Source organism: Schistocerca gregaria, chromosome 1 (genome assembly GCF_023897955.1).
Source record: "Schistocerca gregaria isolate iqSchGreg1 chromosome 1, iqSchGreg1.2, whole genome shotgun sequence".
Taxonomy (NCBI): domain Eukaryota; kingdom Metazoa; phylum Arthropoda; class Insecta; order Orthoptera; family Acrididae; genus Schistocerca; species Schistocerca gregaria.
Window position 1 is genome coordinate 255,985,777 of NC_064920.1, and position 144,179 is coordinate 256,129,955.

Below are 144,179 nucleotides of genomic sequence, written 5' to 3' on the forward strand. Positions count from 1 at the left end.
TAAGCTTAAAATGAAAGGAGAACAATGCAGTGCATTTTTTTCATGTCCATTTGTTTTTATAGTTACGCTTTTAGCACCTGTAATGGCAATAGTTCCGTTCGTCGGCACATCAAATGCCAGATGAGTTGCCTCCAGATTCGCTATTTGCCTTAGTTCCACACTGGTTTTCTTTCGATGTTGAATAGTTAAGCAATGGAAAGATAATATTTTCTCTTCATACTCTTGTGGCATTTTTGGCGATATTTTTGTCATGTTTCTCATGCTAAATCCACGACACTTCGTAAAACTGTGGCACCAACCAACTCCACCCTCAAAGTCTGTTAAGTTACAGTGTAGCACTAGCTTACGAGAATGTATTAGAATCATTGTTATATTAATTCCAATGCCATATCGGCGGCGCCCTTGAATCCATTTCTATATGTCATCTTCTAGTTTTGGCCATTCTACATTCAGTGCTATATATTTGCACATTTAGTCTCCGTCATATTTTTCCATTAAGATCGTATCGTATGATTACCTTCCATTTTTTTCCTTTGCCAAACTAGCTACTAAGAAAAATAATGTACTGCTACCGACAACATAAATCACTTTCAATTCAAGTTCACTGGCACTGTAGTCTGCTTTGACGCATCATAGGCAAGACAGTGTTCTGGGAGGGAGACAGTGTTAGTAAGCTTGTGAATCCCCGCAACTCATGTTCGTCGCATCGGTGTACTGCCGCTACCAGCTGAATCCAATGATGCCAGGCAGACACATCTATTGCGACATCAAATATATCGCCATTTTTAAGACTGGCGGGAATTTTAAATGAAACACTGAACATTTTTATATTAAATTTGAGTATAAGACGCACCTGAATTTTCGAGGCAATTTTTCGAAGAAAAAAGTGCGTCTTATAGTCCGGAGAATACGGTGTCACTTGTAACCTTGCTAGTTGTCACCGAGCTATGAGAAAATAAGTCCAGAGCATTTTGTCACAGTAAACAGGTCCTTGCAGATACTTAATACTTAAAGTACTAAATTTTCTCGCATCTAGTTTATCCAGTTTCATAATAAATTCTCATCAAATATGTACTTTATTCTTCGTAATACATGTTAGTGTGTTACAGAAGACGATAAGTACATCCTACATCCTGTCCAAAAAGGCTTCCTGTTAGCTACCTTGGAAGAACTTGAGATTTTCGTCCACCGAATAAAGAACCCATCCCTTCTTCTTAAAGAACACAAAGAATTTCAAGCTAAAGCATGTTTTGAACTTTTCATAATATCAGTGAACCCAAGGATGCTGCTTTCCTTCATTTAATTTGCGACTCATGCCTTATCTTCTGTGTTATCTTGGTTTTATGAAAAATAATTGTTATGCCACTTTTTATTTACGTCCCACATCTATGTTAGCGCCATTTTGTTATGAACAAGCTTTTTATCTCACATAGTATCCATTTTATAGTGAGCTTTGGGACCATCTAAGTTAAAATGTACCAGCGCATATCTATCTTTCTAGCGTTTTATACTTCGATTACTGTAAATTAATAGAATAACATTGATGTATTAAGACCTGTAGAGCCTTTTATCACCATATTATTAACGACACTATGTCGTATATGTATTCAAGTTTGTAGAAGCCAGTGCCATGATAAGGTCCACACAGAGGTGCCGCCCTCTCACCATGGCATCTTGACAACAGCAGCTGCTCTCGTGGTTGATAAGTCACCACATTTGGTCTCAGTAATGGCACTGGAGAATACTAAGTAACCTTCCTACAGCGTTTATTAATGAGTCGTCGGCACAAATGTCTCTGATGATATTTAAACCGTGGCTCCACAGCCACCAGTCACTGTGTATGATCGTGGTATCACGAGTAAACCGAGGAGCCCGCAGCACTGGCCAAAGGGGTAAACGCTATAAACCTCCTCTATTTTTAATGCTATATGCAATAGTATCGTAGGCATTATTTCTATAGCTTTCCTGAATCGTATTTTAAGACCATATGTAATAGTACTGTTTGTAACTTTGTTGTTCCTACCCTTGCAGGCTCAAAAATTTCAAAGATAGCTTTAACATAATCCGAAATCGGTAAATAAACAAATGTTATTGCAATCTCGACTATTCATTTTAACCTACAAAATATGAAGGCCTAGATTATTTCATCCGTGCGCGCGCGTTTGAGTGTGTGTGTGTGTGTGTGTGTGTGTGTGCGCGCGCGCGCGCGCGAGAGCAGCAGAATAAAATTAGTGACATTCTCGATATGGGTTACTGGGTATTTCATCAGTCAGACGATACTCAACACCACTTATTTTACGTCTGTCATTTCTTGCTCGTGAGAGTAGGAGTTTTAGCTGGAGAACAGCTTCATGTCAGGGAGGTAACTCAGTAGGCTGGGACTGGGTCAGAGACAATCTGAAATAGAAACGGTGCTGGATTTTCTTTTCTGGCATGACAACTAAAGGAAAGTGTGTGTGTGTATGTGTGTGTGTATGTGTGTGTGTGTGTGTGTGTGTGTGTGTTCGAGTTCCCAGTGTCGTTACTTCTAACATTACTCTAGAAATACCTGTACGTACGTTACAGGGAAAATATATGCGCGCGCCGAGTCGGAATGCCATTCGAGGCCATCTATTCAGCACTAGGAAATAAAACATTATAAATTTGTGACAGATTATAATTTATAGCGCTAGATTCGTTTTGCATATTTTGCACAAGAGTAAACAGCATTATCCACTGCATTTGCTTAAACGTAATTTGAAATGTTGCCTTTCAGATTATCGTTGTCCTTTTCCATGGATTACAGAAGATGAATAAAAGAACACCTATTGATTCATGGATAATCTAAAGAAAACAATAGCAAAAATTCTGTCATTGATTTCTGCAGACTTGAACCACATGATTTTTTAAATTCATATAATAAGTTGATTTACAATATTTGTTTTGTTTTGTGACTCCTTTTACATAAAGTGCGAAAAATAAGTCTGAATCGAATGGTCCGCAGGGAAAGGTACGGATTGACTTCTAATGCAATTAACGAGTCTTCCATAGCACATCGTGGAAGTACTGTGTCATAATAACGTTACAAGTTCTAGCTGCTTTGTGTCAGCAGCACATATTCTCTCTCGTCAATGAAATATACCATTCTATTCGGAAAATTGCAAATTTTATAATGAGATAAAAATCCGAAATGTGAAAAAAAATTCCCGTTCTAATCCCTCCTAAGACCTGTGATTGATACTAGTACACTTCTCTTGGTTAAGAATGCCCTTTATGCCAGTACTAGCCTGCTTTTTATGTCCTTTGATCTGTCCATCATGGGTCACTATGCTGCCTTCGTAGCAGGATCTCTTAATTTCATCTACATGGTGACCATCCCGGCTCTTTCAATCTTTTTACTTGTGTGGACGATATTTTTCCCAACATCAGATGACATATCGCTGGACTCATCCATTTTACGCACCATCGTGAATAGTCGCTTTGAAACCACGTCCCCAATGATTTTATACTTGCTGAGGGAATGCTATCTATCTCTTTTGCCTTATTTGATATTAAACCTTCCAAAGCTCTTTTAAATTGTGATTTTAATACTGTATCCCCTCATATAGGCCTTCAGCGTGCTCATTCCACCTATCCGCTTTCTCCTCTGAATTATGTTCTTAATGTTACCGCCATTGGTTTTAGTCACACCGAAGCCTGTTTTGACTTTTCTATATGCTAAGTCAGTCCTTCCGACCATCAGTTCTTTTTCGATTTCTTCAAATGTTTCATGCAACCACTTCGCCTTTGCTTCCCTGCATTTTCTGTTTATTTCATCCTAAGAGGCTTGTGTTTCTCTATTCATGAATATTAATTAAAGTTTTTGTACTTTCTTCTTTCATCAATCAACTTGAGTATCCCTTCTGTTACTCACAGTTTCTACGCAGTTACCTTCTTTGTACCTAGTGTTTTCTTTCCCACTTCTGGGACAGCCGTTTTTAGAGATATTCATTTCTGTCCAACTGAAATGCCTACTGAGCTATTACTTATCGCGGTATCTATTGCCCCAGAGAATTTCAAGCGAACCTGCTCATTCCTTAGTACTATTATATGCCACTTCTTTGCTCTTAGTTGTTCCTAACTAGTCTCTAAACTTCGACCTGATCTTCATCACAGCTACATTGTGATCTAAGTCTCTATCTGCTCTGGTATCTGACTTCGGAACGTCTGTTTGACAATGATGTAATCCAATGAAATCTTCCCGTATCTGCCGGCCTTTTCCAAGAACACCTCATTTTCTCGTGATTCTTGAACGGAGTGCTCGCTATTACTAGATGAAATTTATTACAAAACTCAATTAGCCTGTCTCCTCTCTCATTCCTAGTAACAAGCCCATATTCTCCTGTAGCCCCACCTTCTGTTTCCGTCTCCCATGACTATTAGATTTTCATCTCCCTTTACGAACTGCATTACCCGCTCAATATCGTCATATACTTTCTCTATCTCTTTATCTTCAGCTTGCGAAATCTGCATGTATCTCTGAACTATCTTTGTCGGTGTTATCGATTCTGATGAGAACAGCCCTATCACTGAACTGTTCACAGTAACTGTAACTCACTCTCTGCCGTCCCTTCCTATTCATAACTAATCCTATTCCCCTTACATAGTTTTCTGCTGCTGCTCATATTATCGTGTATTCTTATGACCAGAAATGCTTGTCTTCTTTCCATTTCACTTCATTGGTCCCCACTGTATCTAGACTGAGCCTTAGCATTTCCGTTTTCAAACAGTTTGGCTCATCAGTACAGTTTATATACACATACTGACAAGTTGAACAAAGACAACTATAGAGATACGAATTTACTTGATTAAACATACTACCCAAATAACTATATTCGCAATTCACCACAGAAAAGAATAGTTAATAAAAACTGAAATACAACAAAATTTAATTGAATTTAGTGCCGTAAGAAAATAGCCACGAGCCAACAGCTTTCAGTTTATGTTGAACATAAGGATGAAATGCGTAAAATAGGTTAACCAAAATTGTTATGTAATCAAGATTAAAATTAATTATATTTCAAAAGTATTTAAAATCGTGATTGAGAAACACGGTGATAAGAAAGCAATTTGGAGTAAGGAAATTTCAGAAAGATATGAGTTTACATAAAACTAGAATCCTCAAGACAACAGTAGCTTCCCTTGTGTAGTCCATGGTCCTAAGCCCGTACATCCTCCGATAAACTCGTAACTTGGTATTTGAAAATTAGTCCTCCAAATCAGACACAGCTACAATGAAGTACCACAGACTAATATGAAACAGATCAGTATTAGAAACGGGTAACAACCTTATTGTACACTACTGGCCATTAAAATTGCTACATCACGAAGACGACGTGTTACAGACGCGAAATTTAGCCGACAGGACGAAGATGCTGTGATATGCAAATGGGTAGCTTTTCAGAGAATTCATACAAGGTTGACGCCGGTGGCAACACCTACAAAGTACTGACATGAGGGAAAGTTTCCAATCTATTTCTCAAACACAAACAGCAGTTGACCAGCGTTGCCTGGTAAAACGTTGTTGAGATGCCTTGTGTAAGGAGGAGAAATGCGTACCATCACGTTTCCGACTTTGATAGAGGTCGGATTGTAGCCTATCGCGATTGCCGTTTATAGTATCGCGACAGTGCTCCTCGCGTTGGTCGAGATCCAATGACTGTTAGCAGGATATAGAATCGGTAGTTTCAGGAGGGTAATACGGAACGCCGTGCTGGATCCCAACGGCCTCGTATCACTAGCAGTCGGACGATAGGCATCTTATCCGCATGGCTGCAACGCATCATGAAGCAACGTCTCGATCCCCGAGTCAACAGATGGGGACGTTAGCAAGACAAAAACCATCTGTACGAACAGTTCGACGACGTTTGCAGCAACATGCACTATCAGCTCGGAGACTGTGGCTGCGGTTACCCTTGACTCTGCATCACAGACAGGAGCGCCTGCGATGGTGTATTAAACGACGAATCTGGATGCACGAATGGCAAAACGTAATTTTTTGGGATGAATCCAGGTTCTGTTTACAGATCATGATGGTCGCATCCGTGTTTGGTGACATCGTGGTGAACGCACATTGGAAGCGTGTATTCGTCATCGTCATACTGACCTATCACCTGGCGTAATGGTATGGAGTGCCATACTCGTCCCTGCCACCTCTTGGTCGCATTGACGGCACTTTGAACAGTGGACGTTAAATTTCAGATGTGTTACAACCTGTGGCTCTACCCTTCATTTGATCCCTGCGAAACCCTACATTTAGGCAGGATAATGCACGACCGCATTTTGCAGGTCCTGTACGGGCCTTTCAGGATACAGAAAATGTTCGACTGCTGTCCTGGCCAGCACATTCTCCAGATCTCTCACCAATTGAAAACATCTGGTCAATGGTGGCCCAGCAACTGGCTCGTCACAATACGCTAGTCACTACTGTGGATGAACTGGGGCATCGTGTTGAAAATGCATTGGCTGGTGTACCTGTACACGCCATCCAAGCACTGTTTGACTCAATGCCCAGGCGTATCAAGCCCGTTATTACGGCCAGAGCTGGTTGTTCTGGGTACTGATTCCTCAGGCAAATTTTGTGAAAATATAATCACATGTCAGTTCTAGTATAATATATTGGTCCAATGACTACCCGTTTATCATCTTCATTTCTTTTTGGTGTGGTAATTTTAATGGCCAGCAGTGCATTTTAAACATATACTAGATCAAGTGCACGCAGCCGGTCTCACAGCACCATTAATGGCAATGTACCCAAATATCTCCACTTACTACTACACAATCAGCACGACACGTGTATCATAGACAACACAATAATACGTCATGGGCACCCAATTCAGTGTCATCAGTTCCAATTGCGAGGTAGCGAAGCACTGACCGGGCTTAGCTGTCGGATAGCGCCTTTTTAACAAAGACTAGATTACAACATCTATTGAGAAGAGAATGCTGACTAGCAAAAAACAAGCCACATACACAGCATGTACACGATACACCCAGCATCTCTGACATAGCAGGAACACTATAATAGGTTCCAAGGGATCAGTCTGCTCAGCCCAGCCTACCCACAATCGCTGCTGTGCATGTAGCGACCTCAAACACAACCTACCCTCGGCTTGCGGCCACGTTGGCAGCTTCGAGCGATTAGCATCGTGTACCCTGCTCGCTCCGCCCACTCTTGGACCTCTCTGCCGTGTGCGCCGGGGGGTAGACATTTCCACAATCAGAGAATCGCGCCACGCTAGCAGTGACACATCCCTCGAAGTAGTGCCAACCTAGGAACCTAGGCAAGGTGGTGTCGCGTTTCTCACTAGTCTGTAGGAGTCGTGAGAGCTTTACAAAGAGTTACTTGTCCTTCACAATATTTAAACATTTGTAACTATTATGCTTGTGGTTCCAGTCATCGTGGTAGGAAGAGCAGTGAATATTTATAATGCCTCAGTCTAATGTTACTATTAAAGCAGACGCAAATTAATTACAGCAAGCAATTACAAGTAAAAAGTAATTCAAAAACTTTTTTAATTACTTAATCTGGGATTGTGAACATCAGCGGTAGTCAAAATATTATGTTGTTTCTGGAGTACAGAGTGGTCATTCTCCAATTTTTGCTTCTCACCACGTAGCGGCGAAGATACTAATTCGTGTAAAAACGGGCCTTCATGAAGAAGATCCCGTCTTCACACGCGATGGTACTCTTGCAAGGTGAATTGTCGGTAAACATGTACATCTACATGATTACTCTGCAACTACATGTAAGTGCGTGTCAGAAGGTTCACACAACCATTTCCAGCCTATTTCTCGCAAGTTCTAGTCTCGAATAGCACATGGAAAAAAGGAGCAACTAAATCTACGCGTGTCATCTCTCAGTTTTGCAGATGACAGTTACAAAATATTTGCGCAGTCGGAGGAGAATATTTGAATTTTTTTCGAAAAGATCTTGCCGCAAAGAAAAATGCTTTTGCATTAGCGCCAGCCACCCCTACTAGCGTATGATATCCGGGACCCTATTCCCCCCCCCCCCCCTATTTCTCCATAATACAAAAGGAGCTGCCCTTCTTTGAACTATTTCGATGTCCTCTCTCAGTTTTACCTGGTAAGGATCCCACACTGTGCTGCAGTACTCTAGCGAAGGGCAGGCAAGTACACAGTCTCGTTAGTAGATGTGTTGCATCTTCTAAGAGTTCTGACAATAAAACACATCCTTTTGTTCGCCTTCCCCCTCAATATTTCCTATGTGATGGCTTCAATGTAGGCTGTTTGCGATTCTGATACCTAGTCATTTTAGTTCAAAACGTCGCCAGATTCGGGAAATCTAAGAAGTAAGGTCACACAGTGTTTTTTTTTCAAAATGTCCTAGAGAAGTATCCAGTTAGGATAGTCATGCACAAATGGTTGTCCTCAAACACCTTACTGTGTTTCTCTGTGTCGTTAAACGGGAGTCAGGGAGAAGAGCCAGATCATTTTTTTCCTGTAATATTAGGAAAGATGAGACAGCATATATGGCGACAGTTCAAACCGACCTAAGACTAGCGGCCATGTTGGTAGAACTTTTTAATGTACGCTGAAGAGCCGGGGAAAGTAACTACTGCGAAAAGCAGTCATTTCAATAGGTTTTCTACTCCCAACTTTAATGAAATTTGGGTTAACTTAACAGTACTACGATAAATATAATTTCTCTTAAGTGCCTCGAGATCAACCAGACCGCCTCTTCGGTCATGCCAGTACGTTCGATTGCTGTGAAATTCTTTTGTATCGGAGAATTCCATTTTTCCTAATGAAATATAACAACCAAACACATCTTCATCGCGTCACATACGGAGAAACACCACACTAATTTTTAAATGAAGCGAAAAAGCGTTAAACATCAACGGTAGTATTTGTATCAGTAATTTGTTTGAACGGTAACGATTGCTGTTTCTTCAGACTCACATTTTACTGAAAATAAAAGACGGTTTTGCTTTCTAGGTTCGCAATAGTCTTAAGAAGATACCGTTGGCAAAAAGATAAACGTGTTTTCAATGTAGTTTATGTAATAATACGAATGCTTTAGAGCTGTATTTGTCTAATAAAAGTGGCATTGTTTAGATTTTTCCAAAGTAATAAATCATTTATGACTCTTATATCCCTGCAGAGAATACATAAATTTTGTACTATCCAAAAATCAGATATTCAGTACATAGTTTCATCTCTTAGAGGTAAGACTGCGACTTTACCAAAAAGAGAGAGTTCGATGGACTCTCCAATCTTAGTGGAGGATCTCAAAGTAGATGTGTGAGTGTCCGGAAAATTATCCAAGAATAAAATATTCAGTAGATATATTCCGAAACCAGCCCTAATTTCATTTCTAGAGATATTGTGACTTTACCGAACAAAGATAGATAGACGGATTCTCCAATCTTAGTAGGGTATCTGAAAGTAGATGTATGAATGTCCGAATAACTCACGACGAGCTAGCCATCTCGTTCTGAAAGATAGCAATAACATGTCAGATATCTCGTCTCTGTTTCGCAAGAATTCGGTGTGATGACCCATTTCTCTAACAATGTGGAAACTTTATTGGCGAGTGGACGCCTCTGGGGGCGTGACAGCACAATAAGGCCGCGACCCAGTATCTTGTCATTGGAGAGGAGGCTCCAAGAAATCGAGGCCGATGCTTCTCATGAGAACACAAGTAAAAGTCACATGTCTGATGCGGAAGGAAATGGTTGTGTATCTGATACGGATTCAGCTGTTCTCAGAAAATAACACCATAAACAACGTCCCTTCTTGCTTACTATAAGCTATGTAAGCATACAAAAGCTGCTGATCTAAGATTATTGACATATCTGTTTCAGTTTCGTTATACATACATACATACATACATACATACACACATACATATACACACAACACACACACACACACACACACACACACACATCATTTATTTTCTGGTAGTTTGGTACTTCGGTAGAAGTTCCATTAATTTTACCCGTTTCCTGGAAGCCATTTTCTATAACCTTCTTCGGTCGTCCATTCTACTCTAGAAGATTTATTCGTACGTTAACTCACCTTTTAATTTTGGTCGTGATTATGCAACACGAGGTGTGAAATCAGACCCCTTTTCTTTCTCAGAATCCGAATTTCAGTTCCGTAGTATACTATGTTTTTCTCCAACAATTCCTAAAACTTTTCTCACCATAGGTGCAACAATTTGATGGCAGTAGAGATATCTCACATATCTCGCAATCATTTGGAAGACTCTCTTGGTTCGACTATAAAAAATGATCGTGGCTCCTAACTTAAGAATCCTTTGACGTTACTTACTACTACTATTTACCGGTAGGGTGTTACTGACACTCTTCTACTTCTTCTACTTCAAACGCAAATCCGCTGATCAGTTCTTTTAACTGTTCAGTATGTCAGGGAACGTAGTTACTTATACCCATTACAGTGCTATTTAGTTATTATTCGTCGTACAAGTTGAACAATAGTCGGAAGAGTTTCAGACTTGCCTTAGGCTCTCCCCGCTTGATTATTTCCAATGAGAACCTCATCGTATTTTGTCAGGACACAATTTTTAACGTCCTTCTTTAACATTACATCTCAAAAGCTTTGATTCTCATCTTTTCCGATTTTCCGACAGTCCATGATCCGCTGGCTTACAACGCTGTCTCAAATCAAAACCTACGTTTGTTACATACGAAAGAAAAGCTCACACATTGTCGTAAAGCAGAAACGGAGTGATTCTTCTGAGTTGCAGATGTGAATAATCATTGGCGTTCGAGCCAAGGGTCGAGGCATTTCCGAAACAGCTCAGTTTGTAAACTGTTCACATGTGGCCGTGGTCAAAGTACACCGCGCATAGCAAAATGGCGCTGTGCACCCGAACCGATGCACAGGCTACTGTCGTACCCCAAAGGCGATAGACGACAAGGGTGAAGATTACTGCGCAGATGTGAACAGGCGAATAGTCGTGCAATGTTTAGCAACTGACCGCCCAGATGAACCACGGGGCAGTGAACAGTGTGTACTCAGCGTACTGTGGTGGACATGATCCTTCGCCGCATTCGCCTGGTTTATAAACCTAGCTGAGTGCTGTTTGTCGGCGACGAATGCTGGAGTTTGGATGCCAGTGCTGCAGATGGACCTCCACCGAGTGGTGACAGGTGGCCTTCACAGTTGCTCCATCAAACACGTAGCCGTTGGCGTGTACGGCGTGAAACGTCTGGCAGCAAACTGCATGCAACCAAGATGGAGCAAAGTGGTTTAGGGTATGCCCTGGATGAACTCGTCATTCTGGAAGGCACAATGATTCAACACAGGTTATACATCTATCCTTGGGGAGCGCATCCACCTCTGTTTGCTGCTTGTTTTTCCTCTGTACAGATGGCATCTGCCAGCAGGACAAGGGAACGTGTCACACAGCTCACAGTGTGCGTGCGTGGTTAGAAGAGCACAGGATTAGTTGACCTGACTCCTCTGGTCACTAGACTATCAGGCTGTTCGCGCCGTGGGTCCTTGGTCGGGAAAGCTAGCTTAGCTGGCCACGGTACTAGAGGTGGCGTGACTCCACATTCGTGTCGGTGCCATCCAGAACGCCATCGAGTCTCTTCCTGCAGGTGTCGTGTTGCGAAAGGTGATCATGTTAATGTGACTAGACAGTGTATTTAGACCATTCGCTTTTCACTTTATTTCAAAGCATTTTCAGTGATCGCCGATGAGTGGAAGCTTCTGCTATTCGACTGTGTGCGTGTTTATACGAGGTTGAGTCAAATAAAAACCTTAAACCTGTAATAACAAATCGAACTTTAGCGCTGTTATCTTGTAAGTTGGTAAGCGTGCTACAAACAGCGTGTACAAAGGCCTGTAGGTGGCAGCACAGTGCAGATGCACACATACCGTCGCAGTATCAGTATAAAGATGGCAGCCCCACTTGCTACTTGCGCCAGGGAATAACAGCGTTCTGTCATTCGGTTTTTGTGTAGTGAAGGTGTGAAACCTATTGAAATTCATCTACGAATGAAGGTTAAGTACGATGATGCATGTTTGTCACTGTAGCAAGTCTACGAATGGACTAGGAAGTTCCCAAATGATGTGACTTCAGTGGAAGATGCTCCTCGTCCAGGTCAGGCACAACGAGTTGTGACGCCACAGAACATTGCAGCAGTTGAAGCCATAGTGAAGGAAAACCGCCGAGTGACACTAAATGACATTGCAGCATGGTTACAGATTAGTCATGGGTCAGCACACCACATTGTGCATAATGTGCTTCAGTTTCACAAAGTGCCTGCAAGATAGGTGCCATGGCAGCTGACTCCTGAAATGAGAGAACGACTTGTTGATGCTTGTGAAGAACTTCTTCGGCGCTTTGAACGAGAAGGTGATGGCTTCCTTGCAAGAATCGTTACTGGGGACAAAACCTGGGTTCTCTTCCACCAACCGGAAACGAAGAGAGCGAACAAGATATGGAACCATTCCTCATCACCAAAACCAAACATGTTTCGAACAGAACCATTAGCAGGGAGGATTATGCTGACCCTCTTTTGGGACTAAAAAGGTGTCATTTTGGAGCATTACATGCCTAGAGGGACCACTGTAACCAGTGCATCATACACAGATCTCCTAAAAAATCATCTGCGGACTGCAATCAAATCAAAGCGACATGAATTGCTGTCAGCCGGTGTCCTTTTGCAACATGACAGTGTAAGGACCCAAACTGCCCGTAAACAGTTGCAACAAGCAAAGACTTGCATTTTGAGTGTCTTCTTCATCCGCCATACTCACCAGACCTTGCCCCAAGTGATTTCCATATGTCTGGACCACTTAAAGGCGCAATGGGAGGAAAGAAGTTCCGTTGTGACGAAGAGGTACGCGACGCAGTGCATGAATCGTTGCGCGGACTACCAAAAGAATTTGTTTTCTAAAGGAATTTATGCACTTTGTGAGCGAAGGAGGACTTTCATTGAGCGTGGGGGAGATTATGTTGAAAAGTGATACAGCTGTGTACCACTTCTGCACAACAAATAATATTTAAAAAATATTTAAGGTTTTCATTTGACTCACCCTCGTATTTCTCGATTAGTGTGTGTTTCTGTGAGAGTGCGCGCTCTTCTCCTGCGTGTGTCTGTGTAAATGGGCACAGACTTGCAAATATACTAAACACACTTATTAGAGGAAGTGTGTGAACACACACACACACACACACACACACACACACACACACACAAACGTAGAGGAATAGCAGACACACAGGGATAGCAGACACTTCCAAAATCCACAGAAAGCAAAAGACGAACGTATCTCGCATCATCAAAACAAAGTTCACAAACTGGTAGCTCATCTACACAACATGAAAACTAAAATATATTTATCGTTAGTGTAGCGCAATTTTCTAAAAAAATCGAGAACCTTCGCTTGGACGAACGTTAGGAATGAAATAGGAAGCAAAACATTCTGTGTAATAAACATAAATTTAATACTGCGTAAAAGCACTAATGTATAACATGAGAACTGTTTATGATCGTGACAAGGACATCTGTAAGGAAAACTTCATTTTCCCAGTGACCACTGAAGCAACTTTGAAATCATGCGAAAAGTGTATGGTCTAAACAAGTCTTTGATTACAGTCGCAAAACGTGATACATACCCTAAATCAGTTGTATGACTGCGACAGCAGAAAGAGGTTCAAATGGTTCAAATGGCTCTGAGCACTATGGGACTTAACAACTGAGGTCATCAGTCCCCTAGAACTTAGAACTACTTAAACCTGACTAACCTAAGGACATCACACATGTCCATTCCGGAGGCAGGAATCGAACCTGCGATCGTAGCGGTCGCGCGGTTCCAGACAGAAGCGCCTAGAACCACTCGGCTAATAATCCTAGATTTACCGTTGGGTAACACTTCTTTCACTCGAAGGTATCCATATGTCTCATAACTGAAAAAATGAGAATGATCAACCTAATATTTTAGGTCTATTCTTAAAAGCTGTCTAATGTACAAGAGTTCCTCCCTGTAGTTCAGATCTTTGAACTGCATTAGATTATTTATTCTTCCGTTTCCTGTTCTATTTATAGTTACTTTCTGTATAATATAGTCTGGTGGAACCTGATGGGTTAAATGAAATTCAATAGTTCAGATCTTTGAACTGCAATGGATTATTTATTCTTCCAGTTCTTGTTCTATTTATAGTTATTTTCTATATACTCATATAGTCTGGCGGAACTAGACGGATTAAATGAAATTCAGTTATTAATCAAGATGCACTCCTATGCCAAATTGCAGCTTTTTTATAGGATGGGGCCCCTCCACGCCCGCATTAACGTGGTGACCAAACCAAAAGTTCTACTGTCACCTCCGTAAGCATGTTAGTTTTGAATCAGGCGTCACAGGATGCAGGCTGTGATGTTGTCCATGCGTCTGGGTAAGATTACTCATTTACATGGTCCATCAGGAGATAGAAGTGGTCGAAAGCGATTGAAGGGTAGCGGTTGTAAGGGCAGAGGGAAAAAAAGTGCCAAGGCCAGAGCCAAGGGAAAAAAAACCTCTGCGACAGTAGGACGGGTAGTAAGGGCAGTAGCGGCTTGCTAGCTGCGATAGAGCATGCAAGGTGAGGTCGGTTAGCGTGAGGTATCATGCATCGTTACCTATGTGCTGCGTGTCCGTTAGCTGGGTCAGTCCGAGTGCTGCGGCTGGGCTCGCTTGTAGTCTCCTAGGCCGGCTGCAGTGGCTGCCTCCCTGCAACATAAGAGTTCGGCGCGGCAACGCATACGTTGCTGTTAGGCCCTCTGCTGCGCCTTGTCGTCGGTGACTTGGTGCAGCTTCATCAGGCTGGTGCAGAACGACAGCGATCGGCTACCGTTCAGTGTCCTCCTCTACTGCACGCCGCAGCCCTTTTCCAATGCAGCTCCAAGGAGCTCCGTTTGTTCGAAGAGCTGCGACAGTTCAGCGTCCGAGGAAGTGTCGAAGGTCAGTCGCATCTTGGCGACGAAGGCCGCCCTTTCGGCTTCTCGATCCCTTGGGGGACCCGCTCCCGTCGCGGTCGGCGTTGCCACCGGTCCAGCTGGAGCGGCGGTTTTCTTCTTAGCACCTTTCACCTGCGGTGCTGCTGGGGCAGCCGCTGGCTCAGGCGCGCGGACGTCCTTCTGCGAGGTCGCAGGAGTGTTCGCAGGTACTACTGCGCCGGGGCCTCGGGCGAAGACTGCTCGCAGCTGCCTTAAGGCCTCTTCTTTCTCTGCAGCCACGGCGGATGCGAAGGCAGCCCTCTCTGTCGCAATGACGGCTCTGAGGGCTGCAGTGGCCTCCTTCACGGCGGTGCCGAGTTCGAGGTCACGTATCTTCTCGGGAGCGCGGGCTGAGACCTGGCCGCCCGTTTCCAAGCGGTCTTCCCTGCTCCTGGCAGGTGGAGCTGCTGCTGCGCCGTCCCTCTGCTGCGCCGGGCTGTTCTGCGCCCTACGCCATTTCTGACGTCGTCTTCGCATCTTCCGCTGTGTCGGTGCGGCCGCGGCCGCCTCGCCGCCCCCGACACGGCTGCGGCTTGCAAAAGCAGCACAGCCGCGCCAGCTGGCGACGTGCGGGCCGCCACACCGGACACAGGTCGGCAGAACGTTGCTGCCGCGGTCGCAGGCGCGGCTGCCGTGCTCCCCTGAGCACTTGACGCACCGCACCGCGTTGCGGCAATACTTCGCAACATGGCCCTCGCCCTGGCACCTGAAGCACTGGGGCAGGGGGTCCATGGCGGTCGGGAGAGCCTCTGACGTCACCGGGAAGCCCAGCAGCTTCCGCAAGTCGAAGATGTCGCTCCCGCCGTCGACCGTATGCACGGTAACGGCATAGACCGGCGCCCTCTTCTTGTTGGTCCGGTTGTGCAGCCTTGCGGTTACACCACCAAACCCGGCTCGCAGTAGCCCTTCCCGGACCGCTGCCTCGTCACAGCACCAAGGTAGCCCCCCTGAGGAGTGCCTTGGTCGTCTTCATCCTTCCTGGGGAAGGTGCCTTCTCACGCGCCGGCGGCGCGTCGACGATGTGGTCGGCCATTGCGACCTTGATCGCCCTGTGGTCGGCCACGTTTGCGGCTCGAACGCAGATCAGCGAGTCTGTATCGACAGACTCGTAGACCACTTCGTTCCGTGCGTCATGGTGTCGAACAGCGCTGTCCACCCACCTTTACACTTGATGTATAAAGGGGGGACAGGCCGCGACTCGTCTTCTCGGGAGTTCCTTGCATGGTCGGCAGACTTAGTGAGTTGCGCAACCGAAGGACCCTTCGTAGCGGCAGGTTTCCTCTGCGCACCCTTCTTTCCCACTTTCCCATGCTGTGAGGCGCGAAACACGACAATCTGCACGCGTTGTCAAAACAACGCACGACAATTTGCTCTGCGCGGCTCCCACAGCACAGAAACCTCTTCACGAGCTCTCAACGGCCGAGTTAGCGTAGCGCGCAACGGCAGCGATGCGCACGCCTCGCCAGCTCAGGCCGCTCTGTACGTCCAAATTGCAGCAGTGCTTTCTGTTTTGGTTTTTATGTTATAGCGATGTCTATTCAATCAAACTTTGGAGACATCTCAAACAGCAACAGAAATAGTGATATCATGTCCATGTGCCACAGTTTCCGACGAAGATCACTATGCTGAGTGTAAGTAGCACTTTATTAGTTGCTGTGGCTTTACACCGCTACCGAAGTGCAGAACCTGGTCTCACTAAATTGTGTGCACTGATCCTTCGTCTTGCAGTTTTCGTCATAGGTCGTCGTGGACGGGGCAACCGCCTTGCCGCAGTGGATACACCGGTTCCGGTCAGATCACCGAAATTAAGCGCTGTCGGGCCTGGCCGAAACTTGGATGGGTGACCATCTGGGCCGCCATGTGCTGTTGCCATTTTTCGGGGTGCACTCAGCCTTGTGATGCCAATTGAGGAGTACTCGACCGAATAGTAGCGGCCCCGGTAACGACCTGGAGAGCGGTGTGCTGACCACACGCCCCTCCTATCCGCAACCTCAACTGAGGATGACACGGCGGTCGGATGGTCCCGATGGGCCACTTGTGGCCTGAAGACGGAGTGCTCGTCGTGGATCCTATTGGATTATTGTAATTAGTGAATAACTCTATCATGGATGCTTTACTCTTTATAGTGTAAGGAAATGATATTTTATATACACTCAAGACATGCTGCAGTAATTTCTATGAACCCATCGTGCAGTTAAAGGTACTCGTACTAATGGCCAGTTCCTGTAATTCAATCCCAGGAAAAACTCAATGATATTTTTAGGTTGCTTATTCATGGTTCGTTTGAATTTCACACTTCTTGTAGCTAGTTTTCTTCCAGTAGATGTGCATGGTGATCAGTTAACATCAAAGTATTCCATAGTGTAAACTGGCTCCTGTCAGTGAGAATTCCCGGAAACACATCCATTATTTCAGACCTCGCCAAGGCACTGCACACAGGGCATTTACCCCAGTTTGTGTACAAAAGCGGCACATTACAGCTCTCCCTGATTGCCGTTCCGTGACTCGGAAATTCCACGGAAAGGACAGCGGTGGGCGAATTGCTGGGTGAATAACCTTGACGCAGCTGATGCATGAGGTACTTTTGGCGTCGAATTGACTGGCGGGCGCTACCAATGGAAATGTCGATCTGTAGCTACGCTGAATAACGGTTTTCGAACGAGCACCATTTGTGCCATGTACTGTAAATCGGAATCGGGAAAGATTATCCAGGCGTACCAAAGCAGCGGGGCATATTTAACGACTAAATATGCTTACGAGAAAATTCTTTCCCTTTGTCAGCTCTTTTTATTCGCATTCTCCCAGTTTCCCATCTGACACAAATCGTTATCAAGTCATGATGACCAACACAGACTCCACTAGTCCCTTGCGCCTTTTTTCGTTTCGTTTTTGGATAATTATTTGATTTATAAGTATTTCAGTAAGACAGGTATTTACAGCCACATTGGCGTTTCACGCATCCACATTAAAGCACTTGCTTCCATTACTAAGATCATCCATTTTTGGCTCCTCACTCCTCTTAACTCGCGACGCAATGCAGAGGAATACCATAATCTTAACATGTGTACCTGCGTATCTGTCTGTGGCATTTTAGCTCCAAAATGAAACGTCAAATTTTAATGAAAAGCTTTTTTTTGTTTGTTTGTTTGAAAACCAATTTAATCGGGATGGATCTTAGCTGTGTTTCCTGGAAGTCTGTGCAGCCGTTTAAATTTCATCATATAAGCGAAATAAAAATGTTTCCCTCCAGCGCGCTCTCTTGGTATATGCTACGTAATACGCAGTAGCTGCAACATGTTACGTAATTCTAGATTGTAGGCCTCAAGGAGGTCTAAATAAATGTCCAGGAGAACATACGTTAATCTTTTATGGTTCACCAACAATGGTGATTTTTTTCTTTTGAAATCACCCATTTTAACAATCACAAAACCGAAGAGTAACTGTGTTTCAGCTGTAAAAGACAAACATGTGCTCTCACCGACTTTCTTGGAGTTCTCTTTGAGGTCCACAATTCAGTAGTAAATCAAATTATTTTGCCCTAACAGTTTAGACAGCCTATTGCAAAAGCGCGCAGTGGCAGCCCACTTTTTTCCTACTTGATTTATGTTTATTACCGCCACTGCTCGTCGCTTATGTTACCTAAATTAGCTAAAAATATACTGAAACATATTAAATTGATATATGTGTGAATTAAAAAAAGAAACACATACATCTCTTAAGTGACAATGGTAAAACACGATGATAGTTTTTTATACATTTTTATTATTAATAGTAGCTACAAGTAAGAAGAATTGCAAACTATTCTAAATGTAAAAATATTTTTAAATAATAAAGCTCGACACTTTGTTCAAAACTAATGTAACGAATTACGGTATATTGATAATTTTTATTTCTGAACCGTGTAACTACTACTCAGTGAAACACAATTTTCGTGTCATACGCGTTTCGCCTTTATTCTCTACGAGGCATCTTCAGTGGCCTCGAATATGTACATATTTTTATTATTTAGTTTACATTTTGGGGCTTTGTTCGTATAGGTTATAAGCAGTTCTTGTGACTGATTTTTTCTATGACGTAGTAATATTTTAAATCCTACTTACAGGTTGCGTGGACGATTTTCTACATATTTGTTTCTGTTCAAATTTTGGTGTCTAATATGTAAAAAATAGTCCACGCTACCTGTAGGTATAATTTAAAATATTTCTGCGTCATAGTAAAAACCAACCACTAGAACTGTTTATAGCCTGTAGGTATATTATCCAAAAATGTTAACTAAATAGAAAAAATGTGTACGCATTCCAGGCCACTGAAGATGCCTTGCAGAGAATAAAGGCGAAACGCGTATGGCATGAAAACTGTGTTTAATTCAGTAGTATTCAGACGATGCAAAAATAAAATTATCACTATACCGTAATATTACACGCAACTGAGGAAGACAGGACTGCAGAAGTTGAAGATGTTAATGTATGGAAGTACTGCTTCTCAGTCTGCAATTCTGCAAAAGCGTATGTGTCACGAAGATTACTAAATAGCTTTCTTTGACTGAGTTCACAAACAGCAACATCCTGCAAGCTTCTTCCACCACTCAAGGAATCGTAAGCTTGACCTTTTACAAAAGTACTTTTGCCCAAATAAATGACAGATTTTCCAACAGTGGTCCCTTGCTACTTATGGACAGTAACAGCCCAACTTAAAATTATGGGAAATATTATTCTTTGACTTTACCATCCCCTGTAAGATCTTGAAATGTCAGACTATGTGGCTGTATTGGAATCCTCCGTCTTCGTCTTTAAAATTCCCTCCAGTCGATTTTAGTCGACTTTTATAAAAATCGTTTTCTGGATCTCCCCATCTTACAGTCCGTTCCATTCCAGTGTTTTTGATAATACCCATGCTACCATTGTACAACCCTTCTGAAACCTTCAAATTTATCCGCAGCATGACTCTAGCACCGACTGCAATTTTTATTAAATTTAGCAGTCCTCCCGTACAATTTGCCCTTGCAGGATTGCGTTTTTCACCATAAGTGCGAAGTTCTTTGCATTCATCCAGAACATTTAACGTATAACGTTTTACAGTTCTGTCCATTAGTTTTATAATTTTGTCTGTAGAGTCATTAATTAGTTTCACTGGCGGAAACGTGCGTACAGCTTCGTTGTCAGCTAAATCTTCAGCCTAAAACACACGACTTCTTTCAAGAAAAACTTCACATTGCTCAGTACTCACCTACTCGAAGATTATTGACAAGGCAAACAAATTGGCCACCGTTCTGTAGTCGGACGCTGGATTGTAACTCGCAAAGCCTAAATTAATGCCATAAATGCGGCTCTGTTTGGAATATAGTTGGTTGCCTGATGGACCAACTACCTTTATCAGGCAACAACTGCATAATATCTCAGAAACTAAAATATTTTTCCCCACCAAAAATGTCTTCATAGTTTTTTAAGTCTCATAACGGAGATGAATAGATCACAAAACATCATAACAAATCATTGATATTTCTTCTATTATAAGCCAACGGACGTGTTGTAATTTTCTTCTTTTGCCCTCTAGCCTCTGTCCTGTCATCTGCCTATAGACGCTTGCCCTATCTTTCTCGAGGCCTAAAGTAAGAGCGCTATAAGTGTTTTTTCCGTTGACAAGACGCGCTGCAATTCCTGACTGTGTGGTTACTTCAACGAAAGCTACATTTAACAAGTGCTCTGTTGTTGGAGTGTAACACCAAAAAAATACGGGTTGTCTCTCCGCAGTGCCGTATGATTGTTAAACGCGAGTGCCGTATGCCGCAGTGAATATACCGAAATGAAACTCAGTGAAATACAAATTATTAATTTATTTAATATTCATTTTTACTTACAAATTTTCACATTAAATGTTGAAAGTGTCCCACCTGTTGTTGAATACACAATTCAGTTCGTCTAATCATGTTTCCAAACACAAGATCTAACATTTCTTCTGTAACAGAAGCAGTGAAAGTGGATATTGCAGTTTTCAGTTCATCGATGGATTTTGGACGGTTTTTATAGACAGTTGCTTTCGCTGCATCCGAGAAGAAAAAGTAAGGTGTTGTTAGGTCAGGCGATTGTGGAGGTCAAAGTCCCTGTGAAATTATGCGATCACCAAAAACATCGCCGGCCGGAGTGACCGAGCGGTTCTAGGCGCTACAGTCTGAAACCGCGCTACCGCTACGGTCGACGGATCGAATCCTACCTCGGGCATGGACGTGTGTGATGTCCTTAGGTTGGTTAGGTTTAAGTAGTTCTAAGTTCTAGGGAACTGATGACCTCAGAAGTTAAGTCCCATAGAGCTCAGAGCCATTTGAACGAAAAACATCAGCAAGCAGTGACAGTGAAACGCGAGCTGTACGTGCGGTTGCACCATCTTGTTGAAAATAACCGTTCAGTATTTCACTTAACACAAGTTCTCCTATGAATGTGTACAGAATATCACTGCAGTATCCGTGTGCGTTTATTGTTTCGTTGTAATATATGGGGCCCACAATCCGACGTCTAGAAATGGCAATCCAAACTCCTATTTTCACAGAATGAAGTGGATCCTTATGAATACACAATGGATTTGCAGTACTACACATACGAGAATTTTGCGAGTTCATATACCCTGATAAGCGAAACGACGCCTCATCAGCGAAAAACGTTGCATTAAGAATAACCCTTCCAGTTAGTTGAACGAAATTTTTGAACCGTTGACAATAATGCTGTCTGCTGCCATGATCAGTATTATTCAGTTCTTGCACGACTGTCACTTTGTATGGGAAAAGTTCTAGTTTTTTCCTTTCAGCTGTGTGGGCCGTTCCGACACTAACATCGATTCTCTGGGCGAGTTTTCTTACTGACTTGTTCGGACTCGTGGACAGTTTATCGGAAATATTTGGTAGTTTATCCTCAGACAAAACGGTAGGACGACCACTTCTCAGTGCATCTGTCACTGACCCCGTACTTCGTAATTTGTTAATCAAATCTCGCACAGAGTTGTCTCGGGGAAAACTGAATTAAATGTTTGACGAACTGAAACTGTATTTACCGCCAGCTTAGAACACTTGTTCGACTACAAACACACTTTCTTCAATGGTTAGCATTTTAACAGTGACAAAAACGAAACAAACGGTCAAAGGAACTAAACTTAAACGGTCACGTCAATACGTAACGACACACATCCACGATACTACAGACGCTGGCTGAGATAAACGAAACAGTGGAATGTTGGGAGAGTCCACTTGAAGGGAAGGAACCCAGGCAGGAAACAGTCATACGGCACTGCGGAGAGACTTTTGGAACACCCCGTATTATTTACTACAGTTTTCAGCACAAAAGATTATCCGCTGCCAGCTCCTCCTATCACGAATAATTTGTCGCGTCATGGCGTATTCGTTTTCGTACTTCTTCAAATATTTTTATTCTTTTTCTTCCTCTATATTCATGTTGCTGACCATGGTGGAATGAAATTCTTTGTTTGTGATCTTGACATGATTTTCTTTCCAAACGTCTCCTGCATCAGCAATTCTCGGTTCGTATCGATCAAGAATCGCCGCTGAATCCTGGTTTTCTACATTGACTTTTTGCTCATTAGCGTCATTAATTGCTGGAGGTTCGGCTAGCGCTAGCAGTTAGCCAACAACTATGGCCGTTTGTTTGGTTTCAGCGCCCTCTTCTAGCACTTCATAAGCTTCTGTATGACCGTCTTCTTCGCCGCTAACATCATAGATCATAGATAAGTTGGCCTTTGACTATGCCCGTCAAATAAGTTTCGATACGTTTTTCCTTGCTATTTGTCGTATATAATTTTGTATCGCTCATGAGGTTGATATGTGGTGATGAAAACTACTTTTCGTGAACTGTCCCTTAATTTCAGGTGCCGCAATCTGCATCCACATTCACACGCTGATATTTTACGATGGTTTAAAACTGCCGTAGAAACGGCAAGCAATTGCCTAACCTACCGATATCCCCATGACAGGCTCGCTCCTTGCTAACGGCCGCTTTCACCTCTTGACCTTCATCCCGTTTCTGGGTTTGGAGGTATATTTGGCGATATAATAAGACAGCTGTCACATTTCCAGAGGAGTGGATGGCCATATTCGCTTTCCAGAGTCTGCTACTTGTAGTTCTTTACGTACTGTTCCTCAGGATTTTCTAACAATACAGAATAGTCCATTATTACGCAAAGTTTCGTCATGTCGTAACAAAACTGGTTGGTCACTTAAAATTAGTCTTGGAAAATTAAATCTAAGCGCCTACAATATGTTGCTGAATGAGAGTGTGTTTCAACTTATTTAATTATTTCGTTTAATTGGTCACTTTCATTATGTAAAGAACACCAAACCATCTCACTCATCAAACAAGTAATATAAATTATTAGTTTCCCAGATTGCCACTGATAAGCCATTACATGTAGCAACAGCACCATGATCAGCACCAGAATCTGTAAAGAAATCCAATATGCCATTCTTTAGACCTGGACAACCAGCATCTTGATTATTAACGATCAAATGGCCAAAATCGAAGATGATTCATTGCGAAATTCTATTATACATGAATAATATAGTACCTCAAAGTTAACTAGTAACTCTTAAAGACGTAATTATTCAACGTCACCATCAACCAAATACAGAGCCCGTTAGTACTGTATACTATTTGAGTACAAAGGACAACCGAAAATTAAAACTGGTTCTATTACATCTGAAGATTTTAATTCTGTTGAGTGATTACAAGTAAAAACTAAAAAGAACGAAACAACATTACACAACTACTACAATTAACAAAAACTATACAGCATGTTATTTACGTACGAAAATATTAAACTTATTGTTTATAAATTCACGACACACTTTTATCTTCGCCTTAGACGCTGCACATTGCAGATATTAATAAACAAAAAGGATAGTTGCGTTATTACAGCAGTCGAAAACTAAATCTACGGAATTATCACCTTAGAAAATGTAAATCATTATTAATTAAACTTAATCTTGGAAGAGTACATTAAATGGACGAAAAACGCAATCTAGACAATTAAAACTAATGGAAAGTTTGTGATCAACCACCCTAAGCCGCCCTCTGAATTTAATCACATTCCTTTACAGAATATCAAAGAAAATAAAAAAATTATAATTTTAGATTGAACTCAAAACCGCACGTGCGACAATGCATTCCCAAAATCTTGCAACTATAATAATATTTATAAAAATACGTCTATTCTCAGAATACACACGTTTTGGCGAGGCAAGATCTCGCGTCGCAGTTTCGTATTTGGTCCTGAAAAGTCGAGATGGACTGTAGATCACATCTCGTCTACTAGTAAAATACAAAACTTAAAAAGCATCAACTCAAAATTGAATTAAAAATTTAGATAAAGCCCCGACACAAAGAAACCTCTATAAAGTAAATAAATAATATATGTTGTCCCTGTAAGTTTGTTCGTCGGAGAATACTGAAGCGGTACTGGTTGCTGTAATAGAAGTCCCGGGAAATCGTGTAGAAAGGCAGCAGCGCAACTGGGAATATCCAAACGCTGTTCAACGCATTCTTAAAAGTGACCTCCGTATGTACCCATACAAGATGACCTGTGCACAGAAGCTCACTGAAGAACACAAGCAGTAGAGACTACTGTTTGCTCAGTGGGTGGAGGATAGGGAAGAAACTCTCAACAACGTTTGGTTTTCAGACGAAGCGCATTTTCATTTAGACGGTGTGGTTAACAAACGGAATGTACTCTTTTGGGCCACTGAAAACCCTCAAGTGCTTCATGAACGAGAACATTACGCTCCGAGGATTACAGAGTGAGCAGCAATTTCCAGTCACGGACTTATTGGACCTTTTTTCTTTTAAGAAACTGTGAACAACGACCATTATTTGAGCATGCTTCGTAATAGCTTCATTCTACAGCTTCTTGCTACTGCCTTGCCCTTCAACACGCAGTGGTTCATGCAAGATCGAACAAGGCCACATACTGCAAACACTGTGTTGGAGTATTTATACGAGCATTTCGACATTCGGATCACTTCACTCAGTAAACACTTCCGGGCTAAATTGCTGTGGTCGATCTGTAGAACTTCTTCTCCCTGACGTTTTGTTCTCAACTACTGTAAGTAGGCTGTTTAGGTTTTCTTATTGGTAACGCCGCTTAGCGTTCGGTATGAAAAATCACTGGCTGTGCTGTGCGCAGTGTGTGTTTAGTTTGCATTGTTGTCTGCCATTGTAGTGTTGAGCAGAGGCAGCTGGATGCTAACAGCGCGTAGCGTTGCGCAGTTGGAGGTGAGCCGCCAGCAGTGGTGGACGTGGGGAGAGAGATGGCGGAGTTTAGAAATTTGTAAGAATTGGTGTCATGAACTGCTATATATATTATGACAAGTGAGGTAAATACATTGTTTGTTCTCTATTAAAATCTTTCATTTGCTAACTATGCCTATCAGAAGTTAGTGCCTTCAGTAGTTTGAATCTTTCATTTAGCTGGCAGTAGTGGCGCTCGCTGTATTGCAGTAGCTTGAGTAACGAAAATTTTTGTGAGGTTAGTGATTTGTGAAATGTATAGGTTAATGCTAGTCAGGGCCATTCTTTCGTAGGGATTTTTGGAAGTCAGATTGCGTTGCGCTAAAGATATTGTGTGTCAGTTTAAGCACAGTCGTGAATAATTGTTCAAAGAGGACGTTTCACATAGACCAGTCTTATATAATTGTTCTAAGGGGACGTTTCACTACGGAGAACGAAACGTCAGGGAGAAGAAGATCTACAGATCGACCACGGCAATTTAGCCCGGAAGTGTTTACTTATGAAGACGCCGGCCGTGAAAGCCTACATGGGATGACATTTCACTCAGGTTTCCGGGTCGCTTCAATGACTGACAAAATTGGCCCCCAAATAGTCCAGACCTGAAGCCATGTGACTTTTTTCTTTGGGGGTACAAAAGTAAAGTATGTTTACTTTCATATACATAGTTACTATTATTATTATTATTATTATCATTGTTATTCTTGATTGTTATAATTATTTTTTATTGTTATAATTATCATTGTACTACTTTTATAATCTCTATTTTTTTCTTTAACATCAATACTGCATAATATGTTATATATCCTTAATGTTATGTAGAAACTGTAACTCGTTCAATCTGAGTATGCCTGGTTAGGTGTAAGAGAGGGCCTGAAGGCCCTAATCTTGCCAGGTAAAATAAATGCATAAATACATAAAAAATAAATAAAGGAAAAAAATTTCCCGAAACGTCCACGTGATTTAATGGAGCTCAAAGAGCTCTTCAAGCTTCTAGTGAAATTACGGAAGACACGTGCCGTAAGGTAATCACTAACCTCAGTGATCATTTGAAGGGAGTTATGAAACGAAATAGTGGATATATTGAGCATTTGCTGAGTTAGAACAAATCTCCATGGACGGCTCTTCATTGTAGTATATGTTCCTTTCAGATTGTATTAAACTTTTCAGAACCTGTTGCACCTCATTTAAGGTTACCTTAATTAACTGTATTGTTATGACAGAATGTTAGGTATTCTGTATTTATTGAAGTGGTTTCACAGCACAATAAATTCGTTTAAAGTTGTATCTCAACACAGTGCAGTCTTACCGCCCACTCATCATTAGGTGAGAGTGTCTTCAGGTTCCTCTCAACAGTTCAAATGGGTGTTACAGGTGGGTGCGTAGAAGCACGTCACAAATTCTTTTCCCCTCACCCCGAATCTCGTAAAGATGCACGTCACCTATAGCAGAGGCAACGCTGGGCCTTAGTCCCTTGTATGTGCATATCGGACTTCCACTTGTATCTGTCGCAACACTGGCAATGACTACGCCTACAGTTAGTATTGGATGCCACCACAATTTTTATTAAGCACAAATAATGGATGATGTTGTTTACAAGCCGCGCGGGGTAGCCGCGAGGTCTGTGGCGTCTTGTCACGGTTCACACGGCTGCCCCCGTCGGAGGTTCGAGCCCTCCTCAGGCATTGGTATGTGTGTTGTCCTTAGCGTAACTTAGTTTTAGTTAGATTAAGTAGTGTGTAACCCTAGGGACTGATGACCTCAGCAATTTGGCGCTATAGGAACTTACCACAAATTTCCAATCTTGTTTACATGTGGAAACCATGATAGTATCGAACTAGTTTCATGTGGAATTAATATGCAATATTGTCAGTATTTATTCTCAAGGTTTACATGGTGCGAAGATGAGCGTCCTGGAAATAACGTCTGAACCCAAACTGTTGGAATTGTGTGAACAATATATTTCGTGTGAGACGGCGGCAAAATGTATCATGTGAAATATAATTGACCTCTCTGGTGCTATTGTACGCTCTGAGTTTTATGTGTGTTGCTACTATTATTATTCAAAACGAGTGTCGGATGTTTGGCCACACGGAATACGCACATTTACCTTGTCGTTTCCTTAGTAGGGTAGTAGGAAAAGCTCAATAAATAAGGCAAAAGCAGGAGGCTGATGACGCAGGTAGATCTTTTCAACAAATTCTGTTGGTTTAACACCGTGAGGACAGCCAAATTCGTGTCACCGTATATTATTGTTGTGTCTGATGTGCTTTATCTGGACGTGCAAAAACAGCTACTGGCATTAAATATCTGTTACTCATTATTACCTATTCAACTGTGTCGACTCTAATTGGTTATGGGCCCAGCAATGTATTTGGAATAAGTACATACATAACATAACAGCGAAAAAGTAATGGAAAAGTTCCATGTAGTGCACTTGCGTGAAGAACGAATTACTCTTACAAGACGAACGCAACTCTTTTGTATTATTCTTCGGTATTACTCTTTACGTCAAGAAATATCAAAGTTACCGTTAAAATGAGCGTGGCCCAAATTCCGCAGGTTGAAAGACTTATGGGTCGCGAAAACTATGTAACATGGAAATTTGCATTAGAAGCGTATTTACGTTTGGACGACCTATGGAATGTGGTGGATGAGACAATGAAATCCACAGATCACAATTATACAAGTAAGATAGGAAAGCAAAATCAAAGTTAATATTACTGGATGACTCAGTGAATTATGTTCACACTGAAAGAGCTGCGACAGTGAAAGAAGTCTGCTACAAATTACGAAGTGCATTTGAGGATGGAAGTCTTACAAGGAAAGTAGGATTATTGCGTGTGTTCATTACCACTCAGCTGGACAAATGCAAGAGTGTGGACTAATACGTCAAGAAAATAATAGCCATGTCGAACCGACTGAGAAACATTGGGTTTGAGATTACTGACGAATGGATGGGGACACTACATTTGGCAGCAGTACCCGAAAGGTATGCGCCCATGATTACGGGGCTGGAAAGCTCAGGTATACCGATCACGGGCGACAGTGTTAAAGTGAAAATCCTACAGGATGTAAAGAGTACTTCAAGCTGTCATGTATTGGAGGAAGAAATAGCATCTGCTCTTTATTTACAAAAATTCGGAAGAAATCAGTGAGGTGATTCAGATGTTAGAAGAAGGGGCGTATTGCATCTCAGTTCAGAGAAAAAATAAACCCAAGATCAGACACGAATCAAAAGACATATGTAGCTGACATCCCAGAGAGAGGGAACAATAACAGAGGTACGGCACTCTCACACATTTATTCTTTTGGCGATATGGGTAATCATCAACTGGAATGGATTTTAGACTCAGGTGCATCTGTGCATATTGTTAAAGACAAATCTTTTCTTTATGATGTTAAAGATAAGACGCATGTGGAAATATCAACTGTTGATGGCCGCAAGCTCCAGTGTCATTTGGCTGGGAAACTAGACTCACATGTAAGTGTAAATGGTGAACCCGATGTGGTTACATCATGTGATGTCCATTATGTAAAAAATGTTGCGACTAACCTACTGCTGTAGGGGAAATTGTCAAGAAGAGAAATACAGTCATTTTTGACATGCACGGAGCAAGAGTAATCAACGAAAATAGTGAAGTTATAAATACAGAAAGTAACGAAAGGGGTATTTTTAAGTTGGATACCATTGACAGTAATCATAGATATGTTAGTCGTTCAGTATACTCAGAGGATGGTTTTTATGGCACCGCAGACTTGGACACCTAAACAGAAAGAGTAAGTAAGGGGTATGGAAAGGGAACACAGAATTGTAATGCATCCAAGGACCCTTGTGGGATACGCATAAAAGGAAAACAAGCGAGTCTACCTTTTAAGACTAGTAAAAGTAAATCTACAGAGATCTTACAGTTAATCCATACGGATGTATGTGGCCCGAAGGAGTGCAAATTCATAGGTGGGAGTTATTATTTTCTTACGTTTACTGATGATTATTCAAGATATATTCATGTTTATTTTCTTAGTACCGAAGACCATGTGACATTTTTGAGCAATATTGTAATATGGTTGAAAGGTGGACGGAAAGAAAGATTAAAATCATCAGGTCTGATAACAGGAGAGAATATATTAACCAGAAATTGAAGACACTTCTGGCAAAAATGGGAGTCAGTCATCAAACTACCATAAGCTACAGCCCATCTCAAAATAGGACTGCTCAGAGGCCTGATAGGACCATTGTCGAAAAAGCAAGGAGCATGATAACTGATGCCGTATTGTCAAAAGATTTTTGGGCAGATGCGATATCAACGGCCGTGTATTTGAACAATAGACCATTTACAAAAGCATTAAGGAATAAAACCCCCTATGAGATATGGGTACGAAAGAAACCTGACCTATGCAATATAACGTTTTCTAGGTGTGATGCAATGGCGCACATTTCAACACAGCTGAGAGGAAAATGGGACCCCAAAACTAAAATGTATATTTTGGTAGGCTATTGTGAGAATTCAAAGGGCTACCGATTAATGGATCCATTGAATAATAGGATAGTTACAAGAAGAAATGTAGTATTCTTTGAAAATAGAAAGGAGTCAAAAGAGGGCAAGACTACTAAATTAACTGCACATAGTTCCGAGAGTGAAACCTAATGTGAAGAAAGAAAAAGTGAAGAAGAGGAAGACAATAGTCAAAGGCAAATGGAGACTATTTATGATGACAATGAAGAGAACAATGTAAGGCGTTCTTCTCGCGTATCAAGACAGAAAGAACATCCGGATTTTGAGATGTATGCAGCCCAGTCTTTTAATGATGAGTCAGCAACAGCAGAAGAAGCAATAAGTGGCCCGAACTCTCAAGAATGGAAAGAAGCGATGGAGAGGGAATTGGTCTCAGAACGAAACCTCTGAATGGGTAAATATGCCAGCAGATAAGAAACTATTACAGGCAAGATGGGTATTCACTTTGAAGAGCCCCGAAAATTTGTCACCGACATATAAAGCACGACTTGTAATAAAAGTAAATTCGCAAAAACAAGGTGTAGATAAAAATAAACTTTATCACCTCTAGTCAAGTATGCCTCATTGAGATATCTCTTAGGATTGGCAGCAAAAAAAATTTAACAATCCATGATATGGATGTAAAAACAGCATATTTAAATGGGAAATTGGAGAAGGAGATATATGTCATTCCTCCAAGAGAGGTCATGAAAACCAGATCGGAAAGGGAAGAGATTTGACGTTTACGAGAAAGTATTTATGGACTTAAACAGAGTGGACATTGCTGGAATCGATGTCTACAGAAAACTCTAATATATATATGAATATGAAGCAATCTAAGGCAGATCCCAGTATATATTATAAAAGGGGAAGAGAAGGGATAATAATAACGGCAATATGGGTGGATGACGTCTTAATCCTGACTGGAAACAAAAGGCAAATGAGAATTTTTAAGAAACAGCTGCAAACCTAGTTCAAGGTGCATGATTTGAGAGACGTTAAACGTTATTTATGTATGCAGATTACTAAGGATGAAGAGAGACAAGAATTGAGCAAAAATAATTCATCATATACAGAAATAATCTTAAAGAAATTTGGCATGAGTGATTGTAAACCCATAACTACTCCAATGGAAGTAGGAGTGACGTTAAATATAAATGAGACCGATGTGGAATTTGATAAGAATGTTCCATATTTAGAAGCAGTGTGGAGTCTGTTACATTTGTCTCAAACATCACGACCCGACATTGCTTTTTCCACCAACGCAGTGAGCAGTTATAGAAGAGACCCAAAGGAAAATCACTGGAAAACTGTGGAAAGGATATTCAGATATCTAAGAGGAACTTAAAATCACGAGTTAAGATACCCTAGAGAAGGCAATACAAAACTAGAAGGCTACAGCGATGCGGACTTCAGGGGTGAAATGGGAGATAGGTACTCGACTACTGCCTGATGCTTTAAATTAATTGGGGGGGGGGGGGGGGGGCACATTTCATGGTCCTGTCAAAAGCAAAAAACTGTTGCATTGAGTACCGTAAAGGCCGAGTATATGGCGCTGTCATACACCACACAGGAGGCACTGTAGCTAAGAACATTAATATGTCACAATAAAGGAGCCATTAAACTAGCTAAAAAGAATGTCACTTGTGCTAGGACAAAACATATAGATATAAGGTACTGTTTTATTCGGGACCTCATAGAGCGACAGAACATCGCCGTGGACTACCAGCGCACAGAAAACATGTTGACTGACCTTCTGACAAAATGGTGGGAGAGGGGGGGGGGGGGGGACAAGGGGGTTGTTCTAATTGTGGGAAGAATATTTTTTCTTGTGAGACGGTGGCAAAGTGCATCATGTGAAATATAATAGACTTCTCTGGTGCTATTGTATGATCTGAGTTTTATGTGTGTAATGTAATGTTCCTTGGTTGTTGCGTTCGATGTATTTCATCCGGAAGTGGAAAAAAATGTTTCAAATGGTTCTGAGCACTATGGGACTTAACATCTGAGGTCATCAGTCCCCTAGAACTTACAATTACTTCAACCTAACTAACCTAAGGACATCACACACATCCATACCCAAGGCAGGATTCGAACCTGCGACCGTAGCGATAGCGCGGTTCCAGACTGAAGCGCCTAGAACCGCTTTGCTACATCGGCCGACCGCAGGTGCAAAAATAGTTACTGGCATTAAATGTCTGTTACTCACTATTACTTATACAAGCACCTCTGTCATCTCACTCTCTCTTCGGAAAGAGGCTCCCTGTTGTCGACCAGGAGACAATGAGAAGACCGAATTTGCATTTCCTTGTGGTATCATGTTTCACAAATTGGAAAGATTTGTGAGAGAAAAAACTAAAATGCTAAACAAATTTTCATGAATCAGTAACATCACTTCATTCAAGGACACGTCTAATTAGCTGCAAATGTTGCAAACTCACCCCAGCCATATGATGTCATGGTGGAAGCGTCACTCACGTGCTTTAATCAAAAGCAGAAATACGTTTTCGGATTGTGCTATCAAAAAAACTACGAGCGTGCAGGAGAGATAATTTGCATAGTTACTGGATATGAAATGTAAATGGCGTAGGATAAATTGATGTCTGTGATGAATCATGCAGACTAGACGAGAAAATTAACAGGAGCACTGTGAAGCCACTGCTTTGTGCCTTTAGTTACGGCGCCAAACGATAACCACTTTTCTCCGCCATTCTACAGTGTTTGCTGTTTTCAGCGATTCCGTAGCTGAAGGCCATTAATGGCGCTTGCGCACTCGTATTTCTGCAGGTTAGCTAACGCCCCTTTGGGGTCTTACACTATTCCCCGTTGTCTCCTTAATACGAACATAAGTTTTCCGAAATACTATAAAGTTTTGAAACACTGCTGGACGCAACGCTCAGGCGCCTAGCAACATTCCACTGTTTATTCTTACGTAGAACTGACACGTTGCCAGGCAACGAAGCTACCACGGGACGAGATGCTGCGCCGCGTACTGGGTCTACGCTGTCTCTCCGCAGCCACGGAATGCTCAACCGAAAACTGCAAACTCTTCTACTCGACAAGTAAGTCGCAACACTTCACGGAGTAAATCTCATTCACTGTCTCTCTTAGTTATATTTTTGTTGATTCACACCTCTGTTAACTGACAGCAGACCTGTGTGTCACTCCAGACTACCTCTCTTTGAAAGTTAGTTGCAAACACACATCCATTGCCTTGAGAATATATAGTAGTAATGACATTCAGCATATCGCTTAAACAACCGACAAAAATCAGTCTGAGAATTTGCATCACTAGCCACTGGCTTTGCTATTGATGTAATGGTACTGGTAACTGTGACGGCACTTCTTGGCGTGCATTTCCTCGAAGCGCTGTTCGTTGGTAATTTCCAAGAATGATTGCCTACCGAAGTGGCGGTGTCCAAACGATACATAACGAACGTGCGATTATAAATCGATTATGAGACTTTGGTGGCGGGCGTTATGAGTACGTTTATGGTGGTTGCTCCAGCAATGACAAAAGAAGAGTGTCACAAAAATACTTTCAATTGTAAAGGAGACGACTTACCTTACTCGTCGTCGATGTTGGAATCATGTGAAACTCCATTGCGGTGGTCTGGATGGATAACTTGGAAGAGTCGAACCCTGTATTCTTCCTGATACTCGTTCGTTTTCCGCACTGTCCACAATGAAATTGTAAACGGTGTTTTAGAAAGGAAACTGTTCTTACGAAGTTTTACACATTTCGCACCGCTACAGTCTACACAGCCCTTGTTTCCTCGTCCAGTCGTACTCCATATTTGCGACAAAAAGTAGATCAATTTTCTATGCTGGATAAACATGGAATTCGATTTTTCCATGTGAGGGAATCCGCCGAAGAAACGTCAAGAACGCCAGACATCCCACTCACTAACCACATAAATCGTCTGGGATTCCATAGCAATTCACAAATAATTCACGGAGGTATGTAATTCAGAGCAACTAAGGGAACGACGAGAAACATGAAAAGGACGATCACAAATGACTGATCACAACACCCGCCACCATGGTCGCATGATCAATTTACGATCGCATTTTTGATATGTATCGTTCGGACATAGCAACTTCGATAGGCAATCATTCTTGGAAACTACCAAATTCTCTACGTCTTGTTTCGGTGGGAATTATTTTATTAATTTTTAAGCGATTTAACAGAGTTCGTATTTACTGTACCCTTTCCTTAATTCGTTCCAACTACAACTCGAGGTTACATTTTTAAGATAGTCGATTCGTTTTCTTTCCTGTCAATAGTTAAAGGTTTTCATGTATGATAAATATTACGATTTATTCCTTATACATGTCTACATTCACAACAGCTCCACTTGAACTACACAGTATGATCAGACACAGTCTGAAAAGCTTGTATGGGTGTTGCGGTAGGTAGCGCCGAGACAAATTGTTGATAAGACATTCAAGATGCTGTGTCGTTTCCGAGTTAATTAGTACTGAACTTAGTTAGTCAGACAACTGCGCACGCAAATTAAAACAGCTCGCCAGAGATGAGCACGAGGAGGAGGATATTGGTGTTTAACGTCCCGTCGACAACCAGGTCAGTAGAGGCGAAGCACAAGCTCGGATTAGGGAAGGATGGGAAAGGAAGTCGGCCGTGCCCTTTCAAAGGAACCGTCCCTGCATTTGCCTGGAGTGATCTAGGGAAATCACGGATAACCTGAATCAGGATGGCCGGACGCGGGGTCGAACCGTCGTCCTCCCGAATGCGAGTTCATCGCCAGAAATGGTGTCGCCAAACGTGTAATTCGTTTGGTCTCCAAAAGCCTGAGAAGAGGTCGATGCAAAAATTTAACATGGAACTGCAGTAAGGACAGAACCCGAGCCAAACTCTGAACTGGTTAACTTCAATGGTAATTTACTCGGAAATGGAGCAGCGTACCGAACTTTTTTCTGAGCAAGTATTTCTCTGCGTAACAAAACTCATTACGCCCTAACAAGCTTTTCATATCTTTTCGGACCATCCTGTATAGCTAAAGTACATTTTGAGATGCTACATTCGATATATTTTTGAGAATTTTTATAAAATTTCGTACTGTGTCTTCTGAACATTATACCGGTGGAGGTTTTTGTTTCGATAACAGTGCAATATTCACGTTCTGTACCATAAAGAGTTTCTTAATAGTCTGTGATTACGCATCGCAGTTGTAATTCGAAATATTCTTTTCCCGGTGCATTACATTATCATAATCAACAATGACCGTTTTATTTACGTTTCAAAACATGACGTTGGGTGTGACTTTGTAGCCGTCGTGTCATGTACGTTGTTTGACGCATATTCACTCCGTCACTGGTCAAAGCTGTCGCCTAGTTTTGCAATTTCCACTTCCTCCAAGATACTGCAGTAATGGGTTCCAGCGTGTCGGGTAAAAAAATTGTCTATTTACTACCTCATCATCACACAACGACGGTGCGCCCATACACAGACTCACCAAAAGGGCAACTGTAATACCTGCTTCTCATGGAAATAAGATAAGGAAGCTAATTAGAAATTTCTTACTCATATTGTTGTTTGTCAAAAGAAGTTACAGCCAGTTTTAAACATAGATGTTTCTGTGTTCTGGATTCTGGTGCTTTTGTGTTATTTTATTTACTGATGTTAGTACTGTCATTCAGTGGATGTATGATGTTTTTGCGATTCTATCTGGGGATACATGTTCCTCCTGCCTCCGTCCCGGACGAACGTTTTTCTCCACACTGTAAAGTCATTTGCATGAAACTGGCTGCAGGATACATGCAGACTTTTAATCTGTTGTACTAGTTACAATAAAATTCATGTTCCCTAGACATTAGCAAAAATTGAAACATGTCATCTTCGGAATTCATTATTATGAACATTGCATTTCACATGTCAAATGTATTACTGCATTCTGTTTCTGCTGTTCACCTTACTATCTTAACAAGGTCTAACGGTACATTCAGCTTAGATGATTCAATATTCAAGTTTTACACGCAGTAAAAATCCAAGAGTATTCACGTCCAACATCAACTAGCCATGGAGACGAATTTAAAGTTAACCTACAGTTTGACCGTTCCGGTGATACCGGTATCTTCACCTGATTTAATCTCTAACTTTAGCTCTTTATTATAAGAGGTACTAGCTGCAGGAAGCTATCTGAAACGCGCACACTTCCATGCGCTCGTCGCTGACTATCTATCATTTCACGGCCGCAGCCTCGCAACAGTGCAATTCTGACCTGTGGTCATCTTGAAAATGTCACTCGATTCGACCCCCCTATCTTGATCTGAACATATCACGTTCTTTCTCGCCACCCTTGTATATTCGTTTCCCGTAGCTAGTCATCTTGAAAATGTTAACTTAATAGTAATTTTACACTGAAGAGTCAAAGAAACAGGTATATTTGCCTAACATCGTGTAGCGTAAATTAATGTACACATCTGATAATGAATATACTCTCAAAAAAGTGTGTTTTGAAGCATAATTTTCTGTAGTGTCGAAAAGGAGTGCTATTCATGTCGGTGCGTTGCGGCATAAACGTTGTCATGGACCCTATAGTTTTGACTTTACGCGCTATAAGCCCTGCTGCCGTGTCACTTGCGAAGCGTCTCCCGAGCTTAAGTAAGCACGGGAGTTAGGCCGACGTCCACCGAAGTTTGCACATGCTTCTTCTTTTAGGTCATGTTCTCGATATTTTATTGCTTTCTAGAACTCACCCACCATTCATTCTCCTGGTTTAATGTTCCGATTCCATTACTTTACTCACGCCTTACCCTCCAATTTGTTACCCGATTCATATGCTTGTTTTACTGTCTAAGGTAGTATAATTTGCTGTCTAAGCTAGTATAACTCGCATTTAAAAGCGAACGCAGTACAGTGTCGCTTGCACAACGGATGGCATTTTCAGATTTCCACTGACATACATTGACCTTCCTCTTTCCTGTTCAGATATCTCATAATGTAAATATAGAACTACTAAGAATAATTTTAGTGATACGTAAACTAATGGCCTGACCGCCAATGAGTTCTACATTTCGCACCAACGTCTGAATTCTACGGTAAAGTGTAATTTATTCTTCTGCATATTGATGTTTTTTAAATCTTTGCCTCGCCTTTCTTTGACTATTAGTATAGATTTATTTGAAAGTGATCCAAAAATGAATTTAAAAATTTGTGAATTCGTGTCGAAGTACTAATTCTTACTCATTCCGGCGTTTTATAATTTCGTTCCAGTACTGCAAATCTGACATTGATTTATATTCGCTTGTGTAAACCCACTTCAATTTTTCTCATTAAAATCCAGCCTTTTTGTTAGCGGTTAGTATAAATTTTATTGGATATCTTGTACATTACAAAAAGCAGGCTGACATATGTGTAGATTTTTAAAAATTGTATATCTCCTTTATAGTAAAGTAGAAGAACTGCAACATTCTTCCATATATGAGGAAATGTCTCATATGAGGAAATGCCTCCCTCTGCAGAACTTCAGCAACATACTTTCGCCGTTCCTAACTTGGTCATCCACTGTACCTATTGCATTTCAGGTATCGTCAACTCAAGTAGCTTTACGTTTCCTTTCACTTCGAGTTTAGTCGGACAATACTTCGGAAGTCTCATAGTTTTTATTATTATTATTATTATTATTATTATTATTATTATTATTATTAGTTAGCAGAGTTTCTGATTCTGCTCCTACTACACAAAAATTTTAAGAAATCCACGGGAGCTTGAACAACTTTCACTGTGCAGTTGGTTACTGGGCCGTTTCCCAATTTAACTACTTAATGTGTTACCTTTAGAAAAACGTATCTCCTCCATCAGACCCAGAAGATATCGTGATGCCGATCGGCAGCAGTGTTGTTCTCCACCGTATGGGGTAATCCATCGGATGCTCTATGGAGAGGCGCGAAGTCAGCACATTGCCCTTACAGCCGTTGTCAGTTTTTCAGCCTTTACAGCAGCTCTTTGTAAATCCCCAGTATGCATCGTGCGGCTGAGAGCACCTTTTTTCAGTCCTTCCCCGAAGGAAAGGAAGGAAAAACCCCTTGCAGTAGCCGCTGGGCGCGTTATAACTTCTTATCACCTGTAACGCTTCAGTAAACCTACTTCGATAGATTTCTTCTCGTTTGCCCCTACACTTCGCGATCATAGATACTTAGTCAGCCGATGAAAAGCAGCGTTGAAGAAACATCGACTAAATACCTACCAAGCAAAGACCGTATAACTCAAGCATCTGTAAGTTCGTAAAATTTCTGGAGTTTGGGATTCCAAATAAATTGCGTGAAAAGGTGTTGAAGTTCAAGTGTTCACGCCTTATTGCCTGCAAAACATGTTGCAAATGGCTATCAAGTCCGTATTTACTGTCCAACTAACACTGCTGAAACTTGATAATAGTTTTGCTATCAGATCGACACACGAAAGCAGCCAGAAGTCCACCATCAGACGCGAGTGATTTTAACGTTCCATGCAGTTACTGACCAAAACCTATTCTCGAGTTACTTCATCAAATCGTTCAGTAATTTTCTTACAAAGAAGTGCTCCCCTAAACCAACCGAAATGTTTTCGAAACACGCCACCTAGAGTTTAAGTACGACCAGAAAATTCACTTGCAAATAACTTCCAAACGAATCCACTGAAAATTTCCAGACCTTCATTATAACGATCAAAGCTAAAGTCGCTTTACAATGCCAATAACAGTATGGATAGAACGTAAAATTTCTTTCGTCTTCACAAAAATTTGCGTGCAGTGGTTCCACAATGATCTGTGCAGCAAGACAACTAACAAGCAGTTCCGAGAGGTACAGAACTGAAGCAGAAAGCACTACAGATGATGTTTTAAGCAGCCAATCGAAACATCTCCAGCCCTCAAGTACTTGCAGTAATCCCTACGTCATCAAACGGAATCATAGAAAGCAGTTCATACAATAAATTCTCTGTTTATCAAACCAAATTTAATTGCGGTTTATCTCCAGAAGTGAAACATATTTGCTTCAACACCCAACTTCTGTTCTGGCTGCTTTTATGCAAATGCGTGCCCACTAAGACATGGTTCCTCAATGCACTGAAATATTCCCACGCAAGCATCGTACAGCGTTTACATCAAATAAAACATCCACACTCTACGTATGACCTCCATACAGTCTTTGTGTCTCCACAACACACTGGACATGCATTCGGGAGGTTGACGGTTCAAACTTGCGTCCGGCCGTCCTGATATACGTTTTCTGTGGTTTCCCTAAATCGCTTCCGGCAAACGGTACCTTTGAGAGGGCACGGCCGATTTCCTTCCCCATTCCTCCCCAATTAGATGGGACCGATGACCTCGCTGTCTGGTCAACAGGCAGAATGGGGCGTTGCGGTCGTCAACGCCTATAAAAGACGCCAAGATTCTGGCGCAGTTGTTAAATCGGTTACTGCTGCTACAATGACAGATTATCAAGATTTAAGTCAGTTTAAACGTGGTGTTATAGTCGGTGCACGACCGATGGGACACAGCATCTACTAGGTAGCACTGAAGTGGGGATTTTCCCAAACGACCATTTCACGATTGTACCGTTAATATCAGGAACCCGGTGAAACGTCATATCTCCGACACCACTGCGGCCGGAAAAAGATCTTGCAAGCACGGGACCAACGACGACTGAAGAGCATCGTTCATCGTGACAGAAGTGCAACCCTTCCGTATATTACTACAAATTTGAATGCTGTACCATCAACAAGCGTCAGCGTGAGAGCCATTCAATCGATATGGGCCTTCGAAGTCGATGGCTCACTCCCGTATCCTTCATGACTGCACGACACAAAGCTTTACCCTCGCCTGGGCCCATCAATACCGATATTGGACTGGTGATGACTGGAACATGTTGTGACTCTCACGTCAGATTGTATCGAGCGGATGGACGTGTACGGGTATGGAGGCAGCCTCATGAATCGATGGGCCCTGCATGTCAGCAGGGGATTGTTCAAGCTGTTGGATGCTCAGTAATGCAGTGGGACCTCTGCAGTTGGAGTGATATGGGACCCTTAATACGTCTAGATAGGACTCTGGCAGTTGACACGTACGTAAGCATCCTGTCTGATCATCTGCATCTATTCATGTCCATTGTGCATTCCGACGGACTTGGGCAATTCCAGCAAAACAGTGCGATACCCACACGTCCAGAGTTGAACAGAGTGGCTCCAGGAACATTCTTCTGACTTTCAACACTTTCGTTGCCCACCAATCTCCCCACACCTGAACATTATTGAGCACATCGGGATGCTTTGCAGAAGAGATCCCCAACCCCTCGTAATTTTACGGATTTAAGGACGGCCTTGCAGGATTTATGGTGTCAGTTACCTCCATCACTACCTCAGACATTAGTCGAGTCCATACTACGTCGTGTTGCGGCACTTCTGCGTGCTCGCGGGGTCCCTACACGATATTAGGCAGCTGTACCAGTTACTATGGGTTTTAGTGTATGTAGATGTAGAACGTCATGTGCATTCACAACTCTCTTTTTTCTACCTATCTGTCTCTTCGTCATTTTCGTAAATAGCTCTGTGAGGCTCTCGCATGTCACCTTCCTAATTCCATCAGTGAGAACTTTAATATCTCTATTTTTTCTCTTATTCCTGAGGGTTCCCAGCCTGTGACCGAACAGGCTGTGCTATCGTGCCTATCACTCAACTACGCAGGCGGACGAAATGTACCTACCCAAAATAAGATATCATTTCATTCTCTTTACGCTCTTGGTGTTATGACCAGACGAAACTACAGATCTGTCTCCAGTGGAGCACAAGTTAAGACATCATTGGTCGACAACTCCAGGGTCATCCATAAACAGCAATTACCGTACCTCAACTGACTGACCAAGTGCAACAGGCCTGGAACTCCATCCCACAAACTGACATCTGGCACCTGTACAATACAATGCATGCTTGTTTGCATACTTGTATTCAACATCGCATGCACTTCTGCTTGCTTGCATTCAACTTTCAGACGATTACGTAGGTAATTAATGTTACAGAATTTCACACTTGCAATATATTATCTTGAGCTTACATTAACCAGTGCTCTTGCAATGTTAATCACTTAAATATGTTATACAGATAAACGTATTCCCGAAATTTCATTACTCTAAATTAATAATTTCTTGTGGTTACGATATTTTTTCGCCAGTGTGTTTAAGGATCATGGATTACTGGCGTTATTGTCTATGAATAAAGGCGAACAGGCAGCTTCCTAAGGTCTGTGTCGCTTTCTGTTCAACAAATACTATGTCGCAAAGTACACTACCTGAAATTCCTGAGTCCACTACATCCAATACTCTTTCACCAGATCTGGATTTCAGATGACCCAGATACTCCTACTAGGGAAAAGGATCCTAGACAGCTATGGTCCAAAGCCTGAGAAGGCCGGTACAGCTTGAGGAGACAAGTGTTTAGTTGTAAATATGAGCAAAGCTCTGCTCTCAAAATTTTCCTCCTAGTTTTAGCACTTCGAAATCTCGCAGTTGTGTGTCAATACTACCAGTCTGTGTAGTGATCAGCTGCCAGAATAGACGTCATGCCATATAGGACAGCTTAAATTTCTCGCACCAGAGCGAGCAGCAACGATAATTAGATTGATAAGTGTTCCCCGTTTAATCCTCGTCTCTTGAAGGTATTGCTTGTTCTGATCTGCTAGGTATCTTGGGATCTGATAGTACAAAATAAATCTGCGGCAATCAGCAACAATAATTACAGATATACTGAGACACGTGATTCTGTGTTCTCTTCGATTACATTATACACTACGTGATCAATGTATCCAGATATTTGGCTGAAAATGACTTACAATTTCGTGGCGCCCTCCATCGGTAATGCTGGAATTCAATATGGTGTTGACCCACCCTTAGCCTTGATGACAGTTTCCACTCTGACAGGCTTACGTTGAATCAGATGCTGGAAAGTATCTTGGGGAATGGCAGCCCATTATTCACTGGCTGTTGCACTGAGGAAAGGTATCGATGTCGGTCGGTGAGGCCTGGCACGAACTCGGTGTTTAAAAACATACCAAAAGTGTTCTGTAGGATTCAGATCAGGACTCTGTGCAGGCCAGTCCATTACAAGGATGTTATTGTTGTGTAACCACTCCGCCATAAGCCGTGCATTATGAACAGGTGCTCGATCCTGTTGAAAGATGCGATCGCCATCCCCGAATTGCTCTATAACAGTAGGAAGCCAGAACGTGCCTAAAACATCAATTTAGTCCTGTGCTGTGATAGTACCAAGCAAAACAACAAGGAGTGCAAGCCCCCTCCATGAAAACACGAACACACCATAACATCACCGATTCCGAATCTTGATGTTGACACGACACACGCTGGCAGATGACGTTAACCGGGCATTCGCCTTACCCACATACTGCCATCGGATCGCCACATTGTGTACCGTGATTTGTCACTCCACACAACGTTTCCCCACAGTTCAGTCGCCCAATGTTTACGCTCCTTACACCAAGTTTAGCATTCACAGGCGTGATGTGTAGTTTATGAGTAGCCGCTCGATCATGAAAACCAAGTTTTCTCACTTCCCGCCTATCTGTCATAGTACTTGCAGTGGATCCTGATTCAGTTTGGAATTGCTGTGTGATGGTCTCTGGATAGATGTCGGCCTATTACACATTATGACCCTCTTCAAATGTCGGCGGTCTCTGTCAGTCAACAGACAAGGTCGGCCTGTACGCTTTTGTGCTGTACGCGCCCCTTCATCTTTCCACTTCACTATCACATCGGAAGTAGTGGATCTATGAATGTTTAGGAGTGTGGATATCTCGCTTACAAACGTGTGACACAAGTGACACCCAATCACCTGATCATGTTCGAAGCCCATGAATTCCGTGTAGCGCCCCATTCTGCTTTCTCACGTTGTCTAATGACTACTGAGGTCGCTGATACGGAGTACCTGGCAGTTGGTGACAGCACAAGGCATCTAATATGGAAAACGTATGATTTTGGGGGTGTACGGATACTTTTGATCACATAGTGTACGTATCTCTAAGTTATGGCTCGGTAGAGGCATTTTGCAATTACTTAAATTGCTGCTAAGTGAACAAACTCCACTGAGAATCACTGAATCAAACGTTTCAGCCTTGTTTTAGTATTTCTTCCCTTTGGGACCTAAATTTATGACGTAGTTAACTGGACACGTAAATGAGTAACGGTTTGAGACCTCATATGGTCGCAGCCGGTGTCAACATTCTGCACTTAGCACACTCCTGCTTCTGCATTAAAAGTAATTACTGGCTTTATAGTGAAAGGGAGAGATTATTATCTAAAGGAGAGAAATCTCCGGCGAGAATTTTGGTGCATATTTTGAATATACGACGGTCTTGGAATATTAAACCGTGAGGAGGAGGACTTCCTGTAGTAGGTAGTTCTCGTTATAATGTCAGCAACCACTTGTCAACGTGTAAAATCCATCTCATTCCTTCATTTAAATTTCTTTTATTACAATGTCACATACCACTCTTCAGCAAAATTCCCCTGTTTTGTACTCTACGACGACGTATAATTTGGAATATTCGCAACACCAATATTATATTCTTCGCCGGCTAAAGTCCCTAATCAGGAGTCATCTTGTGATTATTTACACGACGTTTGTTAAACCTTTTCTTCCTACAATGATTTATACTTAATTATGTTCAGTCTGTGTCCCTGAAACATAGAAATTTTGCTGTCAAGTAGAACGAGTTGCTAAGCAGTTGGGATCTCAGACATTTTAGAATTAGACGAAACTGTTCGTAACCACTAGAAAAGACATCACCATGTAAAGTAGTTATTCCAACAGACCGGAGAGAATAGTTATCTCTAAACTTTAGTTGGTAACTGTGTTAACTGCCGGATTATTCAAAGTCATGCCCCAGAGCTCACACCTCTCATTGAAAGTAATTTCCCTCTGCTAACAATTGAGAAATGATTGTAACGTAAGAGGACGAGAGTTTATATCGACAAGCAGAACATTTATCTCTAGTGAGATCCAAAATGTATTCAGCTACGAATTAACGTGAAGACGGTGTTTTCATATTAACGTTAGGCGCTTTCTATTGATTACCAGATTCAGATATCTCCCTTTGAGGCATCTGAAGATAGCCTAAAGTCGGTAGCGTTCTGTAGTAGTAGATGGTGATTTTAACCTACCTCCTTAGTACGCATAAGTTACCGGCGATAAAGACATACATTGATAAACCAAAACATTATGACCGGTGCCCACCACGACATTGGATATCGCCTGGTCCCGTTTCGGGCACGTGATGCCGTAACAAACATATGTAAGCGGACTAGACACGGATGGGGAATTATCCTAGCAAAGATATGTGCTGCAAATGGGGAAATACATTGAGGTAAGCGACTTTGAGAAAGGGTGGATTATTTTGACGCTGAGCCTGTGAACGAATATCTCGAAACCGACGAAGCTGGTAGAATGCCAACAAGCTACTGTCGTGATAATGAAACTACCACTAGGCGTTAAATGGTTTGACATCCACAACTCTTCGCAGAGCGTTTCGGAGGCTTGTCTGCCCTGTAAAACAGAACTGATTGAGATCTGTGGCATCTCTGTCGAAAGAGAAGAGTGCTAGTGCACGCGCAACTGTTTCGGAACACTTTGTTCATCATTCTTTATCGATCATAGAGCTCCGCAGTAGACCACCCATATGTATTCACTTGTTGACCCAACGATATAACCGAGCGAGGTGGCGCAGTGGTTAGCACACTGGACTCGCATTCTGGAGGACGACGGTTCAATCCCGTCTCCAGCCATCCTGATTTAGGTTTTCCGTGATTTCCCTAAATCGTTTCAGGCAAATGCCGGGATGGTTCCCTTGAAAGGGCACGGCCGATTTCCTTCCCCATCCTTCCCTAACCCGAGCTTGTGCTCCGTCTCTAATGACCTCGTTGTCGACGGGACGTTAAAAAAAACACTAACCTAACCTAACCTAACCAACGACATAGTCAATTACTATCGCAGTGGGCACAGAACATTCGGCATTCTACCGTCGATCAATGGAAACGTGTCGGCTCTTCGTCTGAATCACGTTTTGGTTAAACTAGATTAATGGTCGTCTTCACAAACGCCGTCATCGAGGTGAACGCTGCCAAGGACGCTGGGTGGTGAGAGCAGTATTGTGCTATGCGGGATATTGTCCTGTGCTTGCATGGTACCTGCCGTAGTAACCAAAGACACGCTGAATGCTGCGAACCACCTACATCTCTTCGTGCTTGGTGTCTTCCCCGAGGGTGATGTCATCTTTCAGCATTATAATTATCCGTGTCTCAGAGCCAGAAATGTGCTAAAGTGGTTTGAGGAACATTATACTGAATTCGCCTGATGTAAATCCTACGGAACCCATCTGGGTGCTATCGGACGCCGTCACCGCGTGCGCAAATCAACGTTCCATTGTTAATGAGAATTACATGACGTGCACTTAGAAATCTAATGCCACATACCTCCATAGACTTATCAAAAACTGTCGGATACCTGATGCGCAGAATCAGTGAGGTATTTCTTTCCAAAGACAGACACGTAAGCTATGGTTCATTAATGTACAGTCTTCTGAAGTAATACTCGATACTTGAGTCGAAAATACATTGTCTGACTACTGTCTCGAAGAACTCGTGAGAAGCCACACATGAAACAAATATTTTAGGCACCTAAGTTACAAACAGACCTGATCATTTAGAGGTCTCCAATGAGTTGTCGGCGATGATAAAGATCAGCAGAGGCTAAATGATCAGAAAGAAAGGTAGGAGTGTATTAGTGTTCAGCCGAACTAATAGTCATAATCAACTTACTTAACGGACAACGTGGGAATATTTATTCCAACTCTAGCAACTGCAGAGCAACTGTGGTTAAAGCTTAAGGGCGTCACAAACTACCACCTACACAAACATGTGCTACTGTAATAAATGCCACCAGAGACCCACTGTGGTTTAATGTTACCATCTAGAGAGCGTTGTGAAAAGCGATTGCTTCATAGGTGGTATTTACACCGACCATACAGGGCCCTGCCATCCCGTCACTCCGAAGTCGGCCGAGTGCAATAAATCTGGAATGGCCGTCAGGGGATGTTTCGCTCATTCCAGTGTGAGAAGCCGACCGGAGCTAACCAACATTGCGGCCATTCTGAGTTCTCACAAAATCATTAAAGATTTATAATTTTGTTTCCTCTTTGTGAGCACAGACATATGCCCAAAAAAAGACTGCATATTAATAAGAGAAGTAAGAATTTTAAAAAAAGAAGAGGAAAGAGATTAGAAATATTGGGCGTCGAGACGAATTTACTGAGTATAAACTGAACATCAACAAAAGCAAAACGAGAATAATGGAATATAGTCGAATTAAGTCGGGTGATGGTGAAGGAATTAGATTAGGAAATGAGACACGTAAAGTAGTAAAGGAGTTTTGCTATTTGGGGAGCAAAATAACTGATGATGGTCGAAGTAGAGAGGATATAAAATGTAGACTGGCAATGACAAGGAAAGCATTTCTGAAGAAGAGAAATTTGTTAACATCGAGTATAGATTTAAGTGTCAGGAAGTCATTTCTGAAAGTATTTGTATGGAGTGTAGCCATGTATGGAAGTGAAACATGGACGATAAATAGTTTGGACAAGAAGAGAATAGAAGCTTTCGAAATGTGGTGCTACAGAAGAATGCTGAAGATTTGATGGGTAGATCACATAACTAATGAGGAAGTATTAAATAGGATTGGAGAGAAGAGATGTTTGTGGCACAACTTGACCAGAAGAAGGGATCGGTTGGTAGAACATGTTCTGAGGCATAAAGGGATCACCAATTTAGTACTGGAGGGCAGCGTGGAGGGTAAAAATCGTAGAGGGAGACCAAGAGATGACTACACTAAGCAGATTCAGAAGGATGTAGGTTGCCGTAGGTACTGGGAGATGAAGAAGCTTGCACCGGATGGAGTAGCATGGAGAGCTGCATCAAACCAGTCTCAGGACTGAAGACAACAACAACAACAACATGTCAGCTGCACAAGGGTCACAAGGAAAAGGTAGGATGTGAGACCACTATTCCAGCAGGCCGTTTTATGATAACGCAAAATCACGGCTGGGTCATGGTAATAACTTCCTAATGATATCGGGCGACAATATTTAAATTTTATTCGCGAATGTCTAAATCCGATTGGTCATGGATAAGCACTCGTCTATGAGTCTAGATATTGAATTTCATTATCTAACTCTGTTTAACAAAAAAAAAATGGAGAATACCTCATTACCTTGTTCATCTTCTCAACAGATTAGAACCACTCAGATGCTTGTGCTGTGGGTTGATGGCGGCAGCAACTTGTCGTTGGTGCTTTCTTTCGATATCAGCTCTTGGTCTGTCTCCTCACCAAGTCTATTTTATAAAACGTAGCCACCAAGAGTGTCCAAAAAGTTTTACATTTCCACCCTCCTCCGCACACAGTCTGTACAAATGCTCCTCGACGAGTGAGAATGCATGTCCAAAGGAACTTTGCACCGTAATTCGGAATGACACAGACACTGAAATATCGTACTTCTCCGCCAACACCGGTCACCGGCAAGCGACTTTCAAGTAAAATGTCTCACTTGTACGAGAATATACATAATGGATTTACGACTACAGGTTGCAGAAGCGTGGTTGACGACTTCTGAAAGTTTGGGTCTAGACATGAGCCGTCCACGTTTAGCCAAATATTAAGAACACAGCTGACGATAAGTGGGAAGTACGAGTTCGAGTCCCGCGCCGGCACAAGTTTTCGTTGTCGTCATTCCACTCTACAGCTGATGGTTGTTCATATTCGCAACTGCGTATACGTTTAATGTATTTCAAATGGCTCTAGTCACCGGAGTGCCTGTTCTATGGACATGAATGAAAGTCCAAAGGAACTTTTCATCGTAATTCGGAATAACACAGGTAGTACAATACCGTATTTATCCGTCGATACTGGGAAAGGGTTGAATGATAAGTAATTCCTCCTCCTTCGTTAGTTGGGTTTGGATGGGAATATTTTAATAAATCAAACGCAGAAATAATCCTTAGAATGTGATGTTTAATTAGCAATATTCACTTTTCCACACAATCACCAGCTAATTGTATACATTTCTGCCAACGATGAACAAGTTTTCTGAAGCCACCACGTAAGAAGTCAACACTCTCTTTCCGCAACTACAGTCTCACAGTTCTCTCAACGTCTTCATCAGAAGCATAATGACGTCCCCGCAGATCGTCTTTGACTATCGGGAACAGATGGAAGTCAGACGGTGCTAAATCGGGACTGTATGGAAGATGCCGTACGGTGGTGCTATGGTGCACAGATCTTCCGATAGCCAAGCAAAACAATAATGTGTCCCACACGTTCTTGTGAAATGCCGATTGTGCTTGCAGTTTGTCTCTGAGTGGTACGGCGATCGTCCTTAATCAATCTATCATTATTTTGCTTGTCAAATTCTGTGGTTGCTGTCACAGGACGTCCAACTCTTTGTTTGTCACGCAGGTCAGATGTTCCCGCCTCATCATCTTTAAACTTACTCGCCTAACGACGCACAGTATTCACATCAGCACACTTACCACAAACTGCTCTCATTCTCTGCTGAATCTCCTTTCGGGTAACTCCTTCTGCTGTCAAAAATTCAGTAACTGCACGTTGCTTAAATCGCATTGACCGACCGTCTTCGCAGGGTCCCATACTTAACACTGTAACAACAAAACCGTTCAATGCTAAGGCCTCCCGCCAACTGCAGCTGTAGAGAAGAGGCTACGGAACAAGCCAGTAGCAGCCGTATACCAATGCTGCCAACTGTTGAAGAGTTACGAAGGTGGAGGCATTACTTTTCAGTGAACCCTCGTAAAATGTCTCACCTGTACAGGAATTTACATAGTGTATGTACGAGTACAGGTTGGAGACACACGGTTGATCACATGCCGAAGCTTCGGTGTCACTGTGAGTCGTGAGTGGTTAGGCAACCGTATGGCGGCCGCTCGCGATAACCAGGAAATACGGGTTCAAGTCCTGGGCTGGCACGAAATTCCATTGTATAGCTGATGGTTGTCCATATTCTCAACTGCGAATACATTTAATGTAAAATTATTTAAAGGTTGTTTCCTATGAAACTGTCTTTATGTAAAAAGTTAATAAGATCTACCTCTTTTCCAGCTGGTACGTCCGCAGACACGATGAGAGACTGCTATACACGCACGAGGAAGCCTCTGCAGAAAAATGATAACAAAATTTACTACCTATTCCTACATTCACAATTAACACTGCCCACGAAGCCCACATAAATGTAGACAAATGTATGAAAATGATTAAAAAAGATAAAGGGCTAGACAGCGTCAAATTAGAAGATTAGAAATAATGGATATGAATTCAAAAAGGGGTAGGATCAGATGATGTCTGTGATGATGTCACGTAGACTGTAGGACAGAATGCAGCAAGATCACTATGGAGCAACAGCCTGCTGTCCTCATTTACTGCAGTCACACGACTGGCTATTTTCCCCGACATTCTAAGATGTTTGCTCTTGATCATGGTGCTGTAACTGAAGATCGCTGTTGACGCTAACACACTCGTTCTTTACAATCAGGTGTGCCTCAGGGCAGCGTAGTAGGTCCGCTGCTTTTTACGATTCACATAAACGGTCCGGTTGATGGTATTGCCAGCGGCATTGGACTGTTTTCTAATGACAGTGTAGTCTACAGGAAAGTAGTTTCACATTAAAGTTGTGAACAAATCAATAAAGATTTGAAGAAAATAAATGCGTGGCGTAACGACTGGCATTTATCTCTAAATATTAGTAAGTGCAACCTAATGCGTATAACAAAGCGAAAATCCCCATTAATGTACGACTACAGAATAAATGCCCAGTCTTTGGAAGCGGTAACGTCCGTCACATATCTGGGTGTGACTATTCGAAATGATCTCAAATGCAACGATCAGATTATACTAGTGACGGGTAAAGAAAACTCTAGATCGCGGTTTATTGGTAGAATCCTGAAGCGATGCAGTCCTTCAAAAATGGAAATTGCTAACAATACTTTAGTTCGCCCAGTTTTAGAGTATTGTTCTTCTGTATGGGACCCTTATGAGTTGAGTCTGATTCAAGAGATTGAGAAGGTCCGAGGGAGAGCGGCAAGATTTGTGACTGGTATATTTAGCCATCGTGAGAGCGTTGCATATCTCATAGAAAGTTTGAAGTGGGACACACTTGCAGATAGACGGCGAGCTAAACTTCCAAGGGGCTGCTCACTAAATTCCAAAATCCGATCTTCGCCGAGGATGTAGAGCATATATTATTACCACCAACTTTGAAAACGCGCAATGATCACCATTCAAAGATAACTGAAATTAGGGCTCGCACTGAGGCGTTCAGACAGTCGTTTCTCCTTCGCACGATCCGCAAGTGGAACAGAGGGGGGGGGGGGGGGATATGACTTTTGCGCGAATAGTGCCCTCTGCCACACACCGCTTGGTGGCTAGCGGAGCATATATGTAGATGTAGATGTACAATATTCCCAACTATCTCCTGAATATCCTGAATACGAGCAGATGATTATTATTGAGAAGTATTTTAAAGTCTTAGCAACAATATACGATGCATCGCACGAGGACCTAACAACATTAGTGTTTATTGTTTATTGTTATGCAGGGCTGTTTTGTGGCCACGCAATGAAGTTACCACAGGACGAGTTGCAGCGTCGCCTGCCGGGGCTACGCTGGTCTTCCACAGACGCGGAATGCACAAAGGAGAAGTGTAACCTCGTCTATCCGACTAGTAAGTCGCAGGCGTCATACCCTGTGTCTCTTTCACTGTATCTCTCAGTAGTATTATGGTTGATTCACGCTTCCCTTTGCCTAACTGCAGACGTGTAGGTCAAATCATGACAATTCTCTCCGAAACTTAGTCGCAAGCACAATTCCAATGATATTCAGTGCCAATGCCAACCGCATACCGTTTAAACAACCGATAAAACCAGCCAATAGCAATTTTAGATACTAGCCATTCGCTTTCACCACTGACGAAGTTAAACTGGTTGTGATGGCTTCGAGTCTTCATTCAAATTTCTTTATATCGCTATTCGTTGCCATGATTTCCTTAGTATCGAGAGGAATTATAGTTCTAATCTCTGCTGTATATGAGTAACAAAACCCTGCCTGATCTGTTTCGGTGGAAATTATTATATTAATGTTTAACTGATTAATCTGTTTTCTATCTTTACGATAAGCATTCTTTTATACGTCCCCACTATAGCTGCAAGTTATTTATTTACTACACTCGATTCACTTTCTTTCCTGCAAATAGTCAAAATTCTGTCTGTGTTAGCGCCATGGAGATCTACTCCTTATAAAAAATTTGGAAATTCTTGTTAAGTTCCTATGGGATCAAACTGTTGATGTCGTCGGTCCCAAGGCTTACCCATTATTTAATCTAACTTAAACTAACTTACGCTAAGGGCACACACACACACCCATGCCCAAGGGAGGACTCAAACCTATGAAGGGAAAGGGGGGGGGGGGGTCGATACCAATCTGGCGCTCTAAATGTAAGAAAAACGTATAAAGATGTTTTCATACCTAATATATTACGAATGGGACTTGGGCAGGAAAGGTCAAATAAGTGAGGAAGGTATAATGTTGACTTCATTATTAACTGCCGATTACGCAGTTTTTTAAACATGAGCACCGGACATGTCGACAAGATGCTGTACAGCGCCACATTTGCACTTGCTGGCGAAAATAGTAAGTAATGGTTTTTCCCTGTAAATCGGTTCAGCATTAATGCATTACTATATTTAACAAGTTTTGTTGCCATACGATATTTGCAGCCCACACTGGACCTCTCTTAATTATAACCACCTAGTACATATGCATCCTCATAACTGCTTCACATCAGCAATACAGATAAGTGTACTTCGCAGTATTAGTTCTGATATCTTTACAACAAATATGTTTCTTTTTTAATATGTCCTCATGGTCATTGGTAGTATCACACTTCAGTAAAGTCATCTCGGTTTATAAGCTATGTCATTTCGAATAACATACTCGAGGTTTCAACAGCTGTCTCTACCATTGTCATCAGAATATAAAACCATTGACTGCCAAGGCTGGCAAGGTGTTTCGCTTACATAGGTGCAATAGCAGCGTCTGGAACCTTGCACAGAAGATCAATAGAACACATACGCGTATGGCGAGTTTGGCAGCTTGTGACAACTGCAGTCCAATGTGGGCCCAAGTGCTGTCAGTTGTCACATAGTGTCAGCTCCATATTTGAAACTGTCGCTCCCACCTCCCCACAAACATCAAGTGTTGGCTTTTTTTATATCTAAAGTGCGCATCCGTTTGCTTCAAACTGTGTACACTTGGTCTCTGTTTTAACTGTTCCTGTTTGTTCTAATTTCGGCAGCATTCTTGAAACAAAACTCCAATGTGATGAACCATGATCCAAGACTTGTCTTTTCAAACTGCATATTATATCTGTTTTCTAGGTAATGTTCAGCCACGGTCGACGTCTCAAGTTCCCATTTTTTCATGTCGTAAGTGCACATTGAAACGTTCAGCAACAGTGCAAATAGTTTCTGCTCTACTTATGCAACGTGCAGCTCACACACCATGAACGTACGTTGGCTTTAATGTGACAAATTATACGTTGTATCTTGGATGTGGGCCAGATCACTGGCCTCAGTCCCTGTATCTGCAGCGTACATCCTATCTTACTAGTCACTGCCGCACAGTTTGGAATGAATGCCGCTGGCTTGGACTCTTCAGCCAATTAATCAGGCGTCTTTTGTTAGTGGTACCTGAAACATTTTCCATTAACTCCTTTGCTCTAATCAATTACACACAACACACGTCTTAAATGCTGAAACTCGGACTCTAGGTGAACGTCATCACATGTAATCTTTTTCCCATATACAATTACTAACGCGTTCACCACCTCTATCTAATTATGGGCATTCAAGTACCGTTCTTTGTACACAGAATACCTTTATACCTATGGACCAAGCACAGCTCCTGCCTTCCATTCAACGAAAACTTCTAAAAACGAAAACTAGCTATCCGCCACCATCCTTACGGTAAGTTTAGTGTTAGGTTAGACACCGTTCGTCTGATGATGTTTTGCTGTAGTGCTTTTACACCATTAGTTCCTATTTTGGATGGTGTCGTAAGTGTAGTGTAGGAAGCAAGACGGATGTAGCCTTGCAGAGTTCAGAGCACGCTGCCCAAAGTGCTCAATGAGGTAATTCCCGGCAGCCAGAGATAGTAGTCACCCCATTGGCATGCCATCCGCCGTCTCTTTATATTTGTTGCGGAACAGAAGGTACATTGTCCTTAAGGCATGGTGTAATAGCTTGACAATCGCTGGTGGAAAACTGAGCCAAACTATACAGCATGTGTTGTACAGGCACCTTCGTAAAAAAAAATGACACAACGTCTCTGATAACCGTTATGTCGTTTTGCCCAGTCTTTATTTTCCTGAGGCTCTCAATGAATGACTGCCAGTTAACGATATGGTGTTCACAGTGTTTCCCATTACGAACCAAAAATTCTGCCAGATGTTTTGCCAATCTGTATTTGAGTGATCTGATTGCGCTATCGGCTTCAGAGCAACACTTTTCTTGCAATTCAGAAAGCTTGTGATGTCTGACGGCGTTAATTTCGTTACCGCGTATTCTGGTAAACCTTCAATCACTTCCTTGTGTTTTTGATAATGGGTTGTGTTGGATCACAATTAAGTTTCTGGTAAGTATCATTTTCTAATAAATGTAACACTTTCAGATATAGTCCATAGTATTCAGGACCACAGTGGCATTTCCTCTATTGGCTGCAAGGACAATCAAATCCTTGTTGTTACGTAGTAAGTATAAGTCACGTCGCTCCACCCAGCTGACAGTGGTTTCGGTGGCTTATCTTTCGCTAAGAAAAGATGAGAGTCTTGTCTCATGGATCATCATATTGGGATTGGGATATAAAAGAGGTGTTCAAAATTAGAATTAACAGCAACAGTTTGAAGAGAGACCAGATAAATGTATATAGTAATGCATGTGCAGGAGTTCCGCATGTCGACTGGTGGCAGGGAAGTGGGAGGGCAGTGTTAAATGTGGCACCAGTCACTCGGCCATCTGATATCTCACGGTGTGCAGTGTACTGGAGCTGTGTGGATTGGTAAACTGCCTTCTGCACATGCATCACTTCAACCCTCTGTGGAAAGTTCTTGACACTAGTATCACACTTATATAACCGCAACACTGTGCCACATCTGGCAGTACATGATTTCAACTCCTGATGACGACCATGATGATGGTAGAGGCAGCTACTAAAAGGTCGAGTACTTAGTTTTAAGTGTCATGTTTTGTGATCTGATTGTGAGTGACACATGACCAAAATGGGGTACCTATGTAGAACTCACTGTAATAAGAAGCATAAGTTATAGATATATATTGTAGAAAATACAAAATGTGTACTGAACAGTGTTAAACATCAAACCACTAAATTTACATATGAGAAATTATGTTGGATTCGAAACCTCTCAATGTAATGGAAGAGGTTAAGACGCTATAAATTACCCCTCAAAGTCAGACATGAAACTGGAAGACAAATTAGGACACCTGAGGAGGGTATGGTAAAAGAACCTCACAGATAAAGAAAAGGAGCACACTGAAAAACACAGAGTACACAAAAATAAACACTGGGGATCAGGGTTTAATAAAAACCCACAAAGAATCAAGGAAATAAATAATGAGATTTCCTAACTGTTTGATACTTATGAGGGACCCTCTGTGGCGACAGATAATCAGCATCCATATTCTTAATACCTGGCTTACACAAAATCAAAAAAGAAATACAAACTAAGGAACATGGTGCACATAAAATTGTACAAGCACGGGATAATCTTGGTGAAAGGAGTGAATGGGCTAAATAACCTGGGAAATGGACACATTAAACCAGGAGATACAGCCCTGGAAAACAGATTGTTACTGAGAAGCCTAATACAGGAAGACAGAAGGTTCTATCATAATGTTTAACGTTAGTTAAAATGAGTGACACATTAGTACTTTTTGATAACTGCTTAACTAAATACTTTAGTTATTGGAAAATTAAGACAAGCTGAAATGTTAAGTTAGTAATGATGTAGCTGGTGATACTTATTCGAAAGTGACAATGGCTTTCACTGCAATCCACTTGTAAGTATATTCCATGTTTTCTTCTACTTGAAAGCAATATGTGCCATACAAGTTAAACATTAATTCCTTTTAATTTTTGGTAACAGCATATACAGAGAATAATCTGAAGCGTCTTAAAATTTTCCTTGAAAAATGCTAGTATTACATGTATTAGTTTAAAAATGACTTCATATTAAAGTTTTTGTAACTTCTTTAAAAAGGGAGTTTCTAATATCCTTATACTTGTATAACATAGTTAGATTGTTTGGTATGAAACATACGGGTATCTGTTAGAGTTTCTTCTTGCCCTCCAAAAATAAAAATCTTGAATTTAATAAAAAATTGAAAAATGCAATGCTAGTGACAAATATTTTCGATGCAGGTAACAAATATCGTATTTAACTTAACATAATTTTAAATACTAGCATTGATGTCTTTGACCTATGGTTGTGTATTACTCTCATAGAATGTGAGTGAGAGTGAAATGTATGCTGGTTTGTATTATTATTGTATGATTCTTGGTAATGATGGCATGCTCTCATGAATTTTTACATGTTTTTCCTTCTGAAAGAAAATTCTTAATGTATATACGATTCCACATATAACTTAATGGGTTATCAAATGTGTGCATGAAAAATGTAGTGCTTGAAATTGCAGGCAAGAGCCACCTGCAAATCTGTTTATTTTGCTAAGAATTTTTTGCTACAGTGTACGAGCGCAGAGGCACTAAACAATGGTTTAAAGTAGTATTGGACATATGGTTAAAGTATCGACATTTATGGGAAGTTAAGGCATTTATATAATATGTAGAGTTTAGTGTGAAAAATTGATGGCACGAAGAACTGTTGCACTGGGACAGTGGGTGTGATGGATAAAAAACAGCCGAACCTGACATGATGTTTATGGACAGAAACTGATTGTTCACCAGTGAAGAAGTATAATGTGATCACACAGCTTTGATGAAGAGGAAAGTTCCAACGATTTTAACCACTGTGTAAAAAAAAGAAGTTGCCTCTAACAACATGAATTAATGATATACGTTGTACCTCAGTTATTGGGCTAGATATCTATCAGTTGAGTATATTTTGATAAATAGAGCTCAGTAATGTTTCATGTAGTTGTGAAGTCTCTAGTAATGGCGCTTAAAAGCTGAAGAAAGATAACGATTTGTCGTTGCATTGAGACTCTACATCCTTTTGTCACCATGACTTAAGATATACCATTTTCAGTTTGGTTTTTAATAGATGTAGAATACGAGAAGCTGTCGACATAAATTAACTATTCATTTGAAAGGTGGGGGTAGATAAAGCAAGAGTAAGAGCAGAAACGTGTGTCCTGCATAACCAGGTGCTGTCTGATCAACATATAATTACCGAGAAGGATTTTTGTATCGCTGAGTCTAATGTTATAGCCATCACTACTTTGTGGAAGTGACTATGGAATGTTCGACAGCGTTAGTGTTGATGATTACGTTTTACACTTGAGACACTCACTTTATAAAATATCGGACTGGAACGATGTTTAATGAAGTTAGTTCATAGAAGACCTAGGAACAAAGTTGTACTTTTACTGCAAATGACTTTCTTTTCAATCAGAACTGCTTTTTGTTAATATGTTATTTATTTAATGTGCAAGAACTTGTACTTAGTTTCCATACATGTTTCCTAACAGTGGACTAGTTGGTGACTGTGTGTAGTACAAAATAGGAGAACTGTTAAGACATAACTCGTTTGAGGCGATGACTATTATCACAGCTACTATCCATTTCGGTATAAAGTCATTGGTTATTATTACGACTTATTCATGTTGACTGTGATCGTTGAAGCTTATTTTTGAGATGTCTAGTTAATTGTGATTCTTTACGAGACAAGGCAGTTACTGCCTGAGTACATTATGTTGGTTTACACGGACCTTTAACCCCATGTTCACCTAAATATTTGGAGTTAATGAGTGTTATGAAACAGTTTTTTGTAATTTTGAACATTTACGGATTAAATGGTGGGTGGGGAAAAAACAGACTGGGTGGAATATTTCATACTGATAGGAAGTTGACTGAAGTTGAATTGTGAACAGCCTATACATTGTTTCTAGAGTTAATTACTTTCTGCTGACTAGATGATATGTGGGTGAACATTTCTGGAATAACTCACACGCTTTTACTTGACTAAAACAGCTTTAATATCGCAGTTTCAATTAATAACTAACACCACGGTGCTTTAATACCGCATCTCTCTATTTACACGAAATATTTGCGGATTCACTGCTGACTGCTATTAGTGGCTCGTAATTGACCACTAAAGCGTGAAAGCAGTGATAAAGCCCAGCTGCACACGATAGTATGGGCGTGTAGTTCGAAAATCTTCAACGATAAAATTACAGACTGAAGATTGTTCATGGGAACCTGGTCTTAGTGTCATATCAACGTTTATGCTGCGAACCACCCCTCCCATAGAACAGTATCAAGGTGGCCCCAGAGATTAACGTCATTATCTGATGGACGAAACCATAACAGGACTGCCACATTACCTCACCATGTGGGACACTGTGGAGAGTTTTTTTTAATTTGTGGCTAAACCTTCTCGAAACCTCTAGTGATCCAAGAACTGTAAGCCACGAATTCTGCTTCCCTTGTCAGTCAGAAGTAGCCGATGAAAATTTTCCCACTGCGTTATGTATAAAAACCCCGAAACGATGTAGATGATGCTGCTACACGTAACTTAATACACTACTGGCCATTAAAATTGCTACACCACGAAGATGACGTGCTACAGACTCAAAATTTAACCGACAGGAAGAAGATGCTGTGATATGCAAATGTTTAGCTCTTCAGAGCATTCACACAAGGTTGGCTCCGGTGGCAACACCTACAACGTGCTGACATGAGGAAACTTTGCAACCGATTTCTCATACACAAACAGCAGTTGACCGGCGTTGCCTGGTGAAATGTTGTTGTGATGCCTCGTGTAAGGAGGAGAAATGGGTACCATCATGTTTCCGACTTTGATAAAGGTCGGTTTGTAGCCTATCGCGAATGCGGTTTATGGTATCGCGACATTCCTGCTCGCGTTGGTCGAGATCCAATGACTGTTAGCAGAATATGGAGTCGGTGGTTTCAGGAGGGTAATACGGAACGCCGTGCTGGATCCCAACGGCCTCGTATCACTATCAGTCGAGATGACAGGCGTCTTATCCGCATGGATGTAACCGGTCGTGCAGCCACGTCTCGATCCCTGAGTCAGCAGATGAGGACGTTTGCAAGACAACAACCATCTGAACGAACAGTTCGATGACGTTTGCTGCAGCATGGACTATCGACTCGGAGACCATGGCTGCGGTTACCCTTGACTCTGCATCACAGACAGGAGCGCCTGCTATGGTGTACTCGACGACGAACCTGGGTGCACGTACGGCAAAACGTCATTTTTTCGGATGAATACAGGTTCTGTTTACAGAATTATGATGGTCGCATCCATGTTTGGCCACATCGCGGTGAACGCACATTGGACGCGTGTATTCGTCATCGCCATACTGGGGTATCACCCGGAGTGGCGTTATGGAGTGCCATTGGTTACACATCGAGGTCACCTCTTGTTCGCATTGACGGCACTTTAAACAGTGGACGTTACATTTCAGATGTGTTACGACCCCGTGGCTCTACCCTTCATTCTATCCCTGCGAAACCCTACATTTCAGCAGGATAATGCACGACCGCATGTTGCAGGTCCTGTACGGGCCTTTCTGGATACAGAAAATGTTCGACTGCTGCCCTGGCCAGCACATTATCCAGATCTCTCACCAATTGAAAACGTCTGGTCAATGGTGGTCGAGCAACTAGCTCGTCACAATACGCCAGTCACTACTCTTGATGAACTGTGGTATCGTGTTGAAGGTGCATGGGAAGCTGTACCTGTACACACCATCGAAGCTCTGTTTGACTGAATGCCCAGGCGTATCAAGGTCGCTATTACTGACAGTGGTGGTTGTTCTGGGTACTGATTTCTCAGGATTATGCACCCAAATTGCATGAAAATGTAACCACATGTCAGTTTTAGTATAATATATTTGTCCAATAAATACTCGTTTATCATCTGCATTTCTTCTTGGTGTAGCAATTTTAATGGCCGCTAGTGTATAAGACACATGGGGCCGCAAATTTCTGGAAACACCACAAACGTGGATGAGAAATAATCAACATGTAACGTCACCAGGTGACGTACGTGCTGTTGGGATTGTCGATCCCACCTTCGTCACTGCTACAAGTTGCTTCGCTAAGGTACCCTTGTTTTCATTCTTGCATTATCCGACGTGATACGGTAGTGCTTGCGGTATCGTTTATACAATTCTGCGATGAACTGGTTTATATTACGAAAACTGAATATCCTAGCCGAACTGCCCCCCTATTAGCGAAAGTAGAATTGACAAACCCTAGTGCTGTACGTATGTTATTTGGTAACGTCAGATGTTCAACACTTGTTATCCGCGATAGGGATATTTTCCGACTATTGTGGCCTCGTGTGTCTTGTATTAAATTGCTTGTCTCTGAGTCATCTAGGTCGCTTCAGGGATTCTTAAACGTTAAGAAGAAACATTCTGGACAAACTGGCTGCATTAGAGTCGGTCTAAACCACATAAATGTGTGTTAGCGACCCCAGCTATAATGATGAGTTCCTTTGTCACCATAACATGTTTTGAAACAAATAAAGAAACAAAGTACACCAGTTTCACGCTGTCTGAATAGCTTACAAGTAAAAGATGTCACCTCGAAAATTTGAAGGTTTAGAATAAATCGCCTGCTTGTTTATTTGTCTGAACACTTCTCTAGTTCAAGAACACGTCGAATCCCCGTCACACAGCGGAGTACCATGGCGCTAGAGAAACTGAGACAGAATGATATAGCCCTTTAGTACAGTGAGATATCGTACGGTAATTTGTTTCGTACATTTCAAGCTGAACGACTCTGGAACAAGTCATGCTGAGTTGGTGATAGTGTACAGTTACAGTGCACCATCATAGACGGCGCAGCTGCTTCTAGTGTGGTCAAACAGTTCTGAATGACGACGAACGAAGTGGCGGACCATCTCTCTCTGAAAAGCCGGGAATCACAGGAGAAGTGGAGCTCCTGGTGATGCAATAATGACTGGAGTGAAAATCAGTCATGGATCAGTTTATGTCATCTTTCATGACAGTTTTGCACAGGACACATATCTCCGCCCGCTAGATTCCGTGACTATTCAGATTCATTCTAAGAATCTGTCGAGCGAGGCAGTCACGGAAATGTTGCAGCTGTGTCAGGCAATCAAAATAACTTCCTTAGCCGCATAACCACGTTCCAGGAGTACTGGGTCTGTCACTATGATTTCGAGATAAGTGAGCTTAGCAAAGTTATGGAAAAACGTGCAGTCACCACTGCCAAAATGAGCGAAGCCCCACGATTTTCTTCCTACTTGATTGGACACAGGCCATGGCTTGTCAAGTGGTACCCCATCTTTCCGTATACTACTGACAAAGTGCACAGTTACTTCTTTCTACTTCTTTCGATGAAACATGCGCCGCGTCACAGGACTTGCTAGAATGACGACGAGATGATTTGCGAGGAGCGTTTCCTGACCAGCGAAAATCCGGTACTCCTAGAGCCATTGTCCCCGTCGAGTTGAGAATACTGTGTCACAATGAAAGGTAAAAATGTAGTGTAGGACTATCCATCACCACCACTAACTATTTTAACGGTCGCAGCTGGACCTTGTCGGGACGATAACCCAAACTTATGAATACCTGCCACCCAAGTCTTCAAGAAGAATAAAATTGCCTCATTATTTCTGGCTGACTGAGTGGGTTTCTTGTGCACAAACCAGCAGAGTAGGTGACCTCATTTAACAGCAGAGACTAGATTTTATTTTAATACTAGCTGTTCGCAGCCATGGGTTTGCTGTGGTTTAGTCTGGTTAAATGGAAAAGAGAGAATATAAGGTATATCAGACTGAGTTTTTCAAAATTTTTGGTAATAACATTTTCCACTTGTATATTACATATTAATTTATATGTAGTTAAAAAATCTGGTATATAATAATACTCGCAGATTTGAATGGAACGTTGAGTCAAAATTTCAATGAAATCGGTGAACAACTTTCGAAGAGAACGATTTTGTACAAACGAAAGTTTATATTTTTACTAACTGAGTACTACGCATTGCCTCTTCCAATCTTCTCTTAGTCGACATCCTTCTTCCCTCTCTCTCTGCCAATGTCCACAATCCCCTCTCTCTGGCCTCCTCCTCCACCCACAGTCTCCATCTAACTCCTCCTCCCTCTCTCTTGGCAATTTGCTCCTTCCCCCTCAGTCCACATACCCCTTCCCTCTCTGTACACCTCCTACTCCTTCCTCTAGTTCGATCTCCTCCTCCTTCTCTTTTTGTAAATCTTCTCCTCCCCCCTCTCTGTCCATCCTCTCCCCCTCTCTGTCCATCCTCTCACCACCCCCCTCGCCCTCCATCTCCTCCTCCTATTTATCTCTAATTATATCCTCCCCTTTCCCTTCTGTGTCCATCTCCACCTCCCCCTCTCTCTGTCCATATCCTCCTCTTGCCGTTCTCTGTCCATTTCCTACTCCCTCTCTGTCTATTTATCTCCTCCTTACCTATCTCTCTGCCTGTCTCTTACTAGCGCTGTCTCTGTTTAGCTCCTCCTCTTTCCTATCTCTGTTCATCTGCACATCTCCCCTCTCTCTGTCCATTTCCCCTCCAATATTTCTGTCGATGTCCTTCTCCTCCTATCTGAGCCTATCTCCTCCCTTCTCACTGTCTTCCGTCACATCGTCATCCTATCACCATTCACGTTATCACACCACTATAGGAAGCTGGTGGTTCTTTCTCCTACATTATTTTGTTCCAGATTGTAATTTATCGATGTGCCAACTTTGATTCAAATTTTTCAAGTGGGTTAGGATGAGCTTTTAATCAATGGCTTTGCCAGCGTACACACGTCAAACACGTTTCACGCATATTTAACATGTTGCACTTTTATTTTTAAACATATTTCATCTCTATATCTAGCAAATTTCACCCTGCAGCTTCATTTTCACGCTACCCGATGTTTATGATGTCGTATTTGTTAAACTGTGGGCTGTTGAACGATGTAACTGTATAGGTACATCCACTGATATATGTGCCTACTGTCTGCGAAATGTATTGTAAATAGAGTTAGTACCAAAGAAGTAAAAAATTAAAGTTCATGCATGATGTGGCAGTTTCTCACTCATTGCAGTGTTTATGATGTCGTATCTCCTCATCTATGTTTCGCTAAATGTCATAGTTTTATTGGTACATTCAGCGGCATATGTGAATACAGTCTGCTAAATGTGTTGAGAATAGAGTTAGTAGCAAAGAAGTAATAAATTAAAACGTCAGGCACTATGCGGCAGCTTTTTCTCGCATCTCAGTATTTGAGGTCATATCTCCTGAACTACAGTGTCGTAAAATGATATATTTTTGTAGGTTCATTTAGTTGTATATGTGAATACTATCTGCGAAAAGTGTTGAAAATAGAGCTAGGAGTAACGAAGTAATAAATTTAAACATTTTACGTGGTGCAATAGTTTTTCACTCATCTCAGTGTTTATGACATCACATCTCCTGGTCTCTCTGTAGTACAACAATGTAAATTTTGTGGAACGTTCGGTGGTGTATATGAATACTGCCTGTGAAATACAGTTAGTAGTAGAGAAATAATACCCATACTATTAGTTGTAACCATAATACTGCACGGTGTTTCAGAATCCCTATTACAGGCTTCTAGGGATGTACGCAAAGTTATGATAAGGAACTCACGTATGGAAATGTGCCGTCTGAATTTGGATCACATTCGAATCTTCAGTTTCATGATAAGCAAACACTGCGAATATTGTCTTCTGATTTATGTGTTCTACAGGAGATACTCCCCGTGTCGATCCTGCTGTTTGGTGTTCAAGGTGTGTCTGCCACGCATATTTCCATACACACTACCGTGACATTCTGGCGCACATCTGTGGAGCACACAGTCAATCCTCTCCGGCGTTGATGTAGTCGGGCGAAAATGATATATGATGAGACTAACGTGGTACTGAAAACGTTCTCGATGCATGAATTGTGCAGCTCTACTACCACGTACGATACATTTGAAAGTGATTCGATCTTCAAACTTATTTTGTATCCAATCATGGGCTCCTTCTCAGAACTCTACGAGCCGGCCGTTGTGGCCGAGCGGTTCTAGGATCTTCAGTCCGGAACTGCGCTGTTGTTACGGTCGCAGGTTCGAATCCTGCCAGGTCATGGATGTGTGTGATGTCCTTAGGTAAGTTAGGTCCCAGTAGTTCTAAGTTTAGGGGACTGATTACCACAGATGTTAGGTCCCATAGTGCTCAGAGCCATTTGAACCATCTATCTACTAAAAATCCGATCAAATCCCAAGAAGCCTGCAACAGGAATTGGAAACACTGTGAATAATGCCAGTTAAGTAGTGTATATTAAAGTTCCCCAACTTTCAGAGAGATCGCATGTGGCATATCGTGTTTGTTGTTCCCAGCCTTTCGATGTTAGGTTATGTCACGGAAGAAAAGTGTTCTTCATCTCAAAATGCTTTCTTTCCTTTTTAGGCGGAATGCGCACCTGGCGACTGTACGCGCTGTGCTTGGCTCTTCCGTTCGTAGCCGCACTGTCATACATCGTCGGCAGCATAAAGGCCAAAGAACATAAGTACCACGAGAGGTGCAGAATACGACCTCCTATGGCTCCATACACTTACTTGCGCATCCGCACTAAGGTCAGTACACAGGCGTAGCAGAGTTCTCCATCAGAGTTTATATGGATTTCACAGCAGTAAAATTTATCATTGCAGTGATTTGTCCCTCTGCAGCGGACAGTTCTTTGCAATCGGAATCTCCGACAGACCAACACTGTATAACAGACTGTGACTCGAGTATGAGACTGTTTTTTCACTGGATTGTGCCATCCTATTCCAGTAGCCCTCTCAAGCTGACCCAAACTCCAAAGACGCTATCTGATATTTCGTACTAGCGGTCTTGTGTAAAACGACCAAGGGGTGACAGCTGTCACATAACTATAGCTCGATGGTCACGAGAGATTTTCCCTCGCGAGTTAACGGGGTCATTTTCTCGCGCATTTCAGCAGTGTATGTGAAACAATGGTGCAGCGCGCCCCTTAGCGGTGACTCAGCGAACTAGCTGCCGATCGCAGCGAAGCAGCAATCATTGTAGATGATGCACACAAGTTTCAACAGGTGCCGTCAGCCACCATGGATGCGGCCTATTGATCCTGGCATTTGTTAGTTGAAGAGGTGAAGAAAACCCTCCCTCTTCTTCCTTCTCCGTCTCTTTAGCTGCGCGGTCAGCGCGGCGTATTGCTAACGGAAGGAACTCGGGTTCGACGCCCAACCGGGTTGAAATTTTTCTCCGCTGGGGGATTTAAAGCTTTACTGTCCTTAACTTCGTATCGTCATAACTGACAATACTAATGAGACGATTGAATGGACATGACCCGAAAGCCAAGAAATTAAAAAAGAAAGAAGTACCCTAAAATGTGGAACATATCTCTCAAGGAGTATCATGACACGTTTAGGGATGCGGAAAAACCGATGCCGGAATTTTGGTTTTGAATAATGGGTATTCTTAGGTATTTGTTCGGTCTCAGTTTCAACAGTTTTTTTTTTTTTTTTGCGAATTACCGAATACAAAACCGAAATATCAATTAGCCGTAGCAGTAATACAGTTTTTTTTTTCGTTTTGAAATAAACTTATTTTTTTTAAAAAAAAAAGAGTAAATTGTACTAGTAAAATTCGCACTGTTTTGAAATATTTTGTTATTACAGACAATGGCAAATGCGAAGAGTGCTATTTTAATGGCAATGCAAGCAGAAAGAAGGAACAAACACATGGCGTAAGAACTGGTAGAGCACTGCTGACCCCTACCGCCGGAGGTTCGAGTCCTCCCTGAGGCACGGGCGTGTGTTGTTCTTAGTATAAGTTAGTTTAAATAGTGTGTAAGTCTAGGGTCCGATGACCTCAGCCGCTTGGTCCCTTAAGAATTAGCACACATATGATCACTGCTGAGACAAAAATGTCTCCATTGCAGTGGTCGTGGCTTAAAGTATGCGTGTACGTGCAGTGGGTTAGACCTGCCTCTTCGTCCCCCCCCTTTCGCACTCCTTAATTTATACGGTAGTTTCTCGCTGTTGTTTCCGGACATCCGTTCTATTGCAGAATGGTATCAATGTTAGTCTGGAAATATTTGTACGAAGTGATGTAGCAATGAAACACATTGCTTAATTCGCTTTAACAGAGGATAGAAACTATGGTGACAGCAAAAAACTAAAAATTAAGAAGTTACTCAGAGTATACACAAAACAGCAAGTAGCTGATCTGCTGCCTTTGCCTAGATAATATGGATTTATCTGCTTGTAGCCCTTGAAAACGGACAAACTAACGTGAAAAATAGTCCTTTATCCTCAGTATTCAGCCTTTAGCACCCTGACAAAACTCTTCCACCTGGTGAGCAAAATGTATGAGACAGGCGAAATACCCTCAGACTTCAAGAAGAATATAATAATTCCAATCCCAAAGAAAGCAGGCGTTGACAGATGTGAAAATTACCGAAATATCAGTTTAATAAGTGGGCTCTGAGCAATATGGGGACTTAACATCTGTGGTCAGCAGTCCCCTAGAACTTAGAACTACTTAAACCTAACTAACCTAAGGACATCACACACATCCATGCCCGAGGCAGGATTCGAACCTGCGACCGTAGCAGTCGCGCGGTTCCGGACTGACCGCCTTAACCGCTAGACCACCGCGGCCGGCTATCAGTTTAATAAGTCACGGCTGCAAAATACTAACGCGAATTCTTTACAGACGAATGGAAAAACTGGTAGAGGCCGACCTCGGGGAAGATCACTTTGGATTCCGTAGAAATATGGGAACACGTGAGGCTATACTGACCCTACGACTTATTTTAGAAGCTAGATTAAGAAAAGGAAAACCTACGTTTCTAGCATTTTTTGACTTAGAGAAAGCTTATGACAATGTTGACTGGAATACTCTCTTTCAAATTCAGAAGGAGGCAGGGGTAAAATACAGGGAGCAAAAAGCTATTTACAATTTGTACAGAAACCAGATGGCAGTTATGAGAGTCGAGGGGCATGAAAGGGAAGCAGTGGTTGTGAAGGGAGTGAGTCAGGGTTGTAGCCTCTCCCCGATGTTGCTCAATCTGTATATTGAGCAAGCAGTAAAGGAAACAAAAGAAAAATTCGGAGTAGGTGTTAAAATCCATAGAGAAGAAATAGAAACTTTGATGTTCGCCGATGACATTGTAATTCTCTCAGAGGCAGCATAGGACTTGGAAGAGCAGTTGAACGGAATGGACAGTGTCTTGAAAGGAGAGTATCATATGAACATCAACAAAAGCAAAACGAGGAAAATGGAATGTAGTCGAATTAAGTCGGGTGATGCTGAGGGAATTAGATTAGGAAATGAGACACTTAAAGTAGTGAAGGAGTATTGCTATTTGGGGAGCAAGATAACTGATGATGGTCGAAGTGGAGAGGATATTAAATGGAGACTGGCAAAGGCAAGGAAAGCGTTTCTGAAGAAGAGAAATTTGTTAACATCGAGTATAGATTTAAGTGTCAGGAAGTCGTTTCTGAAAGTATTTGTATGGAGTGTAGCCATGTATGGAAGTGAAACATGGACGATAAATAGTTTAGACAAGAAGAGAATAGAAGCTTTCGAAATGTGTGCTACAGAAGAATGCTGAAACTTAGATGGGTCGATCACATAACTAATGAGGAGGTACTGAATAGGGTTCGGGAGAAGAGGTGGCACAACTTGACTATAAGAAGGGATCGTTTGGTAGAACATGTTCTGAGGCATCAAGGGATCACCAATTTAGTACTGGAGGGCAGCGTGGAGGGTAAGAATCGTAGAGGGAGACCAAGAGATGAATACACTAAGCAGATTCAGAAGGATGTAGTCTGCAGTAGGTACTGGGAGATGAAGAAGCCTGCACAGGATATAGTAGCATGGAGAGCTGCATCAAACCAGTCTCAGGACTGAAGACCACAACAACAACAACAGCACTGATTGTTCTTGAAGCGAGAATGGTGGTACGGTCCCCGATTACAACACGACAAAAACTTGAAATCAATAGGAGAACTAAATTACTTATGACTTTTCTAGAAAAGCAGTGAATGGTGGATGGACTAAGTTTTCTTTTGTTTTTTTTTTCTTTTTTTTTTTGCCTATTCAATTTAACATTTTGATTCTGCGTATCCTGAAAGTGAGTCAAAATTCTTAAATTTTGGTTCGATTTTTCCTTTTTTACGGGACATGAAAGGAATAAAAAACTTAAAATCGGTTATTTCAGCAACAGGTTATATTGAGCGATTCTGTCAAGTTAAAATGGTGTTCAAAATAAGCGATATAACGGAAAACCGATTGTTTCCGTTGTAACCGCCGTCCCTAGATACACTTAGAACAAAGCCACATGGTTTCAAGTCTCTATTGAGAAGTTTTGTAAGGGTTTTGCTGCGGAAGAGGGTCAAGAGAAAAATGATATATAAAAGGTATCACTGTTAAACTATTTTCTGTTTGTACCTTAGCGGTGGCGTTTTTGCTTGATAGTGGCCATTCAAAACTTGAATTACATCGAAACAGCAAATGGTTTCCTCCCTCACAAGAGCCCTTTCAGCGGAACGAGCAAATCTTCTGTTAATGATAAAAGTTTAAAATAAAGTCCATTCAAAACGTAAATGTAATAAAAGCTTCATTGTATTGCAACAAAAACATATGTAATTACCAGTACATTACCAGTACATAATATAAAGTCTTTAGCGGTAGGGAATAAATTGATTCGGCGTTCACTACGATAGTTACCGACCCGATTTATGTGTGTTTGTCTTGGCACTGCACTTTCGCCAGCATTTCCTCTAAAGTAGCCAGTGAAAATATTGCTTCTACCGTAAAGTGTACTTCTTCCTTGGGTTGGCGGGATCTCATTGCCCAGACTACACAGACTCTGTGTCCTTAACGTGTCTTAAGAGTCAAAACCATCTCTGTAACGACATCAGTTATGAAGGACACAGCAACATTTGATATTGCTGATAGTAGAGGTCAGCTTAACATTATAGGTCTGTGAAATACGATGGGTGTTCAATGCGGAAGGCAACACATTTTTTTCAACGTCCAGTTTCGGGTGAAAAAACGCGGAATTTGGTGTGGGACATAGTGGTATATTCCAGCCTTAACACTTACAGTTCATGAAGTTGCGATAGGTGGTGGCCGTGTGACAGAGGATTGCAGATATTCATGGTCGCTTCGAGAGTGTATACGGAGACTTGAAGTGAACAAAAGCACGGAGAATCGATGGGCGAGGCCTTGTCATCAACGCAACAAGGTCGCGAAAAATCTGTCCGATCTCCTGTGTGCCGCCCGGCCACACACAGCTGCGACTCCTGCAGTGTTGGAACGTGCGGACACTCATTCGAGGTGATCAACATATCACAATCAAAGACCTCGATGCAGAACTGGACGTCTCTGTTGGCAGTGCTGTTACACTTGTCCACCAGTTGCGAAAATCATAAGTGTGTATCCGGTGGGTTCCTCGCAGCCTAACAGGAGACAATAAAGAGCAACGAAGGACCGTCTGTTCGGAATGGCTTGCGTCCTACTATGCTGACCTTGACACCTTCATGTCGAACATCATCACAGGCGTCACGAGTTTAACATTGGTTCACCGCTTCAAACCCAAAACATAATGGCAATCCATGGAGCGAGGCCATACTACCTGTCCTCCGAAACAAATGTCAAAAAGGTACACCATCAACCGATAAAATCATGCCGAGGGTCTCCTCGGACTTTGATCGAGTTATTTTCTTTGATCGCCTCCTCATGGTGCAACGATCAACTTTGAAGTGTATTGTGCTGCCCTGAGGAAACTGAAGAAACGAGTTCAGCCTGTTCATCGCTACAAACCTGCAAGCGAATTTCCCCTTCTCCATGACAACGAAAGGACTCACACAAGGCTGCACAGCCGAAAGGAACGCACATTATTGAACTGTTCTTCGTCATCTACCCTACAACCCGGTTTCCACACCTCCCGACTTCTTTGTGTTTGGCCCAATGAGGGATGAACTACGCAAGAAGCAAATTGTCAATGATGGAGAGGTTATTCATGAAGCAACACGTTGGCTCTGACGTCGACCAGTAGAGTGGTATCATGCACTCATAGAGGCCCTTCCAGTAAGATGGCATAATAATACCACCGCACTGAACGGAGATTACACTACTGGCCATTAAAATTGATACACCAAGAAGAAATGCAGATGATAAACGTCTATTCATTGGACAGATATATTATACTAGTACTGACATGTGATTACATTTTCACGCAATTTGGGTGCATAGATACTGAGAAATCAGTACCCGCAACAACCACCTCTGGCCGTAATAACGGCCTAGATACGCCTTGGCATTGAGTCAAACAGAGTTTGGAAGGCGTGTACAGATACAGATGCCCATGCAGCTTCAACACAATACAACAGTTCATCAAGAGAACAGACTGGCGTGTTGTGACGAGCCAGTTGCTCGGCCACCATTGACCAGATGTTCTCTATTGGTGAGAGATCTGGAGAATGTGCTGACCAGGGGAGCAGTCTAACATTTTCTGAATCCAGAAAGGCCCGTACAGGATCTACAACATGCGGTCGTGCATTATCCTGCTGAAATGTAGTATTACGCAGGGATAGAATGAAGGGTAGATCACGGGTCGTAACACATCTAAAATAATGTCCACTGTTCAAAGTGCCGTCAATGTGAACAAGAGGTGACCGAGACGTGTAACCAATGGCACCCCATACCATCACACCAGGTGATACGCCAGTATGGCGATGAAGGATACACGCGTCCAATGTGCGTTCACCGCGATGTCGCCAAACACGGATGCGACCATCATGATGCTGTAAACAGAAACTGGATTCATCCGAAAAAATGACGTTATGCCATTCGTGCACCCAGGTTCGCCGTTGAGTACACCATCGCAGGCGCTCCTCTCTGTGATGCAGCGTCAAGGGTAACCGCAGCCGTGGTCTCCAAGCTTACAGTCGATGCTGCTGCAAACGTCGTCAGATTGTTCGTGCAGATGGGTGTTACCTTGCAAACGTCCCCATCTGTTGACTCAGGGATCGAGACGTGGCTGTATATTCCGTTACATCTATGCGGAAAAGATGCCTGTCGTCTCGACTGCTAGTGATACGAGGCCGTTGGGATCCAGCGCAGCGTTCAGTATTACCCTTCTGAACCCACCTTTTCCATATTCTGCTAACAGTCATTGGATCTTGACCAACGCGAGCAGCAACGTTGTACTACGATAAATCGCAATCGCGATAGGCTAGAATCCGACCTTTATCAAAGACGGAAACGTGATGGTACGAATTTCTCCTCCTTACACGAGGCATCTCAACAACTTCTCACAAATCAACGCCAGTTAACTGCTGTTTGTGTATGAGAAATCGGTTGGAAACTTTCCTCATGTCAGCACGTTGTAGGTGTTGCCACCGGCGCCAACCCGGTGTGAACGCTCTGAAAAACTAATCACAGCATCTTCTTCCTGTCGGTTAAATTTCTCGTCTGTAGCACATCTTCGTGGTGTAGCAGTTTTAATGGCCAGTAGTGTATGTTAGAATATTGTTTTTTCTACCCAAACGAATTGAGAAATTATATGATGTATTGGAATCCTGAATAACACCAATCTGCTTTCAGAAGAGAATCTGTCGCTTTAGTCATTGAAGGTCCCTCGTATTTACCATTTATTGTTTAGAATTCCAAATGCAAACTGCACACACACTGATGAGCCAAATCAATATGACCACCTACTTAATTGCTTGTTTGTCCGTCTTTGGAACGAAACACAGCACTGATTATCCGTATCAGGGACCCAACAATTTGTTGGTAGCTTTGTGGAAGCATGTGGCATTACATGTCTACACACAGGTCATGAAATTCATTTAAACAATGGGCCGTTAATTTGCGCTTGCGGTTACAGCGCCCTATACTAACCCAGATGGGATATAATGCTCCTCAAACCAAGAATTATAACGTTCTTGGAAAATGAACAGCTCCGCTATAAAAATCAACATTGATTCCCCAAACAGAGATCCTGAGAAACTCAGTTCTCTCTGTTCCTCCATGAGGTCCACAGTGCAGTCAGTGGACAACGGTATTCAGGCTGATGCCGTGTTCCTTGATTTCAGTAAGGCATTTGACTCCGACCCGCATTGCCGTTTAATGAAAGAAATACAAGATTACGGAGCATCGTAGCAGACCTGAGATTGGATTCAAGACTTTCCTGCAGGTAGAACTCAACACGTCGCTCTTAATGGAACTAAATCGACAGATGTAAAGGTAACATCCGGAGTACCACAGGGAAGTGTGATAGGACCGCTGCTGTTCACAATATATATATATATATATATATATATATATATATATATATATATATATATATATATATATATATATGAGCGAGTAGAATGCGTCGGATGCTCTTTAAGGCAATTCGCAGATGATGCAGTTGTTTATACCAAAGTAGCAACGCCAGAAGAAAGTAAGAATTTGCCGAACGACCTGCAGAGACTTGATGAATGGTGCAGACTCTGGCAGTTGACCCTGAAAGTAAATAAATGTAACATATTGCGCATACATGAGAAAAGAAGTCCGCTATTGAACAGCTACACTATTGATGACAAACAGGTGGAGGGAGCGTCTGTCGTAAAATATTTAGGCGTAACTTAACTGGTATGACCATTTAAAACAGATAGTGGGAAAATCAGACACAAGACTCATATTTATCAGAGAATCTTAAGAAAATGTAACTAATCCACGAAAGAAGTGAGTTATAAGGCGCTTGTCCGTCCGATTCTTGAGTATTGTTTATCTGTCTGGGATCCCTGTCAAGTAGGACTGATAGAGGAGATAGAGAAGATCCAACGAAGAGCGGCGCGTTTCGTCACAGGATCGTTTACCTAGCGAGAGAGCGTTACGGAGATGCTAAACAAACTCCACTGGCAGACGTTACAAGAGAGACGTTGTGCATCACGGAGAGATCTACTACTGAAATTTCGGGAAAGCACTTTTCAGGAGGAGACAGACAATATATTACTTCCCCCACATACATCTCGAGTGTTGGCCAGGAGGAGAAAATTCGAGAAATTAGAGCCAATACAGAGACTTCCCGACAATAATCCTTCCGACGCACTATTCTCCAGTGGAACAGGGAAAGAGGCATCAGATAGTGGTACCGAAAGTACCCTCCGCCACCACCATTATGTAGCTTGCGGAGTGTAATGTAGATATATATTTTAGCTCGGTTCCGGCTCCGACACACGGGCAGTTATACTGCAGAAAGATGACATCACTGTCGAATAAGAAGTAGAACATGAAGGGATGCAGGTGGTTCGCAGCTGTCAGTATGTCTTCCATTTCCACCACAGGTCCCATACAAGCGCAGGAGAATATCTTGCATAGCATAATACTGCTCCTACCAGCGTGCGTAGAGTGGCACGCTGCACGTTTCGAGCCGCCCTTCACCTCAATGACAGCGTTGATGGAGATGGCCTTCGACCTAATGAAGCAAAAATGTTTTTCACCCGAATAGCTTACACGTTTACTTCCATCGACGGTCGCATCCCAATGGTGCTGTGCATTGACGATATCGTTGCGTCAACATGTGAACACTCAGGGGTGGTTGGCTGCGGAGCTCCATGTTCAAAATGTACGATGAACGGTTTGCTACCGAACACTTGAGCGTGCACCAGCATTGTGCTGTCTCGGCAGAGATGCCACAGATCACCATGCATCCTATTTTACAGGGTACACAAGCCTCCGATTCCCACGTTCTCTGAAGAGTCGTGGACGTCCAACCATTTAGCGCCTAGCAATAGTTTAACTGTCCAATCCCTTTCCGTAGATGCTCACGGCAGTGGCACCTGAACATTCGACCAGCTTCGCCATTTTCGAGGTACTCGTTCACAGTGTTTTGGCTCATCTGTGTATCCCCGAGCTTGACTTACACTATAGTTAGAGATTCGTTCGACGTAGAAAGGGAAAGTTGCGTTGTACGGTCCCATTAGGCAGCATTGAAAGTCTCAAAGCACAATCTTTGTCCTTGGCAGTTGACTGCAGTTTTATTGTTAAGAGATCAAACTGCCGTACTCTCATTAGAAAACAATTGAGAAATTAACTTTCATTTTCTCTTAAGTTTATAAATAGCGACACTATCTCTCCCTTCACCAGCGGTGAACTAACCAGCTTGTGGGTCCAAAAGCTGCTGTTGAGTTTCTTAATATATTCGTAGACGAAATAAGCGAACACTGCCTGCTTTCTTCTGCCTACGTTCATGCGGGTTAGCTCCCACCGTAATACCGCTTCGCGATTATCGCTGCGATGCCGCCGTGTGTGCGCTGAAACGATTTCTCACACCGCGATCTCGCTGCGAGCCTGCGCGGTTTTTATTGGCTCGTTGTGCATCGAGCTTAAGTTCACTGACGCCACGGGACGTCTATTCTGCCGGCCGGTGTGGTCGAGCGCTTCAGTCTGCCACCGCTCGATCGCTACGGTCGCAGGTTCGAATCCTGCCTCGGGCATGGAGGTGTGTGATGGCCTTAGGTTAGTTAGGGTTAAGTAGTTCTAAGTTCCAGGGGACTGATGACCTCAAAAGTTAAGTCCCATAGTGCTCAGAGCCAGCCAACTTCTATTCTGCGTCCCTCCAATGCCATCTCCCTGTACGTCGGTTAACCCAAACCATACCGCACCAGCCGCCCTGTCATCAGCCTTTGTTATTTTGTTATGTTTGATTGCTCAATGAAATAAAACGCAATGTACCACTTTGGAGTATCTTAGGCAAGCGTGATTCTAAACGGGGAACTATTCTGTTAACAGTTTCAACAAAAAGACATCAATTACCTAATTCCAGACTCCAAGCGAAAGGAATCATCAGAACTTGGAGACTCTTTGCAAAAATAAAATTAGTCATTGTGTATATAACTATGAATAATCAATTCAAAAGACACGGTTAATAAATTTTCTTGTGTGATAAGATCAAAATATGAAATAACACACAGCCCAAAGTTGCAACCATAACAAGAATCCTATTTCACTGATCAATTGCCAACCGAAGCAAAGCCATATCAAACAAAATAACGAAGGCAAAATATACAGGTATACATAGAGTCCGGGAACACTTTCAATTATTTATTATACAAGAACTAAACATTGTACAGATGTCATACATATTGCATTTTGAAGATGAAGTCTGAAGTTTTTTTTTTTTTTTACAAACATTATATTTGAGAACTATGAGTGACTCGGCAGCCGTGAGTAAGTCGAATTCTTGCCATACTCGTCCCAGCATGGCATCGGCAACTGTGGCAGGCGCTTCCCGCAATATCTCGCAGAGCTCTGCTACATCACGTAGTAGAAGCGTTACATACACCACATCTTTAATGTGTCCCCAAGGAAAAAAAGTTACACGGAGTGAGACCTGGTGATCGGGAAGGCCATTTTATGAAACAGCTCGCTCCGCATCTGAACTCGCCATGTTTGCGACGAGGACTGACTATCGGCAAATTACGAAAGCACGCTGTAGCGGTATACATGAAAAAAAAACTTTCAGGGTTTCTTTTCAAAATGATATATGTATGATATCTGTATAATGTGTGGTTCTTGTGCAATAAATAATTTGAAGTGTTCCCGGACTTCATGTACACCCTGTACTTTTTACAATACTGTTGTATTGGCTTATTTATCGTAAGGAAACATGGCTCCTTCTAGCAACCTAATAAACAGAAACTAACGTCGAAACACCAGGGAAAGGTCACTAGCCGATCGAAAGTATTCGGTCGCCCCTATGTATTGCAGAAATAATCACTATTTGTCACAAGAGGACGACCCAACAGTAAAAAAAGGAAGCGGAGAATACTGTGTTATCACTCCGGAGGCAATAACAGCAGAAGGCGAATACAGTACTTCGAACGTGGACTAGTCATTGAATGTCACTTGAGCAACTAATCCATCAGTGATATTTCAATCTTTCTAAAGCTTCCATATCGGCTGTTAGTGAAGTCGTTGGGGAACTCACACTCCAAGGCACAGCTGCAGCTAAACCAAGACCAAGCAGTCTTCATATGCTGACAGACATGGACTACCAAGCACTGCTGAGAGCGGTTGTACAAAATCGCATGAAATCAGTGGAAGGAATCACTCGTGAGTGCCAAAACGCTACCAGCAGTCCAGCTAGCACAGTGTGTGTTCCTAGGAAGTTAGAAAAATGTGGTACAATGGTCGAATAGCTTCTCAAAAGCCACATTTCCACAGTCAACGCTAAAAGCGCTTCAGGAGGTGTAAAGAACGATACAATTGGACGATCGATGAATGCAAACGCGTGATTTGGAGCGATGAACCACTCTGCGCCCTGTGGATGTCTGATGGATGGCTTTGGGTGTGGTGAATGCCAATGTGTGGTACCAACAGAAAAGTACAGAGGCGATGGTGCTACGAGTTTAAGGTGTGGTCCCTTATTTCGCTTAACAGAATGCTAAGTGAAGAAGGATATGAACATAGTTTAAGGATTGTGGACTGCATACAGTAGAGGAATGCTTCGGAGACAATAAGTGCGTCAGCATGACATTACATCCTATCATTAAGGAGTACTTACAAGGCAATAGTTTGCTTACAGTAACATTTCTGAAACGAATTAGGCTGTCCATAGTACCGACTTAACACCCTTGGTGTAAGTTAAAACGTCGACTTCGCTCCAGACCACAACGTCCAACATCATTACCTTCTCTGGTTTCGGTTATGAGAGCTGAAATCGCCGTAAGGGCGAGGAGTGGACGTATTCCATACTGACGTCTACCAACAGGTGTTCAGGCAATTTTGATCATAAAATGTTGGTCTTAACGAATTGTTGCTCAGAAAATTCCAATATGAATCTTCTCAAGATTTCATTTGATCAATGCCGCTTCTCTCCCATTTTAGAGTCCTTCAGTTCTTCCCTTTTCTTCTCCACCTCCTCTTTCTTCTTTCTCTTTTTCTTCTTCTTCTTATTACTATGACTGTTAGTATTATTCTTTCTCCTCTCCATTCTCTTCTTTGTCCTCCTCTTTTTTCACCCTATCTTCTCCCCTCTCCTTTTCCAAGTCTTCATTGCTTTCGTTGCTGTGGTGCGGGTAGCATACCATGATGTCGAGTCATGGTAACCACATACTATGCAGGGAAAGAGTGGCGGCGGCATCTTAAAATATAATTGATTTTGGCCTTCATCGTTGCTTTCTTCAGATCTTGCCAAGAGCACCACATTGATGTCCTGGGTTGCTGACAGTCGTTGTAATTGGAGCATGGGCTGTAGGATACAAGGTTCCTATTGGGTCATGTCAGTAAAATCTGTTCAGAAGATGTTCAAAATTCTCACAAATCTTCCTGCAAAGGAAACGGGTGAGAAATCCTAGAGTCGCCCATGCACAAATAAATGTAAGCCACGCACTGCTGCCACAAAAATCAATGAAATGAAACTTGCACTCAGAAGCACAAATTGAAAATGTAATTGCTGCTTAGTTGCGGAATCGTGTCTCCTGTCTTCTTTTTCATTTGCTACTGTCTTTGTCCCGCATTGTGCGCAGGGTCGGAAGGGTTAAGTACGGATTTGGTAGGGTTAATTTTAAGGGGTGGCCGGATGTCCTTCCTGCCGCCACCCCATACCCAGCTTTCTGCGTCTAGTGTAAACCATGAAATAGTGCGAATGTTGTCCAAATGTCTGCGAGACGTGTAACTGAGGCAGGACCTGGTGACCAGCCTAGTATTCACCTAGATGGATATGGAAAACCGCGTAAAAACCACATTCAGGCTGGCCGGCAAACCACTCCTCGGCGGTAACGCACCAGACGGATTCGAACCCGGGACACCGCGCACACCCGAGTCCAGGATGCAGCGCATTAGCGCTCTCGGCTAACCTGGCGGGTCCCCCGTATTGGTTCATTTTGCTTTTCGCCTTTATTGACGAGGATTATTCAGTGGATCGGCACTGTCTCGTCTGTGTAGAAGAACCGAACACATCAATAATACTGATTTTATCTCCTCGTCGGTGTTGCGTAAAGGCCAGTAGTGCTGGTAGTACTGGTAACTGGCGAAACATTGTTAGTAATCCAGAAGCTTTGTCCTCTTTATCAGTTGTAACTCAATGTTATGATGTATTCGGCCCAAAAATCCACAGTAGCAGAAAACATGTTTCTGCAATAATTCATTACAAAGGTGGCATTAAGCTCGCTGGTTATTTCTGTTCATACATTTACTTGACAGGCACGACACTAGAAAAGAATAGGAAATAACCAATAACATTTATTTACAGTTAAAATACAAAATTGTAATTAACTTTTTATGCATGGCACTTGATGTCCTACACATAATACAATGAAATCTAATAACTCCTGACTCCGGTTGCCATTGATTTAGTTAATAGCGACTGCTAACGACGAACGCAACTTCGTTTAGTGGAAGAGTACTCAAAATAAACGAAAAGGTGTCTCGGTTTATCCATACATACTCGACCGCTTCTGAGAAAACAACGGTCAAAGTTTCTAACACAATTAAGGCACTCTTGAAAGCGCCATAATCTCAGAGGAAGTAGTAGCACGGCCTCTCATTTTGCGCGTCTTGTTCGAAACCAAATTATGGTGTTTATTTTAATTTTTTTCATTTATTTACCCTTGTCCGTAGAAGGTTGTTAGACAAATGCATCTTATCAAATACAAGTGACTTATGGTAACTGTAAAAATAAACTGTGTATTACAATGTTACAGATTTTTATATCGGTTGGTTATAACTAAACTTTTCCTATTTAACACGTTATAACACGGAAACTAACTACCATAAGAGTACCAGATGTGGTAGCATTAATGTGAAGGACATAACAAGGTACATCATACCATTACATACCGGTACCATTACTGCTACAGAAGGGGCTCAATATAACGCCCATCAGTGTCCAGAAAAGTCTGAAAGTGCAGCTTTGCATTGTGCACAGCAGAACGAAGCATGTCAGTAGGTATGCTGGCTACCTCTCTTGATATGCTGCGTTTCAGATCAGAGTATGCGCGATTGTTCCCCTGGGAAGCCCTGCCATTCAGGTAGCCCAAAAACAAGACATCACAGGGAGTGAGATCAGGTGATGGGGCCGGCCAAGTAATTGGAAACAATCTACATCTACATCTACATCTACATGACTACTCTGAAATTCACATTTAAGTGCTTGGCAGAGGTTTCATCAAACAACAATCATACTGTCTCTCTACCATCCACTCCCTAACAGCGCGCGGGAAAAACGAACACCTAAACCTTTCTGTTCGAGCTATGATTTCTCTTATTTTATTTTGATGATCATTCCTACCTATGCAGGTGGGGCTCAACAAAATATTTTCGCATTCGGAAGAGAAAGTTGGTGACTGAAATTTCGTAAACAGATCTCGCCGCGACGAAAAAGTCTTTGCTCTAATGACTTCCATCGCAATTCGCGTATCATATCTGCCATACTCTCTCCCCTATCACGCGATAATACAAAACTGGCTGCCCGTTTTTGCACCCTTTCGATGTCCTCCGTCAATCCCACCTGGTAAGGATCCCACACCGCGCAGCAATATTCTAACAGAGGACGAACGAGTGTAGTGTAAGCTGTGTCTTTAGTGGATTTGTTGCATCTTCTAAGTGTCCTGGCAATGAAACGCAACCTTTGGGTCGCCTTCCCCACAATATTGTCTATGTGGTCTTTCCAACTGAAGTTGTTAATAATTTTCATGCCCAGGTACTTAGTTGAATTGACAGCCTTGAGAATTGTACTATTTATCGAGTAATCGAATTCCAACGGATTTCTTTTGGAACTCATGTGGATCACCTCACACTTTTCGTTATTTAGCGTCAACTGTCATCTGCCACACCATACAGCAATATTTTCTAAATAGCTTTGCAACTGATACTGATCTTCGGATGACCTTACTAGACGGTAATTTACAGCATCATCAGCGAACAACCTAAGAGAACTGCTCAGATTGTCACTCAGGTCATTTATATAGATCAGGAACAGCAGAGGTCCTAGGACGCTTCCCTGGGTAACACCTGATATCACTTTAGTTTTACTCGATGATTTGCGTCTATTACTACGAACTACGACCTTCCCGACAGGAAATCACGTATCCAGTCGCACAACTGAGACGATACCCCATAGGCCCGCAGCTTGATTAGAAGTCGCTTGTGAGGAACGGTGTCAAAAGCTTTCCGGAAATCTAGAAATACGGAATCAACTTGAGATCCCCTGTCGATAGCGGCCATTACTTCGTGCGAATAAAAAGCTAGCTGCATTGCACTAGAGCGATGCTTTCTGAAACCATGCTGATTACGTATCAATAGATCGTTCCCCTCGAGGTGATTCATAATGTTTGAATACAGTATATGCTCCAAAACCCTAGTGCAAACCGACGTCAGTGATATAGGTCTGTAGTTAGATGGATTACTCCTACTGCCCTTCTTAAACACTGGTGCGACCTGCGCAATTTTCCAATCTGTAGGTACAGATCTATCGGTGAGCGTGCGGTTGTATATGAGTGCTAAGTAGGGAGCTATTGTATAAGCGTAATCTGAAAGGAACCTAATCGGTATACGGTCTGGATCTGAAGACTTGCCCATATCAAGCGATTTGAGTTGCTTCGCAACCCCTAAGATTTCTACTTCTAAGAAACTCATGCTAGCAGATGTTCGTGTTTCAAATTCTGGAATATTCCATTCGTCTTTCCTGGTGAAAGAAATTCGGAAAACTGCGTTCAATAACCCCGCTTTAGCGGCACAGTCGTCGGTAACAGTACCATCGGCACTGCGCAGCGAAGGTATTGACTGCTTCTTGCGCTTGTGTACTTTACATACGACCAGAATTTCTTCGGATTTTCTACCAAATTTCGAGACAATGTTTCGTTGTGGAACCTAGTAAAGGCATCTCGCATTGAAGTCCGTGCCAAATTTCGCGCGTCTGTAAATTTTAGCCAATCTTCGGGATTTCACGTTCTTCTGAAATTCGCATGCTTTTTCCGTTGCCTCTGCAACAGCGTTCGGACCTGTTTTGTGTACCACGGGGGTTCCGTTCCATCTCTTACCAATTTATGAGATATGAATCTCTCAATTGCTGTTGCTACTATATCTTTGAATTTGAGCCACATCTCGTCTACATTTGCATAGTCAGTTCGGAAGGAATGGAGATTGTCTTTTAGGAAGGCTTCTAGTGGCACTTTATCCGCTTTTTTAAATAAAATTATTTTGCGTTTGTTTGTGGTGGATTTGGAAGAAACGGTATTGAGCCTAGCTACAACGACCTTGTGATCACTAATCCCTGTATCAGTCATGATGCTCTCTATCAGCTCTGGATTATTTGTGGCTAAGAGGTCAAGTGTGTTTTCGCAACCATTTACAATTCGCGTGGGTTCGTGGACTAACTGCTCTAAATAATTTTCGGAGAAAGTATTTAGGACAATCTCGGAAGATGTTTTCTGCCTACCACCGGTTTTGAACAAGAATTTTTGCCAACATATCGAGGGAAGGTTGAAGTACCCACCAACTATAAACGTATGAATGGGGTATTTATTTGTTACGAGACTCAAATTTTCTCTGAACTGTTCCTCAACTATGTCATCAGAGTCTGGGTCTCGGTAGAAAGAGCCAACTGTTAACTTAGTTCGGCTGTTAAGTATAACCTCCACTCATACCAATTCGCACGGAGTATCTGCTTCGACTTCACTACCAGATAAACCACTACTGACAGACACAAACACTCCACCACCAATTCTGCCTAATCTATCTTTCCTGAACACCGTCTGAGACTTCGTAAAAATTTCTGCAGAACTTATTTCCGGTTTTAGCCAGCTTTCTGTATCTATAACGATTTCAGCTTCTGTGCTTTCTATTAGCGCTTGAAGCTCAGGGACTTTGCCAGCACAACTACAACAATTTACAGCTACAATTCCGACGGTTCCTTGATCCAAGCACATCCTGTATTTGCCATGCACCCTTTGAGATTGCAGCCCACCCCGTACTTTCCCGAGGCCTTCTAACCTAAAAAACCGCCCAGTCCACGCCACACAGCCTCCGCTACTCGTGTAGCCGCCATTTGAGTGAAGTGAACTCCTGACCTATTCCGCGGAACCCGAAGCCCCACCACCCTATGGCGCAAGTCAAGGAATCTGCAGCCAACAGACGCAAAACCGTCTGAGCCTCTGATTCAGACCCTCCACCCACCTCAGCACCAAAGGTCCGCAGTCGGTTCTGTCGACGATGCTGCAGATGATGAGCTCTGCCTTCATCTCCTAAACAAGACCGGCAGCCTTCACTAAATCAGATAGCCGCTGGAATCCAGAGAGAATTTCCTCCGATCCAAAGCGATACACGTCATAAGTGCCGACATGTGCCACCACCTGCAGCTGGATGCACCCTGTGCTCTTCATGGCATCCTGAAGGACCCTTTCCACATCAGGAATGACTCCTTAAAAAATGCACACTGAATTTCTTCCCCTCCTTAGCCGCCGTATCCCTAAGGGGCCCCATTACGCGCCTAACATTGGGGCTCCCAACTACCAATAAGCCCACGCTCTGGGACTGGCCGGACCTTGAAGGATAAGAACGATCCTCTGAAACAGAGCAGGCAGCTGCATTTGGCTCAGCCAGAGACAGTGCCTGAAACCTGTTTGTCAGACGCACTGGGGAGGCTTTCTAATCAGCCTCCGGGGACGTCTTTCGCTGCCTGCCACGCCTTGGAACGACCTCCCAATCAAGCATAGGCGAGGGCTCAGCCCCATTTCGGGCAGCAACCGGGGGAACCACAGCGGCAGACCGATCTGGGGACAGACGGGACGAGGTTGACATCCCTATGATACCCAAGTCTGGCTCCCCACAGTGGTGCCCATTGGCAACAGCTTCAAACTGTGCGACCGAAGTCAGCGCCGCCTGCAGCTGTGAGCGAAGGGATGCCAACTCAGCCCTAATCCGACAACAGCAATCACAGTCCCTGTCCATTCTAATCGATGTTGAACAACAGTTACTGAAACATGAGTCCGTGCTGTACAAATGCCTAACGACTGCGCTACAATCAGCCTCAATTTACAATTACAGTAACTAAAACTCGAAATTACACTTCCTATACGAAACTCACGCTCAATTTAAGTAAGAATCTACGAAGTAGACACTAAAGCGCGATGCCACAACTCTCAAATACTATAATACGCCCGAAATTTATGAATTAAAAATGCAAGCACCCAAAAGCATGTAAAGAAATTAAAAATTAAACTATGTAACAAATAAGTATGCAAGGGGTATACGACTTGGTGCTGGCAGCTCCTTATCCAACGGCGGCAGGGAACACATTGGCTGTGACCAACCGACACTGGCCATTCAAAACGAAATCAGAAGACAGACGACTACGCGAATTTACACTATTCAGGTACTAAGGCGCGATGCTGATAATTCGATCGTTTCCAACTGCGTTTCGGAGAAGCACGTGAACTTCACGAGCAATGTGCGGTGGGGCCCTATCTCGAATGAAAACTGTTGAGTTCAAAGCGTCTCTCTCCTGAAGGGCGGGTATTAGACTCTGGCGAAGCATATCGCAGCAACGCTGGCCAGTCACACTGCACCTCTTTGGTCTCTGAGCCCTAACCTGTTCAAAAAAGAATGGGTCAATGATGAACGTAGCCTTGAAGTTACGCCATACGGTGACGCGTTCACCATACAGAGTAACTTCATGCACAGTGCCTAGAGTTGAAGATACCCACACTCGGCAATTCAGTGTGTTCGCCTCACTCGTCAGAGAAAAATGAGCTTTGTCTGTCCATAGGACGGTTCAGGGCCTGCTCTCGTCAACTTCAAGTGGAGAGCGAAGTCAACACATCGTTGTGCGTCCTGTGGTGCAAACTGCTCTACGACACGAATCTTGTCGGATACCATACCATTTGAGAATGGTTCGAAGTACCTTCCTTATAGTGGCCCACGGAATGTTCAACTGTTGTGACACAGCACGCGCACAGCCTGACGATCGGGAATTGCGCTCGCAGTGTTGTCTACCATAGCAACAGCGATTTCATCAACCACCTGTGGTGCAACCGGTCGTGGTCCTCTTCCCGGAGCGACTCCCAGTTCTCCAGTTGATGCGAACTTCTTTAACGTGCTCCGCACAACAGGTGGAGGAAGAGGCCCCTTTCAGCCGATGTTATTCTCAAAGTGCAGCGACAGTATTACTGTTGTTTTGATAATAGAGCTTCACCAATAATGCCCTGCTCCTTTTGTCCAAGCTTATGTTGACACGTCAACAAGTGCACTGCGACTGGTCAGGTGTGTGAGGCTATGAATTACGATGACTGACCACGGCACCTGATGGCTGTTGTTGTAACGTGACGGTGGCGCTGTGACGCGTGAAAATCATGTACCCCATACTCTGGAGTTAAATGCTACCAAGTTCGGTACTCGTATAGTAATTAGTTTACATGTTATAACGTGTTAAATAGGGAAATTTTAATTATAACCACCCGGTATACAATATGGGCGTATGGTATTTTCAGGGGTTACAATCTTTTTAAATTTTCAAGTCCTTATATTTAATTCTTACATTTTACTCGTATATTCACTCTACAGGAAGGTTTGGTGAATTCCATTGGATGACACCGATCGTAGAAACATTCAAAACATAGAAATTCCGAACATCACGAACATCGAGCGAAGGCAGGTTCTCCACAGTGACATTCCCTTCTATCATTCTCATTCGGGAAAGAAACGTCGTTAACTTTGTTCAAGATTTGAGGCTTTAGTAATAATTTCGTGACAAACCAAGCGTAAAGGATCACTTTTCCGAAAACTGGTGCTTTCAGTGAATTTCACCGAAAACTATTGGAAATAATTTTCTCGTTCGCTTTTTCCTTTAAATTTTAGTTCACTTACCAGTCATGCAGTTAGTAGAAGCACAAGGAGAACGTAGTTTTAGCATACACTGGAAAACTTTTGAGTAGCATTTTTCTACTGATATGTGTAGATAACTGAAGAACAACAACAGAAATAACAATTACTTTTTTGTAACTGTGCTGGACCCTCACACGCTAATGACCTGTTTTAGTTTTATTTTTCATTTTTTTTATTTTTTATTCTTTTTTACCTACAACTAACTACTCCAAAAGAAAAAATAGAAGTTAAACCTACACGGCTTCCGCAACTTAAAAAAGAAAGATTTCATTCCCTGTCATTGCATGCAACTATTTTTTGGTTTTTTTATTAATGAAGAAAGACAAGACAAACAGGGCCACAAAAATGCAATAAACCGTGTAACAACACTCCTGAAAAGGATGCATGACGAAAATACATTAGAGGGCCGGTTAATTCAACTGGTAGCTTGACGACGAGATGTAAGGTTCATAACTCAGACGAGTAAGTCTCCATACCGTGGCAGACACAAACACTTCTAATACACAGTGGCCGTATATTGGCGGAAGACAAGTGGGTCCCTATCGCTCCCTTCAATTGCAATAAACAGAACATAGTGGACTAACAACCATGCAATGGTATTTGATTTCCCCGTCGCAAAGTAGGAGTAATCTGGACGCAGTACGGTATCAGCTGAAAGGCAGTCTCAAATGATCGAGTTAGAAACGCTAATTGTTTTCTAAGCCCCAGCACCAGTTCGCTTTGTGACCATGACAGGTAATTCTGTGTTGTAGCACGTCTATGGCGGGACAGCATGTGCAATGATCCGTGACACAAAGTACAATAAGGAAACAGTCGCTCATTGCTGGATAACAGATTCTTTATCACTTAATACCACGAGGACGCAACCATCGTTGGTAGAATAGGAAGGCTAAGATAAAACTAACTTGTCTTCCAAGATGTTTGCGATAATGCTCCTTCAACCAGCTAGACCCCCCCTCTCCCCACCACTAACAAAAATGTGGTAGTGAGATGCTGCCTCTGCAGAATATCAGCCCCCAAATAACTGACAGGGATGTGTAATTCACGGCCATGTTTTAACAGAAAATCAAGATTGCAAGGGCGCAGACAGTAAAATAACCGAGGAGTGAATGCGTGGATGGCATGAGAGATAGCGCCGTCCGCCGAATGAATAACGCAGATACTTTCCGTTAAGTGTCGGAAAGGACCAGACACACTAGAGAACCACCTCGCATCGTAATCGAAAAATGTGATTCTTCCAGAAAAAGGCGACTGTTTTAGTTTCGTAGCCATCATCGTGACAAGAGGAGAGATCTGAGGGATATAATATGCCTTGCACAAAACATAGGTACCCAGAATCCGAACTTTCTGAAGCAGATTCCTGGAGTGCCCCTTGCACTTTCTCCATAACTGACATCCAGTTGAGTGCAGCCATATGGTGTGGAGAGCGATCAATTATGACTCCCAAAGATTTATTTCTAGTGGCCACCGACGTCCGTGAAATGACAGTATTAAAACACTCCGTAATTTCATCAATCGACAAATTCCTCCGATTAGGCAGGTACCAGAAATAAGGCAAAAGAAATCCAACGTACCGACGTAGCCTCGAGCAACGGAACCTCAGCGGGAGAACGGAGTAACACCATCACATAATCCGCTAATGCGCGCAACGAGATCGTCTCGCCCAAGAGTGTCCAACCTTCTTGAAATGGCAGTGGACGCCCTAGGATAAGTAAACAACTGAACGGGCATGGCAAAGTTGCAGTCCATCTATCACAAGTCATTTGTAACTTCATGGTGTGGGTTTCTGTAGTCATGTCCTAGTTCATGAACCACGGGCAACGTGTGAGTGGCCAAGTAAGAGGTCCCGACAGTTGGGATACCAGTTTCTTTGGAATAAGGCTGGGCATCTCGGACATATTCTGAGTCGTGGTCACCTTTGTGCTCACACGGCAAAGACTACCAAATCCACCGGTTAGTCTCTCAGCCGTTAGGGGTAAAACCCAATGGGACTCGGGGCAAGTAGGGCTAGCAACCTGATTCCCTGGTATTTTAAATATGATGCTGGCAACAATCAGAGCAAAATGCGTCGGACCTTTGGAGGTGACGGAGTCCCACCTCTAACTGAAAAACCAGGGACTCCTAACATACGACTTGGCAAACAAATGGTAATGAGATGGGGAGCTATTAATATCAATGGGGGCTACTCTGGGAAGAAGGTAGAGCTGGCAGAGGGTGCAAGTAATATGGGGCTGGACGTTTTAGCTGTTAGTGACATTCGGGTAAGGGGTGAGGAAGAAGAGGAAGTGGGAGAATACAAGGTCTACCTGTCAGGAGTCAGAGCAGGAATAGCACAATGAGGTGTAGCGCTTTACATCAGGAAAGAAATGGAACCCAGCCTAGTTACAATAATGTATGTAAATGAACGACTGATGTGGATAGATTTGACAGTGTCTAGCAAGAAAATTAGGATTGGGTCAGTATATTCGCATTGTGAAGGAACAGATCAAGATAAGAGGGATAGTTTTTATGAGGCACTCAGTGATGTAGTTGTTAGACTAAAGGACAAGGACAGTGTTCTGCTCATGGGTGATTTTAACGCCAGGAATGAAAATCGAACGGAAGGGTATGAAAAGGTTATGGGTAAATTTGGAGAGGATATGGAGGCCAACAGGAACGGGAAACAACTCTTGGGTTTCTGTGCCAATATGGGCTTAGTAATCACAAACTCCTTTTTTAAACATAAGAACATTCACCAGTATACTTGGGAAGGCAAGGGAACCAGATCTGTCATTGACTATATAATAACAGATCAGGAATTCAGGAAGGCTGTGAGGGACACACGTGTATTCAGGGGATTCTTTGGTGACACTGATCATTATTTAATCTGCAGTGAAATTGGGATTGTGAGGCCAAAAGTGCAGGAGGTCAGGTCCATATGTAGGAGGATAAGAGTGGAGAAACTTCAGGATAAGGAAATCAGGCACAAGTACATAACAGCGATGTCAGAAAGGTACCAGTTAGTTGAATGTAGTCAATTACAGTCATTGGAAAAGGAATGAACAAGGTATAGGGACGCAGTACTAGAAGTGGTTAAAGAATTTCGTGGAACAGTAGTGTGTAAAAGTAGGATGAGGCAAACAGCTTGGTGGAATGACACAGTCACGGCAGCTTGTAAAAGGAAAAAGATGGTGTATCAAAAATGGCTACATACTAGAACTCAGGTAGACAGAGAAAGTTATGTAGAAGAAAGAAACAAAGCCAAACAGATAACTGCAGCATCCAAGAAGAAATCTTGGGAAGACTTTGGAAACAGGTTGGAGACTATGGGTCAAGCTGCTGGAAAACCATTCTGGAGTGTAATTAGCAGTCTTCGAAAGGGAGGTAAGAAGGAAATGACAAGTGTATTGGACAGGTCAGGAAAACTGCTGGTGAATCCTGTGGATGCCTTGGGCAGATGGAGGGAATATTTTGATGCGTTGCTCAATGTAGGTGAAAATATGATCAGTAATGTTTCAGATTTCGAGATAGAATGGGATAGGAATGATGTGGAAATAGGATCACATTTGAGGTGGTGGTGGTGGTGGTTAGTGTTTAAAGTCCCGTCGACAAAGAGGTCATTAGAGACGGAGCGCAAGCTCGGGTTAGGGAAGGATTAGGAAGGAAATCGGCCGTGCCCTTTCAAAGGAACCATCCCGGCATTTGCCTGTAGCGATTTAGGGAAATCACGGAAAACCTAAATCAGGATGGCCGGAGACGGGATTGAACCGTCGTCGTCCTCCCGAATGGAGTCCAGTGTGCTAACCACTGCGCCACCTCGCTCGGTGAGGAAGTGGAGAAAATGGTCAGTCGATTACAGTGTAATAAAGCAGCTGGGGTGGATGATATTAAGTCGGAACTCATCAAATACAGTGGAATATCAGGTCTTAAATGGCTACACAGGATAATTGAAATGGCCTGGGATTTGGGACAGGTTCCATCAGACTGGACAAAAGCAGTAATCACACCCATCTTTAAACACGAAAACAGAAAAGATTGTAACAACTACAGAGGCATCTCTTTAATCAGCGCTGTGGGTAAAATCTTCTCAGGTATTGTTGAAAGGAAAGTGCGAGTGTTAGTTGAGGACCAATTGGATGAAAATCAGTGTGGGTTTAGGCCTCTTAGCGGTTGTCAGGACCAGATCTTTAGCTTACGGCAAATAATGGAGAAGTGTTATGAGTGGCACAGGGAATTGTATCTATGCTTTATAGATCTAGAAAAGGCAAATGACCGGGTTCCTAGGAGGAAGTTATTGTCTCTTCTACGAGATTATGGAATAGGAGGCAAACTTTTGCAAGCAATTAAAGGTCTTTACATGGATAGTCAGGCAGCAGTTAGAGTTGACGGTAAATTGAGTTTATGGTTCAGAGTAGTTTCAGGGGAAGACAAGGCTGCAACCTGTCTCCACTGTTTTTTGTATTATTTATGGATCATATGTTGAAAACAATAGACTGGCTGGGTGAGATTAAGATATGTGAATACAAAATAAGCAGTCTTGCATATGCGGATGACTTAGTTGTGATGGCAGATTCGATAGAAAGTTTGCAAAGTAATATTTCAGAGCTAGATCAGAAATGTAAGTACTATGGTATGAAGATTAGCATTCCAAAACGAAAGTAATGTCAGTGGGAAAGAAATATAAACGGATTGAGTGACAAATAGGAGGAACAAAGAAAAGGTGGACTGTTTCAAGTACTTTGGATGCATATTCTCGCAGGATGGCAACATAGTGAAAGAGCTGGAAGCGAGGTGTAGCAAAGCTAATGGACTGAGCGCTCAGCCACGATCTACTCTGCAAGAAGGAAGTCAGTACCAAGACTAAGTTATCTGTGCACCGTTCAATCTTTCGACCAACTTTGTTGTATGGGAGCGAAAGCTGGGGGGATTCAGGTTACCTTACCAACAAGGTTGAGGCTACGGATATGAAAGTAGCTTTGATGATTGCAGGTACTAGTAGATGGGAACAGTGGCAGGAGGATGTCCACAATGAGGAAATCAAAGAAAAACTGGGAATGAACTCTATAGATGTAGCAGTCAGGGCAAACAGGCTTAGATGGTGGGGTCATGTTACACGCATGGGAGAAGCAAGGCTACCCAAGAGACTCATGGATTCAGCAGTAGAGGGTAGGAGGAGTCGGGGCAGACCAAGGAGAAGGTACCTGGATTCGGTTAACAATGATTTTGAAGTAATATGTTTAACATCAGAAGAGGCACCAATGTTAGCACTGAATAGGGGATCATGGAGGAATTTTATAAGAGGGGCTATGCTCCAGACTGGACGCTGAAAGGCATAATCAGTCTTAAATGATGATGATGATGATGATTTGTAACTTTACAAGAGTCCAACCATCTTTATTGCACAGATACCAAAAATACAATAAAAATACAAATAACTCAGGAAGTCACTCCAAAATTTCTGCAGTTTAGCCAACTGATGATTAGTTAGTTACTTTAAAGGAATAAAATGCTCCAATAGGAAGGACTAACAAGCAAGCAGAGCAGCTATGATGGCGGGTCAGGGTCGGGTGCGCAGAAGCAGGCGGAAGTGTACCTCGTGACTTACAGCCTATCGAGCGCCAGCGACATTCTTGTCTTCGTTCTGTGCGGATCGTGCTGTGTTCGGAAGTTCTAACCGTTTATTTCAGTCATAGTGTTCCGTGCTGAGTGCTGACTGCCTTCATATTGCTCATTATGAGTGATTGTAAGCAATCACGCCAAGTGCTACACAACTCGGCCAGAGGATTAGTGTTCCGAGTGTACCAGAACTTAAAGACAGTATCTTCCGAGGGTCGCGTCGTTGACAAATGCCAGGAGCAGACAGCTGAAGCCTGTGGTGTTGGTTCGAGGACCGTTCAGAGAATATCCAGCGAAGCTAAAACGTCAATCCAAGTCTGCGGCTCATTTGTTTTCAAATCCACAGGGAAGCAACACAATCGCAAAAAAGAAGTGGGTGAGCTAGACGATTTTGGGAAAAACGTTTTGCGATGCATAGTGTACCCTCCCGTGGTCTAGGGGTAGCGTCTTTCATTCAAAGTCAAAACGTCTTCGCTCCGGGGTCCGATCCCCGCCACTGCTTAAATTTTGATAAATAATCAGCATTGGCGGCCGAAGACTTCCGGCATAAGATGTCAGCCTCATTCTGCCAACGGCCTTTTCAAAGAGGGCGGAGGAGCGGATAGAGGTTCAGGGCACTCTCTTGTCCTAGGGGTGGGAAATTGCCCCTAAAGGCGGAAGAATCAGCAATGATCAACGACATGAGGATGCATAAGGCAATGGAAACCACTGCGTTAAAGACACGTAACGTGTATCCACAGGACATGTGGCCTGTAGTTGAAGAAGTGTCATGATGATCTCTCCATTGGCAAAAGATTCCGGAATAGTCCCCCACTCGGATCTCCATGAGGGGACTGCCAAGGGGGAGGTTACCATGAGAAAAAGATTGAATAATCAACGAAAGGATAATGTTCTACGAGACGAGGCGTGGAATGTCAGAAGCTTGAACGTGGTAGGGAAGCTAGAAAATCTGAAAAGGGGAATACAAAGACTCAATCTAGATATAATAGGGGTCAGTGAAGTGAAGTGGACGGAAGACAAGGATTTCTGGTCAGATGAGTATCGGGTAATATCAACAGCAGCAGAAAATGGTATAACAGGTGTAGGATTCGTTATGAATACGAAGGTAGGGCAGAGGGTGTGTTACTGTGATCAGTTCAGTGACCGGGTTGTTCTAATCAGAATCGACAGCAGACCAACACCGACAACGATATTTCAGGTATACATGCCGACGTCGCAAGCTGAAGATGAACAGATAGAGAAAGTGTATGAGGATATTGAAAGGGTAATGCAGTATGTACAGGGGGACGAAAATCTAATAGTCATGGGTGACTGGAATGCAGTTGTAGGGGAAGGAGTAGAAGAAAAGGTTACAGGAGAATATGGGCTTGGGACAAGGAATGAAAGAGGAGAAAGACTAATTGAGTTCTGTAACAAGTTTCAGCCAGTAATAGCGAATACCGTGTTCAAGAATCACAAGAGGAGGAGGTATACTTGGAAAAGGCCGGGAGATACGGGAAGATTTCAATTAGATTACATCATGGTCAGACAGAGATTCCGAAATCAGATACTGGATTGTAAGGCGTACCCAGGAGCAGATATAGCCTCAGATCACAATATAGTAGTGATGAAGAGTAGGCTGAAGTTCAAGATATTAGTCAGGAAGAATCAATACGCAAAGAAGTGGGATATGGAAGTTCTAAGGAATGACGAGATACGTTTGAAGTTTTCTAACGCTATAGATACAGCAATAAGGAATAGCGCAGTAGGGAGCACAGTTGAAGAGGAATGGACATCTCTAAAAAGGGCCATCACAGAAGTTGCGAAGGAAAACATAGGTACAAAGAAGGTAGCTGCGAAGAAACCATGGGTAACAGAAGAAATACTTCAGTTGATTGATGAAAGGAGGAAGTACAAACATGTTCCGGGAAAATCAGGAATACAGAAATATAAGTCGCTGAGGAATAAAATAAATAGGAAGTGCTGGGAAGGTAAGACGAAATGGCTGCAGGAAAAATGTGAAGACATCGAAAAAGATATGACTGTCGGAAGGACAGACTCAGCATACAGGAAAGTCAAAACAACCTTTGGTGACATTAAAAGCAACGGTGGTAACATTAAGAGTGCAACGGGAATTCCACTGTTAAATGCAGAGGAGAGAGCAGATAGGTGGAAAGAATACATTGAAAGCCTCTATGAGGGTGAAGATTTGTCTGATGTGATAGAAGAAGAAACAGGAGTCGATTTAGAAGATATTGGGGATCCAGTATTAGAATCGGAATTTAAAAGAGCTTTGGAGGACTTACGGTCAAATAAGGCAGAAGGGATAGATAACATTCCATCAGATTTCTAAAATCATTAGGGGAAGTGGTAACAAAACGACTATTCACATTGGTGTGTAGAATATATGAGTCTCGCGACATACCATCTAACTTTCCTAAAAGCATCATCCACACAATTCCTAAAACGGCAAGAGCTGACAAGTGCGAGAATTATCGTACAATCATCTTAACAGCTCATGCATCGAAGCTTCTTACAATAATAATATACAGAAGAATGGAAAAGAAAATTGAGTATACGCTAGGTGACGATCATTTTGGCTTTGGGAAAAGTAAAGGCACGAGAGAGGCAATTCTGACGTTACGGCTAATAATGGAAGCAAGGCTAATGAAAAATCAAGACACGTTCATAGGATTTGTCGACCTGGAAAAAGCGTTCGACAATATAAAATGGTGCAAGCTGTTCGAGATTCTGAAAAAAGTTGGGGTAAGCTATATGGAGAGACAGGTCATATACAATATGTACAACAACCAAGAGGGAATAATAAGAGTGGACGATCAAGAGCGAAGTGCTCGTATTAAGAAGGGAGTAAGACAAGGCTGTAGCCTTTCACCCCTACTCTTCAATCTGTACATCGAGGAAGCAATGATGGAAATAAAAGAAAGGTCCAGGAGTGGAATTAAAATACAAGGTGAAAGGATATCAATGATACGATTCGCTGATGACATTGCTATCCTGAGTGAAAGTGAAGAAGAATTAAATGATCTGCTGAACGGAATGAACAGTCTAATGAGTACACAGTTTGAGAGTAAATCGGAGAAAGATGAAGGTAATGAGAAGTAGTAGAAATGAGAACAGCGAGAATCTTAACATCAGGATTGATGGTCACGAAGTCAATGAAGTTAAGGAATTCTGCTACCTAGGCAGTAAAATAACCAGTGAAGGACGGAGCAAGGAGGACATCAAAAGCAGACTCGCTATGGCAAAAAATGCATTTCTGGCTAAGAGAAGTCTACTAATATCAAATACCGGCCTTAATTTGAGGAAGAAATTTCTGAGGATGTATGTCTGGAGTACAGCATTGTATGGTAGTGAAACATGGACTGTGGGAAAACCGGAACAGAAGAGAATCGAAGCATTTGAGATGTGGTGCTATAGACGAATGTTGAAAATTAGGTGGACTGATAAGGTGAAGAATGAGGAGGTTCTACGCAGAATCGGAGAGGAAAGGAATATGTGGAAAACACATGATAATGAGAAGGGACAGGATGATAGGACATCTGCTAAGACATGAGGGAATGACTTCCATGGTACTAGAGGGAGCTGTAGAGGGCAAAAACTGTAGAGGAAGACAGAGATTGGAATACGTCAAGCAAATAATTGCGGACGTAGGTTGCAAGTGCTACTCTGAGATAAAGAGGTTAGCACAGGAAAGGAATTCGTGGCGGCTGAAGGCGAGTATCCAGCAGCAGAGACTCTACTTTCGGGTATGAAAGAAGCTGAAAATTGTAATGGAAACAAATAAACCATCTACATCTACATGTTAGCTCTGCAATTCACACGTAGGTGCCTGGCAGAGAGTTCATCGAACCATTTTCATACTACTTCTCTACCATTTTACTCTCGAATGGCGCGTGGGAAAGAGGAACACCTAAATTTTTCCGTTCGAGTTCTGATTTATCTTATTTTATTATGATGATCATTTCTCCCTCCGTAGGTGGGCGTTAACAAAATATTTTCTCATTCGGAAAAGAAAGTTGGTGATTGAAATTTCGTAAATAGATCTCCCCGCAAAGAAAACCGCCTTTGTTTCAGCGACTACCACCCCATCTCGCGTATCATATCAGTGACACTCTCACCCCTATTCCACGATAACACGAAATTAGCTGTCTTTCTTTGCACTTTTTCTATGTCTTTCCTCAATTCTACCTGGTAAGGACCCCACACCGCGCAGCAATATTCCAGCAGAGGACGAACAAGTGTAATGTAGTTTGCCCCTTTAGTGGGTTTGTCGCATCTTCTAAGTGTTCTGCCACAAAGCGCAGTCTTTGTTTCGCCTTCTCCACGATATTATCTATGTGGTCTTTCAGTATCCTCACCATGTTGAGGATACTGAAAGACATGAGATTCAGGTATCAGTAAACGAACGATGGTAGGAAATTAGTAATGGAGCAAAACGAAATTGTAGCTGCAAGGACTATGTTTCTGAGAACAATACAAAAGGTCAGAGAAGCTGGCTCATCTCGAGTTTATTACTTAGATGAAACTTTCGTTAATCGAAACCACGCAAGGGCTATGTGCTGGAAAATTCCTGTTGGTAAGGTAACAGAATTATAGCGCTTCATGTCGGATCAGTAGATACTAGCTTTATTCATCAGGGTAAGCTGATTTTTAAGTCGTCAAAGGCTAATAATTCTGAAGATTACCACTCTGAAATGACGTACAGTGTTTTCGAAAGGTGGTTTACACAACAATTATTGCCACATATTCCTGCGTCTTCAGTTAGAGTCATGTACAATGCGAGCATCCACTCAGTACAAGTGAACAAAGCTCCAAATACGAACTCCAAAAAGACAGACATTATTGCATGGCTGTCATCTAACGGAATGCCTCATAACTCGTCGCATATCAGAGAAGGATTGCTGGTACTTGTCAATCAACACAAGCCTGAATACAGAGATTATGAAATAGAAGAAACTGCAAAGCAGTATGGACACCGTATCATCAGATAACCCCATACCATTGCCATTACAATCCAGTCGAGCTGGTATGGGCTCAGGTGAAAGGATATATTGCGGAAAAGAACAATAAATTCAAAGTTTCAGATGTTGAGAGACTTACACATGAGGCAATGGAAAGCATCTCAACATCTGCATGGGCAGCTTGCCTAAGACACGCAGAAAAACTGAAAGATGAAGTTTACAACAGGGAAATCGGCAGGAACACGGTTAAGGTTCAAATGGCTCAGAGCACTATGAAACTTAACATCTGAGGTCATCAGTCCCCTTGAACATAGAACTACTTAAACCTAACTACCCTACGGACATCACACATATCCATGCCCGAGGCAGGATTCGAACCTGCGACCGTAGCAGCAGCGCTGTTCCAGACTGAAACGCCTAGAACCGCTCGGCCACACCGGCCGGCGACGGTTAAGAAACCATTCGTCATAAATCTTGCTAAGTCTGATTCATCTACGTCGGACAGCGAAGACGATGGCGTGGATTTCTTGCTAAGTACCAATTACTACTACTTATGACTTTATTTCTGTGACTGTGCCTGCAGCAGCATAAAAAATTAATCACTGATTACGTTTCGTCTTTGACTCTTATCAATGCCGTTTTCTTCTTAAAACATATTTCGTTCAATTAAGTACACATGCTATAACGCCGTAGCAGGTTGCAACATGAGAGAAAATTAGCTTTTACTAATAGATTAAGCGATCTGTTTCTGATGTCCTTATGGTCACAAATTATTAAAACTTGAAAATGTTTTTAATGTACCTGATCACTGTGGGTACATAATGAAAGCAATGCAATAATTCGTCTGATTAAAGAAATAAACCGTAGTCGTTCAAAAGACGAAACATTAAACATTGACAGTAATTAAAGAAAGAATGAAGCTACATCATGAAACTTCCTGGCAGATTAAAACTGTGTGCCCGACCGCGACTCGAACTCGGGACCTCCCGAGTTCAAGTCGCGGTCGGGCACACAGTTTTAATCTGCCAGGAAGTTTCATATCAGCGCACACTCCGCTGCAGAGTGAAAATCTCATTCTGGAAACATCCCCCAGGCTGTGGCTAAGCCATGTCTCCGCAATATCGTTTCTTTCAGGAGTGCTAGTTCTGCAAGTTTCGCAGAAGAGTTTCTGTAAAGTTTGGAAGGTAGGAGACGGATACTGGCAGAAGTAAAGCTGTGAGTACCGGACGTGAGTCGTGCTTCGGTAGCTCAGTTGGTAGAGCACTTGCCCGCGAAAAGCAAAGGTCCCGAGTTCGAGTCGCGGTCGGGCACACAGTTTTAATCTGCCGGGAAGTTTCATATCAGCGCACACTCCCCTGCAGAGTGAAAATCTCATTCTGGAAGCTACATCATGATTACTGACAAAATAGTGGGTATCGCCTTGAGGTAGATGCTCTTGCATTACAAATAAACTGGTCTTTTGGAAGGAAAACACAAGTGTTTCTTTTTGTTCTATCACCCAGAGACGTTTCGTTGAGGTTTCAGCATGATCACTGGGCTTTCATTTCCTTTCTGTTATACAACAGGAAAAATATTCGTCATTACTTACATATATATAAATTAGAGTCTTTAAGAAAGTTTTTACAAATCTGCTAACAGCATAAAGTTTTCCATGTATACCTTGTTACCACATGCAGTGGTTTTCGTGGTTCTTTATGTTTTTTCTTTACAGCCCTTTTACTTTCAGAGTCTGTCGTCTTCAACCATATAGAACTCAATGTAGAGAAATTATATATCTCGATATTTTATACGACTGGGAAAGTTGCGTTTGAGTTCTACATGACTACTCTGCAATTCACATTTAAGTGCTTGGCAGAGGGTTCATCGAACCACAATCATACTATCTCTCTACTATTCCACTCCCGAACAGCTAGCGGGAAAAACGAACACCTAAACCTTTCTGTTCGAGCTCTGATTTCTCTTATTTTATTTTGATGATCATTCCTACCTATGTAGGTTGGGCTCAACAAAATATTTTCGCATTCGGAAGAGAAAGTTGGTGACTGAAATTTCGTAAAAAGCTCTCGCCGCGACGAAAAACGTCTATGCTGTAATGACTTCCATCCCAACTCGTGTATCATATCTGCCACACTCTCTCCTCTATAACGCGATAATACAAAACGAGCTGCCCTTCTTTGCACCCTCTCGATGTCCTCCGTCAATCCCACCTGGTAAGGATCCAACACCGCGCAGCAATATTCTAACAAAGGACGAACGAGTGTAGTGTAAGCTGTCTCTTTAGTGGACTTGTTGCATCTTCTAAGTGTCCTGCCAATGAAACGCAACCTTTGGCTCGCCTTCCCAACAATATTATCTATGTGGTCCTTCCAACTGAAGTTGTTCGTAATTTTAACACCCAGGTACTTAGTCGAATTGACAGCCTTGAGAATTGTACTATTTATCGAGTAATCGTATTCCAACGGAGTTCTTTTGGAACTCATGTGGATCATCTCACACTTTTCGTTATTTAGCGTCAACTGCCACCTGACACACCATACAGCAATCTTTTCTAAATCGCTTTGCAGCTGATACTGGTCTTCGGATGACCTTACTAGACGGTAAATTACAGCATCATCAGCGAACAGTCTAAGAGAACTGCTCAGATTGTCACCCAGGTCATTTATATAGATCAGGAACAGTAGAGGTCCCAGGACGCTTCCCTGGGGAACACCTGATATCACTTCAGTTTTACTCGATGATTTGCCGTCTATTACTATAAACTGCGACCTTCCTGACAGGAACTCACGAATCCAGTCGCACAACTGAGACGATACCCCATAGCTCCGCAGCTTGATTAGAAGTCGCTTGTGAGGAACGGTGTCAAAAGCTTTCCGGAAATCTAGAAATACGGAATCAACTTGAGATCCCCTGTCGATAGCGGCCATTACTTCGTGCGAATAAAGAGCTAGCTGCGTTGCACAAGAGCGATGTTTTCTGAAGCCATGCTGATTACGTGTCAATAGATCGTTCTCTTCGAGGTGATTCATAATGTTTGAATACAGTATATGCTCCAAAACCCTACTGCAAACCGACGTCAATGATATAGGTCTGTAGTTAAATGGATTACTCCTACTACCCTTCTTGAACACTGGTGCGACCTGCGTAATTTTCCAATCTGTAGGTACAGATCTATCGGTGAGCGAGCGGTTGTATATGAGTGCTAAGTAGGGAGCTATAGTATCAGCGTAATCTGAAAGGAACCTAATCGGTATACAATCTGGACCTGAAGACTTGCCCGTATCAAGCGATTTGAGTTGCTTCGCAACCCCTAAAGTATCTACTTCTAAGAAACTCATGCTAGCAGATGTTCGTGTTTCAAATTCTGGAATATTCCATTCGTCTTCCCTGGTGAAGGAATTTCGGAAAACTGCGTTCAATAACTCCGCTTTAGCGGCACAGTCGTCGATAACAGTACCATCGGCACTGCGCAGCGAAGGTATTGACTGCGTCTTGCCGCTTGTGTACTTTACATACGACCAGAATTTCTTCGGATTTTCTACCAAATTTCGAGACAATGTTTCGTTGTGGAACCTAGTAAAGGCATCTCGCATCGAAGTACGTGCCAAATTTCGCGCGTCTGTAAATTTTAGCCCATCTTCAGGATTTCGCGTTCTTCTGAACTTCGCATGCTTTTTCCGTTGCCTCTGCAACAGCGTTCGGACCTTTTTTGTGTACCACGAGGGATCCGTTCCATCTCTTACCAATTTATGAGGTATGAATATCTCAATTGCTGTTGCTACTATATCTTTGAATTTGAGCCACATCTCGTCTACATTCGCATAGTCAGTTTGGAAGGAATGGAAATTGTCTTTTAGGAAGGCTTCTAGTGGCACTTTATCCGCTTTTTTAAATAAAATTATTTTGCGTTTGTTTCTGATGGATTTGGAAGAAATGGTATTGAGCCTAGCTACAATGACCTTGTGATCACTAATCCCTGTATCAGTCATGATGCTCTCTATCAGCTCTGGATTATTTGTGGCTAAGAGGTCAAGTGTGTTTTCGCAACCATTTACAATTCGCGTGGGTTCGTGGACTAACTGCTCTAAATAATTTTCGGAGAATGCATTTAGGACAATCTCAGAAGACGTTTTCTGCCTACCACCGGTTTTGAACAAGTATTTTTGCCAACATACCGAGGGTAGGTTGAAGTCCCCACCAACTATAACCGTATGAGTGGGGTATTTATTTGTTACGAGACTCAAACTTTCTCTGAACTGTTCCGCAACTGTATCATCGGAGTCTGGGGGTCGGTAGAAGGAGCCAATTATTAACTTAATTCGGCTGTTAAGTATAACCTCCACCCACACCAATTCGCACGGAGTATCTATTTCGACTTCACTACAAGATAAACCACTACTGACAGACACCAACACTCCACCACCAATTCTGCCTAATCTATCTTTCCTGAACACCGTCTGAGACTTCGTAAAAATTTCTGCAGAACTTATTTCAGGCTTTAGCCAGCTTTCTGTACCTATAACGATATCAGCTTCTGTGCTTTCTATTAGCGCTTGAAGCTCAGGGACTTTTCCAGCGCAACTACAACAGTTTACAACTATAATTCCGACTGTTCCTTGATCCAAGCACGTCCTGTAATTGCCATGCACCCTTTGACATTGCAGCCCATCCCGCACTTTCCCGAGGCCTTCTAACCTAAAAAAAAAAAAACATTAATTAATTCTATGTGGAAGGTTCTGTGTGAGTAAGGATTCTCGTTGCTAAGAATGCCGTTCTTAAAGGTCACTGTGGAAAGATGTTTATGCTAGCGCGCCGTCAGCTCTCTCAGTGCGTCAGCTGACGGAAGGAATTTGGCAGCGTCGCAACGTATCTTCCCTCCCTCTCTGCACAGAACACGCGAAGCACCTGCCTTCGTAGCTCCTCTTTATTCTAGTACAATTAAATGTAACTCAAACACGAGCTTAGCGCCGGGGAAACAATGGCATCAATGATGCTTAAGATTACAATTCCAACATTTAGCTGGCTTGACACTAATAAATATAGTTTGCAAGAATTGTGGTAATTCCAGCACGACAATGCGACGCCCAACATTGTTACAGATGGTTCCAGGAAAACTCTTCTGAGTCTAAACACTTCTGCAGGCCACCAAACTCGCGAGAGATGAACATTATTGGTCATATCTGGGATGCCTTGCAATCTGCTGTTCAGAAGAGATCGCCACCCCTTCGTACTGTGACTGATTTATGGACGGTCCTGCAGAATTCATATTGTAAGTTCCCTCCAGCACTGCTTCATTCATTAGTCGAGTCCATGCCACGTCATGTTACGGTACTTCTGCGTGCTCGCGAGGATCCTACACGATGTTACGCAGGTGTAGCTGTTTCTTCGGCTCTTCAGTGTATTTTATGCAACGAGAACAGAAACAATCCTTAACACAGATATCTGATGTTTTATCAATCAGAGACGTCACTTGGGCATGATGGGAATACTGATGTTGACAAGTAATAATCTGCCATTTAACAAATTGAGCATTACACCGATATTAAAACCAAACTTTAAACGGGGAAAACATGGGAGGGGCAGATGTAGCCAGACAGGTACTGGTTTAGAATAACGGGCAGTCCTGGGTAAATAAACACCCGACTGCTACGAGATAAAAACTCAAATTATGATGGATACCTTAGAAAACCAGCAGGATACGTCTCAGAGGCTACAGTGAGACGCCGGCCGGAGTGACCGTGCGGTTCTAGGCGCTACAGTCTGGAGCAGAGCGACCGCTACGGTCGCAGGTTCGAATCCTGCCTCGGCCATGGGTGTGTGTGATGTCCTTAGGTTAGTTAGGTTTAATTAGCTCTAAGTCCTAGGCGACTGATGACCTCAGAAGTTAAGTCGCATAGTGCTCAGAGCCATTTGAACCATTTTGAGATACATCTACATGATTACTCTGCAAACCACATTTAAGTGCTTGGCAGAGGGTTCATCGAACCACAATCATACTATCTCCCTACCATTCCACTCCCGAACAGCGCGCGGGAAAAACGAACACCTAAACCTTTCTGTTCGAGCTCTGATTTCTCTTATTATATTTTGATGATCATTCCTACCTATGTAGGTTGGGCTCAACAAAATATTTTCGCATTCGGAAGAGAAAGTTGGGGACTGAAATTTCGTAAACAGATCTCGCCGCGACGAAAAAGTCTTTGCTTTAATGACTTCCATCCCAACTCGCATATCATATCTGCCACACTCTCTCCCCTATTACGTGATAATACAAAACGAGCTGCCCTTTTTTGCACCCTTTCGATGTCCTTCGTCAATCCCACCCGGTAAGGATTTCACACCGCGCAGCAATATTCTAACAGAGGACGAACGAGTGTAGTGTAAGCTGTCTCTTTAGTGGACTTGTTGCATCTTCTAAGTGTCCTGCCAATGAAACGCAACCTTTAGCTCGCCTTCCCCACAATATTGTCTATGTGGTCTTTCCGACTGAAGTTTTTCGTAATTTTTACACCCAGGTACTTTGAATTGTACTATTTATCTAGTAATCGAATTCCAACGGATTTCTTTTGAAACTCACGTGGATCACCTCACATTTTTCGTTATTTAGCGTCAACTGCCACCTGCCACACCATACTGCAATCTTTTTCTAAATCGCTTTGCAACTGATACTGGTCTTCGTATGACCTTACTAGACGGTAATTTACAGCATCATCAGCGAACAACCTAAGAGAACTGCTCAGATTGTCACTCAGGTCATTTATATAGATCAGGAACAGCAGAGGTCCCAGGACGCTTCCCTGGGTAACACCTGATATCGCTTTAGTTTTACTCGATGATTTGCCGTCTATTACTACGAACTACGACCTTGCCGACAGGAAATCACGTATCCAGTCGCACAACTGAGACGATACCCCATAGGCCCGCAGCTTGTTTAGACGTCGCTTGTGAGGAACGGTGTCAAAAGCTTTCCGGAAGTCTAGAAATACGGAATCAACTTGAGATCCACTGTCGATAGCGACCATTACTTCATGCAGATAAAGAGCTAGCTGCGATGCACAAGAACGATGTTTTCTGAAACCATGCTGATTACGTATCAACAGATCGTTCCCTTCGAGGTGATTCATAATGTTTGAATACAGTATACGCTCCACACCCCGTACTGCAAACCGACGTCAGTGATATAGGTCTGTAGTTAGATGTATTACTCCTACTACCCTTCTTAAACACTGGTGCGACCTGCACAATTTTCCAATCTGCAGGTACAGACCTATCGGTGAGCGAGCGGTTGTATATGATTGCTAAGTAGGGAGCTATTGTATAAGCGTAATCTGAAGGGAACCTAATCGGTATACAATCTGGACCTGAACACTTGCCCATATCAAGCGATTTGAGTTGCTTCGCAACCCCTAAGGTATCTACTTCTAAGAAACTCATGCTAGCAGGTGTTCGTGTTTCAAATTCTGGAATATTCCATTCGTCTTCCCTGGCGAGACCGGAAGCGGACACGCTATGGCCGATGAACCGGTGACAAAGGTAACGCCCACGAGCAGCGCCTCCAAGTGCTACGAACAGCTCGGAAAGCCCAGTCCAAACAAGCAGACAAATATTTAATGCACAATAATCATAGAACATGTGGAAACGCTCAAAGACAAGAAACTCAATGTTAACGTGGCCCCAAGCCCCAGCCAAACCTTACATATTACAACAAGAATATTACAATTAGAATCAATAAGAGGATTAACCAGTGAATCTTACAATAAAATTTAACAACCATTTAATGTAGTAACCAAGAAATCACAGGGTATTCAAACACATTCATTGGCTTACGTGAATGAAAAGGTAACAGGCAAATCTTGAGAGCTAACACCCAAAATACTACAGCAGTAATTATATGTAGAACAATAAATATTAATTTTTTTGAAACGATCAAATCTCACCAGAGTTGTGGAACTTAATTACCCAAGTGAGCCAAGACTAACTGGGTCGCTAGCGTTTGCTTACCACGGCCGTAGGCAATTTTATAGTCATACCAACCAGGGAAGCAACGACTTCCAACAACAATAAGATTCGATTTCGACCGCAGTGGGCACGAACACACGTGGCGGCCTAGAACATATAACACAATTAATTTAAGTCCCAAATGACAAGATAAGCAGACACTGAACAAGTTGCAACTAAAAAAAGTTTTAAAACACGTCGTATATGGCACTCAGATAATTTCAAACAGTGGCACCAAAAGATAAATTTAGTACTTAAGACAGAGTGATAGAGAACCACAGGCGATTCAGCGTAGTAGGAGTGACTTCAACATGGAAGCACGTGTGTCAATGAAGTAATGAGTACCTTGCCCTCAAAGGGCAGAACAGACGGTACCAGAAAATGAACAGCACTCCAACACTCACATCAGCAACTACGACTCCAAGGTAAACCGGTTGTGTCGACATTAGACCCAAGTACTGCCGACCAACACAACTCTACCGGCCACTGGACTCTTAGACAGCTGTGCACCCGTGAGCTGCGTGAACAGCTCACCGTCCGTCACATGTGCCTCTTGTCCCTCTCCCTGTCGGTGACCTACTCATGCCCATGTTGTCAACGATCAGCACCAAAGAACTACAACCAAAGACTCAACTAATAGGCGACCGAACCACCACCTGGCGACTAGACAGAAATGGATCGTCTCAACGGGCAAGTAAATAAAAAAACATAGATCGAGTCGACACGGCTCTCTAGTCACGAAGCGACAATTGAAACATGGATACTCGTAAACAAACTTTACTAGACCCGGCACGCGTCAGTTGTGAACCCAGCGGCTTCCAGTACCTACAACAGAAGGCCATGGCTGGTGCAATTGAGCACCTTATCAAAATGCAAAAATACCAGAGCACCAGGAACAGACGATATGATATTCCGACAGCTACTGGGACCAGAATAGTACGAACAACTTTCTCGAGCAAGGCAGACAGCCGGCCATTCTCCCCCTCCCCATCCCCCACAGGCTTATAATCAAAATTTAATAAGGTAATCGGGCGAAATTTATCAGTTGCTGCCAGACCAGAACGTTACTAATTAATGCAATTGTGCGAATTTAAACTAATCGCGCACAAATACTCCTCTCAACTCTTAATTCAAAAGCAATGTAAAAGTAGTACCCAACGAAGGCAAAAATCGCACATACAGCTCATTAGGCTAGCCATCAAACCCCGGCGACTTACGAAAAGACGATCTGACAATAACGTCATAGATATCGTTGCACTGAAAAGCGTTTAAAAAGGCAGCATTCTGAGCAGGTGTAAGCGTTCATTCGAGAATCTGAGCAAATAAATCGGACGACGTACCGACAATAACGGGTACACCATACAGCCCAACATAGAATTGATGTAGAGCAAGCTGCATGTGCTTTTGTGGCTTCACAACGTTGTCGTCCCCGATACACGCACGACGACGGCGAGTCTGATGTCAAATCAGATGATGAAATGAAGTCCGTTCATTGGCTACCACGGAACCCTTCCATTTGATGCTGCCTGGGTCGTAGCTGTTGTGCCTTTACACCCCTGACGTCTACAATCCGTAGAAGAGCCTGATGAGCACTTTCATAAAGGTCACGTAGGAGAGCGTAGTACAATTCTTCGCTTCTCCACTGCGTCACAGCTTGAATTTAACCGTATACTCACTAAAAGGAACATAAAGTACCTCGAAAACTTTGACCGTCTTTTTCCGAGAAGCAGTTGAGTGCCTTCGGGTAAGCCGAGACACATGTTCACTTATTTTGAGCCCTCTTCAGCTAAGCGAAGTTTCTGGGAGATAGGATTATAGTGCTTGCCGCGTTCTCAGCGTAAGTCGGAACTATAGGCTTCCGAATGGCATTCGTGGAATTATGTTCTGTAGCATAATTTCCGGTACTGCTGGAACTAGGCGAACTGCAGCAACTGAGAGAGTGTCTATGGCTCATCAACGTTCGTGCCTGTAGGCAAAAGGATCTCCATCTGCGTCAGGACCAGGCGGAAGAAAAATAGTTCACAATTGACAGAGCTATCTCTTGCACCTGGTAAGATCATTGGCTGACGAATACGACACGCTGAAGGACTTGCCGGTGGAAGGAACTCTCGATTGACGGGCGCCGTCAGGAGACAGATACAAAAAACTGGGAAGGCTCCTGATGATTTCTATGCCTATGTGGTAGCGGCCTCGCATGGTATTGCTGTGAAGCTCTTGTCTTGTACTCCGCATATCCCATGTCTAAAGTATCAGTGGGTCTCATCTGGAAGTGGTCAACTTACCCATGTAAATAGGTATAAAAATTTCTAGCAATGTTAATTGGAAAGATAAGATAGGCTCCGTCAAACGTGAAGCGTGTGGCAGACTCCCGTTCCCGGTAGAACGCTACGGATATGTGCTCCGTCTGCAAAGGAGATTGCTTACAAAACACTCATTGTATCTTTCCTAAAGCACTGTACAGGTGTGCGGGACCCATTTCAAATAGCACTAACAGGGGGCTCTGAATATGTGAAACAAATGGCGGAAAGGGTGGTCACTGACTGTTTTGAGCCATGACAGAGTGTAACGCCGATGCTGAAAAAACCTGAACTGACAAAGACCGGAAGATAGACAAGAACCATCCGATAAATGCATACTTAACAAAGTTTCCAGAAATAACTTCGTGTAATAAATGAAGAGATCGACAAGACAATTACTCCCGCCGGCCGCGGTGGTCTAGAGGTCCTAGGCGCTCATCCTGGAGCCTTGTGACTGCTACGGTCGCTGGTTCGAATCCTGCCTCGGGCATGGATGTGTGTAATGTCCTTAGGTTAGTTACGTTCAAGTAGCTCAGTTCTAGGGGACTGATGACCATAGATGTTAAGTCCCATAGTGCTCAGAGCCATTACTCCCAAAGGCATAACGAGATCTGACTACTCGTGCTCGATACGTTTAACGAGTAGGTAGAACCGGTAATAACTGGTACAGTGGTAAGTGCAGTACCAGACGAAATACCCTCGTTGGTTCAGTGGTGCATTCTTAGCTTTACTCCCACTCTTTGGAATACCCCATTTTTCAACATCTCCGTTAAATGCAATTGCCATAAGCCACCTTACTATGAGGACTTTTATACCTGCATGGTACCACTGTACTGTCGACGTCGGAGCTAGCGTCCTGCTGCATCAATAACCACGCCACCATCTATCTACTGCTACCCGCCGAGCATCCTTCATTGGGCCCCAAACAAATGGAAGTCAGAAGGTGCAATATCCGGACTGTATGGTGGATGGGGAAGAACATTCCAATTAACTTTTTAGAGCTCCTTCCGGGGCGGACACTTGTGTGAGACATTGCGTTGTCACGGAGAAGATAAAGTGCGTTTACATTCTGCGGTGACAGTCACCTCGAATGAGAGTGTCCGCACATTCCAGCACTGAAGGAGTCACAGCTGTGTGCTGCCGACCGGCACGTGGGAGATCGGACGGGTTTGTGCGTCCTTGTTACGACGAAGATAGACGCTTCGCCCAACGACTCGCCGTGCTTTTGCTCACTTCTAGGTCTCCGTAGACATTCTGCAAGCAGCTATGAATATCTGCGATGCTCTGGTTTTCTGCCTAAAGAAACTCAATGACAGCTCTCTGCTTGGATCGCACCACCGTCACAGAAGCCATTTTGAAGGGTACGTACTGTGCTGCCAGCTATCGGAACTCCATGAAACTGTAGGGGCTCAAGCGGAGCATTCCAAGATGTCCCACAACATATCCTCAATTTTTTCAACCGAAAATGGCCAAGAAAAGAAATGTGTTGCATTATTTATTGATCGCCCCTCGTTCATTATTGTATTACAACCTGAACAAGATGAAATACTTAACTCAGTAACAACACATGTTCACAGGGGTGTTACGAATATTTTTTTTACTGTCAATGAATATTCATATATTACTTGATGCAGAACACGATACTAATCTCTTCTCACAGATTACAACTGACTTTAAACATTTACTCAGAGTTCTATCTAATACAATTATCGCGCTGTTGTCTCGATACACGGACGATGCTGTCACTTTCGTAGATGAAAGCTAACCGGACTAAGCGGCACTGCACTCAGACGTAAGTAAGCGATCTAAGTTGCTATTGTATGGAGACTGTTCGGGGCGTTTCTGCGACACCGGCACTCATTCGTCGTTGCCTCTGGCAGCGAGTATGTTGACATCTGGTTCCGTCGCGAGGTACCAACTTTGCTACGGTGCTTCGCTCTTCGGTCGGCACCAAAAGAAGTACCCTCTGACATGCACTTCACAGTGGCTGCGTAGTATGACCGTTGACAGAGATTTAGTTGTAGATATAAATGAACGCATATGTAAGGAACCCTCCCCATAAACCATCGACCTTGCTGTTAATGTATTCCTTGAGTGCACTGTGACATTCCAAGCAGTAGTTTGTGAGTGACCGATGGGATTTACAAATGCAGAAAAGGTGACAGCGCTCATGGTGTATGGAGAGAATAGGAAGAATGCAGTTCGTTCTCGTACAGTGTATGCTGCAAGATATCCCATTAGCCGTCACCATCCTTGGCATTTATTTATCAGTCTCTTCAACCAGTTTCGTGAAAGTGTTAGTGTAACATCTAGACAACGTAACAGAAGGAAGCAAGTGACTACAGAAGAGAGGGAAACTAATGTCATTGTTGCTGTTGCAGCTGATTCGCACGTTAGCTCCCTCGCAGTCTGGATGACTGACTGAGCTGGCCTTCTAACAACAACCAAGTTAGCATTGGTGTGCTGTTACTGCGGACGACTGAAAGCAAGGGGAAACTACAGCCGCAATTTTTCCCGAGGGCATGCAGCTTTACTGTGTGGTTAAATGAGAACGTCGTTATCTCGAGAAATAAAACTGACGTTCTATGGATTGGAGCGTTGGATGTCAGATCACTTAATCGGGTAGGTAGGTTAGAAAATTGGAAAAGGGAAGTGGATAGTAAAAGTAAGATATAATGGTAATTAGTGAAGTTCGGTGGTAGGTGGAATAGGACTTCTGGCCAGGTGAATACAGGGTTGTAAATACAAAATGCCCCCTGTTGTGGTTGTACCTACGGTATGGCCATCTGGAACGCTTAGGCACTCAAGCCTCCCCACGAACACACTGAAAGCAAACATAACAACACCGTGCCTGGCAACCATGCAGGTCGAATGGCACAAAGAAGTTTCGGTGCGGAAACTGTTCAAAAAGCGAGATCTCGTAAACTACTCGCACCACACTCTTGCAACAGACACTGCTGACATTCTAATTTGCCCTACTTTCAGTTTCCTGATGTCAGTAGGAGTTTTTGTATCTAATAATGTGCACGTGCGCACAAAAATACACATTACAAGTGTTATTACAATTTTTATGGGCTGCTAATGCGAGCCCCTGAATACCAATCCAATCTGTGGAAACCGCACATCAATAGCACTTTCCATTTGGTCAATATTTACGGTGCAAATGTTAGATTATTCACGTTGTATGAACACATTTTTTTAAAAGGTGTAAGTCACTACTTCGACTACGTCGCGTTTTATAGTAGTTCATATATTGTGAGGGTAGATCTATAATTTGTGTTTGAAAGTGCGCACGTAACACGTTCGGTTGTCTTGTGACACGGAATTGAGAATCCCAATTTGTTTTAAAAGGAAAGAAGCCACTGACTTGCGCTCCTTGGGTAGATCTATAATTTGTGTTTAAAAGCGCACATGTAACACGTTCGGTTGTCTTCTGACAAGGAATTGAAAATCCCAGTTTGTTTTAAATGGAAAGAAGTCAACGACTTGCGCCCCTTTAAAAGTGAACAGTTGGCAATGGTTAGGAAGTGCAAACATTCAGGATATAAAAAAGGGGCCAAGCATCATGAAGATGCTTGTCATGAAGAAAACAGTGGAGAGGGTGCAAATAGAACTGTCATTTTTTAATTGAATATCTGAAGTCTCCTTTTTTTTGTTTTATCTCCGAAAATATCAATGAGCGTCGACGCCTCTTTGACAGCTGCACTGGACAAAACAAAAAACAAACACACTCTACAATATTTCTTTCACTGACGGATTCCGGACGTTTCAAACTTATTCAGCAGTATTTCCCAGTGATAGGGTACAGCTTTCTAGCGTGCGATCGAGATATTTCAAAGAAGCTTCGAAGCTGCACACTTTACAGAGTAGTACAAACTTAGAAAGTTTATAGCTAAAGGAGCTGATACATTTGACATTCTGTATTTTAAAGACTGGTAGACAAAATGTTATAAGAAGACGATAGTTTCTGACGCTGAGATGTGACAGATATAACTTTTCAATCAGGAGTTTCATTCGGTTTCCATATTCGAGCGCCAGGTGTTCGTCGATCAAAGGTTGGACGTGTATCAACAGGTTAGAGATTCACGTATTCTTCGTGGCACATCAGCGAAAACGTGTTCCTTCCCCAACAAACCCCGCCTACTCAGTAGGTCGAGAGCCAATTAAAGTGCAAAAAATTCAAGACTTAGAAAAGATGCAGCAGCACATTCCCAGTGCGCTTATACAATTCTACGACGTACTTTTGAGATGCACTAATGATATTGGTAAAGCATATGACGACGACTGAGGATCAGTTCATCGTAAGCGAAAACACTTGAATTTTACATAACTTTTGTCATATTTCTACGTGTCTCTTTTCCAAGTTTAAAAATATTGTATTAATGTTTTCTTACTCAGAGCCGTTTCTGTGACAATTAATTCACTAATTTGGCCAAATATGAACATTTTGTTCTCTATCTTCTTCCTGTGAGACCAATTTTTCTAAAGGATGGATGTTTTCACATTTTAAATGTCCTTTAAAATTGTAGGTATTTCTATTCTTGGATGAATCCACCAATTAACGAGCACCTATATTGCTAGGTCATATGAGCAGAATTTCTTATTTACTGGTATTTCTTTTCTAAAACAATTTCTTTTTAATTTCCCAAAAAGTTGATTTTCTTGACAGTATCAACAAAAAAAAAACAATAAATTATGGACTAAAGAAAATTACGTCACGCATTGGGCTGAATCCATTCGTAATGTTCGTTTGAAGATTGTAATCCATTTTTCTCTGTGCAGTTGGTGATGATGTTAGTGGCGTTGATATACTGTACACACTATCTGATCAAATGTATGTAGAAAGTTATGGGATTACTGAGGAATCGAATACAACCTGTCGGCATTGACAAGTGACGTCAGACGTTAGCACAGATGAGGTATTCCACAGATTTAACACCAAAGATGAATCTTGAGAAGCAAAGGAATGCAGGACAAAGGAAACAAATGGTGGGCATCTACATCTATATGGGTATTCTGCAAATCACATTTCAGTGTTTGGCAAAGGTTTCATAGAACCTTCACAATTCACTATTATTCCAATCTCGTGTTGCGCGCGAAAAGAATGAACACCTATATCTTTATGCACGAGCTCTGATTTCCCTTATTTTATTGTGGTCATCGTTTCTCCCTATGTAGGTCGATGCCAACAATATTTTCGCATTCGGAGGAGAAAGTTGGTTATTGGAATTTCGTGAGAAGATTCCGTCGGTACGAAAAACGCCTTTTTTTTAATATGTCCAGCCCAAATCCCTTATCATTTCTGTGACATTGTTTCCCGTATTTCACAATAATACAAAACATGCTGCCTTTCTTTGAACTTTTTCGATGTACCCCGTCAGTCCCATCTGGTAAGGATCTCACACCGCACAACAGTATTCTAAAAGAGGACGGAAAATTGTAGTGTAGGCAGTCTCCTTAGTAGGTCTGTTACATTTTCCAAGCGTCCTGCCAATAAAACGCAGTCATTGGTTAGCCTGCTCCACAACATTTTGTGTTTGCTCCTTCCAATTTAAGTTGTCCGTAATTGTAATACCTAGGTATTTAGTTGAATTTACGGCTTTTAGATTAGACTGATTTATCGTGTAACCGAATTTTAACGAGTTCCTTTTAGCACTCATGTGGATGACCTCATACTGTTCGTTATTTAAGGTCAACTGCCACTTTTCGCACCATTCAGATACATTTTCGAAAACGTTTTACAAGTTGTTTTGATCTTCTGATGAATTTATTAGTCGATAAACGACAGCGTCATCTGCAAACAACCGAAGATGGCTGCTCAGATTGTCTCCCAAATCGTTTATATACACAAGGAACAGCAAAGGGCCTATAACACTACCTTGGGGAACGCCAAAAATCACTTCTGCTTTACTCCATGACTTTCCGTCAATTACTACGAACTGTGACCTGTCTGACAGGAAATCACAAATCCTGTCACATAACTGAGACGATATTCCATAAGCACACAATTTCACTACGAGCCGCTTGTGTGGTAGAGTGTCACAAGCCTTCCGGAAATCCAGAAATAAGGAATCGATCTGAAATCCCTTGTAAATAGCACTCAACACTTCATGTGAATAAAGAACTAGTTGTGTTTCACAGGAACGATGTTTTCTAAGCCCATGTTGACAGTGTGTCAATGAAACGTTTTCTTCGAGGTAATTCATAATGTTCGAACACAACGTATGTTCCAAAACCCTGCTGCATATCGACGTTAACGACATGGGCCTGTAATTTGATGGATTACAACCTTTCTTAAACATTGGTGTGACCTGTGCAACTTTCCAGTCTTTGGGTACGGATCTATCACGTACATTCATATTCCGAACATAATGTTAAATATAGCGCTTAATTCAGTCCTGGTATCCTGTTCTTCGGTTGACCTATATAGCTCAACTGAAAAATGGGCGAATAGTGCAAAAGAGAAAGAGAAAAAAGGGACAGAAGTAGCGTTAGAATGGACTATCTCAGTTGACGTATATGAGTTGTATCCCGAACTTCAGCCGATCCGTATAGGTTAACTGCAACACGGGATACAATTTTAACGTATTTCGACTTTTTGCCTTCTCTAGCACTACTACCCCGTTCTTCAGTTGACCTACGTTGGTCAACAGAAGTCCAGGATGCAAATTTTACAGGTGTTGCATTTTTCACCTCCGCTACTACTATCATTCTATTTTTCAGCTGGTGCTAGTACTAGCGAAGGCGAAAAGACGTACATAAGTAAAATTTGCTTCCCATACTTGAGTTCACGTATACAGGACAACTGAGGAATAGGATACTAATGCTAGCGAAATCGAAAAAATCGAGGTACGTAATACTGGCATCCTGTACCTCAGCTGAACCACGCGAAGGCGATAATAAGAAACACATAAAATTTGTAAATTTGTATCCGCATGCTTCAGTTAACCTATGTATGTCAAATGAAGAATAGAACTCAAATGCTGGGGAAGACGAAAAATAGCGAGATACATAAGATTTGTATCCAATACTTCAGTTAAAGCATATAGGTCAATTAAAGAACGGGACAATACCTTCGTACTTCAACTGAGGTACAGGATTCCAGTGTTACGGATGTCACTTTTTTTCTTTGTTAGCACTAGAATTCTTCAGTTGACCTTTGTAGGTCGATTGAGTCGGCCTGTGTGGCTGAGCGGTTCTAGGCGCCTCAGTCTGGCATCACGTGACTACTACGGTCGCAGGTTCGAATCCTGCCTCGGGCATGGATGCGTGTGATGTCGTTAGGTTAGTTAGGTTTAAGTAGTTCTATGTCTAGGGGACTGATTATCTCAGATGTTAAGTCCCACAGTGCTCAGCGTCATTTGAACCATTTGAAACAAGGTCGACTGTAGCACGCGATACAAATTTTTTGTATGCCAGTCTTTTCGCCTTCGACAGTACTAGTGTTGACTGAAATATACCGTAGTAACATTACTGCTAGCGAAGGCGAAAAAAAACGACAACTGTAAGATTTGTATTCCGTACTGCTGCAGCTGACGAACCCTACTTCAAGTCTTCCATATTCATAGGTATAACTAAATCCATAGCTACAAAAGAAAATCAAAAAGTAAAATTGGTCCAGAATGAAAAACAATTCTTCCAAAATATTTAAAACTAAGACTGAAAAATAAGTACCGACTGTATTGGAACGAACCAATGATTTAAATTAATACAAGCTACAAAAATCGTATACAATATCTAGCCCTGTCTTTTAAAAACACATTTATTTATTTCGATTTACAATGATGTCACGTCACACAGAAGCAACCGGATTTAATTACGTATGGCTCGACAGTAAAGACATTAATATCTATGAGTACAGTACAACGTCATTGGTCAAAGCCGACGGGTTGTATCCCATTTTTCATTTGACCCCAACTTGTTACTGGATATTAATATGGAGTGTGTCCGCACTTCCCGTTTACGATGGATTGAACTCTGCATGGTACACTTGCAAAGAGCTCTGCAGAGAAATGGCAAACCATTCTTCCCAAAGAGTCGAAATCAGAGGAGGTAGTGACGATCAGCGCTAGGATCTGAAGCGAAGTCGACGTTCTGGCTCACCCCAGCAATGTTACCTTGGTTTCAGAACAGATCTCTGGACAGACCAGTCTATTTCAAGAACGTTATTGTCCGAAAACCATTGTCTCCCAGACGCCGCTTTCAGACAGCGGCCATTCTTATGTTGATACAAACGATCACCGTCTATCTATCTGAACACATAGGAATTTGAACTCTTCAGTTTCACTAATCATATGCCCGTTCTGTGAGATTAAAACGTCAGGTTTTGTTGGAAGTGTGTGTTATGAACTGTAAAAACTGAGTGTTACTGTGATTTAACGTTAGTTTATTTTCTACAAGCCATGAACTGAGGTCATGTACTCCTCTACTTGAAACCGAGTCAATGCTGCACACAACATCCTTTACTACCAAGCTAGTGTCTTGAGCAAACAGAAATATTTTAGAGTTACCCATAATACTAGAGGGCATATCATTTATATAAATAAGGAACAGGAGCGGCCCCAACACTGATCCCTGGGGCACCCCCCATTTGACATTACCCCACTCAGATCCCACATCACAGCCATTATTAACATTGTGAATAATGACCTTTTGCTGCCTGTTTCTAAAGTAAGAGGTGAAGCAATTGTGTGACACTCCCCTTATTCCGTAATGGTCCAACTTCTGGAGAAATATTGTGTGATCAACACAGTCAAATGCCTTTGGTAAATCAAAAAATAATCAAAGCGTTCGAAACTTTTTGTTTAGCCCATCCAGTACCTCACAGAGAAAAGAGAATATAGCGTTTTCAGTTGTCAAACGACTTCTAAAGCCGAACTGTACATTTGATAGCAAATCGTGTGATATAAAATGATCAATTAACCTTACATACACAGCCTTTTCGATAACTTTTGCAAACACTGATGGCATAGAAATTGGTCTAAAATTATCTACATGATCCCTTTCTCCCTTTTTATAAAGCGGCTTTACTACTGCGTAATTTAATCGCTCAGGAAACTGACTATTCCTAAAGAAAAATTACAAATATGGCTAAATACAGGGCTAACATGTGCAGCACAGTACTTTAATATTCTACTAGACACTCCATCATAACCATGAGAGTCCTTAGTCTTCAGTGATTTGATTATTGTCTCAATCTCTCTCTTGTCTGTATCACAGAGGAGTATTTCAGACGTCAATCTCGGAAAGGCACTTGCTAAGAAATTTATATGATATCCTGTAGATACTAAATTTTTATTTAATTCAGCAGGAATGCTCAGAAAATGGTTGTTAAATACTGTACATATATCTGGTTTATCAGTAACAGAAATATTATTACTGCAAACTGACTTTATATCGTCAACCTTGTGCTGCTGACCATACACTTCCTTCACAAGTGACCATATGGCTTTAATTTTATCCTGTGAATTAGCTATTCTATTTGCATACCACATACTTTTTGCCTTGCTGATAACATTTTTAAGCACCTTACAATACTGTTTGTAATGAGCTACTGTAGCTTGATTGTGACTACTTCTAACATTTTGTAATAATCCCCACTTTGTTCTACATGATATCCTTATCCCACTAGCCAGCCAACTGGGCTGTCCATTACTACTAGTACCCCGTTTAGAATGTTCTAATGGAAAGCAACTCTCAAAGAGCTTGAGAAATGTGTTATGGAAAGCATTGTATTTATCATCTATATTATCGGCACTATAAACATCTTGCCACTCTTGTTCCTTGACAAACTTTGAAAAACTCTCTATTGCTGTTGGATTAACTTTCCTACGTAGTTTGTAATTAAATACGCCATTGGTTTGAATACACAAACCTTTTAGTGTTAAAATTTGTGCATCACGGTCTGAAAGGCCATTCACCCTTTTACTATCAGAATGCCCATCTAGTAATGAAGAATGAATAAAAATATTGTCTATGACTGTGCTACTGTTCCCCTGCACCCTAGTTGGAAAAATCACAGTTTGCATCAGATCATATGAATTTACGAGATCTACCAACATCCTTTCTCTTGCACAATGATGTACAAAATTAATATTGAAGTCATCACATAGAACTACTTTCTGGTACTTCCTACAAAGTGAATCAAGAACCCTCTCTAACTTAAGCAAAAATCCTCTGAAGTCGGAGTTAGGGGACCTATAAACATCAGCAATTAGAAGTTTATTTTCACTAAATTCAGTTCATTGCAGTGTTGTGATACGCCCATGGATTCAAATGAAATACTGTTTTTTACGTACAGAGCCACTCCCCCACCCCGCAAAGAACTCTTTGAGAAACAGCCAGCTAATCTGTAGCCTGGTAAAGGAAGCCTCTGAATTATCAAATTATTTAAGTGGTGCTCTGATATACCAATAATTTCAGAGTTAACATCTATTAGCAGTTCACTAACTTTATCTCTAATACCTCTTATATTTTGATGAAATATGCTAATTCCTTCTCTACTTGGAAACATTACATCCTCTGGAGGTGAGCCCTTAGTTAGAGGCACTTTCTTTAAGCAGGTATACCTATCAGCTGACTTCAGTCTGCCTGTTTACGTATCGCTGTGTTTGAATACGCACGCCTAACCCAGTTTCTTTGGCGCTTCAATGTAGACGGACTGCTGGTAGTGCATTGTGATTCACGAGTAATTTCATCCGCTGATTTCGTGCGATTTTTAGAAAAACATCGTCATTGTTCGTCGGCCCCTGTCTGTCAATACATAAGTTCTGTCTTGTCTCGCTTTATCTGTGGTTGTTCTTTCGCACTTCCATTTCACAGTCACAACAACTTTCGCCTTGGACAACTTAAGGAGAGTAGTATCAATTTCCCTCATTGATTTGTTAGTCAGGTGGCATTCAATGACTAGCCCACGTGCCAAGTCACCAAGCTGACCTGATCGACTCATTCGTCTGTTACTGCTTCACTACTGACAACACAGTACTCCTCACCTCCTTTCGTACTGACGGGTCTGTCTCACACGATGTCTAATAGTCAGTTCCACATTACACAGGGATTTTTGTATAATTCTGATCAGACAGTGGATACACTATATAACTTTTATAGTTATTTCATTTTCCGCATGTATCATTACTTATGAAGAAGAAGTATTGTAGTATTGTTTACCCTTTGGATGACTGTCTGGTTTCGCAAAGTATAAATTAAGTTTTTTGTAGACAGAATTTTATATGGCAATACTTCTGTCTCTTGATGTACAGTGTAAGACAAGGGAAAATAGAAGGAACGAAATACATGGAGCATCAAGAAGGAATTATCCGAATGGGACGGGAATCGGTAGAGGTGAAGTCAAAAACGCATTGGTCAACCTCTAGCTCTTCTGCAAGAAGTAATTCGGCTTTGAAATGATTGATGGAGTTGTTTGATGTCCTCCTGAGGGATATGATGCTATATTCTTTCCAATGGTCACGTTACACTGTCGAAGTCCCTAGCCGGTTGTAGGTCCTTTCCATACTGCTTCAAACGTTCCTAACTGAGGAGACATCTCGAGACCATACTGGCCGAGGTAGGATTTGGCAAGCCCATAAACAAGGAGTAGAAGCTCTCGCCGTGTGCGGGCGGGCATTATTTTGCTGAAATGCAAATGGCTTGGCATGAATGGTGAAAAAACGAGGCCTAGAATAGCGCCGATGTGCCCCTGTGCAGTAAGGGTCCCGCGCATGAGAACCAAGAGGTCCTGCTGTGATATGAAATGGCACCCTAGACCATCACTCCGGTTTGTAGCTCAGTATGGCGGGTGACAGTAAAGTTGGTATCCCACAGCTGTGCAGAACATCTCCAGACACGCATTCGCTAGTCACAGGGACTCATCACTGGAGACACTTCTGCTCCAGTTTATGAGATTTCAGTTCCCGATAACCAGCAAAAACTTATCTGGAGACGATCTGGACAGCCGTGTACGTCACATCTAGCGATTTCCGTCCCATTCTGATAATTCCTTGGTGGTGCGTCGTTTTCTTTATCTTAGAATGTGTTTCCGGAATTCTTACCTCGAATACATTTATATAATATCTCATTTGTATTTACAAATATACAAGAAATAATAAACTTTATCTCATATAATGAACCGGAACAATTTACTGGTGAATTAAACTATTAGATTGCTTAGTACTTCGAGTCTCGTTTTCCTTGTCGCAGTAATCTGAGGTTGTGTTCCAGCGGTTCCCCTGGGGAGACGGAAACAAGACTCTGTTCCACAACCCACGAGTGAATCCTCTGCCGGAAGGATACGAGGATGAACTGGAGCCGGACGAAGACTGAGCCGCATGACGGCGCAGCATTTCGGGAACTCGTGGTAGTTGTTTGTTCGTACCTCATTACCCAACCGTCTTGAGTGCCGATTTGAAACAAATTGGTGTCGTATACTTGTATTTTCAGCAGAACGAATTAAATTATTGGCTTATTTGCATGTTCGATAACTAAATAAACTGTTTTACTGGCCTCAGTAAACATAAGTAATATGTAAAAGGGGAACTGATCTCTGAAACTGACATTAAATCCGAACTATTTCTTACACAAACAACCGCGAACGCTATAGTTTCCCACAACTTCCAAGTAGTCATATAAATAAGTTTCTGTCTTGTGATTTGCATTCCAGTCGTTGTGAAACATTAAAGCTATCCCCTCGAAATTCTAAAGATGTCTTCATGTATTACTCAGAACGAGACGTAATAGAAATTTCTATACATCTCTAAATGCTACTTCCTGTCGTCAGACAGCGGAATAATAGACCAACGTTTAAGAACGCTTGTTGTCGTTATAAGCTACGCTGTTCTGCCACTGTCTATTTTGTATAGTTACATGGGTTACATTAATTGTAGAAAAAGCGATGTACGTAAGTCGGAAGTAACGTAATCATATACTCACTGACTGAGTTGATAACATATTTCGCCGGCCTGAGTGGCCTTGCGGTTCTAGGCGCTACAGTCTGGTACCGCGAGACCCCTACGGTTGCAGGTTCAAATCCTGCCTCGGGCATGTATGTGTGTCATATCCTTAGGTTAGTTAGGTTTAAGTAGTTCTAAGTTCTAGGGGACTGATGATCTCAGAAGTTGAGTCCCATATTGCTCAGAGCCATTTGAACCATTTGAACCAAGTTCTGTGTGGCTGATTTATGTTCAATGAACCTGGAATTAATAACGAAGTAACCTCAACGGTAACCTTAAGTGACATAATATACAAACTGACTAAAGTAGAAAATACAAACAGGATAGTGACAACACAATAGACGTCTTGATATTGGGTACCCCAGATTTTAGTTAACAGCACTGTCCCTAGTTACCGGTTGAGAGACATCAGGTAGGCAAGGAAAGTCCATGACTTAATTACGTATTTTGCATATGACGTGTGTATTTTTCTTTCTGTTTGTTTTATGTTGCACGCGGAAGATGCTGGTAAGTGAGCGGAGGGTGTCCTACCGTCACAGCAGTCGGCAATGGGGGTCACTAAACAAAAGGACGCCGACGGTCCGCGAAGGCGCGAACATTTTCTCATCATTGTGAAATCGCGTCTGTGCATTGTTATGAAAACTGATGTTTATCCAAAGTGTATCAGTTGAAAAAAATATTGAACATATAGCGGTCACTGTATATGAAATCAATGTGTCAGGAACAAAACGAGATGCAGATGCACTCTTAAGGGAATTGGCGAACTGCAAGGAGTAGTAAAAATAATGGGCAAGAGGTACAACATTATTAGTGTGTCGATAAATTGAGAATTTGGGTATGTCAGCAGGCATGCTTGAGTAGTCGACCACTTTATCTGGATGATTCAGTGGCGGCAGTCTGCCTTTGGCAGGACAACAGAACGGGCACGCTAGTGTTTCCGAGTGCGGAAGTAGAGCTTGCCTTGTTGCATTCTGAAGGCCTTTGGTTACGTGCCGGCTTTGCGTCTACAATATATGGCGAACCGTTACCGTAAATCAAGGGCGGGCAAGACTTCCACTCGCGGGCTGGACCCCACCACGAGTACCATTAGTGGTCGTTCCAGGTGTACATTTGCCCCGGCGCCACAGCGCGCTGTGTGAAGGAGAAGAGGGGAATCTGCGAAGGGTCGCATTTAAACAATACGAGACTGGAATAGAGGGGAGAACGGATAGAGGTACTCAAAGTACCCTCCGCCACACACCGTCAGGTGGCTTGCGGAGTATGGATGTAGACGTAGATGTAGTTTAAATGGCAGTGCAGTCGCATACGACTTGGTTATATATTTCACATTTCTCAACAACACCTATCACAAACGAAATAAATTTTCAGTATTATTTCATTATTTTCCGTATGCTGAAGACATAATTTTTATCTAGTCAAAACTCTGGACATTAAGACAAGTGCAGAGAATTTCACAGATTTTCGCTCTTAAGCTGCAACGTTATCCTGATTTATTTAGTTTCGTAATCGGAAGAAGGCCTTTCACACAAACGTGACGATCGAAATATTATACTACTTTTGCAATCTCATAATGGAGACATGGAAAATCTACCTGAGGAAAGCAACCTAGACGTCCTGGTCAGTCTTAATATAAAACGAATTGTGACTGAAACGAGAATTACCCTGTGGGCCAATCTGTTACATTCACATATGCACAGGGGTGCTTTCAAACGAAATGGCAAAACAAGTTGAAAACAGATGTAAGATTGACAGTGTTCTCTAAACGTTTTGTAAACTATCCTTGTAATTCTTTACAGACCATAAGGAACTCGCGTTTTATTTAGCGGCATTAAGGTTAGGGAACTGGACTGTGGTTCTTAGAAGGTGTTCCTTCTACAACGTGATTTTTTGTTTTTAAAAACACTCCTGGAACTGGAAAAAAGAACACATTGACACCGGTGTGTCAGACCCACCATACTTGCTCCGGACACTGCGAGAGGGCTGTACAAGCAATGATCACACGCACGGCACAGCGGACACACCCGGAACCGCGGTGTTGGCCGTCGAATGGCACTAGCTGCGCAGCATTTGTGCACCGGCGCCGTCAGTGTCAGCCAGTTTGCCGTGGCATACGGAGCTCCATCGCAGTCTTTAACACTAGTAGCATGCCGCGACAGCGTGGACGTGAACCGTATGTGCAGTTGACGGACTTTGAGCGCTGGCGTATAGTGGGCATGCGGGAGACCGGGTGGACGTACCGCCGAATTGCTCAACTCGTGGGGCGTGAGGTCTCCACAGTGCATCGATGTTGTCGCCAGTGGTCGGCGGAAGGTGCACGTGCCCGTCGACCTGGGGCCGGACCGCAGCGACGCACGGATGCACGCCAAGACCGTAGGATCCTACGCAGTGCCGTAGGGGACCGCACCGCCACTTCCCAGCAAATTAGGGACACTGTTGCTCCTGGGGTATCGGCGAGGACCATTCGCAACCGTCTCCATGAAGCTGGACTACGGTCCCGCACATCGTTAGGCCGTCTTCCGCTCACGCCCCAACATCGAGCAGCCCGCCTCCAGTGGTGTCGCGACAGGCGTGAATGGAGGGACGAATCGAGACGTGTCGTCTTCAGCGATGAGAGTCGCTTCTGCCTTGGTGCCAATGATGGTCGTATGCGTGTTTGGCGCCGTGCAGGTGAGCGCCACAATCAGGACTGCATACGACCGAGGCACACAGGGCCAACACTCGGCATCATGGTGTGGAGAACGATCTCCTACACTGGCGTACACCTCTGGTGATCGTCGAGGGGACACTGAATAGTACACGGTACATCCAAACCGTCATCGAACCCATCGTTCTACCATTCCTAGACCGGCAAGGGAACTTGCTGTTCCAACAGGACAATGCACGTCCGCATGTATCCCGTGCCACCCAACGTGCTCTAGAAGGTGTAAGTCAACTACCCTGGCCAGCAAGATCTCCGGATCTGTCCCCCATTGAGCATGTTTGGGACTGGATGAAGCGTCGTCTCACGCGGTCTGCACGTCCAGCACGAACGCTGGTCCAACTGAGGCGCCAGGTGGAAATGGCATGGCAAGCCGTTCCACCGGACTACATCCAGCATCTCTACGATCGTCTCCATGGGAGAATAGCAGCCTGCATTGCTGCGGAAGGTGGATATACACTGTACTAGTGCCGACATTGTGCATGCTCTGTTGCCTGTGTCTATGTGCCTGTGGTTCTGTCAGTGTGATCATGTGATGTATCTGACCCCAGGAATGTGTCAATAAAGTTTCCTCTTCCTGGGACAATGAATTCACGGTGTTCTTATTTCATTTTCCAGGAGTGTAGATCCCCACTAGATCAGGAATAAGTCGTTTCTCACCTTAGAATGTCTTATTGTGAGCAGCGTGCAGTCAATTCCACTTAAAAGGTGACAGCTCGAATCCCTTCTGGACGTTTTAATCTTCGTTCCTGCCCTCCTTTTTCCTTCACAAATTCAAAAGCAACTCGATTTAAATCGTTGCAGGCATTTTCCCTAATTTAACCAAAGTATTTCGCAATAATGTATAAAATCTCAATATTCCTCGTTGAGTTCCACTGGCAACTGTTGTAACTGACCGTGGAATAATGCGCATGACTGCAAAAATTTTGCAGTTCCTACCACAAATTTCTTGACGTATTGCATGCCTGCAAATCTGGTCCAAAGTGCTTCTTCATGTACGGAACAATGAATCCCGTCTGTCGATGGTTGTTATTTTCTCCTCTTTCATTGTCAACTAAATATTCAAATTATCTGTTGGTGATAATGTACTATCATTTCATAGTAAATGTGCAGTACCCGTCACGTAGGAAACTGCATAATGGAACTGAGAATTTTCGCCCCTCTCCTCTGTCATTACTATTTATCCTTGAAGGCGTCTGACAATAGATCGTTGGATTGTGTCTTTTTGTGCTATCACCCATTGGACTTGTGAAGAACCTTCATATCAGGAGCATATAGCGAAGGGTAAATAGCGTTGACACCACTATTCTACCGAACTGAAGAGAGTTGTGCCGAACCAAACTGCGGTGCCGCGATGCTAAAAAATGACATGTCGCGCTGCACCGGGTACAGTAAAGACAAAACCGGCTGTAGTGATTCGAGAATTTTGGTAAAAATTCTAGAACCACTCGGCCTTCTACCGATGTTTTAGATGTATGTGATGATAGAATCCTACCTACCGTGCATCACATGTCTGTGTCTGCTGGTTTAAATTCAGTCGCAGGAAGGATGTAGACTCAACGGTCGAACGGCACCGGCGAGTACCTGTCGGACTATGCATGGAAGTTTTAGTATAGCTGCCTACGAAAGGACCATGGAGTACTTATGTCACTCTGTGATAATCGTGTCTGTGACTCTTGTTAGTGAAAAAGAACAGTTGAGAAGGTACTCTTGTAACCTCCCCACAAAATAAAATAATACGAATAATATTCTCATTTAGTGTAACCTCATCATGAGGATGGACAGGACAAACGGATATTGCAGTAATTGCTGGTAATTAGGTCAGAAGGTGAAGGACATTGACTGTTATGCTAGTCATCATAGAATTACACTAGTGTATCAACCGATATGTACAATTATTGGCACTCATTGACTAGTTACTTAAGATGTAGTAAGTATTGAGTATTACAAAACACTACTCATAACTCATCTGATTGAATCAGTGGCATTCATTGGCCAGTTACTAAACATGTAGCAAGTATTGAGTATTACAAAACACTTTTCATAACTGATCTGATTGAATCAGTGGCATTCATTGGCCAGTTACAAAGTATTCATATAGTGTTACAAAACATTATTCAGTGTTATTCACAAGTCATCATTTAAAACAGGAGCTATTGAGTGTAGCATCAAGCTACTGGTGTTTATATATGATATCACGTAAGTGACATAAGACATATTTAAAATGTAAGACATTGGAACTATTACTCAAGGTCGGTAGTCCAATAATACATAGACATAATGGAATCAATACACAGAAAATTTGAATTACCTTTAGGACTAAAAATATACCTTAAACTGGTAGCATTATTTAGTTGTATACTGGTAATAGTTGGGACTTGTAATTTTTTTTTCTTTTTTTTTTTTTTGCTAGCAATGCATTGCACTGGGATCGATAATTAATTGCTGGGGCATGAAAATATTTGCTTTTGACTTATTGCTGGAAATAAGGATAATTAATGTCATTCGTCATGAGTCAGCAGTAGCAAGGTTATGAAATAAGTACAGTATATGTGATCACATTCATAAATGATAGACACAACTGGGTAAAAAAATGCAAGTACTAGAACAGGTTTAATAACTAACTACTTATAGCATATTAATATCATGGAAAGCTTCTCCTGGAAAAAATACAAAATGGACTATTGAGCTGAAAGAAGAAATGCATATTATGCTGAAAAATAGTGAACTTCGAATTAACAGGTAATTAAACGTATACTTAATATGTATGTCCTCTAGCTGTCTTTCCCAAAACATTCAGTCATTATACTATGCGACATAAGACATACTGTCAAAAGGAACTGCGATAAATACTTAAATAACTACATAGGTTTTGTTAACTAACAGTAAATATTATCATCATCTGCAAAGAAAAACTTCATTATTCATATTACCATAACTTCATCACTATAATCACCTTCATAGAAAAACTTCATTATTCATATTAGCATATTCTTCATATAACTATTCATCATAGACACTTCATTATGCATATTGATATTACCATTTACTTCATACAACTATTCATTACCATTCATTACTTCATACAGTATAGTGTTTCTTACTTCTAGCATATTTCATCACTAAAATTAACATCTGTAGTTCTGTCTGACAGTCTGCATCAATCGCCTTGTATTCCGAAAGAAAAATAATTAGTCAAGACTGCTATCATACGATGTGTACTGTATATTCTGGTTAATGCTTGTTAATTCTGATCCATTTACTCTTCATGACAATATATTGCATTTTCTTTCTTTCATTCTGATGGTAAAACTTCCATTTCATAGTAAACCACTGTGGTTGTTTAATTCATTTCTTTTACACGGTATTGCTTTCTGAAAAATGATGAATATGGATTAATATCTTGCATTTAATTCATATACCCATTAAATGAAAACTTGTTTCTAGTGATATAACTAAGCATACAGCATAGCATGACAGAAAACGTATTAGGTCAAAAACATAGTTTTCAAGTGCAAAAAATGTACACACAGTATCATAATGTAGTAGCAAAAAATGTAAAATAGTCAAGATGTTGAGATATCATAATGCAAAATATCAATGTGAACTGGTGTTTATTACATCTTAAACATTTCATAGTGCATACAGACAAAAATTCTACTTTCGATAGGAAAACAATCACACATACACAAAAAATCGAAAACGTGCACGGTCTGATATATAACGACAAGAAAAGCGACCCGCTAACCTTACCTTGCCAGGCACTTGCCAGGAAACAATATGATAATCATCAGTAAGTGTTCATCTCAATAACCGGAAAGGCATTAAAATGTGATAAATCATAAAGTATGTTCATTCAATAAAGGGTTTAATATTGGAGACATGGTGATTGCCTTTGCTTTTTCTGGTTCTCAAAGTTTCAACATGTACCACATTGGGATGAGGAATGCTGCGAATTCTGTATGGACCTGCGTATAGAATTTCAAATTTACTGTATCTACTCTTTCCTCTGTTGGATAAATGGTATGTACGTACTAATATCTTCTGTCCTATGTGAAAGTCACGGAGTGTACAAACCTGTTTTTGCTGTCTTCTCCGGCGCTCTGCGGCACGTTTGATGTTGTTGAGTGCAATGTCAGTTATTTCATGGTGGCGTAGTGGACGAGATGTAGGAAAGGATACTAATTCTTTAATTTTGTTAGGTGGTTCAACATTTTTCAATATGACAGTCGGAGACAGCATAGTAGATTCATTTGGTATGGAATTAATTACATCCTGGAATGAGAGTATGCGTGTATCCTAATCAATATGTCTTTTATGGCAGTACATTCTACACAGTTTACCAATTTCTTTCATCAGTCGTTAACAAGGGTTCGAAGAAGCGTGATACTTGGATATATAGATCGGAGAAATGTCTCTAGCTCGTAACATACGTGTCCATATCGCAGGTCGAAATTGTGGTCCATTGTCGGAAATTACTTTCAATACATGCCCTACATGAAATAAAAAATGTTTTACAAATGCATTCGAAATAGATTTAGCAGTAGCTTTGCGCAACGGAGTGAAGGTAACAAATTTCGAAGTGAGTTCAACAGCGACAAAGATGTAGCAAAAACCTCTATTAGTTCTGGGAATCGGTCCAAAAATGTCTACAGCGGCCATGTGTCTCAATTTAACAGGTACAATGGGATGTAACGGAGGAATATGTGAAGTCGTGTCTGATTTAGCTTTCTGGCAGATTTTACATGACGCTAAAACTCGTCGAATACGTTTCTCCATGTTGGCAAAATAACAGTTCTGTCTCAGTATAAGAAAACATTTCCTGGCTCCATAATGTGCGTAACTTAAATGAGTATACCAAATTAATTTGTTAACAAGCTCGTCAGAAATACATAATAACTAGTTGTTGCTGTCAGGGTGAGAGCGGCGGAACAGAATGTTACTGCGTACAGTGTAATGGTTTCTAATGGTAACGTTACTCCTATCTTGCCAAAGGTGTTTAATTTCTTCCCACACCTTGTCTTTGCTCTGCTCTTGAGCTATGTCTCGTAATGACGACGAAATGAAATTTTCGAATGCAACTTGTTGAATATACATGACGCTAGAAAGTAAAAACTGGATAGCTGTATGGTCTGTGTAAACGGTAGTATGTCTTCCATAAAGAAAATGCCTAAATCGGGTAAATGCCCATACAACACATAATGTTTCAAGTTCTGTAACAGAATAATTACGTTCAGAAGGTGACAGAATGCGACTTGCAAAGGCGATGTTTTTAATTACTGTATTACCGTCTTCTTCAATTTCCTGAAAAATGTGTACGCCTAAAGCTGTGTAAGAACTGTCGGTGGCAATGGAAAAATTTCTAGTGAGATCTGGGTGTGATAAAAGTGGTGCGTTCAACAAAGATTGTTTCAGATTGACAAATTCAGACTACGCTTGGCTATCCCAGGACCAAATAGTGTTTTTACCCCTCAGTTGGCATAATCTAGGGGTGTCTAAAGCAGAGTAATGAATATATTTACGGAAAAAGTTACTTAAACCCAGAAAGCTGCGTAGTTGTTTCTTCGTCGTTGGAACAGTAATGTCACGTGAAGCTTGAAGTTTTTCCGGGTCAGGCGCAATGCCTTCTGCTGAAATCACATGTCCAAGAAATTTTATGGAAGTTCTGCCAAAGTGCGATTTGTTAAGATTAACTGTGAGTCCTTGTGCACGAAAAGTTTGCAACAGTTGTTCCAGAATAAGATTATGTTCAGACCAGTTAGCTTCTGCAATAAGAATGTCGTCTACATACGTTGTGATTCTGTCTTTAAGTTCTGGCGGAAGTATACTATTCAAACCGCGAATAAAGGCTGCTGAAGAAATTGTTAAACCGAACGGTAATTTACAAAATTGATAACAGTCACCAAAACAGAGAAATGCTGTGTACTTTCTGCAGTTCGGATGGGGCTGAATTTGCCAAACTCCCGATCTCAAATCTAATGTGGAATAAACAGCAGTACCATGAAAGTTGTGTAGAAGTTCTTCTAGTGTCTGTGGGCGATCTGTTTCATTAATAATAAATAATGTCGTTGATTTGACGCGAATCAAGTACGAGTCGAAGTGATCCCTCCTTTTTCTTAACAAACCTTGGTCAAGCATAGCTTGCAATTCTTTCTTAACCTGTTCTCTGTGAATATACGGAATGGGATAATGTTTAGCTTTAAATGTCGTGCTGTTTAACTTGAAATTCATACATAAAACCGTACATAGCACCAGGGATGTTGTCAAAAACTGGAGCTTGCTGTAAAAGAATATTGCATAGTTGCGTACGTTCGTCGTCTGTATTTGCACTGCTCTGTTCAACCTTATCCGAAATCATTTGTGTAACGTCATAGTCGGCTTCGTCTGGTGTATTGTAGTTGTGAACATACGTATCTGTGAACAATGTGGAATGACAGTTTATGTTACGTGATGCAGAATGACCTCTGTCCGATTAATTGTTTGTTCTTCTGCAGATAAAGAGTGCTGAAATTCTAAAGCCAGTTGTACATTTTCATCCTTTAACATTAAATAGGAATTTTGAAAGTCAATAACTGCGTCGTGTTGTACCAAAAAATTCGTACCTAAAATAACGTCTGTTGTCAATAAGGGAACAATCCAAAAATTTGAGTGGAACATATAACCTGCAATACAAAATGATAAGTGTGTCTGTAATTTTATATCTACTCCTTTATTAGATACTGCTCCTTTTACTTTAGTTTTACCTAATGGTAACGTAGGATAAGTATTCTCTTCGTTACATTCGTTAAAAGTTTCTTCATTTATAACTGCCATAGGTTATCCAGAGTCGATTACTGCTGAAAATGTGGATGATCCAATCTTTACTTTCATTTCAGGGTGGGAAATGTTTTTTTGAATAACTGGTTTTTCCTGCAAAAGAGTGTCTCGGATGTCGTCAAAAGTAATAACATTTTTGTGAACAAGAGTCTGTGAATCAAAACTATTGCTTACATCGCTGGAAGGCTCAATCTGTGCTGTATCTAGTCACATTCTATCTGACGTGCTGTTATTTTCGGGAGGATGCTGTGGCATTTCCACTATTTGTACTGTTCTGTTATTTCTCCCTGACGTATTACGTTCGGGATGATATCTACTGTCTGGTTCACTCATGATACTCTGTTGTTGCCGATGATTCTGCTGCTGGTAAGACCGACTGTGCTCATTACTTTCACGTCTGTCATAATAATCGTTGCTATACGGCGCATTGCGATATGAGATGAAATGGTGTTGTTTTCTGTACGTAGTGATTTCCTTGTTGCTGTGCGTTACTGTTTGGTGGAGCCGACGCTATACGTGTAGGCGGCGGAACATTAAAGCTTGGTTGACCTTGCAGACTGCATTGTTGGTTAGGTATGCTAACCGGCTGGTTTTGATGCTGTTGCGAAAAAAACCTCTATTGTTGCCAAATGTGTTTGCGATTGCTGATAATGTTGCATTGTTGTTGTTGTCTTCAGTCCTGAGACTGGTTTGATGCAGCTCTCCATGCTACTCTATCCTGTGCAAGCTTCTTCATCTCCCAGTACCTACTGCAACCTACATCCTTCTGAATCTGCTTAGTGTACTCATCTCTTGGTCTCCCTCTACGATTTTTACCCTCCACTCTGCCCTCCAATGCTAAATTTGTGATCCCTTGATGCCTCAAAACATGTCCTACCAACCGATCCCTTCTTCTAGTCAAGTTGTGCCACAAACTTCTCTTCTCCCCAATCCTATTCAATACCTCCTCGTTAGTTACGTGATCTATCCACCTTACCTTCAGCATTCTTCTGTAGCACCACATTTCGAAAGCTTTTATTCTCTTCTTGTCCAAACTAGTTATCGACCATGTTTCACTTCCATACATGGCTACTTTCCAAACAAATACTTTCAGAAACGACTTCCTGATACATAAATATATATTCGATGTTAACAACTTTCTCTTCTTCAGAAACGCTTTCCTTGCCATTGCCAGTCTACATTTTATATCCTCTCTACTTCGACCATCATCAGTTATTTTACTTCCTAAATAGCAAAACTCCTGTACTACTTTAAGTGTCTTATTTCCTAATCTAATTCCTTCAGCATCACCCGACTTAATTTGACTGTATTCCATTATCCTAGTTTTGCTTTTGTTGATGTTCATCCTATATCCTCCTTTCAAGACAATGTCCATTCCGTTCAACTGCTCTTCCAAGTCCTTTGCCGTCTCTGACAGAATTACAATGTCATCGGCGAACCTCAAAGTTTTTACTTCTTCTCCATGAATCTTAATACCTACTCCAAATTTTCCTTTTGTTTCCTTTACTGCTTGCTCAATATACAGATTGAATAACATCGGGGAGAGGCTACAACCCTGAATTTTCATATACTGATGATTAAAATTTTGTTTGTCATTAAAATTCTGGTGGTTATCATTTCTGGAACGTATAATGAAAACTGTCACTTTCGGTAAAAACTCGTCATATCAGGTTTTCTTTACTCATATCTAATCCTATATAGATCGATAGTTGAAGAGCTGTTTTGATAGATATAAAGGATAGTAAAAGAGAAGGCAGTAGTGCAGAAAACTAAAGACGAAATAGCACTACTACGGCTTGGGGCCCTGTTCACGCTACGGCACATATTCATCGAAGTGTAATGAATCCCCTGAGGTCTCTTCCGCGCTACAAATAAATTTTAGTTTCTGCATTACAGGCAATGCTGGTTAAAATTCAAATGCAAATTGTTGTATCCAGGCCAATTCTAGTTTCTGCATTGCACGCCAAACTAATGAAAATACAAAAGCAAATTGTCGTATCCAGTCCAAAGGATGTATTTGTGTTCTGTCATTTTTAAATACCTTAGATTTCCTATCGGACAGAAAGTGGTTGTAATAAAAATTTTCGTCTCTGAATGTGTGAACAGGTTCAGGACTGTATGATAATCTGTTTGTCTGTGACTGTTCTGAATCTAAGTCACTCTGTAAATTACCTAAATTGTACTTGCTGTGTGAGTGTGAGAAATGTTCGGAGAGTGGCGTATGTTGTGTCGTGTTACAGGCTGAGACATTTTTCATCTCCGTCACTTCTTGCTGTAAAGACGACACTTTTCTGCGCAATGTATTATTGGACGAACCTATCTCACTGATTGTCTGCTGTAGATTTTGGAATTCGGGTGTTTGATTGAAAGAAATTGGTGACGTATCGTCTGATTTGGTATAATTGTTATTTTCGATAACGTCAATACGACTGGCCAATTTCATCAAATTTTTCAGTCAATACTTTAACCTGATTATCATTTTTGTGTCACAAGCATTAATTTGTTTTTGGATTTTACGGGTAGTTTTGTTCAATTTCTTAACGTCTGCTTTAATGGCATCGGGATCCTGTATTTATTCTAATTGTTCAAGTCTTTCGGTCACTGTCTGATAGTCTACTGTGTGTGTCTCTGTTTTTGTTTTAAGATCGGAGATTTCATCATGCAATTCGGTGTTCAACTGTTTAATAGTATTGATTTCGTCTGATACTGTAGCAATGTTATTGTCTACGTATGTTTTTGCTTTCGTAAATAATTTACGCTTATCTTCCTGTCCCTGTGCAGTAATTGTTTCCATGACTTGTTTCTTTACTTTGTTCTGTTCCTGTATAAATTTAAGGTAACGCGTTTCACTGTTTTGTAGGTGGTGATTAAAACGTTCGTCAATTTGGTTGTTTTGTTGTTCAAATTTCGTGTCTACTTTCGCATCCAGTGTGCGTGAAAGTTCTGATGACATTAATTTAAACTCGTCGCGTAACTGTGTTGCGTTTTCTGAACATTGTTTAGCGACTGCACTAATTTCATCTCTAAGTAATTTAGTTGTGGCTGCATGTGTATTACTTAATTCTTGTCCAACGGATCTAGTTTCTTCACTACTATTCCTAGCAAAAGCCTTAATTTCCTCACGTAATTGTTCTTTAGTATCATGACATTGCACGGCAACGGCTTTAATATGTTCACTAAGCTGTTTGGAATTGTTGTCTAGTTTTTCATTAAATTGTTTGTTCGATTCATTAAGTCGTTTGAAACTGACGTCTTGTTTTTCATTCGACTGTTTGGAATTGTTGTCTAGTTTTTCATTAAGTTATAGCAATAATGCCATAACTCGATCCATGCCAAAATTAGCTGCTGTATTCTCTGTGCTGTGTGATGGTGTATCTGCATGTGTCACGTTTTGTATAACCATTTGGTGATTGTCTGATTCACAAATAGGTTTGCTAATCGGATGTGCTCTGTTGGTCACTACAGCGGAATCAAATAAATCTGACGTGCTTTGTGTATATTGGTCACCTTCGTTAGAAACAATTATCTGTTCGCTACGTAAATTTTGCAAATCAGCCGTGTCAAACTGGACAGCGTTCATTGTAACGGAAAGTGCCACGTCATCAATTGCCGTTAAATTTACAGTGGACACGATTGAATTTGTTTGCTCATCATTTAGATTATAATCATTACTGGTGGTCGGTACGCACTGATTGTCTGTAACTGGAGGATTATCATCAAGACACTGAGTGTCGCTAGTATTATCAGTCAAATTATTAAAGTCGGCTTTTTCACCCATTACGACTCGCGATGTCCTGTTAGCAGTTTTTCGCGGCATTTTCACAACTCAAAGTTAAGCACAAAATCAAACAAAGACAAAGCAAAAGTGGAACAAATACAGTTACAACAAAGAGCAATAAATTGCTGATGATCTGTGAAAGAAAGAATGATAAGTTAGTAAATGCGTTGCGCCAGATGCAAACTACCTTTAACAATGGTGTAAATAAAAGCAGATATATAACTGACTACTTCTCAGAAATTCACAAAAATACGATCCTGGCCGGTTGTCGACAAGTGTAACCTCCCCACAAAATAAAATAATATGAATAATATTCTCATTTAGTGTAACCTCCCCACACAATAAATTGCGTAACCTATCAATAATAATATGTGATTAATCTCTCAATAAAAAATGCGACTCACTTATAACCTTTCAATAATTGACTGTCAATTTAACCTGGTAAATTTTGGACGTCAGCAATGCTGCGTCATGGCCCTGATACATCGTTCTGAATAAACTGAAAAATCTTACCTTAATTATATCGCCGGATAACGCGTATATATCTGCTTCTATAAGAAATTTTCCTGGCGCAGGTAAGTGCAATGTTGGCCGATAGATTTGTCTTATATAAAAGGAAAGAATTGATTTTTCTTTTCAATAATCGGGATGGCCAAGGATTGGAGAAATTAGTGAATTCTTTAAATTGAGATGAATGGCAAAAGTTACTTTTATGAGAAAGATTATTATTAACAGATTGTTTAAAAACATTTACATGGGACTTGATGTAACAATACTAGATATGCGCGAGGCTGCTTTTACCTTATCCTACAACGCTCAGGCTCCGCCATCGCTGCACACGACCGGCCCAGCCAACAGGATACACCAGACTACTCGCTAGCAACTACTTACTCCTACTGCTACACAAGTTCCTACTGCAGTCAATACTGCTCTTTGGTCTCAGATTCTCTTCTAGCTTACATATCGCAGGCAGCGCGTGAGCAATACATCGAAATTACATCAGCTCGAGTGCGCTAGCAACAAATTCTTTAATTATGGACCTCTTACACTCTTGAGAAAAACTCTTAATCCAGCCTTGGTAGAGGCAAGATCTATTTTACAATTCATGTGGAATAAAGTGACGGTTATTAAGCCAGCTCTTTTATAAATGTAATTAAATTTGTTTGTGACGTTGGACGGAGCGAGTGACTTACAGAAAGTCACATATGCATGCATATTGAAAGTGTGAAAAGTAAGAATTTTATTCCGCATGCAAGTTAAACGTACCGACAGTGTTGATGAAAAGGCAAAGTTTTAGGAGAGAAGACCTATTAAGAAAGTCGTCACAAAACGACAGAACGTGGCGACCAGTGAGAAAGGACTGAAAATAAAAACAGGAATTTTCAGACCAAAAAACCGGAAAATAAGCTGTTGTGTATTGCAATAGCAACAAAACCAAAAGCGACAAAGAATCTACTACGAGACAACGGAACATGGTCAAGTATATAAACGAGCAAAATTTTGAATTGAGATATAAAGAAGATTCCAGTGTGTTTCTCTAAGAAGAAAGACGCCTAGAACACTTCGATTAGAAGATCCTGTACGGGGAGTGTAGAGCTCTCATATACATCGGGGGGACGCAGACGCGGAAACCAATATCCAACGCCGCCGGCATCAGTTGCTCTTCACCGGTGCTCACCTGCCCCCGCATCCGCTCAACGATGTAGCGCTAATTCTCCGCCGGGTGAGCGTAAAACAGATCTTTATTGTTTTAGTACAAGGTGGTAAAAACTGTTGAGTGAACTTTAAAGCTTACAAGATCTATTATACAAGAAGTCGACGAAACTTAAGAACCAGCTATGGCCACCAGAGTTACTAAAGAAGTGAGAGACTGTGCTAAGGTAGTAAACTTAATCAAAGCCCTAAGTGCTGCATTAAATGCGACTCTAAGTGAAAAATTAGGCTAAGTACAATCTCAACTAAATGCTCGAAATGCGATTCTAAGTGAAAAACTAGACTCAGTACATTCTCAATTAAATAATCAGTAGTCAAGCGGCAAATATGGGTTTGTTAAATACTAAAATTGACTCACAAAGCAAAGAATTTAGTAATACAAACAAAAGCATGAATGCTTTAAAGTCTGTAATTAACGCCTTAAATACTAAAGTACAAAATTTAAAATTACATTTAATGAATGAATTCCTTGACCATTTCATGTAAATCAAATGTTCACAGTCTTTAGTGAGAAACAGAATGATAATTTTCAGGATTTGACTATGTAGTTCTCAATTCGTTCGAGCAATCAATCATTCATAATTGGAAACACAGTCATAGCTCAGTCATTCAAAATGATTCAGAAATTTTACTTGTTAGAATGAAATCAGGCGATGATTCTTCTTCTCTGCAGGCTCGTGCTTTGCGGCAGTCAACTAATCTGTACAAATAAAATGCCTCGGAGATTTTGGGAGCGTTGTGTAATCAGTCGGGAAACCTCAGATCAAGCGGAAATTTGGCTTTGATGAAGTTTAACCTTCCGAAGAAGTAATGGAGCTCTTGGATTATTAAATGCAGGTTCGTATCCAGGCTTTCGGAAGTTCCCTTCTGATTAACAACTACGCAATATATCGATGAATATCATTAATTATCAAATGTTAAATACACACCTTTTGTGTGAAGGAGCAATATATACATATTTCCCTTTTAATCGTACAATTTCGTATCAGTTATCTTCCATCATAAATCTCAATAATCAGATTGCAGTTCTTCAAACAAAGCTGAGGCTAGTCGGCACGAAGACAATCTCGGAAGCTTTTTTCTTCTAACAACCACCAGAGAGAGTACTACAAAGAATAATTATGCGCTCATGGCATAGCTATTGTATGAAACTGTTTTGCGCATGGATTCTGCGAGTATGAAGATAGAAATTTTGTAAACGTCATTCAAGGGTATAATTGTATCAGAATAATTCATCGAACATAAAGAGATATTACACAAAAAAGCATGAATGCTTTAAAGACTGAATTTAACGCTTCCTCTGAAAATGTGTGCAATGTTAAATTTCATGCTGTAAAGTAAGGGTTGAGCACTTCGAGAGACAGTGTCGATAAGCAAGATAATTTAATGCCAGTGATACAATAGCGTATTACAGGTGTTAATACACGTGTAGATAATGTCGAAAGGAATAATGTCAAAGAGAAATTAGCGAACTCTGATATCATAAATATAAGTAGTTTAGAAGAACAGGTTGAAGAAGTTACAGATCTAAACGTTACCGAGAGAATAACATCCGGAAACGTATATCCTATTTTATCTACTGAACTTATTGATGTCAAGATAGGTATAGAGAACATGTGGAAGGAATTCAAGCTTATCCAGGATAAAGTAGACGAAAGAGTAACTTCACCTAATGTGGTATTAACAAGTGAAGTGACGACTGATTTGCAATGGGGGGCTAATTCAAGATTAGCCAGGCAATTCCCTAAATTTATACCAGACAGGGATGTACATCCGACCCACTTTTTGAAAAGATTCAACCAAGCTTTGCCAAAGAATTGGGATGATTCTAAAAAGATCGAGTTTGCTGTGGGATACCTTCTAGGGGTGGCCTCAGAATTGGGAACCGTGAATATCGACAATTTTTCTTCTTGGAAAGACTTACAAAAGAAATTTATAGAGAAATACTGGTCTGCCAGTGCACAAGAAATGTTAATATGAGATCAGTGGGACCCGGGCGGATTCATATATCCCCCAAGGAAGTTAGCATTCTGAGTTAACGGGCGGAGTGACGACCGTCGGATCTTAAGTTGTTTTCGGTGTTTCTTCCAAAATAGTTTTCCTGTACCGAATCCCTTTACAATTTTAAACTATTTTGTCATCTATTCCAAAACTATTAAACTAACCTGTAATCTTATATCTTAGAAAACTGAATACGACTACAAGATAAAGAAAGGATAATCGCAGAATAAGAAATAAAGTGATATCGACACGAAATAAACAAAATAGAGTATTATATTTATGAATAATATAATATAAGGTGAATAATTAAACAACTGTGATACCCCAGTGTATCAGTTTTCTATTTTATATAGAGTATTTTGTACCTTTTATGAGATGTGGTGTAAATGTGACTGTTTGTATAGGTTTTGAAAGGGGTAGGTATTGTAAACAAAACCATGGCTTACAAAAGCAAATAAATCATGGCTAACACAAAACACACAACACACCTTTCATACAACCCTCGCAAACAAGTGTGCCTGATTCTTCACCATTTTCCTTTTCCATAGGCTTGCTAAGATTTTCTTCGGGGACCTCAAGGGTGAAGGTGGGAATGTACGTTCTGTAGGAGACGGTTTAACACCAAACCTCCTCTGGCAGCTCACTCAGTTACCTGAGGGCCAGGGACCCTGTGGAGGGGGAGGGGGGGGGGGGGGGAAGGGTTTCCAGTCTTTGGAGCTATCTTGTTTCTCTTCTTAGATCTTAGCAACCACACCTATTTTTTCCCTTTCTTCTCATTTGAGGACCTATCTACTTTTTCCCTCTTTTCATATTCACAAACATCTATTGCTAAAGTCCTTCCTTGTTTCCGTGGTTTCTAATAACCTCCTTCTTATCTTTCGACAAGTGGGCCGAACTACACGAACACACATCCACATACACAAAAAAAATACATTTAGGCACAAACGTTGAAATTACAGACTAAAAAGCCTGTCACGATCTGAGAATTGCCAGGTACTGCAGGGGATAGAGTATGTCTAACAGGGAAATATGCACACACAATAAACTATGACGGTTCCACATGGCATATGTATATAAGAATGTAAGAACTATGACGGTTCTATATATATAGACACACGAAGAGGTGTTTTCATAAGGAAACAATAGTGTCAAAGTACTCATGCGCAAAGAGGGAGACAAAAGCATGTGATATGTGGGATAACTATAAAGCAGTAATGAGCAGGAGATAGACAAGGGACAAACGTGAGCAAACAAAGAAACAGAAAGCAGGAGTGGCATTAGTCACGCTGATCATTAGGATATGTCTTTTTAATAAATACTCTGACGAGGTGCAGAGTAGTGGGACTTGAATAGTATATATAGACATAGTATCTAGTAATATTATTGAAGCTCAGAAGTAGAGGAGGGCTCTGGGGAAAAGTGAATGCAAAGTGTAAAATAGAGTTTTATTTACCATAGAATACTTAATTTTAGTATAGATAGGAATGTATACTAGGGTAATGAACCAGAGGCCTTCTCAGAAAGAATAAGGGGGGCGTACCCGGAATTTGCTAAGTATACAGGGCAGGCGTACTTACATGGAAATAGGACGACCTATGGCCTAAAAAATAGGAATGTTTTACAAACGGGCGTACCTGCCAGAATAGAAAGAGGAGGCGCTCTCATAAGGTCAACCCACAAGCAAGGCATAAGTACTGATCCGAGGAGAAGGAGACAGTATCGCGACAAAAGTCACAAATTTTATAAGGATCATTCTGGAAAGTTTGAACTCTATGCACAACTAGTATTGTCACGTTTCATTTAAGTTTACGACTGTCAAAAAGAAATCTTTCATTATGCCCAGAGTTCCTCCAAGTTACAAAAATAGTATATACTAAGGAAAAGTAGTACCAAAAAAATGAGAACGGAAAGTAGGTTACTCGTGTGTCATGAACACCTGAAGTATACGACTGAGAATAAGGAAAGAGTACTCACAGTTCCTAAACGCTAGGGAAATTGACTGAACTACGGATAACTGGCCATGTCTGGATATCAAAGTAAAGTAAGAACAGAATAAAGAAACGCTCAGCTAACGATTGTCCTTGAGAAAAACAGATTGTTGTTGAAGTGAAAGGTGTATGTATAAACATGTATTAGAAAAGTGTGTTGTTATGATATGAAATGTTGTTACGAGTGATGTTATTTACATAATGATTATGTACAAAATATTGCGGGTCCGATCTGAGGTGGAGGGAGGCGTGTCGGTATATGTAATGATTCGAGAATTTAGATGTCAATTCTAGAACTACTCGGCCCTCTACCGTCCAACACGCGATATTTTAGATGAGAGCATGGGATGAGAGAATCCTACCTATTGCGCGTTGAATTGCCCTCTCTGTTTATTGATTGGATAGCCACTGAATTGCTATTTATTTATTTAATGAGATAATAATAATTATTAAAAAGTGGCCATTTTATTTAAGCACTGTTTTTGCTCTTTCGATTGTTGCGAGTCAGCGATAGTGCAATGCTGCTCACTTTGGAGAATACACATTTTATAAGAATTATTTGGTCCAGGAAACACTTTTGCGATCACGGTTGAGATTTAGACGGTATTCGCGTAATTGTACTGATTAAAAGTTATCGTTTCCGAAAGACGCAGGTTCGATTAAAGCTGTGTGCACTTTTGCGCCTATAATGAAAATATTCATAACACGTCGCGTAACAAAAAGAAACACGCGAATCATAACCGTGATCAAACGAAGAAAATATATGATAACATAAATGTTCTTTGCTGTTATTCAGGACAGGCTCAGATTAGACCTTGCAATTTTTAGTTATAGGAAATCACAAGACGTTACACTTTAGAGATATTTGTTTTGAATAATTTTATTTACCTTATCTCTCTCTCTCCTTTTTGCAGCCTTTATACCTTCACATCGATTAAAGAATTTTTCCTTCTCTACCGACCAGCACGAGAACAAAATTCAAACTCAAAAAAATGGCTTACATCGAATTATTACATGCTTAACCCTTAACAATCATATATAGTTTCGTAGTACAAACAATGCTAATTTATTCCATACACTAGAAAGTCTTTCATACAATGAGCACAAAAACGAAAATAATAAAATTATAATTACATTTTTAATATCATGAATACTTTTCTAAATCATGAAAATAAGGTTTGACATCGTCGTAATATTAATTTTCATCGTTGTAGCACTACAGCGTCACATGTCTGCAAGTGTAGGTTTAAATTCAGTCGCAGGAAGGATGTACACGTGGCGATCGAACGGCACCGACAAATACCTGTAAATCGATCCATTGAAGTTATGGTGAAGTGCGGACGAAAGAAATATGGAGTATTTACGTAACTCTGTGATAATAGTGTCAGTGACTATTGATAATAAAAAAGAACAGTTAAGAAGGTAGTCTTGAAAAAAACTTTTCTCTTACCGTTGTTGAAGGGAAGACGTGTTTTATGTTGACACCGGACATGGTACTGATGGTTAAAAAAGAACAGTTGAGAAAGTACTCCTGAAAAAAAGAACTTTTGTCTTATCCTTGTTGAAAGGAAGACGTGTTTTATGTGTATTTACGCCAACTTTCTCTTATATGTAAAACAGTTTGTTTCTACCGTTTGGAGACACGAGAGGCTTACGAAGCAGTATCTATTTATATGAAGAATGGGATTTGCAAAATGTCTGAAGTTCAAATACACGCCGTTAGTTGAAGCAAATGAAACTTTGTATGTCTACTTATTTTTATAAGTAGAAAGAGTCTTGAGAGATTCCTGTACCTAGCAGCATATTTCGGAGAAGAATTGAAAGAGGGTTTGCAGCAGCAGCAAGGTCAGCCGAGCATCTCAAGTAAGTCATCTCGAAAAAAAGTGGAAGTCTCGGTATCTACTTCGCACATAAATCGTCGTCCAAAGCCGTTAGACTGCCAAGCCGTAGGCCACCTGCTGGCCTAACACTCAGTCCACGTCAAGCTTGACACTCCTTTGCTGGCCCTGCCGTAAATCTACACTCGGCTTACTTTCTGCAACGACTATGCCCGACCCAGAGCACTCAAGGTGGAGAGATTTTTTTTTTTGACTCTTCAGTCTTCTGACTGGTTTGATGTGGCCCTCCACGAATTCCTCTCCAGTGCTAACCTCTTCACCTCTTCATAGTAGCACTTGCAAACTACGACCTCAGTTATTTGCTGGATGTATTCCAATATTTGTCTTCCTCTACGTGTTTGCCCTCTGCAGGCCCCTCTAGTACCATGGAAGTCATTCCCTCATGTCTTAACGGATGTCCTATCGTCCTGTCCGTTCTCCTTGTCCGTTTTTTCCACATATTTCTTTCCTTTCCAATTCTGCGCAGAACATCCTCACTCCTTACCTTATCAGTCCACCTAATTTCCAGCATTCGTCTTTAGTACCACATGTGAAATGCTTCGATTTTCTTCTGGTACGGTTTTTCCGTAGTCCAGGTTTCAAGACTATACATTGCTCTTCTCCAAACGTGCATTCTCAGAAACTTCTTCCTCAAAGTGAGGCCTATGTTTGATACTATTAGACTTCTCTTGACAGAAATCCCTTTTCACCAGTGCTTGTCTGCTTTGATGTCATCCCTGCTCCTCCCGTCGTTTGTCATTTTGCTGCCTAGGTAGTAGAATTCCTGAACTTCATCTACTTCGTGGCCATCAGTCCTAGTTTTAAGTTTCTAGCTGTTCTCATTTCCGCTACTTCTCATTACTTTCGTCTTTCTTCGATTTACTCTCAGTCCATATTCTATACTCACTAGACTCTTCATCCCATTCAGCAGATTGTGTAACTCGTCTTCACTTTCACTCCGAATAGCAATGGAATCAGCGAATCGTATAACTGAAATCCTTTCACCACGAATTTTAATTCGATTCCTGAATCTTTCTTTTATTTGCATCATTCCTTCTTCGATGTACAGATTGAACAGTAGGTGCGAAAGACTACATCCTTGTCATACACCCTTTTTAAGCCTATCATTTCGTTGTTGTCGTCCACTCTTATTATTATCTCTCTTGCCTCTGGTAGATATTGTAAATTACCTGTCTTACACTCTAGTGTGCCCCTATTTTTCTCAGAATTTCTAACACCTTACGCCATTTTACATTATCGAACGCTTTTCCCAGGTCGACAAATCGTATGAACATGTTATGATATTTCTTTAGTCTTGCTTCCATTATTAACCGCAACTATCTGTCGCCTTTCCCTTTCCTAAAACCAAACACATCGTCATCTAACACACCCGCAATTTTCATTTCCATTCACCTATATGTTATTGTGTCAGAAACTTGGATGCATGAGCTTCTAAGCTGATTGTGCGACAATTCTCGCACATGTCCGCTCTTGTGGTCTCCAGAAATGTGTGGATAATATTTTTCTGAAAGTCAGATGATATGTCACCTGTAATATTATTGGATTTCAGATACTTTGCATGTGAGATATTTGTCATAAAAGAAAAGAACAGCCAACCAACTGTAGTTCGTAAAGATGCTAAGCATCACAGGGCGAGAGTAAAGAGATGATTTTTTTTTTTTTTTAATGTGCGCCTATACTAAGACGCGCGTCCAGTGTTTGAATACTCTAAATAAACACTGTGACCCGCTGGGCCCAGATATTTAAAATCATTGCCGCAGCGCTTGATACCAAGAAGCTGCGAAACAGAAGAAAGAACAATCTATCTTCTGTTAAGAAATATTCGAGAGACTTCTTTATCCTTTGTACTTTTGGACGCCGACATGTTAAGACGTACTACATAGCATTGCTACAAGTTGTATTTTTCTGTGTAAAAACTATGTGAAACGACGAACAAACATTTCGGTAACTCGGTTAAGGATACAATGTACTTAAGCACACGCAAGGACATTTAATTTTTAAGAAGGAACGGACTGACAAAGCAACGATTATTGGACTGCGACATGTACAAAAGGAATATCAGATGTAAGTCATGCATTTATTGTGTATTTGTCAATGTCTAGAAGTTTAAAGCCAATTTTTTCAAAATCTATTAATATTTTACGACGCAGTAATTTTTTTCTTATTCTTCTCTTTCACTAACCAAAAATTATGTTGAAATTGTATATGAGCTTTGTTACAGGCTCGCTCTTTATCGCGGTGTCTCGATTGTATTTGGGAGACCACTAATGTGTTCAGCTTCCGATTTGTTAATCTTTCTCTTACGAAATTCCACTAATTTGCTTTCATTTCCATTTTTATATCCAAATAGTTCTCTTAGGTAATTTCATCAAATATTCTGATTGCGTGAAGGCAATCTGGATCAAAAGGTCAATTATTCGCGCAATCAATCCGTACGTCTCCTGAACACAATCGAGAACCGACGCATCGGTGATCAATTAATAATCTCTCTCTTTTGTCAAGTCGTACAGAAGAACGGCGACACAGGATAGCCGTAAGTACGCAGTCTGGTGTTAGGTTGTATTTTGCAAGTAAATATTACCAACCAACAGTGACAGCATCACTATTATTATTTACAACTATTTCTTCTACAGAATAAGCAAGTTCCTAACGCTAGACGCCAGACTCACATATTCAACACACCAACGTGAAGACTCGTTTTGTTGCCACTCGCCCAATGATTTTAGAAATTCTGATTAGTGTTGTCTTCTGCCTTATTTGATCTTAAGTTCTCCAAAGCTTTCTTAAATTCTGATTCTAATACTGGATCCTTTATCTCTTCTAAATCGACCCCTGACGATTCTTCTATCACATTATACAAATCTTTTCCCTTACGGAGGCCTTCAATGTACTCTTCCCGCTTACCCGATCTCTCCTCTGGATTTAACAGTTGCACTCTTTAATGTTACTAGCCTTGCTTTTAATTTCATCGAAGGTTATTTTATCTTTACTATATGCTGAGTCAGTCCTTCCGACAATCATATCTTTTTCGATTTCTTCACGTTTTTCGTAACGTTTAGTCTTAGCTTCCTTGAAAGTCCTATACATTTCATTCACACTCACCTGTATTTCTGTATGCCTGAATGTCCCTGAACATTTCTGTACTCTCTACTTTCAACCATCAACTGAATTATTTCTTCTGTTATCCGTGGTTTCTTCGTAGTTGCCTTCTTTGTACTTATGCTTTTCCTTCCATCTCCTATGACATCCCTATTTTGAGACGTCCAGTTCTCTTCAACTGTATTGCCTATAGAGGTATTCCGTATTACTGTATCAATAGCATTAGAGAACTTCAGGTGTACCTCGTCATCACTTAGTCATTCCACACCCCGCTTCTTTGCGTATTGATTGTTCCTGACCAGTCTTTTACTTCAGCCTACTCTTCACCACTACTAGATTTTGATCTGAGTTTATATCTCCTCCTTTGTACGCCAGACATTCCAGTATCTGATTTTGGAATCTCTGTCTGACCATGATGTAATGTAACTGAATTGTTCTGGTATCACCCAGCCTTTCCAAGTATACCTCATCCTCTTTTGATTCTTGAACAGAGTATTCGCTATAACTGGCTGAAATGTAAGAGAAAACTCAATTAGTATTTCTCATCTATCACTCTTTGTCCCCGTCCTATATTCTCCTGTAACCTTTTTACTCCAGTCCTTGCAACTGCATTCCAGTCCTCCATGACTGTTAGATTTTCATCTCCCTTTGCGTACTGTATTACCTTTTCAATATCCTCGTACACTTCCTCTATCTCGTCATTTCCAAGTTGGGAACTTGGCATGCATACCTGATCTAAATTTAGGTGTTGGTTTGCTGTCGATTCTAAGAAGAACATCCCTTTAACTGAACCGTCCAGAATAACACACTCTTTGGCCCACCTTCCTATTCATAAATAGTCCTGCTCCTGTCGTACCTTTTTCTGCTTCCGTTGATATTACCCTTTGCTTATCTGTCCAGAAATCCTTGTCTTCTTTCAATTTCACTTCACTGATCCCTATTATATGTAGGAAAAATCAAATTAAAAATAAAATATAAATAAAATAATAAAACCCCACATTCACATTCCATTCAAACACACACACACACACACACACACACACACATATATATATATATATCTTAAACTGTGGAATGCTTCGAACCCAGGTCCGTAGACGTTTTATTACTAGTCAGAGATGCTTCCCCTAGGCCACAGATACGCAGCACAGATAAATAATTTGTGAAGTATCCAGCTTCCGCTCGACATTGACGTTGGGGAGGGACTGCACCAAACTGGCGATCTGGAGGACGCTCATGCGGTACGGGAAAGACATAGCCTAATGGAACCCCAACAGTGTCAACTTCTACTACGCAACCCTCCGAGAACTGAACCCTCACCCACCATCCACAGGCATCCAGATGGAACGGCGAAGAAAGATAATTGCTCTGGCACCCCACAAGTTGCAGGGTTAGGTGGTGGTACCGACGATCTGTCAGGATCAGGCGGGATTGGGAACGCCATACATGCATTATACAGCGTCCGACGAACGACAGCTACGTCGCCAGCTCATCTACATCCTGGTCACACCTCATGACCTACAAGTGACTAATCAGAATGACATTGTTAATGCCTTCGTTGAACACTGCTGACGTACTTAGAAGGAAAAAGACACACACGTTGAAGCGGACGACTCCATCTTCTACTATGTCACATGCACCCTTACCCACACGGAGGCCGATATGTTAATAGTGGCGGTCACACGAGACAATGTCGATGATGCAAGCAATAAGGGTGCAGTCAACAGATCGCCCATCGTCAGTGGGTTACTAATTGAGTGTTACTGAGGCTTCCTGAGGCTAGTGGCAATTCGATGGACGACTATGTTCTAAGAACTGATAACTGCTGACCAAGCAGTCCCACCTACCTTTCTTGTGTGCATCACCACTCCGGTCTACAAAGGAGACCACAGTTCAATGCTCACAAACAGACCACTCACCCTACCTAACGCAGATTACAAGATCTTCACTCTCTTCCTGGTGATGCGTCTCTGGACGATACTCCCGCATGACCCCTTGGAGCAAACGACGTCTAGGAGACAGGTTAACATAAAAACCGCCAGAGGAGAATGCCGCGACTTAATTGCGGTGGTGGCGATCTGCCGACTCTGTGCAGCAGTCATCGCTATAGATTTAGATAGTTCCTTCAACAACCTACTCCACCTTTTCCTGTTTTTGGTGGCAGCCCGCATCGGCATCCCACCTCCCTTCATTAAGGTGCTCCACTGCTATTGCAGTGGTGACAGCTCGCGAGCCCAATTCAATGGACGTTTGGCAGAGCTGGTACTTATCCACCACTCATTTTAGCAAGGATGCTCTCTGTCTACCCTGCTTGATACTACCGCTCTAGAGCCCCTGATTGGAGTCCTGACGACCAACGTCTCTGGCTTCACCATTCGACG

At 41.9% G+C, this 144,179-nt stretch overlaps 1 protein-coding gene across 1 annotated transcript; it reads left to right on the top strand.

Annotated features, from left to right (window-relative positions):
* The first annotated feature begins 32,705 nt into the window (after positions 1–32,705).
* Positions 32,706–117,440, top strand: LOC126341713 (cytochrome c oxidase subunit 6A1, mitochondrial-like). The gene is made up of 4 exons (XM_050001837.1): positions 32,706–32,837; positions 50,436–50,561; positions 63,574–63,740; positions 117,080–117,440. Exons 1-4 carry the CDS (start codon positions 32,753–32,755, stop codon positions 117,179–117,181), a joined length of 480 nt encoding a protein of 159 aa, XP_049857794.1. The 5' UTR covers positions 32,706–32,752; the 3' UTR covers positions 117,182–117,440.
* The last annotated feature ends 26,739 nt before the right edge of the window (positions 117,441–144,179 follow it).

Excerpts from the sequence above, each read along its gene's own strand:
- LOC126341713 (XM_050001837.1), top strand. The coding sequence starts at position 32,753 with ATGCTGCGCCGCGTACTGGGTCTACGCTGTCTCTCCGCAGCCACGGAA. Across the intron at positions 32,838-50,435 it reads CAAACTCTTCTACTCGACAA|GGCTGTTTTGTGGCCACGCA; the intron begins GTAAGTCGCAAC and ends ATTGTTATGCAG. Across the intron at positions 63,741-117,079 it reads ACTTGCGCATCCGCACTAAG|CGGTTCCCCTGGGGAGACGG; the intron begins GTCAGTACACAG and ends GTTGTGTTCCAG.